The sequence below is a fragment of the Pseudophryne corroboree genome, chromosome 10, assembly GCF_028390025.1.
Source record: "Pseudophryne corroboree isolate aPseCor3 chromosome 10, aPseCor3.hap2, whole genome shotgun sequence".
In the NCBI taxonomy this organism is placed as follows: domain Eukaryota; kingdom Metazoa; phylum Chordata; class Amphibia; order Anura; family Myobatrachidae; genus Pseudophryne; species Pseudophryne corroboree.
The window spans coordinates 239,387,176-239,531,354 of record NC_086453.1 but is presented as its reverse complement, the minus strand read 5'-3'; positions in this window follow the sequence as shown (position 1 = coordinate 239,531,354).

Sequence of the window (144,179 nt, the reverse complement as noted above, 5' to 3'; positions counted from 1 at the left end):
TGCTGTTTTAACTCATCCAACTAGTGTTGGGCTGCATTGGGCAGCCCACGGTTCTCTCAGAACTCCATACTCTACCATGTGAGGGCGGGACCCAGGATGGTGATGCCCACAGCCAGTATATTAGTTGGTATTAGAATGTGGTAACAGTGGCAAGTGTGCTACCTCACCATCTTATGTCAAAATGTGCCAAGTGCTAAATGGGGTCTGACCGTGGCTAAGCTGGTTACAGTATTTCCTACTTGGAAAGGACCAGTCACCACACAGCACTGCTCAACTTCCTACTCCTCTCCTCCACTCAGCGTCACACCCCTGATGTGTGCACTGTGAGATGCTGCAGCCCACAAGTCTCCAACAACCCCTACATATTGTGCACCCCCCCCCTCCCATAGTGTGTACTCCTGCAGCCTAGGGGTCTAATTCAGACCTGATCGCTGCTGTGCATTTTCGAACAGCGGTCGATTAGGCCTGAACTGCACATGCGCCGCAGTGCGCATGTGCATGCCAGAGATGCTATCGGCATCTCAGCACAGCGATCGCCTCTGCCTGATTGACAGGCAGAGGCATTCGCTGGGTGGGAGGAGGTGGGGTGGCGGCATTGGGCCACCATTTTGGGGCCTTGGTCCGGGCCCAGACCATGCGGGGGGTGGGCTGCGGTGTCTGCGTGATGTCACATAGCCGCTGCGACCCAGGATGCGACAAGTAGCTCCCTGACAGTGCGCAGAAGCTGCGCAGGTAGGGAGCTACATGTCAAGTACAAAAGCATCGCCGCTGTGCGATGCTTTTGTACTTGTGTGGGGGCGGACTAGGGCCTGACATGTGGGGCGGACTAAATGTCCGTAGATGTGCTAAATTTAGCACATCTACGATCGACTCTGCATTAGCCCGTACTGTGGGTGCAGCAAGCAAAATGCCCTAGCAGGGAGACTGCAGTCTAATGAGCAAGAAAAACATGTCTTTTAAATAAATGAGATTATCACCACGCTGCTTCTTGATATTTTAGAAGATAGGAAGGACATATAACTATTTGTGGTGCAACACTGTATCGGACAAAACTGTTTCTATATGTCTCTTTAAAAAAATGTTTTAAAATTGATAATCACAATATCTCCAAAAAAGATTTTATATATAATAGGTCACCTGATAATTAACATTCTGACTTGCTGTGAGCACCGGAGCAATTCATCATTGCTCTGGCGCGGAGTCATCTTATCTGAAAATCTTTGTCAGTGCAATTGCACCTAAGGCACACTAATCTTTGTCAGTGCTGGTGCACCTACGTGAACTATGGTTCACGCAGGTGCACAAAGCATTGGGCTTCTGGTGGAGGAAGGTGGACAGGGGCGGTGGGATCCAGAAGGATCACTGTTCGCAAGCCGGGACTGCTTCCCATAGATAATTAGCAGGGGTAGGTTAGCATTCGCCATCTGCAGATAGTGAATGCTCCACAGTCATGCTCCGAAAATATGGTATTTTCAGAGCTTTATGAATACTAGTGTATGGGGATGCCGACCTGATCGGGAGTGAAAGGTAAGAAGGAGATATCTGTGATATCTCCTGCTTACCTTTATGATAAATGGTATCAAAACTACATTCTTACAAAAGAAGGTTAAAATGTCCATTTGCACCTTCTTTTGTAGAAATTAAGTGATGATGAATATACACTATAGAGAATTACAAATATTTATTCTAAAAGAAAAACGTTTTTCATTAAAATTGCATATGATTCCAAAGTACCCGATATACATAGTCACATTGGAGGCACTCATGCAGATTTACAGCAGATTAAATGAAGGGGAGCTCATCGACCCTCTCAAAGTCCTATACACACAGTGTATACTTTACAGTACAATAGGTTATTATTCCAAAAATTATCTGCACATTCACATACTGTAATTTATAAGAAAAAGATACACAGGAATTTTGCAAACCACATTGTCACAGTAAATTCCTAATATCACGGCTGCCATCCTAAATTTTTGGGCCTGGCAATGACTAAATAGGCAGGCCCCCACCAAAAATACTGCACATCTCTTGGGTGGTCCATCTCCCAGCCAGAGGAGCTGCAGATGTCTGTAGGTCTTGAGGGCTGGGGACAAAGCGGGTGATTAATGGAGAGAGAAAAATGGTAACATCGTAGGGCATCATAGGGATGCCCTACGATGAGGGGTATGTACTAAGTTTCTGGATTTTCAGTGTATAAATAGCGAAAACATGATTTGACTGGTTGTAAACTGTAAAATCTGCCTAGTTATTGTGAAATGCCAAGGTGCAGAACCATACACTGTATAAGCAGAACTGGGGTATAGATCATAGGGTCAACCTGGAAAAGGTTGACAGTCACTAAGTCGATCCCAAAAGGTTGACACACAACAGGATGACGTGAAAAAGGTCAACATGGTAAAATGGCCAACACGGAAAAGGTCAACACGGGAAAAGGTTAACATGAGTTTTTGTTGTGTAATTTTCTCTGTAAAGTCTCTGGAAACCCCAATTAGTGTACCACGTTCCCTTGCATGGCTCACTTTACTCACCATGCTGAGGGCAAGGTTCTTGCTCAGTTGCAGATGCACTTGGCACAGCTTACTACTCCCACTCACAGTCCACGTGGATGATAAGGTATGAAAAAGTAGAATAAAAAAAAATCATGTTGACCTTTTCCCGTGCCATCCATTGTCATGTCAACCACCTTTTTACAATGTCGACCTTTTGTCCATGTCAACCTAATGCATGTTGACCGGTAGTGGATGACCTTTTGACTGTCAACATTAATAGTGTTGACCTACCATCCATATACTTCAGAACCGCACACACAAGAATTCAGCATGTTCATTTCCTTCTTGAACTCATTATGGAGTTCAACAGAGGCTACTGGAATGATTTTCTATGGCTTTAAGAGTTTTGTGTAACAGCTGGAGTGGTTTAACCAACTGTGAGCTGCTTTTTGGGGGCAAGCACCATCTCAAAGCACTGTGTTTGAGTGGTCTACAGAATATTGATGCAGGAGACCGTTCTTGGAGGATAAGGAGCATGGTGGTCAGCTTGTGCTTGCCATCACCACGGACAAAGTTGCTGCCATGTGGACCATAGTTAAGGTGGATTCCAAGGTGACAGTGGCCCAGTTAGAGAAGGAACTAAGCATCACACTGGGATACATCTGCTTCATACTCCATAAAAAGCTTGGCCTGAGCAAGGTTTCTGCATGCTAGTTGCCCCATCAGCTGACTCGAGAGCAGATGGAGGCTCGGGTGAATTGGTGCTGCAAATTGTTGACCAATTCAGTTACTCAAACTCTGTCTTGGAGAACATCAGTGGTGATTTATTCTGGATCTACTGTTTTGTCCCTGAGACCAAACAGAAGTCAGCCGAGTGGATCTTAGTTGGAGGTGCACCGCCACAGAAGTTCTGACATGAGTGCAGCATGTCCAGTCAGATGGTGGCTGGTTTTATGGCCAAAACTAGTCATGTAGCTACCTTGCCACCAGTGCAGCAGTGCACTGTCACTGGGGACTGGTACACCAACCAATGCCTGCTGCTAGTTGCTTACATGTTAATTGAAGTATAGTTACTGGAATCAGAGCTGTAACTAAACTTTTGGCCTTTGCCAGAAAGAGATTGGCACCTCCCCCCACACACACAATTTTCAAATAAGGACATAAAGTGCATATCATAGTTGGAAGGGGCATAGCAAAACTGATCCCAGAGAAAGCCCATGCTATAATGCCACTTACTACATACTATATATAATACACACTTATGGAAGAATGCAAGAAAGTGTACTTGGGCACAAATCCTCTTTATACCACATTTTTGCCCTCAACGTGTTATTCAGTTATAATTATAATACCCTTTATTAAATAACACATTTCAATATACTGTACTGCCGTACCCAGGATTTGAGCTCATTACCTGGTGCATTCTAGTCAAACAGTCGACTCATTGAGATATTTGATCTTGCATAAGAACTCTGAGATTTCTAACTATGGGGGTCATTCTGACCCGTTCGCACACAGCGGTTCTTCGCTGTGGTGCGAACATGTCGGAAGTGTGGCTGCGTTGCGCCAGCATTGCGCACGTGCTTTGTTGCCCAGTGACGGCAGTCGCCGGGCAACGACGCCAGGACCAAAGAAAGCGATCGCAGGCCCGATCGCAAGAAGATTGACAGCGGGAAGGAGGATTGGGGTGTCTACTCACCTTTTCCCGGGCATGGTAAGGTGAACGCAGGCATGCCCAAGTGTTTGGAGGGTGGATGTCTGACGTCACAGCCGGGACTTTCATCGCTGGATCCGTCACACTGGGTAAGTAGGTGCAGAGCTGGTCTTGTACTGCATGAAACTTTTTTAGCATAGCAGGGTTGCACAAGCGATCGCAGCACTAGTTGATTGCACGAGCAGCAAAAAGTTGCTACATGCAATCAACTCGGAATGACCACCTATATGAAGCTACTTCTACTTTGTAACAAATAATCAGCAATGCAATTAAGCAGATCTATGTATTGTGCAGCCACACATCTAATCCCTTGCATCTACACACTAGGGGTGGTCAGGAAATGATGGGCTTGAAAGAGGAGGGAAGATACAAGTGAAAGTAATTAAAACCGATAATTGACAAGTTCTGTCAACAGTGCCCGCAGAACTATGTGCCTGGCACACTTCAAACCACCCTAGTTATGGCCTTGACTGGAATGATACTTTACTCTGTGATAAAGAGACTTCTATGAAACTTTCTGCTGTAGATGCATAAAAATACACTAATTATTTGCCTGAGCATGTTTAACAATAGTTTGTTACAGTAATTCCCTGCTCTGTCTTCAGTAATAATGTTTATTTTATAAATTTTTACATTTTATTTCCACAATAATTAATTTTAATGCTAATATTTGTCAAGCATACATGTATGTTGAGGCATATGAGTATTGCTGACCCTGGATATATTTATTTTGATGAGGTATTTTCTAATAGTATTATATACACCAATAAAAAACTTACATATTGCCACAAGGGGCTGTTCATGGTGACTTGATTGCTTTTTTTTAAACCTGATCTCTATTGCTTTTAACCATACCTATATATACAGAATTGGCGCTCCACAATACACACACACCTACTAAGACTCAGACGGCCGCTCACCGGTTGTGGGCGGGCAGCCCCAACAATGAATCAAAAATGTGATAGTGGAAAGAAATGGGAGCGCTGAATGAGTCTAAAGAGTAAATTTATTATTAAGATGAATAAAACAGTGTTTCATTAAACACATTGATATAAATAAAAATGAAAATGTACATACATAAATTGACCCATTAATGAATTCATAAAAAATTAATAAAAAATCACATGAATGTATGAAAATGAATATGACTGCAATATAACACCTGAAAAGACATAGATGGAAAAAGTCTTTAAAAACCTTAATGAAAAGGTGCAATGGTGCTTGGTGATTCTTCAGCCGTGCGTCCACGGATAAAAATATATTGTAAGTAGGAGACTTATAAGAGGTACCTCTATTATGAATCACTGTTGCAAATTTAAGTCTCACCTCTCCTTATGCACATACAAGCCGCATTAGAGTGTTAGAGATGGCTCAGTTGGGCCGGACAAGCAGTGTCCCAATGTTGGAAGTGCGGACACCGGCACTGTGCTAATACTTTTGTTTTAGATGGAAATAATGTGGAAAACCCAATTGCTCCTAAGGTGTGTCATCCGATGGAAGAAAGCTTCTTCATTCTGAGCGCTGTACTGAGCCGGGTGTGCAGCGGCTCGATGCATTCAAAGTACAGAGTGTCACGCCGCTGGTAGAATGTCCGTGTATTGCGGCTAGGCTCTAATCGGTCCACACAACTCAAAGGTATCAGGGAAATATCGCAGTCAGACTGGATCCTTCACTGGGGTGCCTTAACGCGTTTCTCAGCCTGTAGCACTGGCCGTTTCATCAGAAGGGAAGTGCAATTGCAATTGCAATTTAGATTTCAGTTTGAACACACCCCACCCAAATCTAACTCTATCTGCACAAGTTATATCTGCCTCCCCTGCACTGCACATGGTTTTGCCCAACTGCTAACAAAGTTCCTGCTGCGATCAACTCAGAATTACGCCCATGGTTTTGCCCAATGCACATGGGGGGTAATTCTGAGTTGATTGCAGCAGGAACTTTGTTAGCAGTTGGACAAATCCATGTGCGCTGCAGGGGAGGCAGATTAACATGTGCAGAGAGAGTTAGATTTGGGTGGGTTATTTTGTTTCTGTGCAGGGTAAATACTGGCTGCTTTATCTTTGCACTGCAATTTAGATTGCAGATTGAACACACCCCACCCAAATCTAACGCTCTCTGCACAAGTTATATTTGCCTCCCCTGCACTGCACATGGTTTTGCCCAACTGCTAACAAAGTTCCTGCTGCGATCAACTCAGAATTACACCCATGGTTTTGCCCAACTGCTAACAAATTTACTGCTAAGATCAACTCTGAATTAGGCCCATTGCCTGTTCCTACACAGAGAACCATGGAGGTCATTCGGATCTAGGCCCTCACTCCGAGTTGTTCGCTCGCTAGCTGCTTTTATCAGCATTGCACACGCTAGGTCGCCACCCACTGGTAGTGTATCTTAGCTTAGCAGAATAGCGAATGAAAGATTAGCAGAACTGCTACTAAATAATTCCTTGCAGTTTCTGAGTAGCTCCAGACCTACTCACAGATTGCGATCAGCTCAGTCTGTTTAGTTCCTGGTTTGACGTCACAAACATGCCCTGCGTTCGGCCAGCCACATTCCCCCGTTTCTCCAGACACTCCCGCGTTTTTCCCTGACACACCTGCTTTTTTTAGCACACTCACGGAAAACGCTCAGTTACCACCCAGAAACGCCCCTTTCCTGTCAATCATTCACCGATCAGCAGTGCGACTGAAAAACACCACAGAATCTACAGCAAATCTACTAATCTTTCGTTCGCTATTCTGCTAAGCTAAGATACACTCCCAGAGGGCGGCGGCCTAGCGTGTGCAATGCTGCTAAAAGCAGCTAGCGAGCGAACAACTTGGAATGAGGGCCATGGTTTTTTCGATTAGCTAACAAATTTGCTGCTGCGATCAGATCTGAATTAGGCCCCTGGTCCTCAACATTGCTGCAAATGTGCACAGCAATGGACTCTTAACATTCTGTAAATTACATCATCATATTGTGCTTTGACTGCCAGCTAATTTAAATGGATCAATTACAATCTATTCTTGATTATTGCAGGTCTCTCTCTCTTGTATTTGCAAACTCTTAAAACCTCTCTTGCTTATCTGGTATTCTGAAGTTCTACTAAATCCGGATCCCAGTTTTTGGATTCTCCTTGACTGCGCCTTTGGCTAGCCCTTTAACCCTTGCTTCACTAGACCTATTGATCTCTAGCTTGTTTCTTTGACAACAAATATATTATACTGCTCCATCATCATCTCCTGCTGTATAGGCAGTTAAATGAGCATGGCAGTCATTACCCTGACAAAAATGTACTAATTGACTTTATTCCATTATAGAAGCTAGTTTAAGTTAGTGTTCATGTTATACATGGTAACTGCTAATTACAGTGCTATCATGCCCTATGCAGAATTCCATGGATATGCAAAGGGCTACTTCAGACAGCTTGATTTTGTTCAGTGCAAGTTTTAAGAACAGGCCAATTTCAAAACTGATGTTTCACTGAGCGGATGTGCTGTTTCTATAACTTGGTAGCATATTTTGATTAAATTTTATTGATTTAGGACTGTAACACTATAACTAACATGAATAATAACACTATGCCGAGAGATAATTGCAGGGCACAATTAGCGATAATACTGTATATAGCGAAAATCCTCACTGAAGTTTTTACATTTCAGTTATACATAAAATTTCTCCGGCAGGGTCCACAGGTTATCCACAGGATAACACTGGGACATGATGGAGCGACAGCGGATTTGCACCAATCGGTCAAAGCTTTTCAGCCTCCCAACATGCAACGGGCCGGTCCATATATCCCCGCCTCCTGGCTCAGGCAAATCAGTTTTTTTGTTTGGTGCTGCAGGAGCCGGACCATGGTCAGAGGGCTGCTGGTTTTTAGCAGCCCTAAGCTTTCTTATTTCATTCTTTTCTTGAGTGATCTTTCTAAAAAGCGTCTTATACATACCATAGAAAGAGTCGCTCCAACAACTCTCCGCCGGGTCAAGACAACGCTTACCCAAGAGTACAATGCTGTTTCGGTGGGTGTCTGTATCAGGTATACTAGTAGGTCCAGCAGACGTTACCAGGTTGTGGCCGGAGCACGGGGAGAAGGTAAGGCATCGGTTCTGCTTTGAAATGGAATATGGACACAGCCGCACTGTTTTGGGAGGAGACTACCAAACAGTAGCTGATGCGGCTGCCACCTCGGGTGCACCAGCGCTAGGCCATCTAGGGCTAGGGATAATAGGCTCCAGGAATAATGTGAGGCCGTGATCCCAAGGGTTGATGTCAGCAATGGGGAGTCAGACGCTCTCCTGGTCGCCCCTCCCCCCAGTTCATGACCAGTTTCCTCCGAGTCTCCAACCATGAGCTGTTTTCCCGCTTCCGTCTGAGATGCTGTATATGAAGGGAACCCAGTCGCAGCATAAGCGGCTGTGTCACTGGTGCGTCTGTATTCACTGAGCATCTGTGTTCACTATAGGTTCAAGGAGTAGCAGTGTACACTAGTAGCATCTTGATCCACTCAGCGTTCGCAAACATATTGATCGGTTCTGGAAGCGGGGTGATTTTCCCTGTATCCCACTCTACTGAGTATGGGTAATACAGCGCTAAGTCTCTATCTACCTTTTGAGTATGAATAGTTAGATAATTGCCTATTGCATATGAGTCTGTATACTATTACTGTGGTTTCTTTTGCTATGCATCTGAATATGGTAGATCGGTTTTTCATGATTCAGTAATATGTTCTCCTACAAACTTGAAATGTATTTGTAGTTGATGATGTGCTCATATTGCTTATTATACTAATGTACAGATGGGTCCACGGTCATCTTGACTAGTTTTCTGTGCCTAGGCACAACATGATTTATTATCATAAACCCTTCATATATTGTTCTCAACTGCAATACAATACAGAGAACAATACAGCAGGGGATTAAGTCCGACTGGCCAGTCTCAGTTAATCCTATTAAAGGTCAAGATAAATGTGGACCCATCTGTATAACATGTGACTGACTGCTAGTGTGATTGCTGACTTTACTATATATTCTGTCAGTTTTTTTCTATTCTGGTCCTCAATGCTGGTGCATAAGCAGGGTAGGGTCGGATTGTATGTCACTTTAAAAGCTTAAAGTGATTACAGTCACAAATTATGTAGTACACTGTGGAAGTGTTGATTATTTATCATGTCTAAGAGCGGTAAAGGTGAGGAAGATACACTCACAGCAACACCAACGCTCATATCATGTTTGTCTTGCAAAGCTGGGTTAACCTCTCAGAATCTGGTTCAGGATGGTTTGTATGCAAATTGTTTTAGTTTTTACCAGGGTCTCTTGAAAAATACAAGGCAGATTCAGGTGCAGGTTGATCCACCTTGGGCTATGTTTGCACAGACATTATCCAGTATAGCTGAATGGATAATTCCAACTCCTGTACCAGGTATATGTTATATGATTAACCCTTACATGCAGCTTCCCACCTGCAGTTTATCACTTCCAGCAGCAGCCTCTCAAAAGAAACAGGCTGGTAAGCCAGTGGTAAGTAAATCTTCATCCTCAAAGGCTACACATGATTCAGATGAGGATTCATCAGAGGATAAAAACTCTATAAACTCTGCTACGGCATACGAAGAGGAGGAGGAAGTTCTCAGCTCAGTGGATATAGCTGAGTTAATTAAACCAATGAAAGCCATTCTATCCTAAGAGGATTCAGCAGAGCCTGTGTTAAAAACCAAGGCACCTGTGTTTAAACATCCCAAAACAGTTAAGACAGAGTTTCCAAGGTCAGATTAGCTGACGGAAATCATGGAAGAGTCTTGGGCTACGCCCAATAAGAGGTTTAGAGTTCCTAGGAAATTAAATTCCAATTATCCTCTCCCAGCTGAAGATTGTTTAAAAAGGGAGGTGGCTCCCAAGGTAGATATGCATGTGATTAGAGTAGTGTGAAAATCTACATTACATTTGCCTTCAACATTATTAAATGATGTCACGGATAGGAGAGTGGATGGTTTTTTAAAAACCATTTTTTCCCTGTCTGGGGCAGTCATAAGGCCAGCCAGGGCTTCAGCTCGGATGGCAAAGGCAGTGGCTGCCTGGGCTAATGCATTGGAGGGGGATTTCTCAATGGAATCTAGAGAGCAAAAATCCCATATAGCACATTTAAAACAGGCTGCAATATTCTTGGATATGGGTACTGTTGCTCCAAGTGCGTCAGCTTCAACAATAGCTGCTCATAGAGCAGTTTGGATACATACATGGAAAGCTGATTCAGAATCTAAGAAGGTTTTGGAATCTTTGCCTTTTTCTGGAGATTTTCTTTTTGGTAAAGAATTGACATATTTTGGAGTTAGAAGCAGACTCCAAGAAGGTAAAGTTTCCTTCCACATACAAATTCAAACCTAAAGTTCCAGATTTTCAGCCCTTTTGGTCTCAGGGAAAAGCTAAAGGAAAAACTGATAGCAGGCAGCCCCAATACAACAAGTCTGGTAAGACTAAAAAGCATTGGGCTACCAGAGGACCGGTTGGTAAAACTGAAAATAAGCCATCAGCCTGATGATGCAGGCCTCCACCTGGGTGATCCCAGGGTGGGGGGCTGATTTCTTCAGTTTGCACAGATCTGGCAGTCTACAACAGATGCCTGGGTGCAGGAAGCGATATCTCGGGGCCCGGGGATTATATGGTACCCCTGGATATCCAGGATGCTTACCTACTTTTTACTATAGCATTGTCCCATCAGTGCTATCTTAGGTTTGCTATCCTCCAAAAGCATTTCAAGTTCCAGGTCCTACCTTTTGGGTTAGCCACAGCCCTCAGAGTATTTACCAAAATTATGGTGATAATGGCAGCTTATCTCCGCCAGCAGGGGTTAAGAATTTTTCCATACCTCGATGATCTTTTAATCCTGGCACAGTCACAGGAATTGCTCCTATGTCCGCTGCAACAGACAATAACATTGTTGCAAAGGCACGGTTGGCACATAAATTGGGCAAAATCGTCTCTGTTTCCGTCACATCGGATGACTCACTTGGGCGCTGTACTGGATTCAAGCCTTCAGAGAGTAATTTTACCTCTGAACAAGATATCCAAAGTTCAGTCAAGGATTCAGGAGTTGCTACACAGTGAAAAGGTATTCATATATGCAGCAATGCGTGTGATGGGATTGATGGTGTCAACATTTGACATGGGGGAGTATACACAGTTCCACTTGAAGCCTCTGCAGCATCTGATCATTGCCAAATTGAATGTGTTGTGTCACACGCCAGGGGCAGCGTCTGCCGCGCTTACCCCTGCGTGCCCGCTGGTCCTCCTAGCGGTCCCCACCTCCGGTGGTCGTCGGGTCCCGGCGTCTTGCTGGCGCTGCTCCCGGTGGTTCCCTGGAGTGTGAGCGCCGCCATTGCACCCGGCGTCACGTGGGCGGGGAGCGGGTGACGTCATCAATCCAGTCCGCCAATCCAGATAGGGCGGTGAATTCAAAACCAGACGCCGGGCAGAGCCCCGGCGCCTGAGTATCATCTCTTCTTAGTAGTATACTTCAGTGCTCCTTTGTGCAGTGTGACTCTCTGCTGTTCCACAGTCTCCAGTGTTTCCAGCATTCAGCGTGTCCCTCTGTTTCACAGTCTCCAGTGTGTTCTTCTGCCTCAGAGTCCAGCATTCAGCGTGTTCTTCTGCCTCAGAGTCTCCATTGCTTCCAGCACTCAGCGTGTCTTACTCCCCTACAAGTCTACAGCACTTCCGACATCCAGTGTGTCTCCCCGCTGTACAAACTCCAGTGCATTCAGTGTGCTTCAGCATCGCTCACAAGTTTCTCACCACTCAGTGTGCTTCAGCATCGCTCACAAGTTTCTCACCACTCAGTGTGCTTCAGCATCGCTCACAAGTTTCTCACCACTCCGCGTGCTTCAGCATTTGCCCGCAAGTCTTCCATCATTCAGTGCGTTCCAGCATTGCTCTCAACTCCCCTTCAATAGGTGATTCTTCAGCATCGTTCTCGAACTCCAGTTGCTGTTTTGATCCTGCATGAGGAAGACCTATATCCGGCCGTCCCTACTCCGGCCCAGCTGCAGTTCCTCTTCCTGACCATCAGAAGAACACCCGAGTTCTCAACTCTCTCAACCGAGGTCAGTGACATGTTGCATCAGATGATTAAAACGCAGACTGTGGTAAGAAGTAAGAAGGTCATTAGCCTGGTGGCTACAGTCATCCCATATGGACAAGGGGACACCCTTTTGGATATCTGATTGGGAAATTCTGACAACAGATGCCATTCTCCAGGGCTGAGTAGCAGTGTCAGGAAGGTTTTGTTTCCAGGGGAAATGGACCAAGGAAGAAGGTTGCCTGCCAATAAATATATTGGAACTTCAGGCCTTATACATGGCACTAATTCAAGCAAAGGATATTCTTCGGGGAAAACCAGTTCAGATCCACTCAGACAATGGACGGCAGTAGCATACCTCAACCATCAAGGAGGAACTCATAACCAAAAAAGCTATGAAGGAGGTAAGTCACTCACTAAAGTGGGCAGAACTTCATCATCCAGCCTTGTCTGCAGTGTTCATTCCAGGAGTCCTAAACTGGGAAGCAGATTTTCTCAGTTGACACGCCATTCAGGCAAGTGAATGGGTTCTACACCTGGAGGTCTTCCAGACTCTAGTAGACAAGTGGGGGTTGCCAGAGATAGATCTCATGGCGTCCCATCAGAACAACAAAGTTCTCGCATATGGGTCAAGAACAAAAGAACCCAGAGTGATCTTCGTGGATGCCCTGTCAGTGAAATGGGACTTTCATCTGGCCTATGTGTTTCCTCCAATCACCTTATTACCCAGGGTTGTGAGAAAGATAAAGCAAGGAAAGGGTGCCATTATACTAATAGCTCCGGCTTGACCCAGAAGACATTGGTACACAGATTTGCAGAGAATGTCAATGGATGCTCCACTCCTGCTCCCTCAACATCCAGATCTTCTGATGCAGGGTCCTTGTTATCACAGACATCTGGATCAACTGTCTTTGATGGCGTGGCTTATGGAACCTCTATCCTGAAGTCAAGACGATTCTCACAACAGGTAATTCAAACAATGCTCAGAGCAAGGAAACCTTCCTCAGCTCACATTTATCACCGAATATGGCCAGCCTATATTCACTGCTGCAGTGAACGGAAAATGGATCCTAGGTCTTTCAGAGTGTCCAGGGTCTTAGCATTCCTTCAGGCAGGAATAGACAAAGGTTTGAAGGTGGCTTCCTTGAGTGTGCAAGGGTCAGTATTGACTGTATGGTTTCAAAAGAAAATTGCCAACTTACAGGATGTGCATACTTTTTTCCAGGGAATTCTGCGCATTCAACTTCCTTTTGTTCCTCCTACAGTGCCTTGGGACTTAAATTTAGTCTTAAAGGCCCCATTTGAACCACTTAACAAAGTGGATCTTAAATGGTTGACAGCTTAGGTTCTCTTTCTACTGGCCATGGCGTCAGCTAGAATAGTATCAGATTTAGGGGAATTGTTATGTCGTCCTACATTTCTGATCTTTTATCCAGATAGAGCGGTTCTTAGAACTAAATCTTGGTATCTTCCAAAGGTGGTGTCTAAATTTCACCTTAACAAAGAAATTGTAGTCCTGGCTTTCCAGGAACCTGGCCTTTCTGCAGGAGATGCATCACTGGATGTGGTCCGTGCCTTAAGGATCTACGTGAATTGTACCAGTGCCATCAGAAAGACAGATTCTCTCTTCATTCTCTGCGGATTTCACAAGAGAGGATGGCTTGCCGATAAGCAGACACTGGCAAGGTGTCTTCGGATGACAATTTCAGAAGCATATTCTCAAGATGATCTCCCTGTTCCAGCTAATGTGTCTGCTCATTCTACTCATAAGGTAGGTCCATCATGGGCAGCACAATGTGGTGCTTCAGCAGAACAGATATGTAAGGCAGCCACATGGTCTTCCATTAACACATTCATTAGACATTATACCATGGATACCTTTGCCTCTCACGACGCTTAATGCGGGTGAAGGATTCTCCTGTCCAGTCAGGAGCGTCCCCACCACTAAATTGCTTTGGGAAATCCCAATGTTATCCTGTGGATAACCTGTGGACCCTGCCATAGAAATATACATTATGGTAAGAACTTACTATTGATAATAGTATTTCTCCTAAGTCTATAGGATCCACAGGGATCCCATCCTGATGCACCTGATTTGAGGATCCTTTTACTCACTAACCTCTTGCTTCTTGTATGGAAGGGTGTGCATGTGTGTTCTTCTCGCTTAATTAGGGCTATCTATGATGCTCCTGCCTTGAGCTTCGGGAATACAACTGATTTGCCTGAGCCAGTAGGCGTGGATATATGGACGGGCCCGTTGCATGCTGGGAAGCCGAAAAGCTTTGACCAATTGGTGCAAATCTGCTGTTGCTCCATAATAACCCAATGTTATCCTGTGGATCCTGTGGACTTAGGAGAAATTCCATTATCAACGGTAAGTTCTTAACATAACATATATATATTAAATATGTCCCTGAGTCCCACAGCTTATGGATTTTTCACAGTATTGAAAGCTCTGTCCTTTAATTGAGAATATTAAGTATTTCCTGTGCTATCGGTCCAGCTCCATTTGGATGTGCTACCACTTAAAATGTAATTTATAAACTTCCAAAAAAATAAAAACAAATGAAAAGTAAAATTCTGTGGCAGTGTACTAGGATTTTATTTGTTATTGTTATTCAGTTAAAATATTATATTTTACTGGCAATTTCAGTAAAATAATATTTCTATAAGTATGAGCCATGAATAATTTATTAAGCAAAATATATATACAGTATAAAAAAATAAAGGGTTTAAAAAATACTGCTGCCTGGGCTAATGCATTGGAGGGGGATTTCTCAATGGCATCGAAAGAGCAAAAATCCCATATAGCACATATAAAACAGGCTGCAATATTCTTGGATATGGGTACTATTGCTTCCAGTGCGTCAGCTTCAACAATAGCTGCTCATAGAGCAGTTTGGATACATACATGGAAAGCTGATTCAGAATCTAAGAAGGTTTTGGAATCTTTGCCTTTTTCTGGAGATTTTCTTTTTGGTAAAGAATTGACATATATTTTGGAGTTAGAAGCAGACTCCAAGAAGGTAAAGTTTCCTTCCACATACAAATTCAAACCTAAAGTTCCAGATTTTCAGCCCTTTTGGTCTCAGGGAAAAGCTAAAGGAAAAACTGATAGCAGGCAGCCCCAATACAACAAGTCTGGTAAGACTAAAAAGCATTGGGCTACCAGAGGACCGGTTGGTAAAACTGAAAATAAGCCATCAGACTGATGATGCAGGCCTCCACCTGGAGGATCCCAGGGTGGGGGGCTAATTTCTTCAGTTTGCACAGATCTGGCGGTCTACAACAGATGCCTGGGTACAGGAAGCGATATCTCTAGGTTATGCTTTTGCCTCAGGAAGCACCCTCCTCGAATGTGTTTTTGTACCAACCCATCTTTGGAAGAGATGAAGGTCAGGGCTTTGCAAGAGGCAGTTCAGAAATTGCTTCAGTCAGGAGTAATCATTCCAGTTCCTCCCATTCTCAATCTCAAAGTGCTGAACAAATACATTTGGGTACCTCGGTTTCATATGGAAACTTTACATTCCATCATTTTGGCCATGGAGCCCGGGGATTATATGGTACCCCTGGATGTCCAGGATGCTTACCTACATGTTCCTATAGCACTGTCCCATCAGTGCTATCTCAGGTTCGCTATCCTCCAACAGCATTTCAAGTTCAAGGCCCTACCTTTTGGGTTAGCCACAGCTCTCCGAGTATTTACCAAAATTATGGTGATAATGGCAGCTTATCTCCGCCAGCAGGGGATAAGAATTTTTCCATACCTCGATGATCTTTTAATCCTGGCACAGTCACAGGAATTGCTCCCATGTCAGCTGCAACAGACAATAACATGTTTGCAAAGGCACGGTTGGCTCATTCATTCATTTCTGATAAAGATTCATCTGACTTATATAATATTTGTTGCCTACTTATTCTATCTATCTATCTATCTATCTATCTATCTATCTATCTATCTATCTATCTATCTATCTATCTATTATTAGTAACTTGCTCTCTGAAGCAGTAAAATCATGAACTTGCAAATTAATATTCAGATACTCCCACAGCAGCGACGACACTTATGTACATACTTATTGTATAACTCACACTAGAGTGAATTGTACTCTATGGGGTATTTTTACTAAAGGCTAATTTTGACACATTTATGACTGATTTTTGGGTTGATTTTGCAAATTGGCGATTCACTAAAGGCAAAATCGACCAGCCCACGACAAATATCAACCAATGCAAATCAAAGATTTGCTAACAGTCCATTTTAAAACCAGCAACAAAAAAATCCACGGACAACCTACCCAAACAATAGACCTGTCTATGGCAGTTGAGTTTGGGAGAATCACTGCACATTGCTATGATCTGTACAGAGTTTTTTAGGGTTAAAGAGCTTTAAAAGAGTTAAAAAATGGAGTGGGTCCTCTCTAAAAGCTTAAAAAGGGAAACTTCCCCTGCACTCTGATCTATCGGCACAGATGACCAATGTAATGACCCTTGCCGGAGGAGCTTCAGTCAGGGTTGCAGGAAAGGCTGTGTGTGTAAACTGCAGCTGCAGCACAGACTCATTATACTTACTTGGAGGCTGGGCTGGCTGAAGTTAGGGGGAGCTGCAGAGTCACTTCCTCACCTGGCCAGCTCCTCTCAGGCAGTTCTCATGGGCTTTTGAGACAGAGCTGGCTGGGTGAGGAAGTGACTGTGCTGCAGGTTCATGACTTGCATGCAGGAGAGGAGCTGGCTGGCTGGGTAATGCTGATTGGATGAGTAATCACTGTCTTTCCTCCCCATGTCTGTTTCTTTCTCTCTACATGTCTGTCTCTCCCTGTTTCTGTATCACTCTCCCTGTGTCTGCCTCTCCATGTCTCTCTCCCTCCATATGTCTGTCTCTGTCTTTCTCCCTGTGTCTGTCTCTTTCCATCTCTCCCCCTGTATGTATGTCTCTCTCTCTCTCTCCATGTGTCCCTCTCTCCGAGTCCCTTCTCATGTCAATCTCTCTCCATGTTCATCTTTATCTTTCCCTGCATGTCTGTCTCTCCCTGTGTCTGTCTCTCCATGTCTCTCTTCCTCCATATGTCTTTCTCTCCAACGGTCTGTCGCTCTCTCTCTCTCTCCATATATCCCTCTCTCTGAATCCCTTCTCATGTCCAACTCTCTCTTCATGTCCATCTCTCTCTGCATGTCTGTCTCTCCCTGTGTCTGTCTCTCCATGTCTCCTCCTCATTACCCATGTCTGTGTGTTTCACTCTCTCTCCCAGTATCTCTCCCTTCCCATGTCTGTCTCTCTCTCTCTCCATGTCTCTTCCTTCCAAGTGTCTGTCTCCCTGCCCATGTCTCTCTCTCCATCTCTGAATCTCTCCCATTGTCTGTCTCTCCCTACACATGTCACTCTCTCTCCATAAGTGTCTCTCTCCCTGTCCTTGTCGTTCTCTCTCTGCTTGTCTGTCTGTCTCTCTCGCTGCATGTCTGCCGCATGCGCAGAGTGTTTGGGCGGCCATGCGGCATGTTGGGAGGGATCCAATCTGAACCCCCCCCCCCTCCCCAGTGCTGCAGCGGGAAGCCCATAGGCTTTTTTGGGGTAATGCCAGCAAGAGCTGGTGTTCCACTCCACTGCGGTGACCCAGGCTGCCAACAGTTAGTACATTTGGAAAATGTGGTGGACATGGTTTTACCACATATTCCGTTTCATACAACCCACCCTATATCTCTTTATCTCTGACACACACTTGCAGTGGGTTGGGGTTCCATATATGTGCACTCTTTCTATTTCTCTCTCTCTCTCTCTCTTATATCTGGACCCCCAGCCCCCAAAGAATCCTGTGTTAGCCCTTGCAGGTCCAGTAACCAGCACTGGCTTAACCAAATTTGGAGTAAAGCCATGGCACGCATCACTGGGTCCCCTGCAATCACATTATCCTGCCTTAAAATGGTCATCCCAGGCCTGTAATTCATTGAAAAGTGGTGACATGCCCCAATATGGTGGCCCTCATCCTGTGGATCCACAAGGCTTGAGGTGAATCACGGGGATATGCTCTGCATCCCTGGTCAGTGGGTGTGGAGTTCATAGCATTAAAAGTAGAAATAATATTGTTCTGGGTTTAGCATGAAATACCTACAATCAAAATCCAGACGCACAAAATACTGACAACAATTGGGCGACGGTCAAAATCATGACAAGGTCAAAATATTGACAAGGTCACAATACCAACATTTAAAATACAGACAAAGTCAAAATATCAACATTTAAAATGTCGACAAGTCAAAAAGTCGATACAAGGTTTTTCTTTTTTGTGTGTGTATGTCGAAATAGACAACGTATAAGTGTACTGCATCCCCTCGCATGGCTCACTGCACTCGCCATGCTTCAGGCACGGTGCCTCGCTGTGCTTGGCACACTATTATATTCCCCCTCCAGGTCCACTTGGATGGTAAAGTATGAATAAGTCGATTTCAATGAAAAAATCATCAAAAACTCATGTCGACTTTTTGACCTGTTGACATTTTAAATGTTGTTATTTTGACTATGGGGGTAATTCCAAGTTGATTGCAGCAGGATTTTTGATAGCAACTGGGCAAAACCATGTGCACTGCAGGGGAGGCAGATATAACATGTGCAGAAAGAGCTAGATTTGGGTGGGTTATATTGTTTCTGTGCAGGGTAAATACTGGCTGCTTTATTTTTACACTGCAAATTAGATTGCAGATTGAACACACCACACCCAAATCTAACTCTCTCTGCACATGTTATATCTGCCTCCCCTGCAGTGCACATGGGCCCTCATTCCGAGTTGATCGGTCGCAAGGCGAATTTAGCAGAGTTACACACGCTAAGCCTACGCCTACTGGGAGTGTATCTTAGCTTCTTAAAATTGCGACCGATGTAATCGCAATATTGCGATTACAAACTACTTTGCAGTTTCTGAGTAACTTCAACCTTACTCTGCCTGTGCGATCAGTTCAGTGCTTGTCGTTCCTGGTTTGACGTCACAAACACACCCAGCGTTCGCTCAGACACTCCCCCGTTTCTCCGGCCACTCCTGCGTTTTTTCCGGAAACGGTAGCGTTTTCAACCACACGCCCATAAAACGCCAACACCCATTTCCTGTCAATCACATTACGATCGCCGGAGCGATGAAAAAGCCGTGAGTAAAAATACTATCTTCATTGTTAAATTACTTGGCGCAGTCGCAGTGCGAATATTGCGCATGCGTACTAAGCGGATTTTCATTGCGATGCGATGAAAAATACCGAGCGAACGACTCGGAATGAGGGCCATGGTTTTGCCCAGTTGCTATCAAAAATCCTGCTGCGATCAACTTGGAATTACCCCCTATGTCGGGATTTTGAACTTGTTGGGATTTTGACTGTCGTTCAATGGTTGTCTGCATTTTGACCGTCTGTATTTTTATTGTAGGTAAATTGACCGCATATTATTGTTCTTTACAGTGGGACTACAGGTTCCAGCAAGCCTATCCCAGTATTTGGATGCCCACAAGTGCCAGGATGCTTAGACAGTAATAAGTTGCTGGCACCTGTGCACTCACTTTCTCTGTTCACCAATCTTCTCTCAGGGACAATGTTGATCTGATGTTTAGTTTACATGTTTGCATTCTTTGACAATTCTTTATCTCATTCAGGCCAGTGATGTGTTCATTCAAAGTACACTATTGGTGGTTACTTTTGGAATGGCAGTAAAACTCTGCACATGACAGGGCTCTGAGACAATTTCAGGAATTTTGAATTCCTGTTTCATAATGTTAGATTTGTGTTGGGCTTTTCTGAGGGTAAGCCTTCTGTGACAGTGAGTCCTTTTTTGAGCTGTAGGCCCCATGCCATGTGCCGTATTCTTTCATCGGGTCAAAAAATATATAAGTGGAGAATGTAATATGATGTGAGAATCAGAAAGTGAGAGATTTTGTGAGAGTTTTCCTGTTTTTTTAAAGTGGCAATCAATTACATGGCTAAACCAGGTTGATTTTGATTAGCACCGCTTCTAGTTCCGCCACTGGGTGGACTTTACTTGTGTTATCCAGATTCCTTCATATCACGATTAGACCACCCACCGTGGGAAAAGCCTTGGAGCCATATGCAGGGTATACCCTACTCTGCATCTGTTTTTTCAACACCTGCGGCTCCTCCTAACAATTCTGGGTATGATACTTTCTCTTTTGAAATACTGTTTTGGACGTAAAAACTTGGACATCTATGGGACTATGCTCCCGGCATTGAAAATGCTTTAAATTGTCTATGTGTGTTTATATTTTTATTCGTATGCTTCTTTTAATTTTCTGTGACATTAAGGTGGTCATTCCGAGTTTGATCGCTCGCTAGCAGTTTTTAGAAGCCGTGCAAACGCTATGCCGCCGCCCACTGGGAGTGTATTTTAGCTTAGCAGAAGTGCGAACGAAGTGGTCGCAGAGTGGCAACAAAATAATTTTGTGCAGTTTCAGAGTATCGCCAGACCTACTCAGCGCATGCGATCACTTCAGACCATTCAGTTCCTGATTTGACATCACAAACACGCCCTGCGTTCGCCCAGCCACGCCTGCATTTTTTTTGGCACGCCTGCGTTTTTCCGAACACTCCCTGAAAACGGTCAGATGACACCCAGAAACGCCCTCTTCCTGTCAATCACTCTGCAGCTGCCTGTGCGACTGAAAAGCATCGCTAGACCCTGTGTAAAACTACATAGTTCGTTGTAATAGTACGCTGCGCGTGCGCATTGCGCAGCATGTGCAGAAGTGCAGTTTTTTTGCCTCATTGCTGCACAGCGCATGAATGCAGCTAGCGAACAACTCGTAATGACCCCCTAAATGTGTCCTTTTTTATCATATAACCACTGCATATCTCTTAATAGTTTATTACATCCAAACATCAAGTTAAAGCAAAATAAATTCACTTAGGTTAGTTCACACTGTAATATACCCATATCTATTTGGTTTAGTTAGGTTCCACTAGGGGACCATTCTGTTACAGCAGGCTTGTTAGTGTTCAGGGAAGCACCCAAATAGGTACCCTCAAATACACCCTTTTGTCTATTGTGGGCAAGTCTGGTGGCTCTTCTCAGCATTGTGAATTGGGGTTGGGTCTGTCAATGATGATGAAAGTGACAGAGGCACAGAAGATTTAGATGTGCGGAGCCTACAGCTTGTTATCTGGGACTTTGTCACTGCTACTGTAGAACTAGACTGAGGAAACCAGGAGCTGCACCCTATCACCATAATGGGGCCAAACTTCCTTATTACTTTTTAAACTGGTATAATTAGTAAAGAAATATCTCGTATTGTTCTGACTATATCCTGAATAACATTTTTCAGGTGGACTAAAAACTGGCAAAATATCATTTGATTTCCTTGGTGGAGGGGACATGACCAGGTGGATGTGACTAGTGTTTTAAAAGATCCCGTCTCCCTCTAAAGCAATACTATGCATAGGACTGCTTGTTGCAGCACTGCCTCCATGCAACATGGAGCTGATGGACTGTAAAAGGTAATGCCCTCTCCATATTTATTCTGCTTTAAGTCATATAGTCTAACTCTGGTCATACTCTCCTTGCATTCCATATAGATTGCTTCATATTTGTATATACCCTAGAAAAACCCCAAACTTGCCCTCAGTCTTCCCACCTCTCCCCCCCTAACCTACTGCACTTCTCTTTGCCATCCTTCCTGCCCAAGACCCCTACCCTCATGCCACTGTAAATACAGTACACAGTCTCATCTTCAGGGTCGGACTGGCCCACAGGGGGACAGGGGACACCACCGGTGGGTCCCATTGCCTGGGGCCCTCAACCCCTCCTCTAGGAATCAGATTTTGCACTTGAATTACACATTATGCATATGTTACATTATACTGCACAGGGCTATGGTGTACTTTCTACAGTGTTATTAATCTAGTACATTATCATGCATGCACTAGCGGTATTTGCTATATATATGTATGTATCAAGGGGCCCAGAACATGCACTACTGGTTTTCCAAGTCTCTAAGCATGGTCCCCTATCACTGCATTTCCCTGGTGAGCCCTCCATGCCCCAGTCCTACACTGCTCATCTTCCTTTGTTTCTCCTAAGGAACACTAAGTATATTATGCCACCTTCCACTAATGTGTCCCTTCTTACTACACTTCAAGTTTTTGCGAACAGTGTTCCAAATATATGACCCATACAGCACTGATGGACAAGTTATAAGCAAAAATGATTATGTTGATGATTGAGGAGAATATAAGGTCCTTCACTTTGCCTGGGGCATCTGGACTCCTAGGTATGGCCCAGATGGAAATGCTGCATCTATAATGAAGCTGCTACGGATCATTACTCACAGCATGTCAGCCAGAAGCAGAAGTCTTCTGGCATGGTTTAGATGTAGACAGCGTTTTCCTGTGAATGGCTGACCACAATTACAGTCTGCCCACCATTGAGGCCTTTGAAAATAGTTAAATGTAAATGACAAATATCCCTTCTAAAATTGTTTCTGAAATTTGTTAGGGTAATTGGCGAACTAGCTATGAATATTTATGTTTTGGACGTTTTTTAAATGTATGCTAGTTTTATATTAAAGTATAAATGTTTGATCACACATAAACAAAGCAGACTCTACCGCACTATCATTTTAATCCAATACTTTTGCTACCTACTATAGCTCTTTGGCAAAATGATACGTGAAATGAGGGCTTGCACTGATAAATGATGACATAGCTACATCTGTTAAATGTCACATTAAGGGTTTTACTAAATGGTTTTCTTTCAAATAAATTTTATAGCATTGTTGTTTTCAATTCTGTGGGGAAAAGCTAATTATCAATAGTTTTCAAAGACCATTGCAAAACATATTTCCACCACATAGCAAAACAAACCATTATACAGTATAACCATTTACCTTTGAACACATAGGGACATATTTAGACAGCAGCTGCATCCAGAGGTTCTGCACATGTGCACCAGTCATAGTGTGTGTGTGTGTGTGTGTGTGTGTGTGTGTGTGTGTGTGTGTGTGTGTGTGTGTGTGTGCAAACCTTCACCATACAACCCGGAAGGATGCGGCCATCGAGGGCATCGATGCAGCGTTTATTGCATGCTGTCCGGACATTGTAGGTGTTTTTGGATCGACTGCGTGACATCACACGCAGCAGATCTGAGAAGAAAAAATGGTGCCTAACCACCTGCCAGTGCAGTCAAGCTGCACTGGCAGATGGCGAACTCAAATCGATGCTTGCGAATGCATCGCAGGGCAGCACCACACACATGCTGGGCGGCCTTTCCCTGTGCTGGCTGTGCCTGGGCTGGGTGGCCCCCAGCATGTGAGTTGGTGGACAAAGATCTTGCTGCGGAAGTAAGATCTACCTGCATCTCTGAATAACCCCCCAACTTGTTTTGGTTTATTGTAATGCATTTTGCAAGCTCTGAACTAAAGCAAATTCACTGCTTATGAACAGGGTAAACAAGACTCAACCCAGTATTTTACTAGAAACAATTTGAGACCACTGAAATGAACAAGCCAGTTTTTATTTTAATTCTCAGCATGTCTGCTGCTTAGATACATTTTTGTTGAATTGCTCTTTGTTTTACATGTAAAAAACAGCTGCTTTTGCACTTATAAGTATTGCTGTTCTGAATTCTGATGAATGGCGGCTTTAAAAAGCTGCCTTCTAGTAAATAAATCCCATTGTGATAACACCCTCCCTTTTTTCCATGTATGCATTTATTTTGCCTACCTGGTGTTCTCCTCATTTATGTATGTCCTGTTTTTCCCATTGCCTGTGGCTGCGGGACAATGTTATGCCTTTAAAAGTCAATAATAATAGTGGAAAAAGTACTCGTTAAGACGTGCTTCTAAATCATTTGAATTATTTGACTTTTACACAAACAAACCAGTAAAAAATAAAAAAAATAAAAACCGGAAGGGGTCCAATTTACTTCAGGTCCTATTGATTTTTTTTTCAAAATGTTATCCTAAATTCTAGAAGTTAAACTTTTCCATTCTTAGCCCTGTTCCCCCTTAGACTACAGGCATATACTGTAGGTACTGAGGAGAATTGTGAATACTGAGCAGAACCAAACTGAGCTTGGGTTTTCCTGCCAGGCTTGGATTCAAAATCATGGCAAAACGTAATTATCCCGGCATCAGATCTCACGGGGTTTGGATTTGATATACATTGCTGCAGTGGCGATTCAGGTGCCACTTCACAGCAGACACCAGAGAGCTATGTGCGGCTGATGGTCTGTGCTGACTAACTCCAGTGCAGAGCTAAACTATCTATACTTCCACTCCATTGCTGAGCTGACCTATCTGTCCACGCCAGTCCCCTTAGTGTTAATATTGGCTGATCTAGATACAGTATAGGCAGTATAGAAGTTGTCTATTATTATTCATGGTCAGGAACTTGGAAGTTATAGCTATTGTCTGATGCTGCTTAATAACCCTAAGTGTGACATTGGTGTTGCATTTTTTTGCCACTGCCCTCAGTGCAGCCCAGAGCTAATATATTTTTGTTCAACTGGTGTGTGCTGTAGGTGCCATGCCTCACTGCATTCACATAACCATAACCAGTGACTTCACAGGTAGTACCCCACTGTGATCACATTAATATAATCACTGTAACTCAGCAGGCTGTACTCCATTGCATTCACATAAATAAGCACTGTGAGTCCACAGTGTGAGTTGTCATTTCTGAAAAAAAGTTAAAATAAATACTATAGTTTTTTTGTACACCTTACGTGTGCTGTAGGTGCTGTACCTCACTGCATTCAAATAAATATTAGCTTAGTGAGTCCACAGCGTGAGTTGTCATTTGTGAAAAAAAGTTCAAATAAATACTTGTTACATCATTTGTTGCAATTTCATGAAATTTATTTTACAAATTATAATAATTTGTAATTAACACCCTCACATCAACCTCCAAACCAAGCACTTAAGCTACCAAAGTGGCAGTCCCTGTTGCTGAAGTGCTTGGTTTATTAACTGTGCATATCCTTTTTAATATCCAACATAAGGGTGGGAAGGCCTAAGGACAATTCCATCTTGCACCACTATTCTTTTCTGCCACTGCTGTGTGACAATGTTTCATAAATATGCTATAAACCACCGCGTGTTTGTGCTGCTGCTCTGTTGCTTAATAACCAGCCAGCTCGCTGCAGCCTTGTGAGCGGTAAGGTGGTCAATATTGACTGTAAATAACTGGAAATATATAGTATTGATGTTATTAATACTGTAGGAACAAACATTATGTGATTTTACCTGTTTTTATCTTTTTTCTAAATACAGATCCAAATCAAAAACAAAAAACATGAGGGCAGTTTTGGAAAATCCTACATCAAAACACAAAGGTAATACAGGTCAGAAACCAAAACAAAAGGGTTGTCACACATCTCTAATAATCATAATAAGATACCATGGTTCTGCACAGGAAAGAAAACAAATGAGCAACTCACATCATTTAGCATTGATTTTATTTCATTTTTATAAAAAGTACTGTTTGCTTATTAAAAAAATATACAGCACTTAGGGGTTTATTTACTAAGCCTTGGATGAAGGTAAAGTAGATGGAGATAAAGTACCAGCCAACCAGCTCCTAACTGTCATTTTTCAAACCCAGCCTGTGACATGGCAGTAAGGAGCTGATTGGCTGGTACTTTATCTCCATCCACTTTATCTCCATCCAAGGCTTAGTAAATAGACCCCTTAGTTGGAAGAAAGGTTTCCACTGAATTTTTAGTTAGAACTTTCTAAAGATTTATTGACCAATCTTTAAATTCTTTATATGGCATAATAACCTCTTATAAGCGATACGTATGACTTCTTCACAAATGAGAGATATATGTATTTTTTTTATAACGAGAGGTTACAGTATTTAAATCCGAATGGGCAAAAATATGATGGACACACATATACCAATGGTAGATCTCAGGCGCGCTTCTAGTGTAGAGGAGGCCCGTGTGCACACTCCGTCTGGGCCCCCTCCTCTCTAGCCAGCAGCGCTGTAGACACTGTGCACTAGGGGCACTAGGGGACCCTAACGCCATCCTAGAGTCTAGTGCGCATGCGCAGATCTCCGTGAAAATGGCATGGTGGCCATTTTCCCAAAGATTTCCTTAATGCACATGCGCAAATCTCTGGAAAAATGGCTGCTGCGACATTTACCAGAGATTTGCTTAGAGATGCTGCTGCCGGCAGGGGACTCCGTAGAGGTAAGTATTTTATAAAATGGGTGCAGGGTGTGCGGTGTGGACCCCCCTGAACCCTGGGGGCTCGTGTGCACTGCACACACTGCACCCAGTGTAAATACACAAGTGATAGATCTGGTGATTGGCATGCTACAGTAATCAGAGTATGCTAGCTTGTACTGTAAGTGGACTAGTCTAAATAGCAGGTTAATCACAATTAGTCAGTACACTGCCATTCAAGCGATGCCGTACTTCGCAGCATCAGAGGTCCAAGCAAATTCAAGCACTGACAAGGAGCAAGGAACACACAGGACCTGATTGTGAGTCAGATGCAGGGGCATTCATGTCCGCATCTTTTGCAGGTTGCATGTCTGTGACTTTATGCAAATTCCACCACAAAGCCCTTCCCTGATGTACATTTGTGCATCTGAATGGGCACAAACTGAGACACCCACTTTCAGAACTTACAGAAGCTGAATTATCATTTGAAGTGTCTTTTATACCCTATCAACTATCAGTCACACTATCAAAACTTTCACCAGCAATATGGCAGGTGAAGATTATCCATATGAATAAGGCCTCCTATGTCAGCGATTAAGCTTCTGTGTATGCAAACACTTCAGCTACACACATAGGTTTGGAAAGTGCTATTCGTCCTGAAAAAATATATATATTTTAAATTTAAATCCAGTGAAAGTGAAGAGTCTGGTGAAATTAGAGAACATCCAAGATCATTTAATACAGACCTGGTGGATGGTGGATGCAAAGATATTTAGAAAACCATGAATTATAAAGAAGATCCTGTATAAGGGCTGAAGCAGGATTCCTTATTTAAGATCACACTATAAAAAGTATATAATATAATATAATATAATATAATATAAATGTATAAAATAGAAATAAATAGAAGCCAGGTGAATTTGTGCAACTGACACAGAAATTAAAAGGTGGCAGATTTAGAGGGCATTGGGGTCTATTTACTAGAGATGAGCGGGTTCGGTTTCTCTGAATCCGAACCCGCCCGAACTTCATGTTTTTTTACACGGGTCCGAGCGTTTCGGATCTTCCCGCCTTGCTCGGTTAACCCAAGCGCGCCCGAACGTCATCATCACGCTGTCGGATTCTCGCGAGGCTCGGATTCTATCGCGAGACTCGGATTCTATATAAGGAGCCGCGCGTCGCGGCCATTTTCACACGTGCATTGAGATTGATAGGGAGAGGACGTGGCTGGCGTCCTCTCCGTTTAGAAATTAAAATAGATAGGAGAGTGAGAGTGAGACACTTCATTTACTTACTGGAGCTTAGGAGGAGTTATACTAGTGACTGATGACCAGTGACCTGACCACCAGTGCTGTTTTATAATTTATTATTATTTAATAATCCGTTCTGTTCTTGTTCTCTGCCTGAAAAAAACGATACACAGTGACTCAGTCACACTCACATACCATATCTGTGCTCAGCCCAGTGTGCTGCATCATCTATGTATAATATCTGACTGTGCTCACACAGCTTAATTGTGGGGGAGACTGGGGAGCAGTTATAGGTTATAGCAGGAGCCAGGAGTACATATTAAACAGTGCACACTTTTGCTGCCAGAGTGCCACTGCCAGTGTGACTGACCACTGACCACTGTGACCAGTGACCTGACCACACTGACCACCAGTATAGTATATTGTGATTGAATGTCTGCCTGAAAAAGTACACTCGTCGTGTGACTTGTGTGGTGTTTTTTTATTCTATAAAAATTAAAAAACTCATTCTGCTGACAGACAGTGTCCAGCAGGTCCGTCATTATATAATATATACCTGTCCGGCTGCAGTAGTGATATATATATATTTTTTATATCATTATTTATCATCCAGTCTATACTAGCAGCAGACACAGTACGGTAGTTCACGGCTGTAGCTACCTCTGTGTCGGCACTCGGCAGTCCATCCATAATTGTATACCACCTACCCGTGGTTTTTTTTTCTTTCTTCTTTATACATACTACATCTCATTATCATCCAGTCTATATTAGCAGCAGACACAGTACAGTACGGTAGTCCACGGCTGTAGCTACCTCTGTGTCGGCACTCGGCAGTCCATCCATAATTGTATACCACCTACCCGTGGTTTTTTTTTTCTTTCTTCTTTATACATACTACATCTCATTATCATCCAGTCTATATTAGCAGCAGACACAGTACAGTACGGTAGTCCACGGCTGTAGCTACCTCTGTGTCGGCACTCGGCAGTCCATCCATAATTGTATACCACCTACCCGTGTTTTTTTTTTCTTTCTTCTTTATACATACTACATCTCATTATCATCCAGTCTATATTAGCAGCAGACATAGTACAGTATGGTAGTCCACGGCTGTAGCTATCTCTGTGTCGGCACTCGGCAGTCCATCCATAATTGTATACCACCTACCCGTGGTTTTTTTTTCTTTCTTCTTTATACATACTACATCTCATTATCATCCAGTCTATATTAGCAGCAGACACAGTACAGTACGGTAGTCCACGGCTGTAGCTACCTCTGTGTCGGCACTCGGCAGTCCATCCATAATTGTATACCACCTACCCGTGGTTTTTTTTTTCTTTCTTCTTTATACATACTACATCTCATTATCAACCAGTCTATATTAGCAGCAGACACAGTACGGTAGTTCACGGCTGTAGCTACCTCTGTGTCGGCACTCGGCAGTCCATCCATAATTGTATACCACCTACCCGTGGTTTTTTTTTTCTTTCTTCTTTATACATACTACATCTCATTATCATCCAGTCTATATTAGCAGCAGACACAGTACAGTACGGTAGTCCACGGCTGTAGCTACCTCTGTGTCGGCACTCGGCAGTCCATCCATAATTGTATACCACCTACCCGTGGTTTTTTTTTTCTTTCTTCTTTATACATACTACATCTCATTATCATCCAGTCTATATTAGCAGCAGACACAGTACAGTACGGTAGTCCACGGCTGTAGCTATCTCTGTGTCGGCACTCGGCAGTCCATCCATAATTGTATACCACCTACCCGTGGTTTTTTTTTCTTTCTTCTTTATACATACTACATCTCATTATCAACCAGTCTATATTAGCAGCAGACACAGTACAGTACGGTAGTCCACGGCTGTAGCTACCTCTGTGTCGGCACTCGGCAGTCCATCCATAATTGTATACCACCTACCCGTGGTTTTTTTTTCTTTCTTCTTTATACATACTACATCTCATTATCATCCAGTCTATATTAGCAGCAGACACAGTACAGTACGGTAGTCCACAGCTGTAGCTACCTCTGTGTCGGCACTCGGCAGTCCATCCATAATTGTATACCACCTACCCGTGGTTTTTTTTTTCTTTCTTCTTTATACATACTACATCTCATTATCAACCAGTCTATATTAGCAGCAGACACAGTACAGTACGGTAGTCCACGGCTGTAGCTACCTCTGTGTCGGCACTCGGCAGTCCATCCATAATTGTATACCACCTAGTCCTACCCGTGGTTTTTTTTTTCTTTCTTCTTTATACATACTACATCTCATTATCATCCAGTCTATATTAGCAGCAGACACAGTACAGTACGGTAGTCCACGGCTGTAGCTACCTCTGTGTCGGCACTCGGCAGTCCATCCATAATTGTATACTAGTATCCATCCATCTCCATTGTTTACCTGAGGTGCCTTTTAGTTGTGCCTATTAAAATATGGAGAACAAAAATGTTGAGGTTCCAAAATTAGGGAAAGATCAAGATCCACTTCCACCTCGTGCTGAAGCTGCTGCCACTAGTCATGGCCGAGACGATGAAATGCCAGCAACGTCGTCTGCCAAGGCCGATGCCCAATGTCATAGTACAGAGCATGTAAAATCCAAAACACCAAATATCAGTAAAAAAAGGACTCCAAAACCTAAAATAAAATTGTCGGAGGAGAAGCGTAAACTTTCCAATATGCCATTTACCACACGGAGTGGCAAGGAACGGCTGAGGCCCTGGCCTATGTTCATGGCTAGTGGTTCAGCTTCACATGAGGATGGAAGCACTCAGCCTCTCGCTAGAAAACTGAAAAGACTCAAGCTGGCAAAAGCACCGCAAAGAACTGTGCGTTCTTCGAAATCCCAAATCCACAAGGAGAGTCCAATTGTGTCGGTTGCGATGCCTGACCTTCCCAACACTGGAGGTGAAGAGCATGCGCCTTCCACCATTTGCACGCCCCCTGCAAGTGCTGGAAGGAGCACCCGCAGTCCAGTTCCTGATAGTCAGATTGAAGATGTCAGTGTTGAAGTACACCAGGATGAGGAGGATATGGGTGTTGCTGGCGCTGGGGAGGAAATTGACCAGGAGGATTCTGATGGTGAGGTGGTTTGTTTAAGTCAGGCACCCGGGGAGACACCTGTTGTCCGTGGGAGGAATATGGCTGTTGACATGCCTGGTGAAAATACCAAAAAAATCAGCTCTTCAGTGTGGAGGTATTTCAACAGAAAAGCGGACAACAAGTGTCAAGCCGTGTGTTGCCTTTGTCAAGCTGTAATAAGTAGGGGTAAGGACGTTAACCACCTCGGAACATCCTCCCTTATACGTCACCTGCAGCGCATTCATAATAAGTCAGTGACAAGTTCAAAAACTTTGGGCGACAGCGGAAGCAGTCCACTGACCAGTAAATCCCTTCCTCTTGTAACCAAGCTCACGCAAACCACCCCACCAACTCCCTCAGTGTCAATTTCCTCCTTCCCCAGGAATGCCAATAGTCCTGCAGGCCATGTCACTGGCAATTCTGACGAGTCCTCTCCTGCCTGGGATTCCTCCGATGCATCCTTGCGTGTAACGCCTACTGCTGCTGGCGCTGCTGTTGTTGCTGCTGGGAGTCGATGGTCATCCCAGAGGGGAAGTCGTAAGCCCACTTGTACTACTTCCAGTAAGCAATTGACTGTCCAACAGTCCTTTGCGAGGAAGATGAAATATCACAGCAGTCATCCTGCTGCAAAGCGGATAACTGAGGCCTTGACAACTATGTTGGTGTTAGACGTGCGTCCGGTATCCGCCGTTAGTTCACAGGGAACTAGACAATTTATTGAGGCAGTGTGCCCCCGTTACCAAATACCATCTAGGTTCCACTTCTCTAGGCAGGCGATACCGAGAATGTACACGGACGTCAGAAAAAGACTCACCAGTGTCCTAAAAAATGCAGTTGTACCCAATGTCCACTTAACCACGGACATGTGGACAAGTGGAGCAGGGCAGGGTCAGGACTATATGACTGTGACAGCCCACTGGGTAGATGTATGGACTCCCGCCGCAAGAACAGCAGCGGCGGCACCAGTAGCAGCATCTCGCAAACGCCAACTCTTTCCTAGGCAGGCTACGCTTTGTATCACCGCTTTCCAGAATACGCACACAGCTGAAAACCTCTTACGGCAACTGAGGAAGATCATCGCGGAATGGCTTACCCCAATTGGACTCTCCTGTGGATTTGTGGCATCGGACAACGCCAGCAATATTGTGTGTGCATTAAATATGGGCAAATTCCAGCACGTCCCATGTTTTGCACATACCTTGAATTTGGTGGTGCAGAATTTTTTAAAAAACGACAGGGGCGTGCAAGAGATGCTGTCGGTGGCCAGAAGAATTGCGGGACACTTTTGGCGTACAGGCACCACGTACAGAAGACTGGAGCACCACCAAAAACTACTGAACCTGCCCTGCCATCATCTGAAGCAAGAAGTGGTAACGAGGTGGAATTCAACCCTCTATATGCTTCAGAGGTTGGAGGAGCAGCAAAAGGCCATTCAAGCCTATACAATTGAGCACGATATAGGAGGTGGAATGCACCTGTCTCAAGCGCAGTGGAGAATGATTTCAACGTTGTGCAAGGTTCTGATGCCCTTTGAACTTGCCACACGTGAAGTCAGTTCAGACACTGCCAGCCTGAGTCAGGTCATTCCCCTCATCAGGCTTTTGCAGAAGAAGCTGGAGACATTGAAGGAGGAGCTAACACGGAGCGATTCCGCTAGGCATGTGGGACTTGTGGATGGAGCCCTTAATTCGCTTAACAAGGATTCACGGGTGGTCAATCTGTTGAAATCAGAGCACTACATTTTGGCCACCGTGCTCGATCCTAGATTTAAAGCCTACCTTGGATCTCTCTTTCCGGCAGACACAAGTCTGCTGGGGTTGAAAGACCTGCTGGTGAGAAAATTGTCAAGTCAAGCGGAACGCGACCTGTCAACATCTCCTCCTTCACATTCTCCCGCAACTGGGGGTGCGAGGAAAAGGCTCAGAATTCCGAGCCCACCCGCTGGCGGTGATGCAGGGCAGTCTGGAGCGACTGCTGATGCTGACATCTGGTCCGGACTGAAGGACCTGACAACGATTACGGACATGTCGTCTACTGTCACTGCATATGATTCTCTCAACATTGAAAGAATGGTGGAGGATTATATGAGTGACCGCATCCAAGTAGGCACGTCACACAGTCCGTACTTATACTGGCAGGAAAAAGAGGCAATTTGGAGGCCCTTGCACAAACTGGCTTTATTCTACCTAAGTTGCCCTCCCACAAGTGTGTACTCCGAAAGAGTGTTTAGTGCCGCCGCTCACCTTGTCAGCAATCGGCGTACGAGGTTACATCCAGAAAATGTGGAGAAGATGATGTTCATTAAAATGAATTATAATCAATTCCTCCGCGGAGACATTGACCAGCAGCAATTGCCTCCACAAAGTACACAGGGAACTGAGATGGTGGATTCCAGTGGGGACGAATTGATAATCTGTGAGGAGGGGGATGTACACGGTGATATATCGGAGGATGATGATGAGGTGGACATCTTGCCTCTGTAGAGCCAGTTTGTGCAAGGAGAGATTAATTGCTTCTTTTTTGGTGGGGGTCCAAACCAACCCGTCATATCAGTCACAGTCGTGTGGCAGACCCTGTCACTGAAATGATGGGTTGGTTAAAGTGTGCATGTCCTGTTTATACAACATAAGGGTGGGTGGGAGGGCCCAAGGACAATTCCATCTTGCACCTCTTTTTTCTTTAATTTTTCTTTGCGTCATGTGCTGTTTGGGGAGGGTTTTTTGGAAGGGACATCCTGCGTGACACTGCAGTGACACTCCTAGATGGGCCCGGTGTTTGTGTCGGCCACTAGGGTCGCTTATCTTACTCACACAGCTACCTCATTGCGCCTCTTTTTTTCTTTGCGTCATGTGCTGTTTGGGGAGGGTTTTTTGGAAGGGACATCCTGCGTGACACTGCAGTGCCACTCCTAGATGGGCCCGGTGTTTGTGTCGGCCACTAGGGTCGCTTATCTTACTCACACAGCTACCTCATTGCGCCTCTTTTTTTCTTTGCGTCATGTGCTGTTTGGGGAGGGTTTTTTGGAAGGGACATCCTGCGTGACACTGCAGTGCCACTCCTAGATGGGCCCGGTGTTTGTGTCGGCCACTAGGGTCGCTTATCTTACTCACACAGTCAGCTACCTCATTGCGCCTCTTTTTTTCTTTGCGTCATGTGCTGTTTGGGGAGGGTTTTTTGGAAGGGACATCCTGCGTGACACTGCAGTGCCACTCCTAGATGGGCCCGGTGTTTGTGTCGGCCACTAGGGTCGCTTATCTTACTCACACAGTCAGCTACCTCATTGCGCCTCTTTTTTTCTTTGCGTCATGTGCTGTTTAAGGAGGGTTTTTTGGAAGGGCCATCCTGCGTGACACTGCAGTGCCACTCCTAGATGGGCCCGGTGTTTGTGTCGGCCACTAGGGTCGCTTATCTTACTCACACAGTCAGCTACCTCATTGCGCCTCTTTTTTTCTTTGCGTCATGTGCTGTTTGGGGAGGGTTTTTTGGAAGGGACATCCTGCGTGACACTGCAGTGCCACTCCTAGATGGGCCCGTTGTTTGTGTCGGCTACTAGGGTCGCTTATCTTACTCACACAGCTACCTCATTGCGCCTCTTTTTTTCTTTGCGTCATGTGCTGTTTGGGGAGGTTTTTTTGGAAGGGACATCCTGCGTGACACTGCAGTGCCACTCCTAGATGGGCCCGGTGTTTGTGTCGGCCACTAGGGTCGCTTATCTTACTCACACAGCTACCTCATTGCGCCTCTTTTTTTCTTTGCGTCATGTGCTGTTTGGGGAGGGTTTTTTGGAAGGGACATCCTGCGTGACACTGCAGTGCCACTCCTAGATGGGCCCGGTGTTTGTGTCGGCCACTAGGGTCGCTTATCTTACTCACACAGCTACCTCATCGCGCCTCTTTTTTCTTTGCGTCATGTGCTGTTTGGGGAGGGTTTTTTGGAAGGGACATCCTGCGTGACACTGCAGTGACACTCCTAGATGGGCCCGGTGTTTGTGTCGGCCACTAGGGTCGCTTATCTTACTCACACAGCTACCTCATCGCGCCTCTTTTTTCTTTGCGTCATGTGCTGTTTGGGGAGGGTTTTTTGGAAGGGACATCCTGCGTGACACTGCAGTGACACTCCTAGATGGGCCCGGTGTTTGTGTCGGCCACTAGGGTCGCTTATCTTACTCACACAGCTACCTCATTGCGCCTCTTTTTTTCTTTGCGTCATGTGCTGTTTGGGGAGGGTTTTTTGGAAGGGACATCCTGCGTGACACTGCAGTGCCACTCCTAGATGGGCCCGGTGTTTGTGTCGGCCACTAGGGTCGCTTATCTTACTCACACAGCTACCTCATTGCGCCTCTTTTTTTCTTTGCGTCATGTGCTGTTTGGGGAGGGTTTTTTGGAAGGGACATCCTGCGTGACACTGCAGTGCCACTCCTAGATGGGCCCGATGTTTGTGTCGGCCACTAGGGTCGCTTATCTTACTCACACAGCTACCTCATTGCGCCTCTTTTTTTCTTTGCGTCATGTGCTGTTTGGGGAGGGTTTTTTGGAAGGGACATCCTGCGTGACACTGCAGTGCCACTCCTAGATGGGCCCGGTGTTTGTGTCGGCCACTAGGGTCGCTTATCTTACTCACACAGCTACCTCATTGCGCCTCTTTTTTTCTTTGCGTCATGTGCTGTTTGGGGAGGGTTTTTTGGAAGGGACATCCTGCGTGACACTGCAGTGCCACTCCTAGATGGGCCCGGTGTTTGTGTCGGCCACTAGGGTCGCTTATCTTACTCACACAGCTACCTCATTGCACCTCTTTTTTTCTTTGCGTCATGTGCTGTTTGGGGAGGGTTTTTTGGAAGGGACATCCTGCGTGACACTGCAGTGCCACTCCTAGATGGGCCCGGTGTTTGTGTCGGCCACTAGGGTCGCTTATCTTACTCACACAGCTACCTCATTGCGCCTCTTTTTTTCTTTGCGTCATGTGCTGTTTGGGGAGGTTTTTTTGAAGGGACATCCTGCGTGACACTGCAGTGCCACTCCTAGATGGGCCCGGTGTTTGTGTCGGCCACTAGGGTCGCTTATCTTACTCACACAGCTACCTCATTGCGCCTCTTTTTTTCTTTGCGTCATGTGCTGTTTGGGGAGGTTTTTTTGGAAGGGACATCCTGCGTGACACTGCAGTGACACTCCTAGATGGGCCCGTTGTTTGTGTCGGCCACTAGGGTCGCTTATCTTACTCACACAGCTACCTCATTGCGCCTCTTTTTTTCTTTGCGTCATGTGCTGTTTGGGGAGGGTTTTTTGGAAGGGACATCCTGCGTGACACAGCAGTGCCACTCCTAGATGGGCCAGGTGTTTGTGTCGGCCACTAGGGTCGCTTAGCTTAGTCATCCAGCGACCTCGGTGCAAATTTTAGGACTAAAAATAATATTGTGAGGTGTGAGGTATTCAGAATAGACTGAAAATGAGTGGAAATGATGGTTTTTGAGGTTAATAATAGTTTGGGATCAAAATGACCCCCAAATTCTTTGATTTAAGCTGTTTTTTAGGTTTTTTGGAAAAAAAACACCCGAACCCAAAACACATCCGAATCCGACAAAAAAAATTCGGTTAGGTTTTGCCAAAACGCGGTCGAACCCAAAACACGGCCGCGGAACCGAACCCAAAACCAAAACACAAAACCCGAAAAATTTCCGGCGCTCATCTCTACTATTTACTAGGCCTTGAATGGAGATAAAGTGAGAAGAGATAAAGTACCAACCAATCAGCTCCTTACTGCCATGCCACAGGCTGTGTATAAAAAATGACAGGAGCTGGTTGGCTGGAACTTTATTTTCATCCACTTTATCTCCATCCAAGGCTTAGTAAATAGACCCCCTTGTCTTTTAAAATGTAAATACTGATGATATTAAAAAGACTTCATCAAGGGTAGAGAGACGCCTCAACGGTGTGTGAGGACACTGCGGCAGTGGGAATAGTATTACATCCTTAATAGAAATGTGCACTGAACACTTTTTGGATTTTGGATCTGAATCTCCCTTCGTGTTTTGGATCTGGATTGGTTAGCCAAAACCACCCTTTCAGGTTTTGGTTTTGGATCTGAATTTTTTTTAACAAAAACATAAAAACAGCTAAAATCACAGATTTGTTTTGTTTTTTTGTTCCTAAAGTATTATTAACCTCAGTATCATTAATTTTCACTCATTTCCAGTCTATTCTAAACACCTCACTCCTCACAATAATGTTTTTAGGACAAAAGGTTGCACCAAGGTAGCTGGATAACTAAGCTAAGTGACACAAGTGGGCAGCACAAACATGTGGTACATCTAGGAGTGGCACTGCAGTAGCAGCCAGGATGGCAGTTTTAAAAACTAGGCCCCAAAGAGCACATTATTGTTATTATTATCCTTTATTTATATGTCACCACAAGGGTTCCGCAGTGCCCAATTACAGAGTACATATGCACATAATCAAAACAAGAAAACAGCAACTTACAGCTGACGACAATATAGGACAAGTACAGGGTAAATAAACATAGGTACATCAGCAGATGACACTGGAATAAGTATCAGGTGGCAGAAGACTGCTGGATGTGGTACAGTTGAAGATTATTAAAGTTAGAAAAAGGATAAGCACATGAGGGAAGAGGGCCCTACTTGTGAGAGCTTACATTCTAAAGGGGAGGGGTAGACAGACAGGGGTGACACAGATGGAGTACATAGAGAATGTGGAACAGAGGGTTAGGATGAGATTTGGCTGGGTTTGGTGAAGAAGTGGGTCTTGAGAGCCCGTTTGAAGTTTTGTAGCGAGGTAGAGAATCTGAGGGCGAGAGGTAGGGAATTCCAGAGAAATGGAGCAGCACGTGAAAAATCTTGGAGGTAGGAGTGGGAGGAAGTCATCAGTAGGTAGGAGAGTCAGAGTGCATTAGCAGAGCAAAGAGGATTGGTGGGGGTGTAAAGGGAGATAAGGTCAGAGATGTAGATGGGAGAGGAGTGTGTGAGGGCTTTGTGAGTGTGAGAAGCTTGAAATGGATTATGAAAGCGAAGGGGAGCCAGTGAAGGTCTTGTAAGAGAGGAGAGGTGGACGTAGTGCGTTTGGTTAGGAAAGTGTGCCGGGCAACAGCATTGAGGATAGATTGGAGTGGAGCGAGGTATTTGTCAGGAATGCCAATCAGGAGGAGATTACAGTAGTCCAGTATGGAGATGACCAGTGAGTGGATAAGAGTCTTAGTAGCATCCTGGGTCAGAAAGGGTCTGATCCTGGAAATATTTTCTAGATGAAAACGACAGGTTTGCGAGAGGTGCTGAATGTGTGGTTTGAAGGAGAGGGAGGAGTCAAGGATTACTCCAAGACATCGCACTTGGGGGCTAGAGGAGATAGTAGTGCCATCAAGAGATAACGAGATTGTAGGAGGTGAAGTTATGCGGGGGGAGGGAAGATTATCAGCTCGGTCTTAGACATGTTAAGTTTAAGAAAGCGCTGGGACATCCAAACAGAAATAGCAGAGAGACAGTTGGAGATACGAGTGAGGAGAGCAGAGGAGAGGTTTGGAAAGAAAAGATATATTTGAGTGTCATCAGCATAGAGATGATATCAGAAACCAAAATAACTAATGAGCTTACCTAGTGAGGATGTATAGAGAGAGAAAAGAAGAGGACCAAGGACAGAACCTTGGGGTACACCTACAGTTAGTGGAAGTGAGGGGGAGGGGGAGTCATGAGAGGAGACAGAGAATGAACAGTCAGAGAGGTATGAAGACAGCCAAGAGAGGGCAGTATCATGCAGACCAATGGAGTGAAGGATTTGCAGTAGGAGAGGGTGGTCCACAGTGTCAAAAGCAGCAGAGAGATCAAGAAGAATAAATAAAGAGTAGTGTCTCTTAGATTTAGCATCATGGAGGTCATTGCATACTTTTGTAAGAGCAGTTTTAGTGTTCAAATAATGCAAAGAAAAAAAAGAGGTACAAGATGGAATTGTCTTGGGCCCTCCTACCCGCCCGGGTCCTCCCACCCACACTTATGTTGTTTAAACAGAACATACACAATTTAATAAACCCATCATTTCAGCGACAGGTGGTCCCCCTGGAAAAAGCTTGCCAAGTTATCCAAATCATACCTAGCTACAAACATACCACTTCCATATTTGATGACTTTTCACATTATGAAAGAGGCAAGAGGAAGAGGACAGTGTCAAGAAGGTGATTAAAAATTAGAGAGGCCCATGCAATCAGGAACAACACACAGGCTTTCACCTCCACTCCTATCATGGTGTGGAACAGAAAGGAGTTTAACACAGCAAATGTAAAATTACCACATTGCTGGACAATCTGAAAAACTAGGGACCAAAGCCTCAGAATTTGTACCTCCTTCTCCATTTTCAGGAATTGCGATAATCTCGGTTTTAATGCTGGAATTCAAATAAACAGTTTTAAACCACAGAATCAAGATTGGATATTTTCCCCTCCACAGAGTCTGGAGACTTATTTTGAGAAAATCTTGTAGGTTTCTTTTTTTCCATTTTTTTAATTGCACTTTTATTTACATATTTTGTGGCAGATGCCTTATTTTTGGGTTTCACAGCTCACTGTTACACGCATGTGAGCATACCTGTGTGTCCCAGTTACACGCATACCTGTGTGTCTTGTTTATTTTATTCATATTTTATTTTTAAATAAAGCAGCCCCTTATAACTTTTAGCAGCCCCTTGTGAGCCCCCACAGCAGCTCTGGATCAGGCAAGTTGAGTTCGGGTGGGTTCGGTAAAGTACAAAGCAGGACTGTGCAGTGATTTTTTTGTTATTGAGCCTCTGCCCTAGTGGAGCTTACCACTCTACAGTCCAAACTCATTTCATATTACAAGTAGGACTGTGGGAGGAAGCAATGCTAACCTCTGTGCCACCAGCTTGCCTCAGCCTGGCAAGCCAGACAACTTCCTGGCTGTATGCAACCATGAAACGCCATACTGGGCCCTTATTCAGTAACTGTTTGTGCCTCACAGGAGCTCCTTGACCACCTAGTGCTGCAGTGCAATGGAAAGCTGATGCAATGCAAGATCACAGAAATGCTGTTCTTCTAACACCATGAGGTCTTGCGATAACCCTACGAAGCCCTGTACACTGTACAAGGAGAAAACATTTACAAAATAAAGGAAAAGAACCATGTACAACAAATGTGCATTTTGTAAATAATCCTAAAATATGGAACATTACTAAAACAAAATTAAGATTGACTAATTGGAGCCATTCATTTGAGTCCCTAACATGAAATAATTAAGAAGAACCTCTCTCTAATGCTGGGTACACATTGCACACTATAAAATATATCTACTAGAAATGACCGGGTTCAGACAGGGCACCCCTGGAATTATATGGCAGACATATAGACATAGGTGTGTTTGGGAAATATAGTTTTCTCCGGCAGTTGCAGAGAAAATTAAGTGGGAGATGTTGCCATTTCATGTTGCGCTGGATTATTATTCTGTCTCTTCTGAGTCTGACTGACTTTGTCCACAAATGTGGTCTATGCGCACTTTATTGGAAAACACTTTGTCGAACTTGGAATTTCCATTTTCACCTTTGGGGCTATATGTTTTCACAAATCTGATTGTGATGTTGAAACTTGTTTCATATTCTGCTCTAGGCTTTAGTTTAAACTTTAAACCTAGAATCAAGTACAGCAGCACCCCTGGAATTATACGGCAGCGGCTCTGAACTTATACAGCAGATAGGCAGCACTCCTGGAGAATTGCACAGCAGACAGGAAGCAGCACCCCTGGACATAAACAGCAGTGGGGCAGCACCACTGGACAGATAGGTCAGAAGGGCAGCTCCCCTGGTATGATGTTGCAGACAAATAAAAGCTGTGGGCCCTCCCACCCACCCTTCTACTATAAACAGGACATGCACACTTTAACAAATCAATAATTTCAGCGACAGGGTCTGCCACATGACCGTGGCTAAAATGATTGCTTTGTTTGTGCCAGTACCAAAAAAGAAGCTATTAACCTCTCCTTGCAAAAACTGGTTCTACAGAGGCAAGATGTCATCCTCATCATCTGATTCCTCACCCCTTACAGTGTGTACACCCTCATTCTCACATAGTATTAATTTGTCCCAACTGGAATCCACCATCACAGGTCCCGGTGTACTTTCTGGAGGCAATTGCTGGTAAAGGTCTTCCTGAAGGAATTTATAATTAATTTTGATGAACATCATCTTCTCCACATTTTGTGGAAGTAACTTCCTATGCCGATCGCTGACAAGCTTACTGGCTACACTAAACACTTTTTCAGAGTATACACTGGAGGGAGGCAACTTAAGTAAAATAAAGCCAGTTTGTGCAAGGGCCTCCAAATTGTCTTTTTATCCTGCCAGTATACATATGGACTGTCTGACATGCCTACTGGGATGCTGTCACCGATATAATCCTCCACCATTATTTCAATGGTGAGAGCATCATATGCAGTGACAGTAGACATGTCAGTAATAGTTGGCAGCTCCTTTAGTCCGGACCAGATGTCAGCACTTGTCCTGACTGCCCTGCATCACTGCCAGCGGGTGGGCTAGGAAACTTTATTATTTTCCTTGCAGCCCTAGTAGCAGTAGAAAATGAAGGAGGAGCTAATGATGGGTCACATTCCACTTGAGCTGACAATTTTCTCACCAGCAGTTCTTTGCATCTCTGCTGACTTGTGTCTGCCATTTATATTCCCTGTTTCTCACAGATAAATAATTCCACACCACAGAAGTGGATTTTTTGGAATTTTGCCCAGGCATGAAAATGGACTTTTCATTTCATGGCCAACAACTGTCTCCATTGGTGCCTTATTCAAACAAACCACATCACCATCAGAATCCTCATCGTCAACTTCCTCCTCAGCGCCAGCTACACCAATATCCTCCTCATCCTGGTGTACTTCTACAGTAACATCCTCAATCTCAATATTAGCATCTGGACTGGCTGTGCTCCTCCCAGCACTTACAGGGGGTGTGCAAATGGTGGTAGGAGCCTCTTCTTCTCAAGCCTTGTGAAGGTCAGGCCTAGACATCGCAACCGCGGACACAGTTGGACTCTCCTTGGAGACTAGTGATTTATCTGAATGCACAGTTGTTTTTTACTGTGCTTTAACAAGCTTTATTTTTTTATATTTCGAGAGGGAGAAGGGCTTTCAGCTTCATGAGAAGCTGAACCACCAGTCATGAACTTTGGCCAAGGCCTTAGCCTTTCCTTGCCACTTTGTGTCGTAAAATGGAATATTGCCAATTTTACATTTCTCATCAGATAATTTCTTTTTTTTGGGGCTATTCATTTTTGTTTCTTATAGGTTACATGCCCACTACAACATTGGGCATCAGCCTTAGCAGATTATGTTGATGGAATTGCATTGTCAATCTCATGACTGGTGGCAGCTGTTTCAGTATTAGTACTAGGAAGTGGTTCCTGATGCAAATATTTGCTCTCCATTTAACAGGACAGTGCACATTTATTATTACAGCACACAGAACAGTGTCCCTTTATTTTTACAGCATACAGGACAGGGCCACAGCTTTCTTTTATTTTTACAGCACCCGACAGGGCCACAGCGCTCCTTTATTCTTACAGCACATCTATATTCTTACAGCATACAGGAAAGTGCTACAGCTTTCCTTTATTTTTGCAGCACCCAACAGGGCCACAGTGTTCCTTTATTTTACAGCAATCCTATATTTTTACAGCATAAAGGACAGGGCCATAGCGTTCCTTTATTTTTACAGCACCCTTATATTTTTACAGCATATAGGACAAGGCCACAGCATTCCTTTATTTTTATAGCACCCATATTTTTTACAGCATACATGACAGGGCCACAGTGTTCCTTTATTTTTACAGCACCTCTATATTTTTACAGCAAACAGGACATGGCCATAGGATTCCTTTATTTTTACAGCACCTGATAGGGCCACAGCATTTCTTTATTTTTAAAGAGATGGGGTGCTATATTTTTAAATTATAGGGGTGCTATAATATTTATTATAGCACCCCTATAATTTAACAGCATACAGGACAGGGCTACAGCATTACTTTATATTTACAGCACCTGACAGGGCCACAGCGTTCCTTTATTTTTACAGCACCCCTATATTTTTACAGCATACAGGACAGGGCCACAGCTCTCCTTTATATTTACAGCACCTGACAGGGCCACAACGTTCCTTTATTTTTAAAGCACCCCTATATTTTTACAGCATACAGGACAGGGACACAATGTTTTTTTATTTTTATAGCACCCGACAGGGCCACAGTGTTCCTTTTTTTTTACAGCACCCCTATATTTTTACAGCATACAGGACAGGGCCACAGCATTCCTTTATTACAGCACCCCTTTATTTTTAGAGCATACAGGACAGGGTCACAATGTTCCTTTATTTTTATTGCACCCCTATATTATTACAACATATAGGACAGGGCCACAGCATTCCTTTATTTTTACATCACCCCTATATTTTTACAGCATACAGGACAGGGCCACAGTGTTCCTTTATTTTTAGAGCACCCAACAGGACCACAACTTTCCTTTATTTTTACAGCACCCCTATATTTTTACAGCATACAGGACAGGGCCAAAGCGATCCTTTATTTTTACAGCACCCTTATATTTTTACAGCATATAGGACAGGGCCACAGCATTCATTTAATTTTACAGCACCCATATATTTTTACAGCATACAGGACAGGGCCACAGTGTTCCTTTATTTTTACAGCCACTCTATATTTTTACAGCATACAGGAAAGGGCCACAGCATTCTTTTATTTTTACAGCACCCAACAGGGCCACAGCATTCCTTTATTTTTACAGCACCCCTATATTTTTACAGCATACAGGACAGGGCTACAGCATTCCTTTATTTTAACAGCACCCCTTTATTTTTAGAGCATACAGGACAGGGTCACAATGTTCCTTTATTTTTATTGCACCCCTATATTATTACAACATATAGGACAGGGCCACAGCATTCCTTTATTTTTACATCACCCCTATATTTTTACAGCATATAGGACAGGGCCACAGTGTTCCTTTATTTTTAGAGCACACATATATATTTACAGCATACAGGACAGGGCCACAGTGTTCCTTTATTTTTACAGCCACTCTATATTTTTACAGCATACAGGAAAGGGCCACAGCATTCTTTTATTTTTACAGCACCCAACAGGGCCACAGCATTCCTTTATTTTTACAGCACCCCTATATTTTTACAGCATACAGGACAGGGCTACAACATTCCTTTATTTTAACAGCACCCCTTTATTTTTAGAGCATACAGGACAAGGTCACAATGTTCATTTATTTTTATTGCACACCTATATTATTACAACATATAGGACAGGGCCACAGCATTCCTTTATTTTTACATCACCCCTATATTTTTACAGCATACAGGACAGGGCCACAGTGTTCCTTTATTTTTAGAGCACCCATATATTTTTACAGCATACAGGACAGGGCCACAGTGTTCCTTTATTTTTACAGCCACTCTATATTTTTACAGCATACAGGAAAGGGCCACAGCATTCTTTTATTTTTACAGCACCCAACAGGGCCACAGCATTCCTTTATTTTTACAGCAACCCTATATTTTTACAGCATACAGGACAGGGCTACAGCATTCCTTTATTTTAACAGCACCCCTTTATTTTTAGAGCATACAGGACAGGGTCACAATGTTCATTTATTTTTATTGCACCCCTATATTATTACAACATATAGGACAGGGCCACAGCATTCCTTTATTTTTACATCACCCCTATATTTTTACAGCATACAGGACAGGGCCACAGTGTTCCTTTATTTTTAGAGCACCCATATATTTTTACAGCATACAGGACAGGGCCACAGTGTTCCTTTATTTTTACAGCCACTCTATATTTTTACAGCATACAGGAAAGGGCCACAGCATTCTTTTATTTTTACAGCACCCAACAGGGCCACAGCATTCCTTTATTTTTACAGCACCCCTATATTTTTACAGCATACAGGACAGGGCTACAGCATTCCTTTATTTTAACAGCACCCCTTTATTTTTAGAGCATACAGGACAGGGTCACAATGTTCCTTTATTTTTATTGCACCCCTATATTATTACAACATATAGGACAGGGCCACAGCATTCCTTTATTTTTACATCACCCCTATATTTTTACAGCATACAGGACAGGGCAACAGTGTTCCTTTATTTTTAGAGCACCCAACAGGACCACAACTTTCCTTTATTTTTACAGCACCCCTATATTTTTACAGCATATAGGACAGGGCCACAGCATTCATTTAATTTTACAGCACCCATATATTTTTACAGCATACAGGACAGGGCCACAGTGTTCCTTTATTTTTACAGCCACTCTATATTTTTACAGCATACAGGAAAGGGCAAAAGCATTCTTTTATTTTTACAGCACCCAACAGGGCCACAGCATTCCTTTATTTTTACAGCACCCCTATATTTTTACAGCATACAGGACAGGGCTACAGCATTCCTTTATTTTAACAGCACCCCTATATTTTTACAGCATACAGGACAGGGTCACAATGTTCCTTTATTTTTATTGCACCCCTATAGTATTACAACATACAGGACAGGGCCACATCATTCCTTTAATTTTACAGCACCCATATATTTTTACAGCATACAGGACAGGGCCACAGTGTTCCTTTATTTTTACAGCCACTCTATATTTTTACAGCATACAGGAAAGGGCCACAGCATTCTTTTATTTTTACAGCACCCAACAGGGCCACAGCATTCCTTTATAGACTCGGATCTTGGCTCGGATCCTGAAGTCCAGGGGTCATCCATAATCCTTAACAGAATATGTGAGAAATCTGTAGTATAACCATCCATAGGTTGATCTAATAAATGCTTTGAGGTAGCATTATCAAGTACATTTTTATAAAAAGTATAGGTAGAAGCTGGAAAGATGCCATGGACAACTTCTCCATTAATCCTCTTATCCACTCTTTTTACTGCTTGACACATCAACTGCCAAATGTGTGATGGATGTAGAGCTTCAGCCCAAATTTTTAAATTGCTGGAAAAATAGGATTCAATTTGATTAAAAAGCTTATAATTAATTTAATTTTGAAGGAAAACCTGACTGCAGAGTTTACTGGCCTCTGTAGATGGAGGTGGTTGTGGTAATAAATAGGTGTACCATACAGTAAGCTTTTATCTGATATCTTTTGAATTCTGAAAATAAATATGAATGTTGAGTAATACATTTATACTATTAGACATTGACATCTTTGGCTTATTTGAGTTGCCACTCTTCAACGAAGTCGAAATAACACCTGTCCCACTTCTGGATTATTGGCAACTCCTGGCCATTTAGAATCAGGATTAGAACACTTTAAATTCAATAAACACACATTGGTGATCCAGACTGGTGTATGGGCCACCATTTTCTCCTTAATGGCAAGGACTGATGTGCATAACCAAAAAATCTTGCATAATATAAATAATAATATAAATAATACATAGTAAGTAATAAAAATAAAAATTAGTCATGACTGACGACAAAACAGAAGAATAAAATGGCAGTCCTGTCTCTAGTGGCAGTGGCAGCAGCCTTACAAATTTCTGTCTGCATGTTTCCATTCCCTTCCTTACTCTTTTAAATTAGCTTAGCATGAATTAAAGTGTCAATAGCTAAAAAGTGTGTAAGAGATACAGAATCAGGTCCCAAAAGATAGAATTACACCACATCTAAACATAATACTAAGTAATCCTAATTAGGACACTTTAAAACCTCTAAAGAGCATCCACTGGTGGTCCAGGGCAGCTGGTGCTAGCAGAAACCTCCCTGATTTTTGGCAGTATGATGTATGTTAAATTTCTCCTTAAGGGATGGGACTGTAAAGGACAAAAAACAGTCAAGTGATACATACAATAGGTAATAAGTCAAACCGTAGGCATAACTCTTATCTGTTCAATATTTTAATGAAATTAAAATAAAAAAAGTCAAAAACAGTCAATATTTTTCTTTTTTTAGATCAATTACCAATTGATCATTTTTATTTCCTATTACTACAGGTACAATTATTGAAACTGTCTGTACAGTATATGTTTTGTCTTTGTACAGTTTGTTGTACACTTGTAGAAACCTTTGTACCTTTTGCCTACCTTATCATTTGGGGAGTAATGTATTATGGACAACCTCATTGGCAAGGATTAATAATGTATTTACTGCTGATGTGAAAATGCTAATCCTATATCTATTCTAAACTCTCTTGATTTCTATTCCTCCTTATGTATTTAAAGTTCTTCAACATCAAACTTCCCATTTTAATACCAAAAATGCCCACAGGATAAATTAAAATTTCTTCACCATCCTTGGGGGGTGGGGGGGGAGGATGGGTGGATTTGGCATTCCTAACTTTAGAAATTATTCTGCTGCACAGCTCTCTCACTGTCTGCAATGGCAAAAGGAGGGTCTGGGTGACCATTGAGGAGCTGGGACTAGCGATGGTATCTTCCCCCTTGTGGCTCTCCAGGATTCGTCACCTCCGTATGGTCATTTTCCAGTTTGTAGTTTCCCATTTGTTGGCAGTCTGGGATTTTGTTAATACTGTAGACATTTTCAACTTTCCACCAGTCTGTCTTCTTTGATACCACTACTTCACAAACCCGCCAACACCCCAGGTTATGCAAATCCTCCTTTACTACTTGGGTGTGAAACAATGTTTATTATTTGAATGATATTTACCACCGATGCAAATTTTCCCCAATTTTCAGAAATTCAACAAAGAACAGCACCTAAAGATTTATTTTGCTTTCTGAAACTTAGGGGCTTTTATTCCAAACTTAGATCAACTCTGGTTAGCAAACCTTTAACCTCTTTTGAGTCTCTTTCTTGGAAGTGCTCCTCTACTAGAGGTCTAATCTCCACTATTTATGCCTTATTGGATGAGGAAGTAAGCCCTAACTGGGATTCTCATATATTGGCATGGGAATCAGATCTGGGACATGCCACAGATAGTGAAGATTGAACGGGAATCTGGGACAATGCCATTTCTAACTCTATTTGTGTCAAAATGAAAGAAAATATTTACAAATTACTCTATCAGTGGTACTTTGTACCTTCTTTACTAAAATCATGTTCCCCGACACTTTGGATAGCTGCTAGAAGGAATTTATGGATGAGGATTCTCTTTTGCATATCTGGTGGACCTGTCCAAAACTTGCATATATATTGTAGGAGGTTATCAATCTCCACTCGCACCTATTTCAAACTACTGTCCCTCTTGATCCTAAATATTTCCTCCTTCCCTTGAATCTGGAAAACTTCCACACCATCTCCTATGCAAGCAATCTTATCATGTATTTGGTATATTTATAAAATGGAATATATGACTACTATTATACTGTGCATCACTCCTTGGGCAATATTTACTAATATTCGTGTTTGAGTCGGTTTGTGTAGTGTTTAAACTCGTTTTGTATTGGGTGCATTTTCATGCAACTTTTTTAATCCATATACGCAAAGTTACGAAGCAGTCGACTTTATGGTTGTCGTGTTTTCCGATGTCGATGCCAGTCGTATTTTTTGGCACATTTACGGCCGTCATTTTAGTTTGCGTACGTGTTTTTGTTGTATTTGGTGTTTTTTTTTCTAAGTTAAACGCGGCAAAGTTTTTTTTTCCCGCGGCCGCATTTTCACTTTCAGTTTCGATTTTCATCCCCGTTCGTGATTGGTTGTGTTTCAGATGGTAGGAGTGTCTGTGCGCAACCATATAAATACGCCCCAAACCGTCTGCACCGCGTGAGTTTAGTTAGTGGTGAGGAGGATGGAGGTTGTGCTGTGGAGGTAGGTGAATTTGTGGTTTGGTGAGGAGTGTTGGTAGCAATTTCTGAGTGTGGTATTGTGTTTGAAAGCCGTCTTGTCATTCTTGTTGTCTTGTATTTTGTGGTTTTGTTTCATTTTTAGTCCAAGTTATTTTTCTTTATAGTCCCTTGTCAGTGTGTGTGTGTGTGTGTGTGTGTGTGTGAGTGTGTGTGTGTGAGTAGTGTAGTGGTAGTGGAGGAGTGTGTTGTTTGTCTTTTTTTTCTGTGTTAAGTGTTTAGACACACAATTATGTGTGACTCAGAGGTGGGTGAGGTGGAGGGTGTGAGTGAGGGGGAGGAGGTTGGTCAGGTGGAGGAGGTGAGTGTTAGTGAGGTTAGTGAGGTGGAGGAGGTGGGTGAGGTTGCTGCAGCAGCCTCAAGTGATAGTGACAGTCAGAGTGCTCCGCAGCCACGCACCACTACTAAGACTGGGCGGAATGTAAAGTTTAGTTTTGCTGAAAATGTGGCATTGGTGCGTGAGCTGATGAAGTATCAGAGGCAGCTATTTGGCCCTGAGTCCGCCAAGGTGCCAACACGGAGGAAGACGGTGTTGTTGGCGAAAGTTGTTGCTGCTGTCAATAGTGAGGGGGTGGTCAAGCGGACGGAGGACACGTGCCGCAAACGGTACTATGACATAAAGCGACGTGTCAAGTCCAAAATGGCCAAGGAGGCCAAGTCGGCTCGGAAAACCGGTGGTGGGCAGCCTTATATTGCAAGATATCTGGAGTATGAGGAGCCCATGCGGAGTGTAATACCTCCTGAAGTTGTCTCTGCAACCCATGTCCGGGATTCAGATAGGCCCAGGAAGAATGGTGAGCATGTGTATTTGCATTTACATTCTATGTTTTGTTTTGTTTTTTGTTTTTTTTAATGTGTGTCATGTGACGTTACATATTACTCCCATCTTCAAGTGTGTGTCAGCAAATACATTGTTTTGGTTAATGTTTTATACAAAAGCCAATGTAACATCTTAATTTATTGTATGTCATGTGTTTTTATGAAAGATATTTTGCATGTGTAGTTTGGACTTGGTGTGTCTCTGAATTGTCCTGCAATAATGTTTTCCTTTTGGGCGTTTTTTTATTTAAAAATTGTGACTATGTTTTATATTTATGTGATCCATGTGCAATGTTTAAAAAACAGTGGTTGTAATGTTAGAGGCTGGAGTAGTGGAAAGTGGTTTGGAAACCACTTACATGTGTAATGTCATTATTAGATAATGTTAAATTTTTAAACAAAATAACACTATTTCATTAATAATTTTTAGCTTGTATTTGTACTGTGACACCACACTGCAGTGTAATTTTTAAAATATTGCTACATTTTGGTTTGGCTCATATAGTGGTAATGTGTGTTTGGAGTGCCACATCACAGAGCAATTTATATATTGCATCTGTAATATTTATCCTTTCAATACAAAATGAATATGTGTGTGTTTTTGGTTGGTAATGTTTTTTTTTTTTTACTTGTGGCCTATGTCAGTGTCCTGTACATGTTTTCCTGTGTTGATTTTGCCATAGTGCATATGTCTATTGGACAATGTTTATTGTTTTATGGGGTTTTTTTTGTTTCCGGTCCTTATGTTTTTTTATAAAAAAACCCAAGCATTTCTTAAAGAATATATGTTTATAAGCATAATGGGTGGATGTATCCACAATAGCATGAATAATTGTTTTTTCTTTTAAATTTATACAGTGTTTGTAAAAAGCAGTACTACTCGTCGGCCAGTAACTCCTATCACATCTGATGATGATGACGCTGCGGAAGCAGGTAAAGTGTCCATTGTAGTATAGGGTATGTTTGTAAAGGAAGGCCATAACAAAATTGCACTTTCATTAAAAGGTCCATCAAAAGAAGTATGGAGCAGCAGAAGTGGCACTTCTGTAAGACATCACCACAAAAAACTGTGGCTGAAAAGAAAGCAAGGTCGTATGTCCCGGGCCAACCACAGCAGGCTACCCCGCCACGAAGATTATCGTCCGTATGTTCTGTCCCCCCACTCCAAATTTTGGACACACCTCCAAGACGTCATCCACACTCCCCTCATCTTGATTGTGAGTATCAAACTGAAACAAATGTTAAAAATTTCAGAACGTAAGCAAAATTTTTCATAACCGCATTAAGGCAAAACACATCAAAAACTTAGATACTTACCGCAGTAAGTAAAAGATGAAATGAAATCCAAGCTAAATGGCCTTGTCCACATCCAGTAAAGATATGTATGTCCACTTGAGCCATACAGTATGACATTATGCTGCAACAAAAAAGCATGTTTTTTTTAATGAAAAAAGTAAGGTTGTTTTTCCAAATTTCACATGTGTGTTTGAGGTAACATTGCAAAATACATATAAAAACATTACTATGTTTGATCAAAGCTATAAGGTAACACATTATGGATTCCAATGTGTTTTTATGGTGGAGTATGTGTGAGCTACAATAAAACTAAAGTGTTTGCTTTCACAATTAAGTAACCTGACACATTTGCCACAAACAGGCATATGTATGTATTTAAGTTATGAGTGATGATGTTGCTAGGCAGAATAGTTGAAAGCAACAGTGAATGACATGTGTTCCATGTGTAGTGATTTGTTTACATTTCTCAAACATATGGATAGCTAACGGAGATTTGTTTAACATTTCAGCTTCTAGTCCTGGGAACAGCATCCCTCCGCAACAACAGCAACACAGTGACATGAAGGAGACAAACATCTTAGAAATGCAGCCATTAAGGCAAGGAATGAGCCCCCCAGCACCTGTGAGTACACCACCACAGCAAAGCACACCACCACCACAACACAGCCCAACAACACCAGTAACACAAGGCCCTGATCAGGTGTTTTGGTCCATTTGGGCTAGACAGCAGGCCACTAATGAAGATTGCCTGCGTAGGCAGACACAAATGTTTGCAAGCCTACCATCTCACCTCAGAAGAATATCAAGAAATCTGAGTAGACAAAATGCACAAACAACCAGAATAGGCAATACCATGGAACTCATGCGTACAGACATTACACAGGTCATGGGCAACTTACAGCGCATAATGGAAGAACAGCACAGACTAATGGAAGAACAGCACAGACTAATGGAAGAACAGCACAGACAACAGCAAAGTTATATGAACATTTTTCAAAACAATCAAAAGATTAATGAAAGTATATTCCGAATTGTAGACAATCAAAATGCTGCTACACGTGAACTCAATGCCACCCTCACTAACCTGAATGAAACACTCAGATGCATGCACCAACAGCAAACAAGCAGCAGTTCTGGTACGACTACTCCAAATATCACGCCAGTCTCATCACCACCAAGACGCTCCACCAGAGCACGACAACATGACAGTGCTAAAGGCAAAGGGCAGGACAAGCAGCCACCAAAAAAAACGTGAAAATAATACAAGTTAGACATTTGTGATAAGTAACTCTAAATAGTTAGTAAGTGTATATTTGGCAAAAAATATATAACACTTAGCTCCTTGACAATTTTTACAACATCATTAATTATAAGTGGTACAAACAACAACATAAAATTTGTACGCACATTTATTCTTTACCATTTTTTTTGTATTGGAGGAGGGAAATGTTGATGGAGCCGCACATACATGTTAGCAGGAAGTAAACTGACCACTTGATTTTTTTTCTAATCGTTACTCTTTCTAGATTCCAATCATTCTCTTTTCCTGCAGACACAATAATTGGCAGCCAGGCAGTATGTCTTTAGCAGGAAGTAAACTGACCACTTGATTTTTTTTCTAATCATTACTCTTTCTAGATTCCAATCATTCTCTTTTCATGCAGACACAATAATTGGCAGCCAGGCAGAATATCTTTAGCAGGAAGTAAACTGACCACTTGATTTTTTTCTAATCATTACTCTTTCTAGATTCCAATCATTCTCTTTTCATGCAGACACAATAATTGGCAGCCAGGCAGAATATCTTTAGCAGGAAGTAAACTGACCACTTGATTTTTTTCTAATCATTACTCTTTCTAGATTCCAATCATTCTCTTTTCCTGCAGACACAATAATTGGCAGCCAGACAGAATGTTTTTAGCAGGAAGTAAACTGACCACTTGATTTTTTTCTAATCATTACTCTTTCTAGATTCCAATCATTCTCTTTTCCTGCAGACACAATAATTGGCAGCCAGGCAGAATGTCTTTAGCAGGAAGTAAACTGACCACTTGATTTTTTTCTAATCATTACTATTTCTAGATTCCAATCATTCTCTTTTCCTACAGACAATCCAAATTACAATGTTATAGATAACTATTTTACCTTTCTTCTCTATACAACATTACAAGAAGAACACAATTGAGTTGCGTAGAAAGCTTTTAATATGTTGGCATTGAATTTTTGAAAAAACATTGACAAAATGAATGTCAGTATTGTTGGGACATGTTTGTGTGTGTTAAAAATTAGTAAGAATGTTATTACACATGATACAGAAACCAACAAATAAGAACTTTTTAACCAAAAAACAAAGAATGTGTATAATAATGTATATATGTGGCAAACTGTGTATTCACTTACACATCATCAAGTTTACTGCATCAAACATTAGGGAAAAAAATATTCCTGATTACAGTAAGTTTCTGTCTCTTAAATATGATGGAGCATCACACATAGGGACACATGTATTCCTCAAGGCTAACATATTAAATGTTGAGGAGTGTTTTTTGGGAACACAGGTTCTCAAACTCAGCCCTCAGGACCCAACACAGTGCATGTTTTGCAGGTCTACTCACAGAATCACAAGTGACATAATTAGCTCCACCTGTGAACCTTTTAACATATGTCTGTGAGTAATTCATACACCTGTGCTTCTACTGGGTTACGTGAAAAACATGCACTGTGTGTGGTCCTGAGGGCCGAGTTTGTGAACCTGTGCATTAGGACGTTACACACAATGATAAAGTGAAATACTGAATGGATGATGTGGGCTTGTAATAAATTAGCACTGCAAGTTTACGATCACTTATCCAGACTTAATGCATGCCACTCATAATCTGGTTTTTGAGTTTAAAAATACACACAATACACAATACACATGCGACATTTGTTTTTCATAAAGCGAGGGTATGTTTGTATGTCTCAAGGAGACAGACACATTCTGAGTAATGGTTTTGCCAAAACATCTATTTATGATTACACAACAAATGAAATAAGCAAACCAAACTTACCTTAGAAATAGCGAGTGATGAGCTCTTGCCTAACCAGCCTCCCTACCTCTGTACTCCAAGTATCACCAGATGTCTCTAATTCCTCTGGTTGCTGGCTGCTTTCTTCCTCCTCCTCCTGCTCCTCCTCAACATGTGGCAGATGTTGTTGCAAACACATGTTATGAAGAAAGCAGCAGCAGAACACAATTTGAGTCACCTTGGAGGGACTATACAACAAAAGGCCACCAGACTTATCCAGACACCGAAACCTAGATTTCAGCACACCAAAACATCTTTCTATCACATTCCGCATGGACTTATGTGCATGATTGTAATTGTGTTCAGCAGGGGTATCAGGTCGGGACAATGGAGTTAGAAGCCAAGAGAAACAGCCATATCCTCCATCACCTAAAAGACAGATATAGTAACGTGATTCATGTTAAGATACAGCAACACATAAGTAACACACTGCGGGGCAGATGTATTAACCTGTAGAAGGCATAAGGAAGTGATAAACCTGTGATATGTGCAAGGTAATAAAGGCAGCAGACAATCTGTTCCTAAATGTTTATTTACATATTGGAGCTGATTGGCTGGTGCCTTTATCACCTTGCACAGATCACTGGTTTCTCACTTCCTTATGCCTTCTACAGGTTAATGCATCTGCACCTGTATTTGGACAAAGTATACGCAGGCCTACACATATCACATTACATACCCAGCAGCCATCCATCTGGCATTTGTCCGTCCTCAAACTTATCAAAGAGGGATGACTGACTGAGGATGAAGGAGTCATGGCAGCCCCCAGGGTAACCAGCAACAACACTCATTATTTTGAGATTTGCATCACAAACCACCTGCATATTTGTGGAGTGTTCGAAATGGCGATTAGTATATATGTGCTGCCTGCCCCTAGGTGGTCTCAGCTGAATGTGTGTGCAATCTATGGCTCCAAGCACATTGGGCATGCCAGCCAGCTCATAGAAATCTACCCTGACGGCATGCCACTGAGACTCCTGGGTAGGGAAGCAGATTGAGGCCTCGATGTGGGGCTGCAAAACAGCCAAAACCTGTGTGTATATTTTAAAAAACAATAAACATGAGATTTTAGGACAGAACTGGCCACCGAGAAATTAAAACAAACAAAAATCAGAAGAGGTCGTTATGTATATATCACCTGTGTTAAGATTCTGGAAAATGAGGGCTGTGAGATTCCTATGACATCACCAGACACAGCCTGAAAGCTGCCAGTAGCCATAAAGTGCAACACAGCCAGGAGTTTGTGCAGGCCTTAGACAGAGCGAGAGCGTGCTGTCTCAGGGTCTAGGCCCAGTTTGACAAGGTCATACAGACGGAAAATGTTGTTAAGATTTAGACGGAACATCTGTATGACCTTATCATCGGACAATGCGTTCAAGTTTAAACGCCCCCTAAAAAAAACGAGGCCTGCGCAGCCTCCGCGGAACCTGCACAACCTGCTGACCATGTTCAGTTTCTTGGCCCTGGGTACTTACAGGCTGATGTCTGAGTCTGAGGAATCCCACGGCACACAAAAGATCACTGGCCCACTGTCCTGCTGCCATTTCTGAGTGTAGGTGTATTGAAATAGGCCTAACATCCTTTTATAGGCATCCTAATTCAGGTGTGATTTATTTTTGATTTGCAACACATGTAACCACGATTGAAAAAAGCAGGTCTATTTTTTTGCCGCTTTTTTTACCGATTCGCAAAAAAATACGACCGCAATTGAGCACTCAGAAACTAACACCCAAATACGAATGAATAGTGAATTCCCGTATTGTATGAAATAACAGCCGCGTTTGACCGATGGTCTATTCATTCGTATTTCTGAACTTTGCAAATCAAACCATTACGAATAGTCCAAACACTGCCGAGATTGGTGCTTAGTAAATTCCCGGATTGGGACTTAGAAAAAAAAAACACAAAACGGACAAACTCGAATTCTTAGTAAATATTGGCCCTTGAAGTTATTTGACAAAATCTGGTCTACTTTGAGGACTTCCCAAAATGCTTCCTCCCCATTTAGCATTTTACCCTTTGACTACATTTTCTTTTTGAGCTTCATTATTAGAGGTTCCCCCCTACACACTTTCTTCCAATCCTTTGTTGTTCTTTCCCTCTGTCTTCTCTCTCCTGTTTTTTTCTTCTCTAATCCTCTCTTTCCCTGATGGCTTGACACCCCATCACTGCAAGATTGTATTCTTGCTCTTCCACGCTCTTTAAAAATGGAGCACCTCATTGTTACTTATATTATTTCAGACCTCAAATTCTATGTATTATGAATGATTTAAATTTATATGAGTTTTGTCTGTTGCATGTTATGGTGATTAGCTCAATAAAATGTGCTTAAAAAATTGTCTTTTAAGACTGCCCAGATGTTTTCTGATTCACTGTCTGTGGACCTCTGTGAAACACTGAGAAATGTTTTCCAGGTTTTATTATTATTATTATTATTATTATTATTATTATTATTACCACTACTAATAGTAGCAGAAGCACTAGTAGAAACTGAAGCAGAACATGTGGCACTTGATCCATCATAATCTCATAGGGATCTCTTTACATGAGTATGTTGGCTTCCATAGGGGGTCGGGGATGATTACATGCTTGCAGAACTCCTATCCTTAGTCTCAAAAATTCCTCACTTGCCGCTGCATCTTAGGGACATTGCTTCATTTATGGACCATGGGGTCATCACCCAGAGATGCCTGCTGACCACCCAGAGATGTCCACCAAGAGCTGCACCATGGTCTCACCTCTGTGGGATGGGAGAGCTGCACTGCAGCCCCCACCAACTGCCTGCACTTACCAGGCCCACTGTCACCTAATCATACCTGACCTACCCAGTAGTCTCCTGCTCCTGGCTCCACATTTTATTATGGGTGCTATGGCAGCACACTTTGGCAATTAGACGGATGCCTCTCCTCTCACAGTGTGCTGTGCTGCCCATGTTGCTGATTGGTGCTGCTGGTCTTGTCTCTGAACTGCCTGACAACATGGGCAAGCCTAATTTCTGGAGCCTCTGGATTCCCATGCAGTGCTGAGGAGACCTGGCCAGAGAGGAGGATCTTTGGGACTAGGACCCATGTCTCCAGGTGAGAACCCCAAGATCCCATGGACCTGGCCCAGCAGTTGTTACCATTTATGCTTTGATTCCTTGTGTGGCTTATAGATGGGGTGAAAAGCACATGGACATGACGGTTATTTTGGGACCAGAATCCTAGCATTAGGTTGCTACAATCACTCTATTTTGTGTCATCTAATCTAGTTGTGACCTATTCCACTCATGGTAATCCTATATAGTGTGCCCAACATGGCTGCCTCACCTGGTACCTTTTGTGGATGACATATGTAACCCATGGAAGTTTTTACCCAAAATGTCTGTACCAACTCTGCAGTACACATACTGTATTGTGTTCTCTTTGTTTTTCTTTTCACTTCTGTATTACTGTATCAATCTTTGTTTTATGTGCTTTGTTTTTGATGCCTGTTATGCACCTTTTGTCCTGTTGGAGAAAGAGCACCATAACAATAAAACAATTATTATTATTATTATTATTATTAATAAGATCTGGGTCATTTTGAAAAACATACATCACATAGGAACTTCCGGATCACGTGACCGCTGTAGTTGGTGTAACCCATTTTTGGACTTGCTGGGTCACGTGTTCTTTCAATGTGACAGGAGAGTAGCCAATTGCGGCAAGTAACACTACCTCAGAAGATACTATAAGATCAGAGCACACAGAATAAACTTGATCATGTGATTGGGAGCTAGATCACATGACTCACTAAAGAGAATAAAAACAAGATAAATCTAATGGTTTGAAACATGTCTTTCCTACGTTTGTTTACAAATATAAATACCGCCACCTCACTACTGTTACTACATTTAATTATATGTTATTATTGTAGAAACTTTAACTAATTATATGCTGATTGTGGGCTGATGGGTAATTGTCATCTTAATCACTTACTCTGTATGAAGGGTCTCTGGAGAACAGTTAAGATACCTTTAATAAAGCTGCCAGGAACAGAGAAACGCATCAGATGACTTGAAACAGGAGGTTATATTTGTAAGGCTTTGCTGGGATACTAAAGGACGACGTGCTCAAATTTTTTTGCCAGCTTTACTAACCAGTGGGGACTCTGTACAATTTGCGTTGGATGCCTATTAGCCCTGGACTATCGCTAAAAGGACTAAACCCTCACAATCACTGGTAACATTTCTCATTGCTGGACAATAGTGGGTAAGAGCATTTCCACCCTAGCTTGCTTCAGTTAGCTTCAAAAAAATTAACCCATATTACGTTTTGTTTGAAACCTCCTTTTTGGACTTTTTTTTTAACCCTATCAGTATGAATATTATTTTTTAATGCAATTTATATATGTATTGTCATTTTTATGAAATTGTATATATCAAGTTCTAAAAATAAGGATTTTAACTATATATGCTTTTTGTAGCACTATATATTCTATTTAATCATGACATAGGACTTAAACCTAGGATCAAGTATGGTTGACAAAATGTAGTCATCATTGCAAAATCCTGCATACCCATGCATCATTGGTCATGACCTACTAGGTCAACATGCTACGCAGAATCACTTTCCTCCTTCAAATTCTCCAAAAACATTTTGAGTAGTTAAATTAGGGGTATGACTAGAGTTAGTCTGGCAGTGTAAAAACTCACTTTGTTTGTTACATTTTTAAATGACTTTAGTAGCTTAAATATAACTGAGAAGATTCTCCTGTGTGCTGCAGTAAGGTAACATGGTTAGATTTGTAGCTCTTGATTACATGAATTGTTGGTAGCTTTTGAGGACCAGGTTTGGCTACCTCTGTTGTAGAGGTAAGGACTTATTACTGAGGGCATGTATAGGGATATGTGGAAAGCTATGTACAGGTAAGGACCTGTTACTGAGGGCAGGAAGCATGAATGCTGGGATTACTATGTGTAGGTGGGGACCTTTTATTGATTGCAGGGATCAGGGGTGCAAAGATTATTATGTAGAGGGAGGGACCTGTACTTATGGCAGAGATCAGGGATGTTGGGATTGCCATGTACAGGTAAGGACCTGTTACCCGAGGGCAGAGATAAAGAATGTGGGGATTCCTATGTACAGGTAGGAACTTGCTACTGAGGGCAGGGATAATGAATGCAGGGATTATTATGCAGAGATAGGGTGTTTTAACTGGGGACAGGGATCAGGGATGTGGGGAGTACTGTGCTGAGGTAGGGGACTGTTACTGAAGGGATTAAGGATGTACAGGTAGAGAGAGACCTGTTACGGTGGGGATGTGCAGATTACTAAATACAGATAGGTACCTATTATAGAAGGCAGGGATCTATGGGGCAGTATGTGTATCTGGTACTATGGGGGCAGTATGTGTATCTGGCACTATACTGGGGGCAGTATGTATATCTGGCACTATACTGGGGGCAGTATGTATATCTGGCACTATACTGGGGGCAGTATGTATATCTGGCACTATACTGGGGGCAGTATGTATATCTGGCACTATACTGGGGGAGGTATGTATATCTGGCACAATTCTGGGGATATTGTGCATATCTGGCACTTTACTGCAGACATTATGTTTATCTGGCAGTATACTGGGGATATTGTGTGTATCTGGCACTAATCTGGAGACATATGTATCTGGCAGTATACTGGAGCATTATGTGTATCTGACACTATACTGGGGGCATTACAGTATGTGTAACTGGCACTATACTGGGGACATTAAGGGTATCTGGCACTACACTGAGGACATTATGTGTATCTGGCACTATACTGGGGACATTATGTGCATCTGGCACTATACTTGAACGTTATGTGTATCTGACATGATACTGGGGACATTGAGGCAGATGTATTAACCTGGAGAAGGCATAAGGAAGTGATAAACCAGTGATATGTGCAAGGTGATAAAGGCACCAGCCAATCGGCTCCAATATGTAAATTAACAGTTAGGAGGTGATTGGCTGGTGCGTGTATCACCTTAAATTTATCACTGGTTTATCACTTCCTTATGCCATCTCCAGGTTAATACATCTACCAGCCTGTGTGTAATGAGCACTATTGGGGGCATTATGTATAAGGCTTCCAAGTGTGTGTGTGTGTGTGTGTGTGTGTATGTGTGTAGAGGGGGCTGTGATAATATATATATTTTATAGTTTGATATAATATAAAATTGCGAGGTCACGTCCACTCTCAAAGGAGCACGCACTTGAAATTTTCTCACTCATGGTGCTAGTGTCTCTCTCTGTGGGTGGTGGAGTTGGGTGGGGTCAGTGTGTGTTCTGTAGTAGTGCTCTTCCTGTCACTGTGGTGTCCCTGTGCTGATACGGGTGCTGTCCTGGCTGTCACTGGTGTTTAATGTGCTGTTAGGGGTGCTGCAGCTGTACATGGGTGTTGCTGTCCTGGCTTTCACTGTGTTGTACAGGGGGCAGTGGCACTGTCCTCCTGTATGCAATGAAAATACAGGGGTGCTGCCCTGTCTTGTATGCTGTAAAAATACAGGTGTGTTGTTGTTAAAATAAAATGACACTGGCCCTGTATGCTGTAAAAATTCAGGGGTGCTGTTGTTAAAATAAAAGTACACTGGTCCTGTATGCTGTAAAAATACAGGGATGCTGTTAAAATAAAATTACACTGGCCCTGTCTTGTATGCTGTAAAAATACAGGAGTGCTGAAAAAATAAATGTACACTTGCCCTGTCTTGTATGTTGTAAAAATTCAGGGGTGCTGTTAACATAAAAGTATACTGGCCCTGTCTTGTATGCTGTCAAATTACAGGGGTGCTGTAAAAAATAAAGGGGCACTGTTCTATGTGCTGTAATAGTAAAAGGGTGATGTCCTGTGAAATGGAGAATAAAATTTTGGAGCAAAAATAGTGGAAGATCAGAAACCACTTCCAGTTCCTAGTATTAGTGCTGAAGCTGCTGCTGCCACCAGTCATGACATTGATGATGCAATTCCATCAACGTCATCTGCTAAAATTTCATAAAGGGTATGTAAAATCAAAGAAGCAAAAATTAATAATCATAAAAAAAGAAATTATCTGATGTGAAACGTAAAATTGGCAATATGCCATTCACGACACGAAGTGGCAAGGAAAGGCTAAAGCCTTGGCCTAAAATAATGACTGGTGGTTCAGCTTCTTATGAGGATGGAAGCCCTCCTCCCTCTTGAAAATTTTTTAAAAAATGAAGCTTGTTAAAACACAGGAAAAAACAACTGTGCGTTCAGAGATATCACAAAGCCCAGAGGAGAGATCAACTGTGTCCACAGTTGCGATGTCTAGGCCTAACCTTCCCAAGACCAGATGCTTGGAGGAGCACCACTAGTCCAGTTCCTGATTTTGAGATTAAGGATGTCACTGTAGAAGTACACCAGTATGAGGAGGATATTGGTGTAGCTGGAGCTGAGGAGGAAGTTGACAATGAGGATTCTGATGGTGAAGTGGTTAGTTTGAAAAAGTCACCAGTGGAGACATTTGTTGTCCATGGGATGAAAAAGTCCATTGTCATGCCTGAGCAAAATACCAAAAAAGCCACCTCTTCGGTGTGGAATTATTTCTCCACAAATCTAGACAACAGGTGTCAAGCCATGTGTTGCCTTTGTCAATCAACAATAAGTAGGGGTAAGGATGTTAACCACCTAGGAACATCCTCCCTTATTCGTCACCTGCAGTGCATACATCATTAGTCATTGTCAAGTTCAGAAACTTTGGGTAAGAGCATAAGCAGTCCACTAACACCTAAATCCCTTCTTCCTGTTTAACCAAAGCTCCTGCAATCCACACCACCAACTCTTTCAATGTCATTTTCATCCTCAGTCAGGAACGTAAGTAGTCCTGCAGGCCATGTCACTGGCATGACTGACGAGTTCTCTCCTATACTGGATTCCACCGGAGTATCCTCAAGTGGTTTGCCTACTGCTGCTGACGCTACTGTTGTTGCTACCGGGAGTCGATCAACATCCCAGAGACGAAGTTGGAAGACCACTTGTACTACTTCAACTAAGCAATTGACTGTCCAACAATCATTTGCGAGGAAGATGAAATATGACAGCAGTCACCCTGTTGCAAAGCGGATTACTGAGGCCATAACAACTATGCAGGTGTTAGACGTGCAGTGGGATTTAGACAGTTGATGGACATACTGTGTCCCCAGTACCAAATCCCATCTAGATTCCACTTCACTAGGCAGGTTATTCCCGGACTGTACAGGGACATTAAGAAAAGTGTCCTCAGTGTCCTGAAAAATGCAGTTGTTACCACTGTCCACTTAACAACAGACATGTGGACAAGTGGAGCAGGGCAAACTAAGGACTGCATGATTGTGACAGCCCACTGGGTAGGTGTATTGCCTTCTGCAGCAACAACAGCAGTGGCACCAGCAGCAGAATCTAACAAACAACAACTCGTTCCTAGGCAGGCTATGCTGTGTATCACCGGTTTCCATAAGAGGCACACTGCTGACAACCTCTTACGGAAACTGAGGGACATTATCGCACAATGCCTTACCCCACTTAGACTCTACTGGGGATTTGTGATATCTGACAATGCCACCAATGTTGTGCATGCATTGCATCTGGGCAAATTCCAGCAGATCCCATGCTTTGCACATACAATTAATTTGGTGGTGCAGATTTTTTTTAAAAATGACAGTGGTGTGCAGAAGATGCTGTCAGTCGCCCGAAAAATTGTGGGCCACTTTCAAAATTCAGCGACTGCATACCAAAGACTGGAGCACCAGCAAACATTCCTGAACCTGCCCTGCCATCACCTGAAGCAAGAGGTGGTAACGAGGTGGAATTCAAAACTCTATATGTTTCAGCCGATGGAGGAGCAGCAAAAGGCCATTCAAGCCTATACATCCACCTATGAAATAGGCAAAGAAGGGTAAATGCACCTGACTCAAGCACAGTGGAGAATGATTTCTGTGTTTTGCAAGGTTCTCCAACCCTTCGAACTTACCACATGTGAAGTCAGTTCAGACACTGCCAGCTTAAGTAAGGTCATTCCCCTCATCGGGCTTTTGCAGAAGCAGCTGGAGAAATTGAAAGAGGAGCTAAGACAGAGTAATTCGGCAAAGTATGTGGGACCTGTGGATGGAGCTCTTCATTCGCTTTGCCAGGATTCAAGGGTGGTCAATCTGCTGAAATCAGAGTACTACATTTTGGCCACTGTGCTTGATCATTGGTTTAAAGCCTACATTGTATCTCTCTTTCTGGTGGACAGAAGTCTACAGAGGTGCAAAGACCTGCTGGTGAGAAAATTGTCAGCTAAAGTGAAATGTGACCCGTCAACAGCTCCTCCTTCATTTTCACGCACAACTGTGGCTGCCAGGAAAAGAGTAAAATTTCCTAGCCCACCCACTGGCAGTGATGCAGGGCAGTCAGGAACACGTGTTGACATATGGTCCAGACTAAAGGAGCTGCCAACTATTACTGGTATGTCTATTGTCACTGCGTATGATGCTGTCACCATTGAAAGAACGGTGGAGTATCATATTAGTGACAGCATCCATAATAGGCATGTCAGACAGTCCGTATGTATACTGGCAGGAAAAAGAGGCAATTTGGATGCCCTTGAACAGACTGGCTTTATTTTACCTAAGTTGCCCCCCCTCCCCTCTAGTGTGTACTCTGAAAGAGTGTTTAGTGTTGCCGGTAACATGGTCAGTGATCGGCGTAGGAGGTTACTTGCACAAAATGAGGAGAAGATGATGTTCATCAAAATAAGTTATAAATTCCTCCAGGAAGACCTTTACCAGCAATTGCATCCAGAAAGTACACAGGGACCTGTGATGGTGGATTCCAGTTAGGACAAATTAATACTCTGTGAGGATGAGGATGTAAACACTGAAAGGGGTGAGGAATCAGAGCATGAGGATAAGGACGACATTTTGCCTCTGTAGAGCCAGTTTGTGCAAGGAGAGATTAATTGCTTCTCTTTTGGTGGGGGGATTAATTGCTTCTTTTTTGTGGGGGCCAAAACAAACCAATCATTTCAGCCACAGTTGTGTGGCATGCCCTGTCACTGAAATGATTTGTTAAAGTGTACCTGTCCTGTTTACACAACATAAGGGTGGTTGGGAGAACTGAATATCTCTGCTACTGAACATTGATTCTATTTAATATTAATCCAATTACTGGATGGTGATATTAAACATTATTAGGTGTTTCTTCAGTTATAAGTACAGAAAGATAATTATATTTAAATGTGGATACATTGAATAATATGTGCATGATATTTTATGTGATTATATTGTTATCTTAAAAAAGTTTTATTAAAAATATTTTATTATGTATATAGTGTGTCTTGGTTAAGCGCCACCTGGCGCTACACTATACATTTAGCACGGGTAGTAAAAGTGTGTGATGAATCTTTTGGTATAATTAAATTCCCACATTCATTTTTATTTTATTTTACTGCATATAAGTCAGTTATTAGTTCTGTAGAATATTAAATACATACCCGCCAACATTGATCTCTGTAAATGGACCATTAATGTCAATATATAGTGTAATCAGACTATTACATGGCAGCAACTAAATGCATAGAAGCATGTAGACATGGTTAGGAGGTGTTTTGCTGTTCAGACTAAACACCAAAATGTGGAAAATATGTCATGTGTGCATACTTCCCAACTGTCCTAATTTATGCGGGACAGTCCCGGATTTTTTGTGGCCACAGTTTCCCTCAGTGGAGGGTGGGGGGGAGTTGGCAGGATACAGTCACTGAGGGACTGGGGGCATGCCAGCAGCTCATAGAGTGCTGGGCATGCCCTCACTGTGATGATAAATGTGTGTGTGTGTGTGTGTGTGTGTTGCTCACGATCGAGCATTGCTGTGAAACCAGCCCACATTTTTCAGGGGCCATGCCCCTTTTCGAAGAAGTCCCGACTCCAGCTCTCAAGTTGCTGGGGAGTATGTCAATGTTGTCATTCCATGTGACTCATGTAATATTTCATGTTACATTTTAGAAGTTTAAATGCACCACCCACAAAAATGAAGCTGAAAATCAACATTTAAAAATATATGACAATAATATATGGGGTAAGTACCATAATTAATGCTTAGGAGAAGAAAACAAATGTACAGTCTTAGTAGTTACATTTTATTGTTTGTATGCGTGACTAATTAGTTTTTCAATATGATTGGTATACTATATACTTATAAGACCCTAAGTTTATGATTGACACACAAACAAAAAACTGACTGCTCACCAAGCTATCCTTAAAGTCAATTTTGACATTTCACTCATGTAACATTTCTGTCCCCAGTCAAAAGGATCTGATACAAATTACTCAAACATGGGGAATTCATGTGAATTAATCAATGTAGGCCTGTTTATCTTCCTAACTGCCAAGATGTATAAAATATTCCATCTGGTGATTATAGCCATTTACAGTTGCTGCCTGCTTGCACAATCATGCTCATTAAGTATTCAATCTTTGATATCTTTCATCTCGTCTGGGTAACTCTTTCCATCATATTCAACATAGAACCAGTCACCATCATTAACTACTGTACATCATCTGAAATCACTACAATCTTTTAGCAGCATAAATATACTAAAATATTAGCGGTTTTGTGAAATGTAATTTTCATGTATTGTGTCCCATATTTTATTGAATCACTGACTTTGGGGGCTATTTATTATTCTTAAGGTGTGCTACAAATATTAATAATTCCCTGTCACTGCAATTTACAGAAATAAGGAATCCTTATTCACTTGAATGTACAGTATTTATTACTGAGTTGCAAGTACAGGGGTTCTGAAAAAAGCCCACCCCAGCAATAAGTCAAAGCAGTAACTTTACTTACTACTTCTGCCAGTTGCTGCACTACTGCACGTGATGACATCTGGCGGCGCATGTGTGAGCAGGCAGCAGTGAAGATGGAACCAATGTATGTAAATGTGGCCCACAGACTGCAATGGGCTAATGCCATCTTGTACATAGAAATGTACAGGGTCTGCTTCTGCTGCCAGAAATGGAGAGATTGCAGCAGATATAGGAGATACAGTATCTGTTGCGGTCCCTCCATGGTACATCCTGGGGATCCTTATTATTTGCCTTGGGTGTTTCTAGGGCATATACTGCAAATATTAATTCATTAACAGGCACCTTTGACTGTGAAATGACTGTTTTTGCTAGAGATGGTGGTTTGATAATCTCAGAAACTGCTGATCTTCAAGGATTTTCCCAAACAATCCCTACAGATTACAGAGAATGGTGCACAAAACAAAAAAGCATCCAGTGTTTCATCCATTTATGAAGACAGAAATGCTTTGTGAATGCGAGTTCAGTTGGTAGGACAAAAGCATCTCTGAATACACAACATGGGAAACTTTAAAGTGGCTACAACAGCAGCAGTAGAAGATTACATCGGATTTCACTCCTGTCAATCAAGAACAGGAAACTGATGTTACACTGGACATAGGTGCACCAGAACTATACAGTAGAAAAGTGGAAAAACATTGCCTGGTCTGATGACTCCTAATTGCAGATGGTGGTGACAGAATTTGGTTTAAGCAACAGGATTCTATAACTCCATCTTATCTTGTGAAAATGGTTTAAGCTACAAGTGGTGATGTAATAGAATGGAGATAGTTTTTATTGGCGTACAGTACATCAGACCCTATAAAACCAAATGATCATTGTTTTACATGCCAAAGTCTACTTGAGTATTGGTACTGAACATACATATCACTTTATGAACCACACTTCCACAAGCAGATGTGGCCCATAGGCTAAGATGGGCTAACGCCAGCTTGGTAAATCAGACAGCCTGGCAGATCCCATAGAAACGTACGGGGACTATTTCTGCTGTCAGAAATGGAGAGATTGCATAGTGTATCCATTGACTAATAGCTATTTTCAGCAGAATACCACACCATGTTAAAAAGTATGTGACTTCTCATGTAGAAACAAGGCCTTGACTTCAGTGGTCTTCAATGGCCTCCATAGCCACCCAATTTCTAATCTATAGAGTAAAAGATGTAGTGGAAAAGCAAATTTACACTGTGAATGTACAGACAACCAATCTGCAACAACTTTATTGAGACAACATGGGCCATCATTTCTAAGAAAAAAAATGTCAGCACCTTCCTGAATTCATGTTGCTTTGAATTCAGGATTTTCTGTGGAACAATGAGTTTTAACCCTATACAGTAAGTAGGGCTAAGGTAGGTTCTCCGACAAGACCAACAATATCTGATTGATACTGTATATGGTCTCAAGGCCAGAAAATTGTTTGCAAGACCAGCCAACATGTTTTTTTCCTCCACAAGATACTTCTTACATACTGTAAATATAATTGTTCTATTTTGAGGACCAGAAAAATATGCACCTGTAAAACTCAATACATCTCCCCTTGAACAGTACAACACATCATATTTAGGTTTAAGAATAATGTATATCACTAACAGGGTGGGAAGGTTATTCTGTTTCATTATCTCTTGCTAGGGTAGCATCATTAAGCAGGTCCTATGCAAAATATATACAGTATGGCAAAATCCTATATGGCAAACTACTGTATATGGCAAACAATACTAGTATCAATCCTCCTGTCTTGCTCCAGCCAACACTATTCCATTCATGGTCTTTCCCAGCAAGGCAGCACTGTGCCTTTCTCCCCAATGCCTTTTCTCATGACACATTATTCCATGGGTCTTCCATGATTTTTCCATCATGTTTCCTAGTTAGCATGCTGCAAGGTCAGTACTTTCAAACTAACAACCTCCTTCACTTGCACAAGGAGGATTTGGTCAAACACAGGAAAGATCCATCGCACAATGTCAGCTACTACATTAACTGTTTTAACCATAACAAGCAAGATATTCACCTGAGTGATTCCATGTATACATGAAACATTAATGTTAGAAAAATGTACAAATGCTTATGAAGGTACAGTAGCACAGAGTGAGTTTAATTTTAGAGTCCATTAATGCCAACATTAATTTTGCATCCAGCTTTACAGACACCCAAGACAGGATCAGTATGATTTACCTAATATCAAAATCCAGACAGTCAAAATACCAACATCAATTGACCGATGGTCAAAATATCGACATGGTCAAAATACCAACATTTAAAATGGCGACACTGTGACAATACCGTCAAAAGGTCGACACATGGTTTAAAAATGGGTGTGCATGTCGACATGGACACTGTATAAGTGTACCGCGTCCCCTCGCATGGTTCGCGCACATTCGGTACACTATTATATTCCCCCTCCAGGTCCACTGGGATGGTAAAGTATGAACAAGTCAGTTTCAATGAAAAATTCATGAAAAACTCATGTCGATTATTTGACCTGTCGACATGTTAAATGTCAGTATTTTGACAGTGTTGACATTTTTAATGTCAGTATTTTCACCATGTTGGTATTTTGCCCTTGTCTGTATTTTGACCATCGGTTAATGGTTGTCGATATTTTGACAGTCGGTATTTTGATTGTAGGTACATTGACCGCATCCACCCAAGACAATCAGGGCTTTTCAGATTTGGACTCCTAATACATTAGGAAAGGTACAGGTCTCACAAAAAGTCCATTGGCTCCTGTAGCAGGCAACATTGGGCTCTTAAATGAACCATACTTCCACAACCAAAACATTCTCCCTCAGTTACTTCAATGCTAGTGCATTTCCATTGTGGTACTTTCATCATTAGGGGAAACCATCCACTGTATTACTTTAAGGATACATATAATATCACATACAAAAAAAAAATCTAAATTGAGAGCCAGCTTACAAGGAGTCACCCCTAGGATCTCCAAATGACACTACAGGACCCAGATTGCTCTCCAAATGCAGGTCCCATCTATGCCAATGAAGAGATCTATTGGCAGAATCTCTATGATTCACACTGCTAAAATAACTTCTGGTCAATGCCATTTCATAAGAATGGTAGATATTGAAAATAAAATATCTGTGACCAAATCGGTTTCACTTTCAAAACACCAAATATGACATTTGTGGGATCTCGCATCATTGCAAGCCAAAAGTTCTCACTTTAAGTGTTGGTAATCCAATACCAATTTTCCATCCAAATCTATGTAGATTTTCTGAACTTCACTGGAGCAATTATTTGCCCAATTCTCAACCGATCATTTTGAAAATGTGCTGTTCTTTCAAATACCACCAGGTATGTCAGTGTCATTTTGTGTTGTTTCTTCATTGATGGATTCAGCTTTGCCTGCAATAACCTAGCACTACTATCCTGAGCCTTATCTTTTTGCCAAACATGTGCTCAATGTGCTCTAGGGACTACTAAAATGCTTTTCAGCATTTTCTCCATTTTACAGTGTTTGTTTGGTGGTAAGCAGAATCTGACTTAGCTAAGCATACCACAATGACACCAGTTATGATACCAATTCCATCAAAATAATGTTCACACTGTACTTTTGACATAACAGTCTGCTTTATTCGCCAGGATTGCAGACAATTTATACAACAAAATAGTCTTTCTTGGTTTTCTCCCTAGCCCTAAACGAACACAGTACAGCTGATTATAAGAAAGGCCAGCATGTCCACCTTAGATCGCCCTTTCCACATTGACCAGCACTTTTTAAAGATTAAACACTAACTCAGCTCTATCCTATTTGACTGCTGGTATAATAGCACAATAGTTTGCCTCATACAAAGTAATATTAAAGGGCCAGCAAGGAAGAGAGTTTACAATTACAGCATATCTAAAACTAACATAAATGATCAGTAAAAGATTATATACTGTATCTTAAAATAAATATACACATGGATATGTCACACGTGAGTTATAGTTGAGATTTAAGTTTAGAGATGAGCGTTTCGGCTCCCTGAGAACCAAACCCTACCAAACTTCACGTCCCAAACCCGGATCCGAGCCCGACTCAGGTCTTCCTGCCAGACTCGGAAACCAGAACGAGGCAAAACGTCATCATCCCGCTGTCGGAATCTTGCGGGTTTTGGATGCCATATAAGGAGCCGCGCGTCTCCGCCATTTTCACTCCAGTTCTGGAGAGTGTAGCGAGAGGAAGTGTCTCCTTCCTTAGTGTCTGTGCGGGAAAGTGGTGTGGGGTGTGGGGTGGCGACCTGCTCTTTTGTATCATTCCAGCGGTGGTGTCTTGTGTTGCCATACAATAAGTCCAGTGCTGCTGTATATGTCCAGTCCAGTGGTGCTGTCTTGTGCTGCCATAAATCCAGTGCTGTTGTATAAGTCCAGTCCAGTCCAGTGGTGTGTCATGTGCTGCATCAGTCCACTGGGGTTTTTTTGTTATGCCATAAGTCCAGTGCTGTATATTATTTACTCAAAATAAAAGGGTTATATACTTATATTATTATCCACATAATTTTTACAGGGTTTGCCCTGTGTGGTGTAGGGGTATTCTCTACCGTGCTGCATATTGTTAATATTATAATAATTCCAAATAAATGGATTAGATTATTATTATCCAAATAATTTTTACAGGGTTTGCCCTTTGTGGTGTAGGGGTATGCTCGCCTGTGCTGCATATTATTATAACTCCAAATAAAAGGGTTTTTATTATCGAAACAATTTTTAAAGGGATTGCTCTGTGTGTGTGGTTTAGTGGTACGCTCGCCTGTGCTGCATATTATTATAATAACTCCAAATAAAAGGGTTATTATTATCCAAATAATTTTTACAGGCTTTGCCGTGTGTGTGTGTGTGTGTGTGTGTGTGTGTGTGTAGTTTAGGTGTACGCTCTCCTGTGCCGCATGTTGTTATATAACTCCGTCCAAATAATAGGGTAGTTATTGTTGGGTAGTTATTGTTATTGTTAGGGTAGTTATTGTTGGAGATAAGCCTCCTACTATCAATCTCCTTCAATTGTCTGTTTGTTAAGGCCAGTACTCACTGGCAGATGTTGGGAGAGATGTGTGGTGAGCGAACCAATCTAGCACCAGCGATAGTGATGCGCTGGGCTGCGCATCTCTATCGCTGGGAGGGGTACACACGGAGAGATCACTGCTTAAAATCTAAGCAATCTAGTCAGATTTCTAAGATTTTAAGCAGCGATCGCTCCGTGAGTACCCCCCTTTACCTTTTGTTTACCAATCGATTGGAAATCCCAGAAAGGAGACACCACACGTAGTTATGTCCGTCAAAATGAGACTGGCTTCACTTTATTTAGCATGACATTATATAGAGAAAAAAGCTACTTGCATGAACACTTGATACACGTCATATTTAAAAACAATAATGTATCTCTTCTCATTACTTCTCTCAGCTGACACCCTCCTACTTGTCCTTCACAGAAGTCTAAACACACAGAGACTGTCTAATAACATGTTTTTGAGAATTATAGATATGAGCTTGCTTCGCACAGAATGTACTAACTATAAAATGTCAGCATTATTATGATCTAACCAGCAAAGCATACTGCTACTTCTCTAAATCATGGCTGTTGCTTAACAAAATGGCTGACATGCTTAAGCTAAATACATCTATCTTCCTCAGTCCCTCCTTTCATAATAAAATGACATTACAGCTGATAACAATATGACATTACAGTTGAGCTAGAAGGCATCATACAAACTCTACCTACAAGAGACTAAGCAAACAGTCTAGCTATAATGGTGCTTAAAGCTATGTTCCCGTAGGACCGTGCTTGTCACTCTATCCCACGGAAGGTAGAGAACCATTTGCTTCAAATCCATTAAGGTAGACTGTTCACGGCTCCTTCTTGCCAAGCTCTTCTGTAATTTCTTAAACACGGAGTATTCCCATCTTTGAGTTTACAGATTTATTTCAAGCTGAAAGGAAAGGAAACAAAATAGCATCTTAAAATATAGGCATATGCAAATTGCTAAGCCAACAATTTTTTATAAAAAAAATCACTATTTCAACAATCTACTCTTTGATCCTGCTAAACCAATTAGCTGGGTTTGAGCAGAACATTTCTCTAAACCACTTCTTGCACACTATTTGTTTGATTAGTAATAAATATACAACACATTCTTAGAGTTCTCTTCATACATATTCTAAAAAATATTACACTCTATTTTAGTAGAATGTATTTGCTTTAAACAAATTAAAACCTCTTACATGCTTATATGTAGTGGGGACAGATGTCCATTCCCCTCCTTTTCCAGATGTGGGCCCATGTGAGCCCAGCATTTCTTAATTAACTGGTATCTTTGAACTTCTAGAGATTTCATGATCTTTACTTTAACTTGACTAACACAAGCTCTAGTGTGATAACACATTTCTTATATACTATATATATAAGAAGCACATACTACATATACTACATATATAAAAAGTATATACTTATATACTAAACTGTTAGGATCTCCTGCTCTGTGCTGCCACGTCGCCATGGCAACCGGTAGGCAAGTGTTAGCGAAGTAACCTGAGCGCATTTGATACTCCGGTCCGGGTTTTTACTGTGTAGTGGTTACAGGCTCATAAGAATCTGGCATATTTAGAGTCAGCGAAGCGGCTCAATGCCAGGCAGGCATGATGGGCTTTGTTTTTTGCTCGCTTTAATTTTTTGATAACATATCGCCCTGGGTCAAAAAACATCAAGGCTGATGCGCTCTCGCAGAGTTTTGCTCCAGTTCAAGAGACCACCGAGGAGCCATTGCCCATTGTGTCCCCATCATGTATTAAAGTGGGCATTACCCAGGACCTCTTGTCATTAGTCCTTAGAGCACAGGAGCAGGCTCCTCCAGACCTTCCGGTAGGTCTCTTGTTTGTGCCTCCTAGGTTAAGACAGCGAGTGTTCCTGGAATTCCATGCCAAGAGGTCGGCAGGGCATCCGGGTATTGCCAGAACTCGGGAGTTGCTGTCTATGGTGGTGTGGTGGCCCTCGTGGCTAGGGATGTGGATCAGTGGGTTCGGGCATGTGACGTTTGTGCCCGAAATAAAACTCCTAGAGGGGTTCCTGTCGGCCCATTACATCCACTCTCTATTCCGTCTAAGCCATGGACCCACATTTCCATGGATTTTGTGGTGGACTTGCCCAAATCCTCTGGGATGACAGCCATTTGGGTTGTCGTTGACAGGTTTTCGAAGATGGCGCATTTCGTTCCACTGGTTGGGTTGCCATCGGCCAGACGCCTGTCTGAGTTATTTATGCAGCATGTTGTGCGCCTCCACGGGTTGCCACTTGATGTGGTCTCTGACCATGGATCCCAGTTTGTGGCCAAATTCTGGAGGGCATTTTGTTCTGATCTCCATATTTCTGTGAGCTTGTCGTCAGGCTACCATCCACAGTCTAATGGGCAGACTGAGAGGGTGAACCAGTCCTTGGAGCAGTTCCTCAGGTGTTATGTCTCCAAGTGTCATACTGACTGGGTAGCTCATCTGTCCATGGCGGAGTTTGCCTATAACAACGCGGCTCACTCTGCTACAGGGATCTCTCCCTTCCTTTGTGTGTATGGGCATCATCCTAAGGCCAATTCTTTTGACCCCCTGGATTCCACGCCTGGTGGTTCCTCTGTTGTTTCGGTCCTTAGGGGTATTTGAAGGAAAGTGAAGAAATCCCTTGTGTCTGTGTCATTAGTGACCAAAAGGGTTTTTGATAAGCGGAGAAGACCCTGCAGCTTCAAATTAGGAGACTTCGTCTGGTTGTCCACCAAGAATTTGAAGTTGAGACAGCCATCTCATAAGTTAGGCCCCCGGTTCATCGGCCCTTATAAGATTACCAGGGTTATCAATCCGGTGGCATTTCAGTTAGATCTGCCCCGTTCATTGGGTATCAATAAAACATTTCATTGTTCCCTTTTAAAACTGGCGGTTAGTAATCCTTCTTCCAGTGGAAGACCTTCTCCTCTTCTGATACGGGGTCAGAAGGAGTTTGTGGTTGAAAGGGTTCTTGACTCCAAGATGGTTCGGGGTCGGCTGTCATTTTTGGTGCACTGGAAGGGGTATGGCCCGGAGGAGCGGTCGTGGGTGCGCAGTTGTGATCTTCATGCCCCCAGACTGATACGCTCTTTCTTCTCGCAGTTCCCCGATAAACCCGGTTGTAGGGGTTCTTTGACCCCTCGTCAGAGGGGGGGTACTGTTAGGATCTCCTGCTCTGTGCTGCCATGTCGCCATGGCAACCGGGAGGCAAGTGTTAGCGAAGTAACCTGAGCGCAGCTGATACTCCGGTCCGGGTTTTTACTGTGTAGTGGTTACAGGCTCTGTGCACGGCAGGGAATCCGGCGCTGGTTTTGTGCTCACAGTCTGTGAGGTCTGAGTGAGGCGTGGACAGCACCTGCTATATAAACCATCCTCTCAGGCTAGGCAAATGCTGCTGAATCTTTGTTTGTTAGTCAGTTCCTGAGAGTTAGCTAGTACTGTGTGACTTTGTATTTACTTGTTGCTTACTGCGAATAGGCCTTGGGATTCGGTACTTCATTCTGCCAATCCGGACCTAGCAGTAAGACTGGAGTCAGTTGTTTGACCTGCTGGGGTTCTTTTGCTATTCTGTGAACCCAGCAGGTTTGCGGCTGTACTCTCAGACCTGCTTGCTTAATCCTCCCTCACTGTGCAGGGCGTCCAGGTGTCAGTTTAGTGGCAGTAAGCTGAACCTGTGCCCTGCAAGTGGGGTTAGGATTGTGGATACTCTCCTTGTGTCTATATTTCTATCTTTGACCAAGGAGTTTATTCCCACACCCGTTGGTAACCCTTTGGGGTTTTTTCTGTTGCTCTTAGCAACATCATTTCAGGTGCTCCACATGTTAAATCACTACATCTCGCTTTATTGTCCGCTCTATTCCATCTGAGCATTCCTGACACTAGGAAGACACCCAATTCCTGAGCCTTTGGGCTTCTCCGTTCACTTTGTGTTTATTAGTTATTCCATCACCTCCTGTGTATGTTATGTTATACTGTCTGTGAGTTCGTTTGCTTCGCTTCCCTCTCTGTTCATACACCGGTATACTCCTGTTAGCACTGGTGTGCGTAACATAAACACTGGTATGTAACTTTGGATTGGCGGACATGCCAGTCCCTGCCCTCTCCTGTGAGAGATATAGAGTATATTATGACTACAATAAGTACTGAAGTTCCCAATAAAATGACCCATAGTGGTCTGTCTAGTTTAGGCCCAATTATCCTTTGTATGTTTGTGTATTTAATTGTTCAAACTTAACTTGAGCAAAATTGCAGTGGAACCCAAGTTTCTCTTTCCTTAATTGACACAGAAGTGGGCGTGGTCAGCAACACTCGATATGGACCATCAAATCTGGTCTCAAATGCCTTTTTCACGTGTCTTTCCAGATAAAACCAATCCAGATCCAAAACACGAGCGGGGATCCAGATCCAAAACCAAAACACAAAACATGAAAAGTGCCCACCGCACATCTCTTTACATTTCAGTTACCTTTAGTATAAGTGAACTGTATCGGTGGGGTTTCTTCTCCCCTCTTTCCAGGTGGATAGTAGTGCCTCTGTACCTCAAGGAGTGGACGACAAGGACTTTAGCTGCACCAGTTTTATTAGCACAATAGAAGCAGTCAGCTTTAGGTACAATACATATACTGAAGATCTCACTTGAAATCCACATCAAAGAAATAATGCAGCTAACAGTTTGGATGTTCTAATCATCACCTTACAGGTAATTTCATCCACATCAATTTGTAAACAACGATCCTTATTTGACTATGAGCATTCACACAAACAAATGAATAAACAGGTCAGTAGTTACACTTTACAGTTACTTTGCATATCCTTCATTTATGTTGTATGCTATTTCCATGAAACAGTTTGACTTACTCCGCAATGCAGAATGCTAATATGAGCAACCTGCGGCCCATGCAACTAAATTACCTTTGCACAAAAACAGCATACAACAGTACCACTTGGACTGACAGGTAACACTGTGATCTCGTAACACTTCTGCATTTCTTGTGGCCAAATGCCAACATAACTTTAGCAATAATGAAGCAAGATAATAACTCTGATAACCTTTAAAGTCCAGCACGTCACTCCTATCCTGCTTTCGGGTACCCGATCACTAACAGTAGTCTAGTTACCAAATCCCCCTTCTTTTACCTGTGCACAGGGGAGGCAATGTCTTGACACTAAACGTGACTTGTTATATAGTTGTTGGTGGTGCTGACCACTAAGCAACTGGCTCCTGCAGGTAGTATTTAGAGTTCAAGGCAAAATCCTGTATTAAATAGACTTTAAGGCCCATACACACTGGGTGATTTTGAGCTGAAAGCAGCTCACTTTTGGTGTGTTGAGCTGCTTTCAGCTCAAAGCCACCCAGTGTGTATGCCCCATCGATGAGCGATGAGCGCTGATGCACGATCCCGCTTTATTGCTGGCGGCCACCATTCATCTACTGGTATTACCAGTAGATGAACGGTGGGGTGAGTGGCTTTCCATAACGTCCTGCTATGGAAAGTCACTCACCTCCGCTGACATCGCTAGGCAGGGGGGGAAAGCGCTCAGTGTGTATGCACTGAGCGCTTTTCAGCCCAGCGATGTCAGCGATCATCGCTATGCATACATGCTGGGCAAAAACACCCAGTGTGTATGCACCTTTAGGGTCCTGACTTGGGAATTATAAGAGACAATAGACTTTGGTTATCACCATACACTGAGATATACTTCCTGTAAGGAGTTATCCCGGTTAATGTCCCTAGGTGGTGCAGTTTTGCTGCGTATCTCTGGTCAATTAGAAACTAGAGTTTATGTTACCCAGGCAGGGTAACAGTATCCACGTGTATTTCAGCAATGCGTTTGCTTGTAAAGTAGCTAAAGTACTGTCTCTACTTAACAGTCCCTCCAGGACAACTATAGTTGCTCCACCTCTGCTCTGTGACATCAATCAATATGCAGTCTCTGTTCAGTATTATAAATCATAGTAACATAGTAACATAGTATCTGAGGTTGAAAAAAGACAATTGTCCATCGAGTTCAACCTATTTGTGGTGTCCTCTGCATGATGATTTGACTAAATAGTAACTATAATGCATGACTATGCACCATACCCCTGGATATCCTTATCCAATAGGAATTTATCTAACCCATTCTTAAAGGTGTTGACAGATTCCGCCATTACAACTCCCTCGGGCAGGGAATTCCAAACACGTATTGTCCTTACCGTGAAAAAGCCTTTACGCCGTATTGTGCGGAATCTCCTCTCCTCTAACCTGAGCGAGTGTCCACGAGTCCTCTGTGTTGATCTAACCAAAAACAGGTCCCGCGCAAGCTCTGAGTATTGTCCCCTTATATATTTGTAGATGTTGATCATATCCCCTCTTAGTCTCCGCTTTTCCAATGTAAACATGCCTAGTCTTTCAAGCCTTTCCTTGTATTCCATCGTCTCCATGCCCTTAATTAGTTTGGTCGCCCTCCTTTGTACCTTTTCAAGCTCCAGTATATCCTTTTTGTAGTACGGTGCCCAGAACTGTACACAGTATTCAAGGTGTGGCCTCACTAGTGATTTATATAATGGGAGTATAATACTCTCGTCCCTAGCATCAATACCCCGTTTTATGCATGCTAATATCTTATTAGCCTTCTTTGCTGCAGTCCTACTTTGGGTACTACTGCTTAGCTTGCTATCTATGAGGACACCTAAGTCCTTTTCCAGTACAGTATCCCCTAGTTTTACCCCATTTAGTAGGTAGGTGTAATTTTTGTTCTTGTTACCACAGTGCATTACCTTACACTTGTCTGTGTTGAAGCGCATTCTCCATTTGGCTGCCCATGCTTCTAATTTAAGTCGTTCTGAAGAGACTCGGCATCCTCCTCTGTATTTATAGCCTTACACAATTTGGTATCATCTGCAAAAATTGACACCATGCTCTCCAGACCTTCTGTTAGGTCGTTAATGAAAATATTGAACAATAGCGGTCCTAATACTGAGCCTTGCGGCACACCACTTAGCACTTCAGTCCAAGTTGAAAAATATCCATTAACCACAACGCGCTGCTTCCTATTATCTAACCAGTTTTTGACCCAAGTGCATATTGTGCTTCCTAGCTAGCCCTGATTCTTGTAGCTTGTATATAAGTCTCATGTGTGGTACAGTATCAAACGCTTTGGCAAAGTCTAAAAAGATTACATCCACGTCTTTACCCTGATCTAGGTTTGCGCTTACTGTTTCATAAAAGCCAAGTAAGTTGGTTTGACAGGATCTGTCCTTCATAAACCCACGTTGATTCCTTTTAATGACCTTATTGGTTTCAAGGAACTTCTGAATACTATCTCTTAGAATACCTTCCAATACTTTCCCCACTATAGATGTAAGACTAACTGGTCTATAATTACCTGGTTCAGCTTTACTTCCCTTTTTGAATATAGGCACTACTTCCGCTATACGCCAGTCTTTGGGAACCATACCTGATATAACTGAATCCTCAAAGATCAGAGATAGCGGTTTTGCTAGTTCAGAGTGAAGCTCCATTAGAACCCTTGGATGAATACCATCGGGCCCTGGTGATTTATTAATCTTTAAATGTTTTAATCGGTGACAGACTACTTCCTCGCTTAAATAAGTACCTATCAGTGTGATATTGTCCTTATTGAGATTGTGTGTCAGTCCCTGAATTGGGTCCTCTCTAGTGAATACTGTTGAAAAAAACTCATTTAGTGTGTTCGCTATGTCATTATCATTTTTGCTTAAGACTCCCAACGTGTCCTTCAAAGGGCCTATACTCTCCTTTTTTAATCTCTTGCTATTGATGTATTTAAAGAATTTTTGGGGATTTGCTTTGCTTTCCTTTGCTACTAGTTTTTCAGTTTCTACTTTAGCCGCTCTTATTTCCTTTTTGCAATTTTTGTTGCATTCCTTATAGTGCTGAAATGACTCTGCTTCCCCGTCAGATTTGTATTTTTTAAATGCTCGCCTTTTCTTACCCATAAGTTCCTTAATCTTTTTGTTAAGGCACATCGGTTTATGATTTTTATTCCCTTTTTTGCTACTCATAGGAATATATTTGAGTGTATTTTTAGCTAGCAGGAATTTTAGTACCTCCCATTTCTCCGTAGTATTTTTTCCTAAAAACAAACCTTCCCATTCAATATCCCTGAAAAATACCCTCATCATTTCAAAATTTGCTTTGCTAAAATTTAAAGTCCTAGTTGAGCCAGTATAGGGCTGTTTGTAGAAACTGATATTGAATGTGACCATATTATGGTCGCTGTTTCCTATGGGTTCCCCTACTATAATACCCGATACCAAATCCTGATTGTTTGTTAATACCAGGTCTAAGATTGCATTGTACCTAGTTGGTTCCTCAATTAGTTGGACTAGGTAGTTATCATTTAGTGTGTTTAAAAACATACTGCCCCTAGCAGTATCACATGAATCGTTTTTCCAGTTTATCTCTGGATAGTTAAAATCTCCCATCACTACTATGTCTCCTACTCCTGCTGCTTTTTCAATTTGCTTTAGTAACAATTCATCATCAGATGCGTTGATACCAGGCGGCCTATAGCATACACCCAATACTAACTTTTTTGTTCCTTTTTCCCCGCATGCAATTTCTACCCATAGTGTCTCAACAGTGTCTACAGTACCCTCCTGAGTATCTTCCCATATATTAGGTTTTAAAAACGGCTTTACGTACAGACACCCCCTATCCACCCTTTTTATTTAGCCTGTCTCTCCTAAACAGTGTATAGCCCTCTAGATTGACTGTCCAGTCATGAGATTCATCCCACCAAGTTTCAGTAATGCCTATAATATCATACTGTTTGCTTGCTGCAAGTATTTCTAGTTCACCCTTTTTACCAGTAATGCTTCTGGCGTTTACATACATACAACTAAGATAAGTATTTTCCCTTGCATTAGGGACATCTTTCACCTTATGTGGCAAGGATGACCTGTAATCGTCATTGGTTAGTGCTTTGGTAAAATCCCTTTTAGTACCCATGTTAATAACCTTACTGCCTGCTCTTACCCTCCCCCCAACTTCTCCCCCATTTTGTTTACTACCGCCATCCCCACTATTCTCACTGCATGACCCGTAGTTTTTAGCTAAACCCTCCCCCCAGGCTCCTAGTTTAAAATCTCCTCCAACCTTCTAACCATCCTTCCCCCCAGCACCGCTGCCCCCTCCTCAGTCAGGTGCAATCCGTCACGATAAAAGAGATGGCGTCTGACTGAGAAGTCCGCCCAGTATTCCAGGAACACAAACCCCTCTTTCCTGCACCAATCCCTAAGCCACACATTTACCTCCCTAATCTCCCTCTGCCTCCCTGGACTAGCGCGTGGCACGGGTAATAATTCCGAGAATATTACCTTAGATGTCCTTGCCTTCAGTTTCTTTCCTAAGTCCCTATAATCTTTCTTAAGGACATCCCACCTTCCGCTAACTTTGTCATTGGTGCCAACGTGCACCAAGACTGCCGGGTCTTTGCCAGCCCCTCCCAACAATCTATCTACCCGGTCCGCGATGTGCCGTACCCGAGCACCCGGGAGACAACAGACTGTACGGCGATCACAGTCCCGGTAGCAGATTGCCCTATCTGCCTTCCTGATGATAGAATCCCCTACCACCACCATTTGACTAGGTACCTCTCTATCTTTTATCCCAACCGCGCCAGAGGGACCGCACCTCTGGATGCTAGAGGGAGCAGTCTCCTCCGGCACCGTCATTTCTTCGCTATCATCCTCCGATTCCTCGTCCAATCGGGCAAATTTGTTCGGGTTTGATAGTTCGGAGATGTCGTGCCTCCCCCTCTTATTCTTCCGTCTAACTGTGACCCAACTGGCTACCTGATCATCATCCTCTTCTACCAGTGACCCCTCCCGCAACTCCTCCACCGTTCTGTCTAAACTACGCTCGAGATTGTGAATCTCTCTCAGTCGCGTAACCGTTTGCTCTAGATCAGTTACCTGGGCTTCCAGGGCAACAGTTCGCACACACCTCGTGCAGATGTATTCACACTGGGCCGGTAGCTCCAGGTGTGCATACATCTTGCACGACATGCACTGAGTGAGGTCCTCAATCACAGCCCCTCCCATATTGTTTGCAAGGTCTAACTCCCTGTTACACTCAAAGAAAAAGCAGCAAAAATAAAAAATAGAAGACAAGCAATATCACTTATACAATAATTAAGCTGGCTTATACTTATCTATCTTTGTGCGGTATACTGTCTTTGCCCCACGGTTGCAATTCTGGTGCCTGGTTGCTGGAGATATATTCAGGATGTCTGCGCCCTTTCTCCTATGTGTACAGTGCTTTCTTAGACAGGTATAGTGTGTGGTACTGGTACAACCAGGCAGGCTTACGTGTCCAGGGTCTCGTCCCCTCATCATACAGGGGTTCCCAGCATGTCTCCTGTCTTTCAGGGCACCCTTTGGGCAGATTGTGCAGTACTAAGTGTCAGCCCCGCTGCTGCTGCTACAAACAGTCGCGTCTCCATGCTTGTTCCACTGCTGCTTGGCTGGAATCTCCCTTCAAGATGTTAGCCTCTTCACGGTTCTCAGGGGTCTCAGCACCTCAGCCCTGTCACTGGAAGCCAATCCACTCTCTTACAGCTCGCACTCTGGCTCTGGAAGGGTCAGAGCTGTACTTCTGAATGTGACTAGCAATGTCACTCTCCTCTGTCTCCGCACATGCTGCTTTCCTGCTTTCACAGCTTCACCATACTCTGGGCTCCTCCACTCCACCTCCTCACTCCACTGGGGAACTGTCCAAAGCAGTGGCTCCCCACATGTGTTAGTCAGTTGAACATCACATGTCCTGCCCCTCCATGCATCACCTTGACAGAGGTGGTGCCAGTTAACTCTATGCTGTCCACCTCCACTGTTTGATTCTTTAGCTTACTAGTCAGTGTCTGCTGTGCAGCATGGCAGATCTGTGGGGTACGACAGATACAGAACTCTGTTTTCTGAACACCAATTCTGCTACCTCATGTTAAGACACCTGCCTCTTCTTGCTGGTGGCTGCTCTATGGTATCTCTGGTCCAGTGTGCTAATAGAACACTCAGGAAACACACACAGCAAACTTGTTAAACTTGTTCGGAAAAGCTGCTGGGACTGGGCCTATGCAGCAGCTCTGCTCCATCCTTATAGTGCATGTAGTGGTCGTAGAGCTAGTAAAATCATATTATATACTGCCACTATTGCGGTCATGATTTGTTACTGCCGCTATTGAGGTCATGATTTGTTGGAAATCCCCACACACACACCTGCATTTTGTTGAGGGTTTTAAACACATAAAATTTTCTTCCTGAGTGTGAGAGCTTCTTTTTTATTTAGTTGATGAGACCTGATTCAACTGTCTGACAGTAGCCCCACCATGGACTTCACTATCAGCAAGTTTCTCACTTTGCTACAATTGTTGACACATAGGGCTATATTTGTAAAGCTTCTATATGGGATTAAGCTGAAAATTTAAAGCAGCTCTCACATTCAATGTAAAATCTGCGTAAATGCAGCCCTTTGTCACACAGTGACTCCCAGAGGTTAAAGGGGGGCCAGAAGGGGGCAGAACTGCATTTTGTCACCTCTAATTGCAGGCAGAACCAGTTCCACCTCCGCCCGGCCACCAACAACTAAGCATCAGGTCTTGGCTGCATTATAAATTTGTGCTACTGTGAGGCAGTATTTTGAAATGGAGGTACTTTTGTGTGGCTATGCCCCGTCCTTGTGAGGCCATACCCCATTTGCAGCACGCATCTTAGTCAAACGCTAAGGGGGGATGAGTTCCCTCACCTCTCCAGGCCACTTTAAGCCCTGGTGATCACCGGCCCCCACTCATGTCACAGCCAAAGTACAGAGGATGAGGAGCCAGCATGGATTATGGAAGGGTAAAATAAGATTTTAAACCTACCGGTAAATCTATTTCTCCTAGTCCGTAGAGGATGCTGGGGACTCCGTAAGGACCATGGGGTATAGACGGGCTCCGCAGGAGACAGGGCACATAAAAAGAACTTTGACTATGGGTGTGCACTGGCTCCTCCGTCTATGCCCCTCCTCCAGACCTCAGTTAGAGAACTGTGCCCAGAGGAGATGGACAATACAAGGCAGGATTTAGCAATCCAAGGGCAAGATTCATACCAGCCCACACCAATCATACCATGTAACCTGGAACATTCATAACCAGTTAACAGTATGAACAAACTACAGTAACGGTCCAAGACCGATGTCAACTGTAACATAACCCTTATGTAAGCAACAACTATATACAAGTCTTGCAGAGTTTCCGCACTGGGACGGGCGCCCAGCATCCTCTACGGACTAGGAGAAATAGATTTACCGGTAGGTTTAAAATCGTATTTTCTCTTACGTCCTAGAGGATGCTGGGGACTCCGTAAGGACCATGGGGTTTATTCCAAAGCATCCAATCGGGCGGGAGAGTGCGTATGACTGCAGCACCGACTGAGCAAACGCTAGGTCCTCATCAGCCAGGGTATCAAACTTGTAGAATTTAGCAAAAGTGTTTGACCCCGACCAAGTCGCCGCTTGGCAAAGTTGTAATGCCGAGACGCCTCGGGCAGCCGCCCAAGAAGAGCCCACCTTCCAAGTGGAATGGGCCTTAACCGAATTTGGTACCGGCAATCCAGCCGTAGAGTGAGCCTGCTGAATCATATTACAGATCCAGCGAGCAATAGTCTGCTTCGAAGCAGGAGCGCCAATCTTATTGGCCGCATACAGGACAAACAGAGCCTCTGTTTTTCTAATTCTAGCCGTCCTGGCTACATAAATTTTAAAGGCCCTGACTACGTCCAGGGATCTGGAATCCTCCAGGTCACTTGTAGCCACAGGCACCACAATAGGTTGATTCATATGGAACGAAGAAACCACTTTAGGCAAAAATTGCGGACTTGTCCTCAATTCAGCTTGATCCACGTGAAAAATCAAGTAGGGGCTCTTGTGTGACAAAGCCTCCAATTCTGACACTCGCCTTGCTGATGCTAAGGCCAACAACATGACCACCTTCCAGGTAAGAAATTTCAACTCAACCTTGTTAAGCGGTTCAAACCAGTGTGATTTTAGGAACTGCAACACCACGTTCAGGTCCCATGGTGCCACTGGAGGCACAAAAGGGGGCTGGATGTGCAGCACTCCCTTTACAAATGTCTGGACTTCTGGAAGAGAAGCCAATTCCTTCTGAAAGAAAATCGAGAGGGCCGAAATCTGTACCTTAACAGAGCCTATTTTCAGTCCCATATCCACTCCTGTCTGTAGGAAGTGGAGAAGACGACCCAGATAAAAATCTTCCGTAGGTGCATTCTTGGTCTCACACCAAGACACATACTTTCGCCAGATACGGTGATAATGTTTTATCGTCACCTCCTTCCTAGCCTTTATTAACGTAGGGATGACCTCTTCCAGAATCCCCTTTTTCGCTAGGATTCGGCGTTCTACCGCCATGCCGTCAAACGTAACCGCGGTAAGTCTTGAAACACACAGGGCCCCTGCTGCAACAGGTCTTCCCTCAGAGGAAGAGGCCAGGGATCTCCTGTGAGCATCTCTTGTAGATCCGAGTACCAGTCCCTTCGAGGCCAGTCTGGGACAACGAGTATCGTTCGTACTCTTCTTCGTCTTATGATCCTCAACACTTTTGTGATGAGAGAAAGAGGAGGAAACACGTAGACCGATTTGAACACCCACGGTGTTACCAGAGCGTCCACTGCTATTGCCTAAGGGTCCCGAGAACTGGCACAGTACCTCTGAAGTTTTTTGTTGAGGCGTGACGCCATCATGTCTATTTGAGGAGTACCCAAAAGACGTGTTACGTCTGCAAAGACTTCTTGATGAAGTCCCCACTCTCCTAGATGGAGATCGTGTCTGCTGAGGAAGTCTGCTTCCCAGTTGTCCACTCCCGGAATGAAGACAGCTGACAGAGCGCTTACATGATTTTCCGCCCAGCGAAGGATCCTTGTGGATTCCGCCATCGCGACTCTGCTATTTGTCCCGCCTTGGCGGTTCACATGAGCCACTGCTGTGACATTGTCTGATTGAATCAGAACCGGTAGGTTTTGAAGAAAACTCTCTGCTTGTCGAAGGCAGTTGTAAATGGCCCTGAGTTCCAACACATTGATGTGTAGACAGGACTCCTGGTCTGACCAAAGACCCTGCAAATGTTTTCCCTGTGTGACTGCTCCCCATCCTCGGAGGCTCGCGTCCGTGGTAACCAGGATCCAATCCTGAATTCCGAACCTGCGAAACCTCCAGGAGGTGAGCACTTTGCAACCACCACAGGAGGGACACTCTGGTCCCTGGGGACAGAGTTATTTTCCGATGTAAGTGGAGATGGGACCCGGACCACTTGTCCAGAAGGTCCCATTGAAAAGTCCTTGCATGGAACCTGCCGAAGGGATTGGCCTCGTAGGCCGCCACCATTTTCCCCAGAACTCGAGTGCATTGGTGAACTGACACCCCTTTCGGTTTTAGCAGGTCTCTGACCATGTTCTGTATGTCTTGGGCTTTCTCTATTGGGAGGAAGACCTTCATTTGTTTCGTATCCAGTATCATACCTAGGAATGGTAGTCGAGTTGTCGGAATCAACTGTGACTTCGGTAGATTTAGAATCCAACTGTGTTGCTGGAGCACTCTCAACGAGAGTGCCACAAAGTTCAGCAATTTCTCCCTTGATCTCGCTTTTATCAGGAGATTCTCCAAGTATGGGATAATTGTGACTCCATGCTTGCGCAGGACCACCATCATTTCCGCCATTATCTTGGTGAAAATCCTCGGGGCCGTGGAGAGTCCAAATGGCAACGTCTGAAATTGTAATGACAATCCTGTACAGCGAATCTCAGGTATTCCTGATGGGGGGCATATATGGGGACATGAAGGTACGCATCCTTTATGTCCAGAGACACCATAAACTCCCCCTCCTCCATGTTGGCTATTATCGCTCTGAGAGATTCCATTTTGAATTTGAATCTTCTTATGTACAGGTTTAGGGATATCAGATTCAAAATAGGTCTGACCGAACCGTCCGGTTTCGGGACCACAAATAAGGTTGAATAGTAACCTCTTCCCTGCTGGTGCAGGGGAACCTTGATTATCACTTGCTGTATACACAGTGTTTGAATTGCAGCTAACACTACATCCCTTTCCGATGTGGAAGCTGGTAGGGCCGATTTGAAAAATCGGCGCGGGGGCACCTCCTCGAATTCCAATTTGTAACCCTGGAAAACTATTTCCAACACCCAGGGATTCAGGTCCGAACTGACCCAGGCCTGACTGAAAAGTCTAAGACGTGCCCCCACCGGTGCGGACTCCCTCAGGGGAGCCCCAGCGTCATGCTGTGGGTTTTGGAGCAGCCGGTGAGGACTTTGGTTCCTGGGCAACTGCCGAAGCAGGTGCTCTCTTGCCTCTGCCCTTACCTCTGGTGAGGAAAGAGGATCCCCGACCTCTTTTGGACTTGTGCGACCGAAAGGACTGAATCTGATAGGGTGTTACTTTCTTTTGCTGTTGGGGAATATATGGTAAAAAATTTGATTTACCTGCTGTGGCTGTGGAAACCAGGTCCGTCAGCCCATCCCCAAACAATACATCACCCTTGTAGGGTAGTACTTCCATATGTTTCTTGGAATCCGCATCACCCGTCCTTTGGCGAGTCCATAAGGATCTTCTCGCTGAGATAGACATGGCATTGGCCCTAGAAGCTAGCAATCCAATGTCCCTTTGAGCATCCCTCATAAATAAGACTGCGTCTTTAATTAGGAATATAGTATCCTTATCCATATTATCAAATTGATCTGTCAGCTCATCTGTCCAAGCTGCAATTGCGCTACACACCCATGCCGACGCAATTGTCGGTCTTAGCACAGCACCCGTATGAGAATAAATACACTTTAAGGTAGTTTCTTGCCTGCAATCTGCAGGGTCCTTAAGGGCTGCTGTGTCAGGAGACGGTAGCGCCACTTTCTTGGACAAGCGCATCAGGGCTTTGTCCACAGTGGGGGGTGATTCCCAAATCTCCCTGTCCTGCTTAGGGAAAGGGTATGCCATATAAATTCTTTTGGGGATCTGGGGTCTCTTATCCGGAGTCTCCCAAGCTTTTCCAAAGAATTCATTTAATTCATGAGATGTGGGAAAGTTAATAATCTGTTTCTTTCCCTTAAACATGTGTACCCTTGTGTCGGGGACAGAGGGTTCATCCACAATATGCAACACATCCCTTATTGCCACAATCATACACTGAATGGTTTTAGTCACCCTAGGGTGCAATTTTACTTCGTCATAGTCGACACTGGAATCAGAATCCGTGTCGGTAGTAGTGTCTTGTGTTAAGGGACGCTTTTGAGAACCCGACGGGCCCTGTGAGTCGGTCCAATCTGAGGATTGACCCCCTGATGTCCCCCCTGAATCAGCCTTATCAAGCCTTTTATGTAAAGATGCCACACTTGCATTCAACATATGCCACATGTCCATCCAATCTGGAGTCGGCACAACCGACGGGGACACACCACTCATTTGATCCACCTCCTCCTTGGAAAAGCCTTCCGCTTCAGACATGTCGACACCACGTACCGACACCCCCCACACACAGGGATTAACCTATAAGGGGACAAAACCCCAACAAGGCCCTTAGGAGAGACAGAGAGAGAGTATGCCAGCACACACCCAGCGCTTAATAACACTGGAAAAATATGACCAGATAGCGCTTTTATATATATATATATATATATATAAAATGACCAGATTCCCACTCACTGCGCTCAAAATGCCCCCCTCCTCTTTTTTTCAGCCTGAATGTTCAGCAGGGGAGAGACCAGGGAGCCAGCGTTTTCCTCACGCAGCTTCTGTGGAGAAAATGGCGCTGGTTAGTGCTGGGGATCAAGCTCCGCCCACCCGACGGCGGGCTTCGGTCCCGGTGATTTTTTAATAGAAAATGGCGGGTGATCGTAGAATTACTGCCCAGCAGCCTAATCTACCTTGTCAGTGCCCAAATGTGAGGTTTATTGCTGCCTAGGGTGCCCCCCCCTGCGCCCTGCACCATTCAGTGCTGCTCTGTGTGTGTGACTGGGAGCAATGGCGCGCAGCTTACCGCTGCGTGCCTTACCTCATGAAGATCTGAAGTCTTCTGCCGCCTATGATGTCTTCTGCCTTCTCATACTCACCCGGCTTCTATCTTCGGCATCTGTGAGGAGGACGGCGGCGCGGCTCCGGGACGAACCCCAGGTGAGACCTGTGTTCCAACTCCCTCTGGAGCTAATGGTGTCCAGTAGCCTTAGAAGCAGTGCCCAACTTGACAAGCCAGCTCTGCTTCTCTCTCCTCGGTCCCACGATGCAGGGAGCCTGTTGCCAACAAGACTCCCTGAAAATAAAAAACCTAACAAAATTATTTTTCCACAGAAAACTCTGGAGAGCTCTCTGCAGTGCACCCATTCTCCTCTGGGCACAAGATCTAACTGAGGTCTGGAGGAGGGGCATAGAGGGAGGAGCCAGTGCACACCCATAGTCAAAGTTCTTTTTTAGGTACCCTGTCTCCTGCGGAGCCCGTCTATACCCCATGGTCCTTACGGAGTCCCCAGCATCCTTTAGGACGTAAGAGAAATTATATTCAGAATACTTCCCTCAATGTTTAATAGACTACTTAAAGAGCCTAATACTGTTCTTTCCTGTTTTTTGAGGCGCTGTGGTTATACCGGGGCTCATGACTAAATGCAAATAATTGGTGGACAAGTTCTTCTGGAATGAAGATTTGCTTGACTAAGCTGTGCTGGACCAATGGTCATTGTCTATTGTGCAATTAGGAGTTGCTGAATAAGACTGTGCTGGATAAAGGTCATGTTCAATTGTGGACATCTTCTGGATTTGATCAGTGTTGGGACAAGTTCCAGTGTTTTAAACACTGACTGACTGCCTTACTTGTTTCTTATTATGGATTGAACTAACTTATGGAATAATTATTTTTATAAGACATTAGTACAAATGCATGCATATCTATTATAAGTATAACATTATCAAGGATTCTTGGAGCTCCTTGATTGATATGTTTGGATTCTATATGTGGAATATAGACAATCAACACTATCAATGGCTGCTAAGGTTATTATGTACTACCTACTGAGTGCCACCATACTTCTGTTTGGTTTACTGCTTGTGCAGTGTCTATATCAAAGATAACTCCATATTTTTTTTGTACCAATGACTTTCAAATTAGAATGCCTAAGCTCTCACTTTACTGGTTGATAAATCAAATCTAGGGAGGCAAATCCTGGGCCGTTTTTTGAATCCCGGGATTGCAGTAGGGATCAGTGTAGGGCAGTGGAGAAGGGTGTAGAGAGCAGAGAGGCTGTAGGGAGCATTGCTGGAGAGTGGGTGTAGTGTAGGAAGTGGCGCGGGTGGGAAGATATAGGGAGCAGAGCTGGAGGGTGGGTGTAGGTAGTGGCACAGGAGGGAAGCTGTATGGAGCACTGCAGTGACGGAGGGTGGGTGTAAGTAATACTACTTACTATTAGGTGGGCAGCAGCCATGGACACATGCTGAACACGCCGGTGGCCTTTCAAATTGTAGCGCTGGCTGCTAACCGGTCAGAACGGGCAGTACGACAGCCAATCAGGAGCTGTTGCGGCCACTTCTCTGATTGGCTAACGGTCCACCAGCTCTGATTGGCTGGTGGCTTTGAGTCCAGCCTGTCAATAAGCTTGTGCAATCACCATTCTAATCCATCTGGCCAAGGTTTGGTTATTCACAGGCCAGCAACATTTGTGAAAACCAAACAATACAAAAAGGGAATCTGACCTCCTAATAGAGGCAGTCCTCTCCACATATATAAGAAGAGCCCTTACCACATACAAAGACCGCTCTTTGGAGGACAAATCAGAAGAGGTAAAGGCCGGAACCACAATCTCTTGGTTAAGGTGAAAAGATGACTCCACATTAGGTAAATAACCAGGGTGAGTTCTAAGAACTGCCCGGTCATGATTAAATATCAGAAAGGGTGGACGACAGGACAAGGCGTCTTAGTCCAACACCCTTCTAGCAGAGGCAATAGCCAGTAAAAACAAGACCTTGGCTGTAAGCCATTTAAGGTACACTGACTCACGATGTTCAAATGGAGACACTTGCAGGGCATTCAGGACAACAGACAGATCCCATGGAACCACAGGGGGGACACAGGGAGGTTGAATCCATAAGACACCCTGAGTGAATGTATGAACATCAGGTATAGACGCAATTTTTCTCTGAAACCAAACTGACAAGGCAGATATATGAACCCTGAGGGAGGCCAGACAAAGGCCTAAATCCAGGACATGTTGCAGAAAATACAGAATTCTGGAAGTTCTGAATTGAATGCATCATAATTCTTATCAGCATACCATGTGAAGTAAAAATTCCAGACCCTGCAATAAATCCGGGCAGATGCCGGTTTGCGGCTTTCGACTTAGTTTGGATGAACACCTCAGAGAATCCTTTGGCCCTCGGGAGTGATGCTTCAAGATCCACGCCGTCAAAGCCAGTCTGGCCAGGTCCGGATAAAGACAAGGGCCCTGTACGAGAGAGGTCTGGGCACTGAGGAAGTAGAAGGGGACGCTCTGTCGGTAGACCCTGCAGGTCTGAGAACCAATGCCATCTGGGCCACGCTTGAGCAACTAGAAGTAGTATTCCTCCTTCTTGTTTGAACTTCCGCAGGACCCTGGGCAGGAATGACACTGGAGGGAACAGCCGAAAGTTCCATGGAATTTCTATTGCATCTACAAATGCTGCTTGGGGATCCCTGGTCCTTGATCCGAAGACCGGAACCTTGTGATTGTGTCGTGACTCCATCAGGTCTACATCTGGTATGCCCCACTTGTCCACTATGAGTTGAAAAACTTCCGGATGAAGAATCCACTCTCTGGCGTGCACGTCCTGGCAACTGAGGAAGTCCACTTCCCAGTTAAGGATGCCCAGAATGAACACTGCCGATATTGCTGGCAGATGGCATTCTGCCCAACAAAGGATATTTGACACTTCCATCATAGCCATGCGGCTTCGAGTGCAGCCTTGACGGTTTATGTATGCTGCCGTGGTGGCATTTTCTGACCGTACTTGAACTGACCTGTTCTGTACCAGAGGCAGGGCAAGAGACAATGCATTGAACACCGCCCGCAATTCCAGAATATTTAATGGGAGGAGTGATTCCTCCTTGGTCCACCAACCCTGAAAGAGTGTTGCTCCAACACCACACCCCATCCCTTCAGACTGGCATCTGTTGTCAGACAGACCCAGGGGATGCAGTCAATTTATTAACAATCAAAATCCCGACGGTCAAAATACCAACAGCAAATGACCGACGGTCAAAATCCCGACAAGGTCAAAATCCCAACAAGGTCAAAATACCAACAAGCTCAAAATACTGACATTTATAATGTCGATAGGTCAAAAAGTCGACATGAGTTTTTCATGAGTTTATTATTGAAACCGACTTGTTCATACTTTAACATCCCAGTGGACCTGGAGGGGGAATATAATAGTGTGCCAAGGGCAGCGAGGCACCGTGCCTGATGCATGGCAAGCACAGCGAGCCATGCGAGGGGACATGGTACACTTATATTGTGTCCACATCGACCTATGTCGACATACACACCAAAAAAATGAAACCCGTGTGTTGGCTTTTTGACCTGTCGACATTATAAATGTCGGTATTTTGAGTTTGCCAGTATTTTAAATGTCTGTATTTTGTCCATGTCAGTATTTTGACCTTGTCAGGATTTTGACCGTCGGTCAATTGCTGTTGGGATTTTGACCGTCGGGATTTTGATTGTAGGTATTTCATACCGATCCCGGACCCAGTCGGGGATCCAGAAGGGATGGCCCCTGCTCAATTGCTGGTCCTGTAGCCACCAGGTCAGCAACAGACGAACCTCAGGAGTCATAGTGATCATGTGAGATCTGATCCGATGAGGTGGGCCGTCCCACTTGGAAAGAATAAACCTCTGCAGAGGTCAGGATTGAAATTGAGTGTACTCTACCATGTTGAGTGCCGACACCATCAGGCCAAGTACTTGCATTGCCAAGTGTATCGACACTCTGGGGTCAGAAAGGAAGCATCTTATCCTATCCTGAAGCTTCAGGACTTTTTCAGGACCCCCAGGTGCACCATGCACTGAGCTGGTACCAGCAAGGATTTCTTCCAATTGATGAGTTACCCGTGGGCTTGAAGGAAGTTTACTGTCAGTTGCAGATGACTTAGGAGGACATTGTGGGAGTTTGCCAAAATCAGCAAGTCGTCCAGATACGGCAGGATCCTGACTCAGTGGTGACGGAGATGGGCCGTCATTACTGCCATGACCTTGGTGAAAATCCGAGGAGCCATAGCCAATCCAAATGGCAGAGCCTGGAACTGATAGTGAGGTTGCCAATAGCAAACCACAGAAACTGCTGATGCGACATGGCAATAGGTATATGCAGGTATGCATCCTGTATATCCAGGGATACCATATAGTCTCAAGGTTCCATAGCCAGGATAATTGAGCACAGTGTTTCCATGTGGAACGTGGACACTCTAACAAACTTGTTCAGTGATTTGAGGTTGAGTATAGGCTGAAAAGAGCCATTGGGTTTCGGAACTAGAAACAGGGTCGAATAGTAACCTCTGCCTCTGTGGGACTGAAGTACCGGCACCACCACTCCTGTATTCAGGAGGGAACTCACAACCTTTAGCAGAGTTTACGCCTTTAATGGATTCGAAGGGATAACCGTGGTGCTAAACTGGCGATGGGGACATCTCTTGAATGAGACTGCGTACCCATGAGAGACAACTTCCCACACCCATGCATCTGAAGTGGTCTTTAACCAGAACTGGGTGAACTCAGTGTCAAAGTCGAAAAATATTGCAGTACACACATCACGTACAAACAACACACAGATGGCCTCCGCGCGTATATTTGTTCTGCTGTGCGTGCACATATTCGCAATTTGCGTATGGTCGCTCCCGCGGTCGTGCACATCAGTGCGTGGTATGGGTATTTACGGTAGAGTTTATGAACGCATGGAGAGCTATCAAAACACATCACATATTTAATCCAAATAGTGCACATTGTACACATAGTCCCCCTGCACCACATCAGGAAGTATCAACAGTTTAAATGATTCCAGAACAAAGGGATTCACCTTTACAGGATAAGAGGGGACAGACTAAGGTTATAAGGTGGTGTTTGGTATCCAGCTGTAGGGTATTTTAAGGGTAACATTCCAGTGTTGGTCTGCGGAAGATCGCATGTTCCTGCGGATAGTTATGTGCAGAAGCAGAGTATAGATATAAACTGTATTTACTGTATATTATGTATGCAGCGGGAATCCAGAGGAGACCACCCACAAGAGCAGTTGGGAAAGACATCGCCTACCTTTTCAAATCGACCTATGACCTCTCTGTACTGTAAAAGTGCATTCTTGTGTCCAATGGACAAAGGGATTACAGTATCCATTGTATTGCTTTTGGAAGAATTGTATAAATAAAGCCTGCTGCAGGCTGGCCTGGCAGAAGACTCACAAAGTTATCTTTCAGATGACCGGGGACCAGCCGGGTTGCGCAAGCGATTCCAATCACATATGTACATTGACTGTAGCCATTATTCTGTTATATTGTCTGGTATTGTAGTGTATGATTTGTATTGTAAACCCCCTTTCAGCAAATATTATGCTGTGGTGTCGGAACCCAGTGGTTTAACTACAAATCGGTGTTGTGTCTTCCTTTTCCTGCTAAGGTTTAAGAGTGTATTAGTAATGCATCGCATTGCTGTATAAGGTTTAAAGTGTATCTCTGGGTGTGTGCGCGCTGTGTGTACTTTGTACTCCCAGCACGGCGTTTGTACGCTAAGTCCGTACAGTGATACGGGACTCCGTACGCAAACAGTGTATAAAGTACGTAGCGTGTGTATTAAGTTTAGCGTCCGCAGCGGCTAAAGGTTTAAAGTGTATTTAAGGTGTGTTTAAGGTATAGCTTTCTTTCCTGTAAGATAATCGACATTATCAATTGGGGGCTCTCCGGTTTTCCACATTTTTACTGCCTAACAGGTCACAGCAGACTTTATCTATCAGCATAAGGGTGGACAGAAGGTATCCTATGTATCCCTTTCTTGGTCTGGTGGAGGCACTGAAAACCCTACTTAATTGCTGATTAGATGGTGTCTGCTCTGTATGGTTTGTAGAGATACTGGTAGAACTCGTAAGATAAACAGAAAAAAAAGCTATTTAAAATCTGTGAATTTATTTTTTGGTGCCAAATGCGTACACAACAAAAGCGTACACCCATACTCTTTGCACACCCGCTCACATTGTTGCCATAGGACTGATTGCTAGATTCATAATATAAATATTAAGGAAGTAAGTGTAAAACACAAACACAGTCTGGCCTAGTTATAAGGGTTTATACAGAAAAGAAACTGTGTGGCGTGTTAAGTGAGCGATGCTAGTTAATATTGCTCACATTTATAGAAATTGTGTGAGCTGTTTTATTGCGTCCGCACATAAGTACACGTGGTACGGAACATGAGGACAGCGTACACAAAACCTGCAAGTGGGGCAAGGCCGTACACGTGGCATAGAGGTACGCACGGTTGCGTAAATACGCAAGCTTGCGTAGCGTTGTGTACGCATAATAAAATCACACGATAGTTCATTTAGTTTAAAGGTGGGACAGTAGCCACGCTACAATAGCACAAGATTGCCCAGTTTCCAAAGTTTAGTATAAAACTCTTATTTACTGTATTGCCTCTGGGAGTTAAACTGCTTGTCTGAATGAATGATAATTTTCTGTACAGAAAAAAACAAACAAAGTGTATTTGAGTGAGCGAACGTAGGAGCGAGTTGAAATTTGAACCCTGGAATTCGGAATCTCGTCGTGTGGTAAATCAAGTGAGTGGAGACTTGGTGGCGTGAGGCGGCTGACTCACGTTAGTATAAGGTTTAATACGTAAGTCGTGATGAGACTTACAGGAGTGTGGTAGGGAATTGTGAATTGTGTTGTGACCCATATAGTTTTTTTAATATACGCTCCGGCTGAGGTTTCGCAGCCTGAAAATCGATTCCAGAGGTCGTACGGCAGATAAGTAACAAGTACCTATACGCTGTGCGATTGGACCGCGCATTTGTGGGTGCGATATATAGCGCAATGTGATATCCTTTTTACGAGCTTTTGCGTAAAATCGCGGTATCATCAGCGCTGTATAGAGCATACGCAAGCGTGATTTGTGTATAATAAAGTGCATAGGGAATTTTCGCTGGTCTCTCTCAGGAAAATCTCCAACGACCGATACTTTACTGGAAAGGGTAAGTTATTCCTAAAAACTTCCAGTAAATATAGGTCACATAGGGCCCTAAGTTGGGTACATTGCCTTCGCTATCAACAGTGTATGGTAGTACTGGCCAACGTGGGCGGTGAGCGGGTGGAGAGCGCTCGGAGAACTTTCACCGTTACCTTATATTGAGTATTTTGGTGTTTGTGGGAAAAGGCCGACAATTATGGGAGCCAGTTGCTCAAGTAAGGGACGTTTTGTAACCAGGGTTCAGGTTGAAGAGACGCGGCCCATGGGGTCAGTGAAGTTTGATGGAAAAAGTATTGAAGACTTTTTGTCTGAATGGGAACGTATGACTGACAATGATAGGGTACCATTCCCTAAAGTGGGCAGTTTTGAACCAGAGGTATTGCAGAATTTAAGGATAAAGATATGTTTAATAAAATCCAGAAAACAAAGGATTAGACATACAGATTGTTTAAATTTATGGCAACAGGAGGGGGATATGCAAAGAGAACAAATTCGCAAAACAGGTTCAAAACCTAGCGGGAATGGGAACACAAACACACCATTGTCGACACAGGTCGAAGGGGAAGAGATGGCTACAGTCAATGGTATATCCGTAAATGATAGTAGTATGCAAAAACAATGTATTAACCCTAATTTTTGCAGGATGTATCCTGTTTTGAAGTCTTTTCAAGGTTATAGGTCACAAGAAGATGAAGGATCCAGCCAAATTCCAGCTCTCCTCCAAACAGTCACTTTGCAGGAAACTCAGGTGGGGCCTGTCCAACCAGGCAGAGCAGTAACAGTATTCCCCAATGAAAGAACTGGTGAGGTCACAGCTACCGGTAAGTGTGAGACAGTTCATTGCACAGAGACAACAACACCTCACAGTAAACAGATTAGGAACGGAACGGTAGGATTACACCCTGTCTTGGAAATAGTAACTCCCAATGGGGGAACCGATAGTCAGGGAGTAGTCCTCACCAGAAATAATGCAATATATTGCCCGTGGCCCAGAGATGAGCTGCGATCAATCATTTCAGAATTCCCCGACCCTCGGAAGCAGTGAGCCAGATGTCAGAAATTCATCAGAGATCTGTGTAATGCGTATGAACCGACAAACAAACACTGGCGGATATTTTTAAAAGCGTGCCTACCCCCTAATATTGACACCCAAAAATTTATCACTGATTGTAGGTTAGAGTCGGATAGTCTTATGACTGACAAAAACAATCAGGAGAACTTAGAACGAATTAATAGACAACTAGAGTTGTGTTTCCCCATTCACGTTAAGTGGAGAAGAATTTTCTCCATAAAACAGAGGGAAAATGAAATGACATCTGAATATTTCCATTGGGCCCTGCAAATAATGGATAGATACATTGGGGTATCAGATACAGGGAACGATGCAAATTATAGGGAGGTGGCTCTCTCTGTGCTAATGGACGGACTCAATAAGACAGTAAGGGACAGGGTACAAACAACTTTGCCTAATTGGAAAGGGGGTCACAGTAGCTTGTCTTAGAGAGTGCGCAATTAAACATCACCAGAATATTGTTAGGCATAGAAAACAACAGGAGGAGAGGCTGAGGATTGAAAGTATACAGGCCCTTACACCAAAGTCTCATCAACCTAAACCCCAAAACACAGATAGTAAGAAAGGACCTAGGATTTGCTACACTTGTAGGAAGGAAGGGCATTTTGCCAGAGATTGTAGGAGTAGTAGAACACATAGCCAATATAGACCCCTAGACAGAGAAAACAAGCCACATTATTAAACACATAGGGGTAAATTTACTAAGATTCGTAATTTCCGAAAAAAGGTCAAAGTTCAATCACGAATGACATCGACAGTGTAAAACTGCAACTTTTTGAATTGATTACGATGGATTTACTAAGCTGTCGTATTCGGGTTTTTCTTTTCTTCCGATGTCGATGTCATCCTTTTTTTTTTACCTATTTTTACGGCAGTGATTAGCAAAACACTGCCGTTTTTTTTTACAATCAATCTCGGCCGGATCTGTGTGATCCGTGCTGGGGTTCTTATTTTTTTTTTTTATTAAACAATGTAAAATCCCAAAAAAAAATGCGTGGGCTCCCCCCTCCTAAGCATAACCAGCCTCGGGCTCTTTGAGCCGATCCTGGTTGCAGAAATATGGGGGAAAAAATGACAGGGGTTCCCCCATATTTAAGCAACCAGCATCGGGCTCTGCGCCTGGTCCTGGTCCCAAAAATACGGGGGACAAAAAGAGTAGGGGTCCCCCGTATTTTTAAAACCAGCACCGGGCTCCACTAGCTGGACAGATAATGCCACAGCTGGGGGTCACTTTTATATAGTGCCCTGCGGCCGTGGCATCAAAAATCCAACTAGTCACCCCTGGCCGGGGTACCCTGGGGGAGTGGGGACCCCTTCAATCAAGGGGTCCCCCCCCCCAGCCACCCAAGGGCCAGGGGTGAAGCCCGAGGCTGTCCCCCCCCATCCAATGGGCTGCGGATGGGGAGGCTGATAGCCTTTGTTGTAAAAGAAAAGATATTGTTTTTAGTAGCAGTACTACAAGGCCCAGCAAGCCTCCCCCGCATGCTGGTACTTGGAGAACCACAAGTACCAGCATGCGACGGAAAAACGGGCCCGCTGGTACCTGTAGTACTACTACTAAAAAAATACCCAAAAAAAGACAAGACACACACACCGTGAAAGTATAATTTTATTACATACATACACACATACATACATACTTACCTTAAGTTCCCACGCAGGTCGGTCCTCTTCTCCAGTAGAATCCAAGGGGTACCTGTTGAAGAAATTATACTCACGAGATCCAGGGGTCCAGGCTCCTCGGGAAATCCAGGGGTAATCCACGTACTTGACAAAAAAAACAAAACGGTGTCCCGACCACGAACTGAAAGGGGACCCATGTTTGCACATGGGTCACCTTTCCACGAATGCCAGAAAGCCACTCTGACTTCTGTCTAAGTGGGTTTCTTCAGCCAATCAGGGAGTGCCACGTTGTAGCACTCTCCTGATCAGCTGTGTGGTCCTGTCCTCACTGACAGGCAGCACACGGCAGTGTTACAATGTAGCGCCTATGCGTTACATTGTAACCAATGATGGGAACTTTCTGCCCTGCGGTTGACCTAAAGTGACGTCACCGCTGAGCAGAAAGTTCCCATCATTGGTTACAATGTAGCGCATAGGCGCTACATTGTAACACTGCCGTGTGCTGCCTGTCAGTGAGGACAGGACCACACAGCTGATCAGGAGAGTGCTACAACGTGGCACTCCCTGATTGGCTGAAGAAACCCACTTAGACAGAAGTCAGAGTGGCTTTCTGGCATTCGTGGAAAGGTGACCCATGTGCAAACATGGGTCCCCTTTCAGTTCGTGGTCGGGACACCGTTTTGTTTTTTTTGTCAAGTACGTGGATTACCCCTGGATTTCCCGAGGAGCCTGGACCCCTGGATCTCGTGAGTATAATTTCTTCAACAGGTACCCCTTGGATTCTACTGGAGAAGAGGACCGACCTGCGTGGGAACTTAAGGTAAGTATGTATGTATGTGTGTATGTATGTAATAAAATTATACTTTCACGGTGTGTGTGTCTTGTCTTTTTTTGGGTATTTTTTTAGTAGTAGTACTACAGGTACCAGCGGGCCCGTTTTTCCGTCGCATGCTGGTACTTGTGGTTCTCCAAGTACCAGCATGCGGGGGAGGCTTGCTGGGCCTTGTAGTACTGCTACTAAAAACAATATCTTTTCTTTTACAACAAAGGCTATCAGCCTCCCCATCCGCAGCCCATTGGATGGGGGGGGACAGCCTCGGGCTTCACCCCTGGCCCTTGGGTGGCTGGGGGGGGGACCCCTTGATTGAAGGGGTCCCCACTCCCCCAGGGTACCCCGGCCAGGGGTGACTAGTTGGATTTTTGATGCCACGGCCGATGGGCACTATATAAAAGTGACCCCCAGCTGTGGCATTATCTGTCCAGCTAGTGGAGCCCGGTGCTGGTTTTAAAAATACGGGGGACCCCTACTCTTTTTGTCCCCCGTATTTTTGGGACCAGGACCAGGCGCAGAGCCCGATGCTGGTTGCTTAAATATGGGGGAACCCCTGTCATTTTTTCCCCCATATTTCTGCAAACAGGATCGGCTCAAAGAGCCCGAGGCTGGTTATGCTTAGGAGGGGGGACCCCACGCAATTTTTTTAGAAAAAATAAGCACTTTCCCACCCCTTCCCACTGATATACATGCACGGATCTCATGGATCCGTGCATGCCTATCCAATCACGAATAAAAAAAGCAGGTCTGTTTTTTTTTAGTACTTTTTTACGAGTTGTAATTTTTCACGGCAGTGTTTGTTCTTTTTTTGCTTTGCACTTCTTAGTAAATGACCGAGATTCATACTTAAACAGCCGCGTTTTGACCGATGGTGTATTCATTCGTAATTTTTTACCTGAACTAGCAAAAAATTACGAATGCCCTCATCACTGCCGTGATTAGTGCTTAGTAAATTACCGAGATGACACTTTGATGAAAAAACGGCATCTCGGTCAAAATCGGGAGCTTAGTAAATTTCCCCCATAGACGGGATCAAGGGACATATAGTAAGGAATCACCAGCCATATAGAAAACACAGATTCGGTTAATGGGAAGAACAGAATAAATGCAACTTTACCCTTTTGACAGAACTTACTGGGGTTAGGAGGAGGCCTCTAAATTTCTGCTTCTCTCTCTAGCAGAAGTGACCTATAAGTAACTTAACAGGAGTTTTGTTAGAAATGGAATACATATAGAGTTCTCCCACCCAGGAAGCACAAAATATGTTAGATACCCACGAAGACTAATGTTGCATTTCACTGTTTTAGATGCATGTCCATCAGAGGTAGAGGAAATTATCTCAAAGATACCGGGTTCCCTATGAACTTAGAATGGACAAGACACTGGATTGATGGCTGGGATAGTCCCAGTAGAGATATAACACACATAGATTTTTTTTAGGGTAACAGACCGATTAGGGAATCATTCCCCGTAGTACCCAATCCAGATGTCAAACTTTGTAAAATGTTCTTTGCCTCTACAAACTTATCTGTTACTAAACTCTGTGATTTGTCTTCAAAGTTTCCTCTTCATCTCTTACGTTCACCGACAGGATTACAGTTCAAACGTCACATGCCTACTCGGTCTTTTCAGAGTCCTGCCCAAACCCAGTATATCTCACCAGCATAGGGACACCAGTATCAGTGTGCCTGGTCATGCACAAAGGGTGGAGAATGGGAATACTGGTGAAGGGAGACTGTGCATAGATACCGATATACATGATGGTGTGACAGCCTGATGGTGAACGCAAATCTGACAAATGTTCTTTTTATTATTTCCCCTCTCTTTTCACTTTCCACAGATGGTTTACTTCACACAACTGATAATGCACATCAGTTAAACACATTGAAATGCAAGATTTATGTTCCCTACAGAAAGGTCGCTGACCCGGAGAGAACCCGTGACAAAGAGCAGAGTGTAGAGAACATCGTATCACTGGAGTGTCTGTTCCGGGAAGGTTGAGAGGCAGGACTGTTGAGATGGCACCTGAGCATGGAGAACAACAAGACCAGAGGCGGTTGTCGCACCAGTTTTTTTTTTATTATTTTCTCCATCTCCCACTACCCTCCTTCTCTCCTTCTCTTTCTCCCCCTTCTTGTTTCCCTTCTCTTCCCTTAGCAAGATGGACTTACCCCAAGAGACTGCGTTCCGGGTTTTCCTGTTAATCCTGTTGTTGACCAGGACAGTCTGTTTCGGTGAGGGTCCCAGAGAGGTCGAGAAAGGATCTGGAATGGGTTCTGATGGCGAGGAAGGATTTGTAGAATCTTAAGAGCAACACATCACTCGAGCAAAGGCGAGTATCAGAAAGCGCTCTGGTAGTCAGGGAGCTCGGAGGCACTGTGAAGGGTTATTGTCTAAGGAAAATTGCATTTGTAGGAATTGTGAGAACATAGTCGAGGATGGGTGCATCCAGAGATGTCAGTCCAGCCTTAATATCGACATGGACCGTCATCCATTGAGTGATTACCACTCACTAGTGGGTAAGGTCTTAAACCAGACAGAATGCTGGGTGTGCTCACAAGTACCTCAAGGTCAGAGCAAGTCAAGATTAGTACCGTACCCTTTAGCAATAGATGAGGTACTCGAATTACGGGATGGGAGACCTGTGGACAAGAAATTCAATATTTCTAGGCCCCCTAGCTTGAAGCTCCACCAGTATCATGTAGATAGATCCTTATTATGTTTCAATATATCCAATTACCGAAAACCGGGAAATTGGGAAGTGACGTGGAATAACCATACAATGACCTTTTCGCACAGAGCTGATAGGATACCCATAGACTCTGAACTTGTACGCCAAATAGCCAACAGTGGGAGGTATTTCCGGTAAAGGTATACTCGAGGAAGCAAGACCATGTGGGTTGGAAATGTATCACCAGGGTACTGTGCTCATATCATCCAGCCCGATACTTGTACTGAGCAGATGGGAGAACTAGGGATTGGGTTTTTCACTGGGAAAGTTTGTAATATGGTAATATCATATTCTGTCCCCTATGTTCTCCCCGATGCTGCCTGTTTCATATGTGGGAGGAAGGCGTACAAGTGGCTTGCCCCGAGCTCAGAGGGATTGTGTTATATTGGAAGAGTGTTGCCAGAGGTCATGACCATAACCCATGATAAGATGAAAGATTTTCACCGCAGTGCTCTGGCTCCTTACACTCATACTCACTATGAACACATCATCAAGAGACACCTCATAGAGAGGACATAGCACGTAGCCTCTGATTTGATCCATGAATCCACCGGGATTCAATTCCTTCTCGCACTAGACATCACCCGTACTGCCAGAGGAATTATAAATGATAGGTATATCCATGCACTAGCGAACTTGATAGATAATATCACTGAGAGGTATGACGACACCTTCAGCTATACGGGAAGGGAGTTACAAGCTTACAAGAAGAAACTGATTCAGCACAGGATGGTCCTAAATTATATCACAGCCGTGACGGGTGGGTACTGTGTTACTCTGGCAACTCAATATGGTGTGAAGTGCTGTACATATATCACGAACAGCACTGACGACCCCACAGAGATCATCGATCAAAAGATGGACGATATCTTGCAGTTGAAGTGGGAGTTCCGGAGGAGACACAACCTTACCCTGACGCCTGTGGGTAATGAGCTGACCGGCTGGGTCTCATGGTTGAACCCACGAAATTGGTTCTCAGGATCAGGAGAGTGGGCTCAAAATGTTATTATGAGTGTAGGGAAGTTTATCCTTTGTATCCTGGGAGTCGTCATAATTATTGGCTTGATATTTAGGTGTGTTCGAATTCTGACGCGGCGCAAGCACGGCACAAATTTGATGAGTCTAAGGAGCGAGGGCATTGTTATAGCAGCAGATTTAATTTACTACCCATCCATAGAGACAGTGTTATGATAAGGATTGCAAATGAATTCCATGGCCTGTTTCTTTCACCCGTTTTTCCTTTGTCTCCCCCTCTGCCCAGATACACCCATCCAGAAAAGACATCAGCCCTACCCAAGAATGTTTATGAAAATGTTATGTGAATGTATTTTAGATATGTGTCTTATCTTCATCTCTACAACCTTCATTTAATGACACACATAGTCGACAGGTGATATCCACATATACTAGCACTCACATATGTTCCCCCTCCATGTATCATCAACTAAATGTGCACCCCATTTGTTGGAACAAGAAGCTGATAAGAGCTCGGTAGTGTTTATTGGCCCACTTACAGACCCTCAATACGGGATGAGAAGGATTTAATGTATACTTGGCAATACCTCGAAGCTTATTTAGAACATACACGGCACGATGATACATGCCCCTCAGACATGGATTCATACATACATGCTTTTTACTATCCCACTAGGTCATACCTTTCCTACCTACAACTCTCCTCCGACCATCCAATCGTCTGTAGATATTGTATTGATATTTTTCTGTTTAGTGATTAGATAGTGGCAGATATTGGTGACTGCCAAAGGGTGGACTGTCAAAGTCAAAAAATATTGCATTACACACATCACGTACAAACAACACACAGATGGCCTCCGCGCGTGTACTTGTTCTGCTGTGTGTGCACATATTCGCAATTTTCGTATTTTCGCTCCCGCGGTCGTGCGCATCAGCGCGTGGTATGGGTATTTACGGTAGAGTTTATGAACACATGGAGAGCTATCAAAACACATCACATATTTAATCCAAATAGTGCACATTGTACACATAGTCCCCCTGCACCACATCAGAAAGTAACAACATTTTAAATGATTCCAGAACAAAGGGATTCACCTTTACAGGATAAGAGGTGACAGACTAAGGTTATAAGATGGTGTTTGGTATCCAGCTGTAGGGTATTTTAAGGGTAACATTCCTGTGTTGGTCTGCGGAAGATCGCATGTTCCTGCGGATAGTTATGTGCAGAAGCAGAATATAGATATAAACTGTATTTACTAAATATTATGTATGCGGCGGGAATCCAGAGGAGACCACCCACAAGAGCAGTTGGGAAAGACATCGCCTACCTTTTCAAATCGACCTATGACCTCTCCTGTACTGTAAAAGTGCATTCCTGTGTCCAATGGACAAAGGGATTACAGTATCCATTGTATTGCTTTTGGAAGAATTGTATAAATAAAGCCTGCTGCAGGCTGGCCTGGCAGAAGACTCACAAAGTTATCTATCAGATAACCAGGGACCGGCCGGGTTGCGCAAGCGATTTCAATCACATATGTACATTGACTGTAGCCATTATTTTGTTATATTGTCTTGTATTGTAGTGTATGATTTGTATTGTAAACCCCTTTTCAGCAAATATTACGCTGTGGTGTCGGAACCCAGTGGTTTAACTACAAATCGGTGTTGTGTCTTCCTTTTCCTGCTAAGGTTTAAGAGTGTATTAGTAACGCATCGCATTGCTGTATAAGCTTTAAAGTGTATCTCTGGGTGTGGGCGCGCTGTGTTTACTTTGTACCCCCAGCGCGGCGTTTGTACGCTAAGTCCGTACAGTGATACGGGACTCCGTGCGCAAACAGTGTATAAAGTACGTAGCGTGTGTATTAAGTATAGCGGCCGCAGCGTCTAAAGGTTTAAAGTGTATTTAAGGTGTGTTTAAGGTATAGCTTTCTTTCCTGTAAGATAATCAACATTATCATCAGCCTCCCACCAGCCTCCCACCATGGAGTCCCCCAGGTGGAGGCACACCCTGTCATGTGGAAGGCATGTCTTGTTTAGAAGCAGGCTGACGGGCCAGCCAGGATTGTTTAGTCTTGGGCTTTTTGGTTTTGGGAGCACTAGACTGTCTCAGGTATGCCTGACCTTTTGCTTTCCCTTGAGGCCGAAAGGAACGAAAAATGGTACCTTTTGCCTTTTGTGCAGAAGGATTAGTATTTGGGAGAAGAGCAGTCTTGGCAGCCGCCAGTTCATACACAATTTTATTTAGGTCTTCCCTAAACAAGATGTCTTCCTTAAAAGGGAGTACATCCAAGGTCTTTTCGGAGTCCAGGTCTACCTTCCATGACCTCAACCACAGAATATGGCGAGCCAGGACAGATGTAGATGATGCCTTGGCCACCATCACACCCACCTCAGAGGACACCTCTTAAATATAATAAGAGGCGGTGGTGATGTGAAACAGGTATTGTCTGGCATTGTCAGATATATTCTTGGGCAGCTCTTTCTCTAATGCCTGAACCCATGCTTCAATACCTTTCGCAGCACAAGAGGCTGCAATAGTGGGTCTATGTATAGCACCTGAAAGGGAGTAAATAGATTTCAGGCATCCCTGCACACGCTTATCTGTTGGTTCCTTCAGTGAAGTGACAGTGGTGACAGGCAGAGTGGATGACACCACTAGGCGGGTGACATGAGAATCCACCGGCAGTGGATTTTTCCACTTGCTACATATCTCTGCAGGGAGACGATAGTGAGCCAAGGCCCATTTAGACAGAGGGAATTTCTTCCCTGGATTAGACCAGGGTTCCTGCCTGATTTCCACCAAATGGTCAGAATGGGGTAATAGATTTTTAACCACCTTCTGCCATTTAATATCATTTTCTTAGCCACAGTAGTGGAATCCTCATCATCAGTTATTTGTAGGACCTGCTTAATAGCAACAACTAGGACAGGGACATCAATTTGCAATAGAGAATGCTCGTCAAAAACACCCGATTCAGTGTCTGACAGTATACGCCCCCTCTTCTTCAGATGAAACATCTGAGAGATTTGTGGATTGGGAGGAGGAAGCAGCCCACTTAGATGACCCAGATACATGGGAGTGACTTGGAGTAGGTTTTTGTCTGACCAAGGATTGATATAATTGCTGCAACTGGTTAGACAAATTTTCCTCCCAAGGCGGATTAACCATAGGGACAATTTGTGGCTGTAGTGGCACAGGTGGTCCCAAAGGGGACTTAAGGCATTCCACCAGAGTACCTAATAGGTTTGTGAACGCAGCCCAGGGTGGATCCTGATTGGTTACAGGAGCTGCGGACTGACTGGAACATGTATGATACACAGGACACAGACCATCATACAAAACTTCCCCCTCTAGTAAATCCTTGATGCATGCTCTGCATGATTCAGGAGCGTCCACATATTTACTGCCCTACTTGTTAGACATTGTACACAAATGCAACAACAGCGTGTTTAGTATGATAAAGTAGAGATGATCTGGTTCGGTTCGCAGAGAACCAAACCCTACCGAACTCCACGTGTCAAACACGGTTCTGAGCCTTGCTCGGTTATCCCGCCTGACTCGGAAAACCAGAACTAGGCAAAATGTCATCATCCCGCTGTCGGATTCTCGCGGGATTCGGATTCCATATAAAGAGCCGTGCATCGCCGCCATTTTCACTCGAGCATTGTAGAGAGTACAGAGAGGACGTGGCTACGTTCTCTCAGTGTCAATTCTCAGTATCAGTGCTCAGTATCAGTGCTCATTGTCTTGTGCTGCATCATGCTGCTCAGTAATACTAGTACAGTGGGGGTAATTCTGAGTTGATCGCAGCAGCAATTTTGTTAGCAATTGGGCAAAACCATGTGCACTGCAGGGGGGGGGGCAGATATAACATTTGCAGAGAGAGTTAGATTTGGGTGGGCTATTTTGTTTCTGTGCAGGGTAAATACTGGCTGCTTTATTTTTACACTGCAATTTAGATTTCAGTTTGAATACACCACACCCAAATCTAACTCTCTCTGCACATGTTATATCTGCCCCCCTTGCAGTGCACATGGTTTTGCCCAACTGCTAAAAAATTTCCTGCTGGGATCAACTTGAAATACCCCCAGTGTCTTGTGCTGCATCTTGCTGCTGTAGGGTGCTGTGGTAGTAGTGTCCTGTGACTGTGCATCGGTCATCATCATTCCAGTCACAGTGGTATCTGGGGGGTGACAATTCCAGAGTGCTTTTGTGCTGCTCACTAATACTAATACTAGTACAGTGTCTTGTGCTGCTCAGTGTCAGTCCTCAGTAGTATCATCAGTGCTCAGTATCACTGCTCATTGTCTTGTGCTGTATCGTGCTGCTCAGTAATACATTACTAATACTAGTACAGTGTCTTGTGCTGCATCTTGCTGCTGTAGGGTGCTGTGGTAGTAGTGTCCTGTGACTTTGCATCGGTCATCATCATTCCAGTCACAGTGGTATCTGGGGGGTGACAATTCCAGAGTGCTTTTGTGCTGCTCACTAATACTAATACTAGTACAGTGTCTTGTGCTGTATCGTGCTGCTCAGTGTCAGTTCTCAGTAGTATCAGTGCTCAGTATCACTGCTCAGTAGTGTCAATGCTCAGTATCACTGGTCAGTGTTCAATGTCTTGTGCTGCATCGTGCTGCTCAGTGTCAGTTCTCAGTAGTGTCAGTTCTCAGTAGTGTCAGTTCTCAGTATCACTGCTCAGTAGTATTATCAGTGCTCAGTATCACTGGTCAGTGCTCAGTGTCTTGTGCTGCATCGTGCTGCTCAGTGTCTGCCATTTGATATAATTCCTGTGATACTGTCTAGTAATTCTAGTCATTTTGTCATTTTCTTCCAGTGATTTGGACCAATAAATAATACCATTGATTAGAACGAATAATTCCTGTAATATTGAGTTGTTTGTGTCACTTAGCTTAGCCATCCAGCGACCACAGTGCACCTCTTTTTCTCTTTTCTTTGCATCATGTGCTGTATGGGGACTATTTTTTTAAAAGTGTCATCCTGTCTGACACTTCCGTATATGTCCAGTGGTACTGCCATTTGATATAATTCCCAACATTACTGCCATTTAATTCCAGCGATTTTGTCATTTTCTTCCAGTGATTTGGACCAATAATTCCATTGATTATAACGAATAATTCCAGTAATATTGCCTTATAATTCACATGATACTGGAGTCTAATTCTAGATGGGCCAGGTGTTTGTGTCGCTTAGCTTAGCCATCCAGCGACCGCCATCCAGCGACCTTGGTGCACCTCTTTTTTTCTTTGCATCATGTGCTGTTTGGGGACTATTTTTTTAAGTGCCATCCTGTCTGACACTGCAGTGCCACTCCTAGATGGGCCAGGTGTTTGTACCGGCCACTTGGGTCTCTTAGCTTAGTCATCCAGCGACCTTGGTGCAAATTTTAGGACTAAAAATAATATTATGAGGTGTGAGGTGTTCAGAACAGACTGAAAATGAGTGGAAATTATTGTTATTGAGGTTAATAATACTATAGGATCAAAATTACCCCCAAATTCTATGATTTTAGCTGTTTTTGTGTTTTTTCAAAAATCTCCCGATTCCAAAACACATCCGAATCCAAAACCCGAAATGATGGTTTTGCCAAAACCCGTCCGAATCCAAAACACAACCGCGGACCCGAATCCAAAACCAAAACACAAAACACGATAAAGCAAGACAGAGTATAGTACCTGTGAATAAATCCGTTAGTATGTGACTGAATACACAGTAAACAACACCTGCAAATAAATACGGTATTATGTCACTGAATAAACAGTAGAATACACGTAATGGGTAAATACTGTGGCACACTATATATATGACCCAGACACACCTAGTCCCTTAGGGTACAGAATATAGTGATAGAAATATTTTGGAAACACTGAAAGTGAAACCACACAGCAGATACAGGTACACACAGTCACAGGCAATGCAGATAATTATTATGACAATAAAACTGCACTGGACTAGTATATGTACAGATATATATATATATATATATATATATATATATATAACACAGCGCGGTCCTAGAACGGAGGTATATATCACATTACTCGTACAATATATCCTGTAATAGGTACACTCTTTCTTAACTAACGCTGTCTGTATAAAGATTCTAGTTAACCTCTTGCGCTATTAAATTAAAGGTAACATGACTTGAGAACACTTAATTAATGATTGAAATAGATTTAATATCCGTAAAATAAATTATAAACAATAAACATAAAAATAAATAGTTATGTATGCGCATACACATAAAAAGATAAATACTATACTTTACTAATTAAGCATAAGAGGTGGATCATATAATTAATTGTGACCATATATGACTAATCAATATTCATACGTTGACAGTGTCCTTTATTTGGTATTTTCAACATGAAGCAGTTCCATTAGTTATGCTCATAGAAATGAGATTAGGTGTGTACCAAGTAGGTAAATCGAACCACTATATCAGTTGTAAATGGTCCTTTTATACATGGAGAAATCTCCAAACAGCACGGAGAAGATAAATGTCACCTGGGGTTTGGTGCACAGCAAGCACCTATGTAGAACTCCCGGTTATCACTGTCCGTGAATGGTGTACTCCGTCTTCTGCTGTGTCAGGTCATCACACACACCTTACTTCGCATTAGGGGATGGAGGTTGTATCCGGCTCCCGGAGCTTTGCGCACTGCAGGCGCTGGTAAGATGATTCTGCTCCCGTCCTCAAGCCGCCGCATATAGCGCGTCCTCCCGTCTCCCGCTTATCGGTCTCAGGCAGTGTTGTATATCAATAAGACCTACTGTCAAACGTCCGTTAGGTCACAACGTCCGTTAGGTCACACAGGGCTCCTTCTCCTTCCCTAGAGAAGGAGCCCTGTGTGACCTAACGGACGTTTGACAGTAGGTCTTATTGATATACAACACTGCCTGAGACCGATAAGCGGGAGACGGGAGGACGCGCTATATGCGGCGGCTTGAGGACGGGAGCAGAATCATCTTACCAGCGCCTGCAGTGCGCAAAGCTCCGGGAGCCGGATACAACCTCCATCCCCTAATGCGAAGTAAGGTGTGTGTGATGACCTGACACAGCAGAAGACGGAGTACACCATTCACGGACAGTGATAACCGGGAGTTCTACATAGGTGCTTGCTGTGCACCAAACCCCAGGTGACATTTATCTTCTCCGTGCTGTTTGGAGATTTCTCCATGTATAAAAGGACCATTTACAACTGATATAGTGGTTCGATTTACCTACTTGGTACACACCTAATCTCATTTCTATGAGCATAACTAATGGAACTGCTTCATGTTGAAAATACCAAATAAAGGACACTGTCAACGTATGAATATTGATTAGTCATATATGGTCACAATTAATTATATGATCCACCTCTTATGCTTAATTAGTAAAGTATAGTATTTATCTTTTTATGTGTATGCGCATACATAACTATTTATTTTTATGTTTATTGTTTATAATTTATTTTACGGATATTAAATCTATTTCAATCATTAATTAAGTGTTCTCAAGTCATGTTACCTTTAATTTAATAGCGCAAGAGGTTAACTAGAATCTTTTTTGCTACACCTGGTTTTAATCAGGTGTGATTACGTTGGCCACTTCCACAGGCCATTTTACCTTGTTTGCGGCTATTTAAATTGTATGAGTTGTAAGAGAATTATTTATTTATTTATACATTATTTATAATTGTTGATAGCGCCTGACATCAGTACTAGTATTTAGGCTGTCTGTATAAAGACATGTAGAATACTCAAGTGTTTGTAAAGTCACAGCACTGTATACAGGCGGCTTTACAAGGGTGACCTTGTCCTGCAGTCCCGGAGACCAGCCGCAGCTATGCTTAAAAGATGGTGCCCAGTGTTTCAGTCAGGGAGTGAGGGAGAGTGTGAATCAGCTCCAGGGTGGGAAAATCTGCAGTAGATGGCACCCTGGGCAGGATGAGGGGCTACAGGTCAAGCGCCTGCTCCCCTGTGCAGGTCCTCACCACCGGTACTATGGAGTCTTATTAAAATGGGCATTAGTACACCCGACCTGTACTCCTATGCCATGGTGCTCTAGTGGGGTCCCTCCATGGTGACAGTGTCCATGCCAGTGTTGCTGTCCATCTCCCTAGACTGCATCAGGAATGCGATTTAATGGTGGGTCCCACCTGAGGTACCCTCTAACCTCCTCCCCGTAGCAGCCACATGAACCAGGAAAGCGTCTGCGACTGTGTGCCTAAAGCCAGAGCGTCTCTGCTGTAAGTACCCATGAACAGGCCGCGGGAGTATGTGACGCCGCTTGAGAGGTGATGGAGCCGCATCACAGAATGTCACACTGACATATCAGCGCCGCAGCCCTTGAAGTCTTCTTAGAAAGCTTTTCAGGACTGCCCAGTGCAGCCCCCCTGTTAAGTGACCTGCGGCTGCAGGCACCAACTTGGTACTGAGCTGACAGTGCCTGGAGCTGGGGTTATAGAGGAAGCCCCAATGCATTCAGGGACAGCCTAAAGCTTTAGCCTGTTGGTGTCTCTGGATTAAGATCCACTCTACACCCCGATTTTTTCCTGTGGAACATAATGTACCCTGCTGCAGAAACAATGATGTACTGACAACAAAAAAAGGAAATAAAAAGGGCTGGAGGGGGGAAAGTGAAGTAAGACCATAGATAGGGAGGTATAGCGGGATCATGTCAGTCTAATGTTAATGCTATTCGCATGCAAAGGAGACAGGAAATAGATTCAGCAGCAAATTTGAACTGTACAAATATATCCTAAAAGAATGTGTGTTCATGCCAGTGTTGCGGTCCATCTCCCTAGACCGCGTCAGAAATGCGATTTAATGGTGGGTCCCGCCTGAGGGACCCTCCAACCTCCTCCCTGTAGCAGTCACACGTACCAGGAAAGCGTCTGCGACTGTGTGCCTAAAGCCAGAGCGTCTCTTCTGTAAGTACCCATGAACAGGCTGCTGGAGTATGTGACGCAGATTGGGAAGTGATGGAGCCGCAGCACAGAATGTCACACTGACATATCAGCGCTGCAACCTTTGAAGTCTTCTTAGAAAGCTTTTCAGGACTGCCCAGAGCAGCCCCCCTGTTAAGTGACCTGCTGCTGCAGGCACCAACTTGAAATTGAGCTTACAGTGTCTGGAGCAGGGACTTTACTGGAGGCCCCAATTCATTCTGGGACAGCCTATAGCTTTAGCCTGTTGGTGCCTCTGGATCTAGATCCACTCTACACCCTGATTTTTCCCTGTGGAACATAATGTACCCTGCTGCAGAAACAATGATGTACGGACAAAAAAAGAAAAGAAAATAAAGTAGGCTGTCACACTGACATATCAGCGCCGCAGCCCTTGAAGTCTTCTTAAAAAGCTTTTCAGGACTGCCCAGTGCAGCCCCCCTGTTAAGTGACCTGCGGCTGCAGGCACCAACTTGGAACTGAGCTGACAGTGCCTGGAGCTGGGGTTATAGAGGAAGCCCCAATGCATTCTGGGACAGCCTAAAGCTTTAGCCTGTTGGTGTCTCTAGATCAAGATCCACTCTACACCCCGATTTTTTCCTGTGGAACATAATGTACCCTGCTGCAGAAACAATGATGTACGGACAACAAAAAAAGTAAATAAAGTGGCTGGAGGGGGGAAAGTGAAGTAATACCATAGATAGGGAGGTATAGCGGGATCATATCAGTCTAATGTTAATGCTATTCGCATGCAAAGGAGACAGGAAATAGATTCAGCAGCAAATTTGAACTGTACAAATATATCCTAAAAGAATGTGTGTTCATGCCAGTGTTGCGGTCCATCTCCCTAGACCGCGTCAGAAACGCGATTTAATGGTGGGTCCTGCCTGAGGGACCCTCTAACCTCCTCACTGTAGCAGTCACACGTACCAGGAAAGTGTCTGCAACTGTGTGCCTAAAGCCAGAGCGTCTCTTCTGTAAGTACCCATGAACAGGCCGCGGGAGTATGTGACGCAGATTGGGAAGTGATGGAGCCGCAGCACAGTATGTCACACTGACATATCAGCGCTGCAACCCTTGAAGTCTTCTTAGAAAGCTTTTCAGGACTGCCCAGAGCAGCCCCCCTGTTAAGTGACCTGCTGCTGCAGGCACCAACTTGAAACTGAGCTTACAGTGTCTGGAGCTGGGGTTATACTGGAGGCCCCAATGCATTCTGGGACAGCCTAAAGCTTTAGCCTGTTGGTGCCTCTGGATCTAGATCCACTCTACACCCTGATTTTTCCCTGTGGAACATAATGTACCCTGCTGCAGAAACAATGATGTATGGACAAAAAAAAAAAGGAAATAAAGTGGGGAGGGGGGGGGGGGGGGGGGAGTGAAGTAAGACCATAGATGGGCAGGTATAGCGGGAGCATGTCAGTCTAATGTTAATGCTATTCGCATACAAAGGAGAGAGAGGAAACAGATTCGGCAGAAAATTTGAACTGTACAAATATATCCTAAAAAACTGTGTGTTCTGCAGTGAAGAATGGAAAGGTGCAGTAATGACAAAATATTTTTTTCTGTATTGTGTTCAACCAGTCACATACACACTAACCGTTGTATAATGGATAATGTACCCCTTACCGCCTTCCACAAAACACAGCTTCACTCATCTCTACATGCCAGCTATTAGTTTTCTATTAAACCAAACTTTTGGGTACACAAACATGAAAAATAAAATGTTACAGCACATTGTAAAAATGATGACAAGAATTTAAATGTGACAGCAAATAACACATACTGAAATACATTGGAAATCAATTTTGATGAATACAAATCTATTGTGCAAAATACTGTATGACTCAGCTGGCCATATACCTTAGGCTAATCTTTCCAACCATCCAACTAAATCTTTGGCTGTTTAGAACAAAACTCTGGTATTGTATAGGGGCAAATAACAATTGACTATTTGCTCCCAAACACAGGAAAACAGATTTAGTCAACTTGTCTAAATGCTGTTTTCATCTGTTTTACAATGTTTGGAAGCAAATGGCCAATTGTCATTTGTTCCCATACATTACCAGATTTTTGTTACAAACAGTCAACTACTGTATTTGGACAGTTGGAAAGATAATCTTTACAGGCTGCTCAAGTAGCTGGGTGTCATTAAAAGAATCATATGCATTTATACTGTATTTGAATATTAACCAAATGCCTATGTATCATGGCATAAAAAAATTCTGCTTAGCTATGATTGGGGTTTTTTTTTAGGACATTTTACAGTGTTATTATACTGCTAGTTACTTGTTGCTGATAAAACAGGTTTTAAACAATTTCCTCCCATTTAGCTGAAGATTATTTTGTTGCCAATCCTTTAATGATATGCAGAAATGTTAACTAGATGCTGTTGCCATAAAAACTATATTTTGCACAAACATATTTAAAAGATTCATGTGGATATATAAAAGTAACAGGAAATAAGTAATAGCTACATATAAACAAGTGTTTATGTGAAGTAATCTTCTTCACTATGTGTACTTTGCTATTTTTGAACAATTTCAAAATAAGTTACTGTATATAAAGAAAGTAATGAGGCCAAGATGATGGATTCGAAATGCACACTATATGGTTTAACAATTGATGAAACACAATTAATATTGTATACATGCAAGTTTAATCCACCTGCAGCAAACGTAGACTGGAAATTTTGACAGAGATCGACATAAAAGACAAAAGTAATGGTTTTCTATAGAGAGACTTTATTTCAGCACTGGTAACTGTCCATTACTATGCTTACTGCATATGCACTGCAGTCATGCTCTAAGTATAAAACTACTAAACCTGAATTTGCAGTAACACTGGTTTGCTTATCCACTCATAGAAGCCTAAGGTGATGGGGGAGCTGATGCATGAGATAAGTACAGGGCTGGTGCGATGTGGGAAGGTGCTGGGCTGGAGAGGTGCCTTCCCCACTTAGCCAGCAAATTTCAGACAAGGCAATACAGGTGTATGGTCTCTGGGGGGGTGTAGTATGGTATGCCGGCGGTCAGGCTCCCGGCGACCAGCATACCGGCGCCTTGAGCCCGACCGCCGGCATACCGACACCGTGGCGAGTGCAAATGAGCCCCTTGCGGGCTCGCTGCGCTCGCCACGCTACGGGCACGGTGGCGTGCTACGCGCGCCACGCTATTTTATTCTCCCTCCAGGGGGGTCGTGGAGCCCCACGAGGGAGAATATGTGCCGGTATGCTGGGTGTCGGGATTCCGGCGCCGGTAAACTGTGCGCCGGGATCCCGACATTCGGCAAACTGAAGACCACCCCTCTGGGGGCCTGGCAGCAGCTTACCACAGCCATAATAGGATCATCCTGCAACAATCAGATGTGAGATGAAAAAGGGGAAGGGCCTGGGGTGGTTGGCTGCTGTCTGTGGGTAGAGCCAGGTTCATGGACGCATCTTATAGGAATTTTAGAGTGGATCAGTGTACAACACCTGACGAGATACAGTACAAACCAAACCTGGTGTTCTCCCTCTCCTCCTATGTCAGTAAGTAGAGTCTGTGTCGGTAAGATTATATGTGTTATGTGTATTTCAGTAAGTGGTATCTGTGTCAGCAAGTGTGTTTGTGTCAGTATGTAGAGTCCATGTCTGTAAGGGGTATCAGTATCAGTAAGCAGTATCTGTGTCAGTAAAAGCTATCAGTAAGTATATAAGTGGTGTGTGTCAGTAAGTGGTATCTGTCAGCAAGTGGGGTCTGTGTTAATAAGTGTGTGTGTATGTATGTGTGTCAGTAAGTATTTGTGTAGGGTGTGTCCATGTGTCTATGTCAGTAAGTGGAATCTGCATCAGCAAAGGGCATCTGTGTCAGTAAGTAGTATTTGTATCAGTAATTGCAGGGTTGGTGTGATGTGGTAAGCGGGGTCAGCATTGTAGGGGATTGTCGGGCTGTATAGACGTTCTCACTGACCCACTCTGCTGCTCTCTGCTGCTGTGCCTGTCACTGCAGCCACCACAACAACTTCCTCTGCCAGCAGAAGCAATGGGGATAGCCATGGGGAAGCAGCTGTGGATGGCCAAAAGAAACTAGAGAACTGCAACATATCTGGGCAGTCACTCTGCCAAGCCTGGTGCTCTGCTGCTACAGCTGTTATCATGGCTTTGGCGTGTGAGCTGCTGCTGCTGGGCATAAAGCAGGGGAACAGTGGACATACTGCTGCCAGGGAGCAGCAGGGTGACAGCTGGGTCTGAGGCTCCATAACCACTGAGGTAGACAACGCCACCAGCACTCTGATAAAGCTGCACCACAGGTACCAGCATGCCTCTGGGAGGGGACAGACTTACCTGGGAACACAATTACTGAGCTCTGATGTCTGGCTGACTGAGAGAGCACTCCTCTGTATACAGTATCTGTCTGTCTCTTTGTGTGCATCTATATAGATATGTGATGATGATGATGATAATAATATACATGCTCACACACTCCACACATACAGTATACAGTTTATAGCATTACTTTACTTGTGCTGGGTACACCCCCTCCTTTGCCCTGTTGCCTCTCATCAGCATAACCTACTTCCTGTCACTCATTGCCTCTCGCCAGAGTCACCCACTGCCTCCCCTCAATGTCAATGACTGCCTCTCCCCAGCATCTCCCACGGCCGGTCATCCACTGCCTATTGCCCACTATCTCTTCCCAGTGTCACCCACTACCTTTCCTCAACTTCTTCCATGGTCTGTGATTGACTGTCTACCACCAGTGTCAACCAGTGCCTCTCTCCAGCATCTCCCACTGCCTCTCCTCAGCATCACCCATTGCTTCTCCCCAGATTTTCCCACTGTCTGTCACCCACTTCCTCTCTCCAGCATCAACCACTGGCTGGGATCCACTGCCTCACGCCAGCATCATCCATTGCCTCTCCACAGCATCTCTCACTACCTCTTCCCACCATACCTCACTGCCTATCACCCACTGCTTTTCCTCAGTGTCGACAACTGCCTTATCCATTTATAAGGAGGGCATAAATTTATAGTTTGCGGGGATGCAGAACAGCCTAGCACTGTCCCTGGATAAGTAGAGTAGTTAGTATACTGGCAGCTGCGTAAGATCTGGGCACCTTGATCTTCCCCTCATGCATTAACCCAATTGCCCTACCTCTGCACCACCCAAGATGCTGCTAATTACCTACACTATGGTGAAGCAAGGTGTGAAGCAAGATAGCATCATCTACTCTTGGGAGTGATATGCTTGGCTGTAAGCTCACAATCTAACCCCTTTCAGTTAGGAATGCTTAAAACTGAAAAATTACTTCCTGCGACAAGTTTATAAAATTTATTTTACAAAATTATAATAATTTGTTGTAATTAACAGCCTCATCATCATCATCATCCTCATCCTCATTAGTTACTGGAGTCAGTCCTTACAAAAAAATTGTTTTGTCGTGGCCCAAACAAACCAAGCACTTCAGCCTCAAAAGTAGCACTCCCTTTGGTTTGTTAAATTGTACATGTCAATTTAATTTTTTTAAATAGGACTATTTTGCAGTAACTCAGGACAAGTAGAGAAAATGTCATAACAGAACACTAGAATGATTGATTGATTGATTAATTAATTAAAATTAGTATGTGTGAGGCCTATACTGAGAACTGTAGCCTGTTTTACAGCAACTGAGAAAAGAAAAGGCAATAAAAGAAGGATTTTTGATACCGTCACTAATGTCCCATTGATTAAAATTTTCAGAATAAAATTATTATATTAACTTAAAAATCAATCCTTCCTGCCTTTTGATGTAGTTCTTAATTAATGAAAACATTCTTGTTTACTTTCTATGGGGTCATATAGTTTATAAAACTGCCATCAGTCTGCCACTGCAGTGCCACTCTGTCTCCTAGATGTGCCATGTTTAAAGTTGAACTGCCACATGTTTGTGCCGCCCACAGCTGTTGCTTAACTTAAACAGCAAACTAGCTCATTGTAACCTTTTGGCCTAAACTATATAAAATTAATTTTGTAAACTGTGTGGTGGTCATAATTGACTGGTAATGTCTGCAAATGAATGTCATTGAGCTTAACAGTACTGTAGGAACAAAAACAGGCCAAAATCTTTATCAATTTTTGAAAATAAATAAATAATACAGATCCAAAACCAAAACACATGAGGACAATTTTGGCAAAACCAAAACCATAACATGATGTTAATATAGATCCAAAACCAAAACATGGGGGATAGACACACATATCTAATACTAACATGGATCACATTTCCTAAGACTACATGTGCGAGAGCGTATCCAGCATTAGCTTTTTATAATGTTCATTATATACTTATTTTCTGTCTTTTTATAGCATTTGGAAGTTATTAGCTCTCTTTTTTATCTTTTGAACCTAGTGGAGCATATGTTTTGGCGGGTGCAGCTATTTTATAGAGACTATTTTTTTTTATATATACTCACATTTAATAACTGAAAGAGAATTAACTGTGCACACTTTCCACTATTATAGGCTGTATTCATTACAAATGTTTTATTCATTGATTGTAAGTACTCTCTGTTTATTATTTTAAAGAATGATGTGTACTGTTTTAAATCTCTGATGATTCTATCAACACTTTAGTTTAAATATTCTGATGAGTGAAATTAAGATCAAGTATCAGTAATTACTGATCAATGATTAGATAAGGTTAGTACTACCTAAGCACAAAATCATATAAGAGGCTTGAATTTATGAGATTGGTTCAGTATAGGTTTGCTAGGCTGACTAGTTTTGGTTGCTGTGATATAATTGGTTAGGGCCAGGCTATCATTAGGATAATGGGGGTCATTCTGAGTTGATCGCAATCTGCATTTGTTCGCAGCGCAGCGATTAGGCTAAAAAATGGCAGTTCTGCGCATGCGTATGCGGCGCAATGCGCATGCGCAACATACCGGCACAACGAACGATGTCATTTTGCACATGGTCTAGCGATGCATTTCAGTCGCACTGGTTGCCGCAGAGTGATTGACATGAAGTGAGTGCCAGGGAAAACGCAGGCATGGCTGGGCGAACACTGGGCGGGTGTGTGATAACAAATCCGGAACTGAATAGTCTGAAGTGATTGCAAGCGCTGAGTAGGTTTTGTGCTACTCTGAAACTACACAAAAAAATGTTTGCAGGCGCTCTGCGATACAACCGTTCGCACTTCTGCTAAGCTAAAAGACACTCCCAGTGGGCGGCGGCATAGCGTTTGCACAGCTGCTAAAAACTGCTAGCGAGCGTTCAACTCGGAATGACCCCCAATATGCGGATACTAGATGGTGAGGTATTTAGGGAGAGTCTGAGCATAGCTGTTTCTCTTACCAGGTTGGAAGCCCGCCCACCCCCTTTGAAGATTCTTTGATTTGGCTCTATTCAATTCGGCTTACTAATTGTATCTTTATTGATTTAGCGGGCAAGAAGCCACTACTGGCCAGCAGTCAAATGTAGCATAACTGGTAGTTGTGGGGCACTTACCCTTTTCGAAGGAGGCAAGTGTAACCTGCCTTTGTGGGGGTACAATGGGCACTTCTATGAGAAGTGGCCATACTGTGCTATAGTAAAAAGTGATGAGACCTTCATGACAAAAGTTATGCTTACTGTATTGTGTTAGATGGGGCGTTTCAGTCGCCGCCATTACAGCTGGGGTATTTCAGTTGCCACTATTTTTATAAGATCTGGTTGACTAGAGCTGGCTAATGGTAGCGTCTTCCTGGCCACCTGCTACAAATAAAGTCATTTGAATGAACTAAATTAATGACCATTTAATCCAATGCAGTTTGTGTCCATGTCTATATTTTTAGTTGTAAGATAGCTTAAAGTATATTGTTAAGGTTCAATCACAAAAAATTAATAGACGACTTATAAGGATGCACTATGTGTGGGAGTATTATGCCTTTGAAAAAGTCACACATGGGTGACGAAACACATTAGCTCCACGCACACTTTACGCTTTTCCTGCTTGCATCTCTGAATAAGCATCAACCTCTGAATGAAGGGATCCTGCCATCCCAAACCCTCTGACCAACACTTTGCTGCAGCCCCAGCACAGCAGCAGAAGTCAGTATAACTATCAGCTGCTACTGTTATGAACCACAAGTAGTGGTTCATTCCTGTTTTCCGTTTATGTATTTTATGTTATAGTTCTCTTGCAGGCCAGGATTTCCTTTGCTCTAGTTTAGAAAGACTCTTGTTGGCCGCCGGTGGTGAGTCTGTGTAATTGCAGCCTGTTTCCATGTGTTTAGCCTCACCTGTCTGTTAATTACACCTGTCAGTTTGGAGTCGTGCAACAGGGCAGCTGCACAATATAATTAATCAGGGTCCCTGCTGTGAGTGGAAGAAATCCTTGTTATATTCTGTCTCAGTGCATTACACAGACGCCAGTGATAGTTTCTGTCTAGCTGCTTCCAGCCTTGAAGCATTCTGATCCAGTGTCTGATCCAGTGTCTGATCCAGTGTCTTGCCTTGAAGCATCCTGTCCTGAAGTCCAGTGGCTTTGTTTGTTCCTGATCCTGATCCCGTATCCTGTTCCTTGGTGTCCACTTTGTTGGAACTCTGCCTGTCCTTCGGTCCTGAGAGCCTGTGTCAGCTACATTGGGGGTTCCTGTCCGTTTGCCAGTATTTGTACCGGTTTCGTGAGTAGCGGCTTTGCCGCGTCCATCTGCCAAGGCCGCTGTATTCTTTAGTTATACTAGTTACTGGTGTTTTGCAGAGGGTTCAGCATATGCTGTCACCGCCAGTACATAACAGTATTGTGTCAGCGTGTGGACAGCATTTCCTTTGTTGTTGTTTATCCTGGCGGTTGTGCCGCATATACGTTTAGTTTTAGGTCTCTTTGTAGCCCCTAGCTCTCAGTTGGTTTAGTTAGAAGTCCCCTTGTTATCATTCCGTCTCGGTTTACGCGTTGTCTCACATTAAGACCTGGGGGCATCGGAGTTGGGCAGACCTAATCCGCCCTTCAAATGCGGCTGCCATTGGCCCAAGAAACAACAGTCTCGCAGGCGTAAACTGACCACGCGGGTGAAACAACGGAGGTAGGCTGCTAGGGGCTATTACTACACCTTGCCTTTATTTCAGCGTCACGTTCTGGTGCTTTGGACGCAACACCTCTTTCGTTCTGAGCACCAAGAACGTAACATTATCACCGGCCCATACAACAAAAAAGAAACAAAGCTAAATAGTAGTTTTTTTCTTTTTTGGCCCAGGCCAGAGCCCTGTCTAGAATCCAGTCCTGTCTAGAATCCAGTCCTGTCTAGAACCCAGTGTGCAGAACCCAGTCCAGTCTTGTCTTGTCTAGTTCAAAATTAAATCCGGTCTTGTCTTGTCTAGTTCAAAATCCAGTCCAGTCTTGTCTAGTCTAGTCTAGTCTAGTCTTGTCTTGTCTAGTTTGAAATCCTCCTATGCCAACTATGCAAGCCCTGCAGGCGTCTCTCTCAGCCCTGAACTCTGCTTTCAGTGCTTTGAAACCTGAGCGGCTGGAAGTTTTTCAGCAATCCTTAAAGCAACTGCAAAACCTTCTGACCAAAATTTTGCTTATCTTGCCAGAAGTCGTTGAGAGTTCATCTATCTCTAAAGAGACTCTTGCTCAAAATATGGTGACAAGAGAATCCTCAGGTTTAATTTGAGAGAAAAGGTTTAAAAGTTTTCTGCGGCCCAGGCTCTCAGAAGAGGAGCGTCTGCGTCGCTGAAACTTAAATTTATGCCTATATTGTGGGGGTTTAGGCCACTATCTGCAGACCTGTGAGTTGCGCAAGCCAAAGTGTAGCGACAAGTCCAGCCCTCTGGCCAAGTTGAGTCAGGATTCAAGACCTACTCCTGTCTCTACTGTGGCAGAGGTACTTGTCGCAAAACCCACACTAAAAAGAACTCTGTCCTATAATTGGGGTCCTTGGGCTAGGGAGCCCCATTATAGATTCAGGAACCAAAGGAGAATGTTTCTCTCATATCTTTACTTTCCAGTTGAATCAGAGTTGGAAGCCCAGAGTCCCAAAGTGGTGCCTGATGCCCGGGGTCCCGAAGTGGTGCCCGATGCCCGGGGGTCCCAAAGTGGTGCCCGATGCCTGGGGTCCCGGAGCGGTGCCCGATGCCTAGAGTCCTGGAGCGGTACCCGATGCCCAGAGTCCTGGAGCAGTACCCGATGCCCAGAGTCCTGGAGCGGTACCCGATGCCCAGAGTCCTGGAGCGGTACCCGATGCTCTGGGTCATAGAGGGACATCGGATATAATAGCTCTGGTGTCAATACCAGAAGGGGTATCAGAAGCTGTTACCCCAGGTAGGGACTTGAAAAGAGCAACCCCATAAAAGGTGTCTAAAACCATAGTTCTAGAAGGGAACTCGAAAAGCAAAACCCCAGAAGGGATCTTTGAAGTAATATCCCCAAGTGGGGTCTCGAGAGACACAGCCCCAGAGAAGGGTCTAGAGGTCGCTTCCCCAGGAAAGGACTCAAGAGGCATAGCTTTAGTGGAGGTTCTGAAGGTCATAGCTTCAGCAAAAGTCCCGGAGGCCATAATCCCGGGAGAAGTTTAAATAATTATCGACTCAGAGAGGGAGGCAGATGGTCCGGTCCCAGAGAGGGAGGCCAACGGTCCGGTCCCAGAGAGGGAGGCCGACGGTCTGGTCCCAGAGAGGGAGGCCGACGGTCTGGTCCCAGAGAGGGAGGCCGACGGTCCGGTCCCAGAGAGGGAGGCCGACGGTCCGGTCCCAGAGAGGGAGGCCGATGGTCCAGTCCGAGAGAGTGAGGCCGACGGTCCGGTCCCAGTAAAAGCATCCGAGGTGCTGACCCCAGCGGGGTTCCTGAGGGCCACTTCCCCAGAGGGGGTTCCCGAGGGCCACTGCCCCAGAGGGGGTTCTGAGGGCCACTTCCCCAGAGGGGGTTCCGAGGGCCACTGCCCCAAAGAGGGTCCCAAATGTCACTGACCCAAAGAGGGTCCCAAAGGCCACAGCCTCGAGTAAGGTCAGTAGTGATCTGGTCCTAGCAATGCACTCCAGTCAGTCAGATGGGAAGGAAGCAGATCCTGACTCTGTTGATATCTCAACATCTATAGATGGGGACTTAGTCCAATTTCTGGCGCTTTACAAACACTATTACATCATTATGTTGTCTAGACCATTTCTGGGCATCACTTCAGAGAACCTTGTGCTCTATCTGATATATTCCTTTAGAGGGGAGCCTTTTGAGTGGGCGTCCAACTTAATGAAAACTGAAGATCCCATTATTCACGATCCCCCGGCATTCAGTGATGCAGTTATTAAGAGATATGTTTCCAAAGAAATTGGTTCAGGTTCCTCTAGGTCACCCGTCTTATCTGCTGAGAGTTCACCGGATACTGAAAACTCAGTACAAAAGTCTTAGGCCATTGTTTTGACTGCAGGATGTGCTTTTCTGTCTTCTTCTAGTAGTAGTACTTTGCCTGAAAGTTCAGCTCCCAAGGTTAATAAACCAATCTCTGGATTGAACCCAGCCTTGCTGGAAGGTACCATCAGTTCAGACAATGTTTGGGGAATTACCTTGGTCAGACCTCAAGAACCTTGTAAAAAAAAAAAGAAATAATTACTGACTCTTGCCTTGTATTAAAAAAAAGATTTTTTTCCCCCTTGTCTTGTGCCCAGCGGCCACCGTCAAGGGGGGGGGGGGAGGGCACTGTTACAAGCTATTGTCACAGCTTGTTTCTATTTCTTGTCATTGTCTGTTTGTTCCAGTGTCAGGTTATTTAGTGTATCCTTTGTTTTGGAAAATCAATTCCTGTTTTGCATTTTGGTTATGTATTTTATGTTATACTTCTGTTTCTGTTCCCCGTGGGTGTCATGGGGTGTCCGGAGCCCACCCTTAAGGAGAGGGTACTGTTATAACCCACAAGTAGTGGTTCATTCCTGTTTTCCGTTTATGTATTTTATGTTATAGTTATCTTGCAGGCCAGGATTTCCTTTGCTCTGGTTTAGAAAGACTCTTGTTGGCCGCCGGTGGTGAGTCTGTGTAATTGCAGCCTGTTTCCATGTGTTTAGCCTTACCTGTCTGTTAATTACACCTGTCAGTTTGGAGTCGTGCAACAGGGCAGCTGCATAACATAATTAATCAGGGTCCCTGCTCTGATTGGAAGAAATCCTTGTTATATTCTGTCTCAGTGCATTACACAGACGCCGGTGATAGTTTCTGTGTAGCTGCTTCCAGCCTTGAAGCATTCTGATCCAGTTTTTGATCCAGTGTCTGATCCAGTGTCTTGCATTGAAGCGTTCCTGTCCTGAAGTCCAGTGGCTTTGTCTGTTCCTGATCCCATATCCTGTTCCTTGGTGTCTACTGCTCAGTCGTTGGAACTCTGCCTGTCCTTTGGTCCTGAGAGCCTGTGTCAGCTACATTGGGGGTTCCTGTCTGTTTACCAATATTTGTACCGGTTGCGTGAGTAGTGGCTTTGCCGCATCTGTCGGCCAAGGCCGCTGTATTCTTTAGTTATACTAGTTACTGGTATTTTGCAGAGGGTTCTGCATATGCTGTCACTGCCGGTACACAACAGTATTGTGTCGGCGTGTGGACAGCATTTTCTTTGTTGTTGTTTATCCTGGCGGTTGTGCCGCATATACGTTTAGTTTTAGGTCTCTTTGTAGCCCCTAGCTCTCAGTTTGGTTTAGTTAGAGGTCCCCTTGTTATCATCACATCTCGGTTTACGCCTTGTCTCACATTAAGACCTGGGGGCATCGGAGTTGGGCAGACCTAATCCGCCCTTCAAACGCGGCTGCCGTAGGCCCAAGAAACCACAGTCTCACAGGCGTAAACTGACCACGCAGGTGAAACAACAGAGGTAGGCTGCTAGGGGCTATTACTACACCATGCCTTTATTTCAGCATCACGTTCTGGTGCTTTGGACTCAGTACGCAACACCTCTTTCGTTCTGAGCACCAAGAACGTAGCAGCTACCTATCTTTAAGCACATCAGAACACTCACGTTTCTGTGGGATCTGTACATTGCAGCACAGGGAGGTAAAGTGCTAGACCCGCTGAATAATACAACAATCCAGCCCCAACATCCACAGAAGCTGGCTTAGTGATCAGATGTTACCCACAGCACAGCAGTTAAGCCACCACATTACAGGAACACTTTATTACAAGCCCAGGAGGTGAAGTGCTCCTGTACAGGTGATAACCTGTTGCCATTACACCTACCCATGCCTGGCAAGATACTACTTCTAAACCATCGGACACAGACTCTCCACAAATAAAAAAGGGAAGACTATAAACCTGATTAAGTAGTCTGACTTTTGCTGTGAGGATCTTGTTATCACTGTTAACAAAGATTATATACATGCAGTTGAGATGCTTTTGTTGGTGTGCAACTACAGTATAATAGATCTTGAATACTGAAGTTTTACTCTAGACTGTATGATCTCCGGATGGGAACATTGTCTTGCCACTGTAAGCCAATCACAAGACTAAAGATCAGTTACTAGTGCTTGATTGCCCAAAACCTCTTTTACCCATTTCAGACATCAGACACGGGAAATTACCAGGGACTAAGGGGGTCATTCCGAGTTGATCAATAGTTGCCGTTGTTCGCAGCTCAGCGATCAGGCTTAAATTGGGCATTTCTGCGCATGCGTATGGGCCGCAGTGCGCGCGCGCGATGTACTGGTACAAAGCCATTGTGGTTGTGCACAGGTTGTAGCGAAGTTTTCAGTCGCACTGACGGCCGCAAGAAGATTGACAGGAAGGGGGCGTTTCTGGGTGTCAACTGACCATATTCAGGGAGGGTTTGCAAAAATGCAGGCATGTCTGAAAAAATGCAGGCGTGGCTGGGCGTTCGCTGTGCGGGTGTATAACATCAAATCCGGACACAAATAGGCTGAAGTGATCGCAAGTGCTGAGTAGGTTCTGCTAATCTAAGCTAAAATACACTCCCCAGTGGGCGGCGGCATAGCATTTGCACAGCTGCTAAAACTAGCTAGCGAGCGATCAACTCGGAATAACCCCCTAAGTCCCCGGTCTGCAACCCTTCTCCTGACCAGGGTCATGGAGATCAGACCCGGGATTTAGTCCCTAGTCATTTGCATTCAGATGTTCACGTGCATCAACCCGGCATTTTGATGCATGTCAGAAAAAGGGCATTTTAGGACTTTAGGAGAATACTGAAGTAGACTCTGTAATAATATCGCTTTCAAATTTCAAACCTGGTTTTTGAACCCAGGTCCGAGCAGGCTCAGACCCTTTCACATTGTAATTTTGACCTGGGTTATTCCCGGGTTGGTGCCTTTCACACTTAACCTGGGTCCCCCATGTTAAACACTGTGATGTTATTTAAAATGGACTTTTCCGTCTCACATTGATGAGGTTTCAAAGGAAATAAATGGAGGGGCTGGGGACTACTCTGAGCAGACACATAAACAGCCAATCAGCATTTTTATCTGAGACCCGGGTGGAATATCCCTGGTCAGAGGCTTTCACGCTGCACAACCCCCCTAGTCAAACCCATGTTTAATCTTTCTATTAACCCAGTTTAAAATACTGGGTTGCTTGACCTGGGATTTTCATTGTGGTGATTTCACACTGCACCTCCACCCGGGTCGATCTGGTAACAACTCGGAAAATAACCGGGCTATTGATGCGCTGTAAAAATGATATAACTGTTACACCCTATCTATAAGTATGCTGTTGGATAAATAAAAAAGCATTTGCAACATCATACCTTTAAACAATGATTTCCTAATTGATTGGGATTCAAAGTAGTCTGAAGATACAATGTGCTTTCCTAGTTTTTGGCTCTATAGACATATTATGATAGATTATTAATTGCATTGCATTCTTATAAAATGCGTTCTTATATTCAAGGTAACATTATTGTTTTTCAAAAGCCTGTTTGAACCATGTGAGTGCTGTCTCATCCGAGCAACGTCTCTTTTTGAATATCTTTCTATTTGTGGACTATCCATATTTTCAACTAGTTATACCCCTTTCACACCACCAATGCCGAATCCCATCCGGGAATTGGAAACGGGTCTTTCCCGGGTGGGATCCGGCATTGGACGCTGCTGCTGGTATCCCCAACCTGGCAATATGCCAGTCGGGTTGCCATAACAGCGGGGGGCGGAGCCGGCAGTGGGGGTGGAGATCATCTCCGCGCTGCCTCTCCCTGTTGTAGTAAACGGGTCCCGGGTCGCATCGACCCAGGAGCCCGTTTACGCTGCCATTGATCCGGTATTCAACCCGGGTAAAACACTACTTTATTCCTGGGTTGAATTGCTGGGTCAGGCAATTCGGGATATCCGACATGGCGCTTTCACACTGCACGCTGACTCGTGTCAACCCGGCAATATGCCGGGTCGATAGCGGGTTATTTGTGCGGTGTGAAATGGGTATTAGTGGCATAAGTACATACGGCTCACTTTTTATTTAACTGAAATCTATGTCACTATTATATGTGTTTCACTATTTTTATATGCCTTTTATGAATGACAAATAAAATTGTTTTTAATATCAAGCTGTACATCAAACCTATTTTTATAGAATTACTGTACTCTTTTTTTTGTTTGTTTTCACCTAAACCACTGTTTTCTCTCTATTTCTATATACATTGTTTGTGCTATTTCAGCCTAGGAGGCTGACAACCTCCAAATACAGCTGCTCAGGTTTAAACAAGCAGCGCCAGGGGAGATCACACCTGTTGTATATTTACAAAAGTGCCTTGGCTCTGTCCTTCCTACTGAAGTGCAGTTGTGTGTTCCAGTAATTACTGCCTATGTTCCAAAATAGTATTATTACTCATATTAATAGTTTCTTTTTTATCTAAAATACCAACATTTTATTTACAGCTGCATATGAGTGGGATCATATTATAATTTGCATACAATGAAATGCAACAAGCAAGTTTACAATCTAAATTATTAAACTCCTACCTGCTAATGTGTGTGCTGTGTACAGTACACATGACCTTCAACCTTAAAATAAAATAATGATACAGGGACTGGAGATGGCATTAAAAAAGTTTAGCTATTTATTTGAAAGATCGTATTAATGCTGTATGGTGGAAAGAAAGGACGGAGAGTAATCAGCACAGCCCAGCAATGCATCAACACAAACACACAATCATGCAATGCAGGCCTATGGGTGCTTCCAACACAAAACATGAGTATCCAACTACTGTTAACCTTGTAACATAACAAGTCTTCTGGAAAGGTGCAGTGCACCCCTGATGGGGTCGCTCAGACTTAACTCAAGAAGAGTGCACCCAAAACAAATCAACTACACTCAGCTGAATGACCTGCTGCTCTTTCCCTTCACACAGTAAATATCCAACTAATAAACCAAAGAGGTGGGAGGAAAAGTCTTCATAAAAAAGGTAATAACCTGTGACCCAGACCTTATATACCTAAACTATAACTCCCCTTATAAAACCTTACACCTAAAATAACTCAATAGCCACCGCACACAACACACCCATAGCCCCGTGTTTAAACCCACAACAGGCATACACTGCCTTCTGTTTTTCATTACCAAAAAGTGTAAAAAAGATGTTACAAGCTGAAAGGCACACGTCTGCTTTACAAAATCGCACATTGGCCCTCATTCCGAGTTGTTCGCTCGTTATTTTCCTTCGCATCGGTGCGAATTTCCGCTAACTGCGCATGCGCAATGTTCGCACTGCGTCAAGTAAATTTGCTAAGAAGTTTGGTATTTTACTCACGTCATTACGAGGTTTTTTCTTCGTTCTGGTGATCGGAGTGTGATTGACAGGAAGTGGGTGTTTCTGGGCGGAAACTGACAGTTTTATGGGTGTGTGTGAAAAAACGCTGCTGTTTCTGGGAAAAACGTGGGGCTGGAGAAAAGGGGGAGTGTCTGGGCGAACGCTGGGTGTGTTTGTGACGTCAAACCAGGAACGAAACTGACTGAACTGATCGCAGTGGCAGAGTAAGTGTCGAGCTACTCAGAAACTGCTAAGAAATTTCTATTTGCAATTTTGAGAATCTTTCGTTCGCAATTCTGCTATGCTAAGATACACTCCCAGAGGGCGGCGGCTTAGTGTGTGCAATGCTGCTAAAAGCAGCTTGCGAGCGAACAACTCGGAATGAGGGCCATTACCTCAGTGTCCATTAATGCAAAGAGAAAAAAAATCCATAAACAAGAACACGTTATAACACTCACCCACATTATCCTCACCTTGTACACTTATTCTCGCTCTGGGTGTTTCTTTTAGCCAGTTAAATAATGAGAATGTTCTATTTGACATGTTAAAGGCTTTTTTCCTTCAATAGTAAAATGAAAAGCCTTTAACACATTTCTCTTGCTGCTCCAACTGTCTGCCATTCCCTGAGTTTTGACAACAAAAACACTTGTTTTTCCCCTTAAAAGCAATACTTTATTTAATGTTACATAATTGTAATAAAGAATGTACTAAAATGCAATCAAGGCTGCTGTTGATTCATAATACAAAGGCATTCTGGTTTGAGAAGCATTAACCTGTTTCATTTAAGAAATCACATCTGACAAGGTAGGTACCTAATGAACAACTGAAACAGTTATGTTGCCTTTTGCTAAGTGACCTTTAAAGAACATTTTGTTAAACAGTGTCTCCACTTATGCATAAACTGACCAGCTGTGACCACAAATAACAGCTTTAAACTACATTTGGTGGGTTGTATTCACTCTATTTTATTTTTGGCCTTTTTAAAACATAACTTTTTCATTGAATTTGTGTTTACTAAATGTCAGTCATACTGTATGTACTTAGGAACTTAAGACCAATACCATAGGCAGATGTGTACTGGTATCAGTATGCCATGCGGTGCAAGTTGCGTCACTGAGTTGCGCCATGCAGTGCAATGTAGTGTAACGACATTTCTATATATTTGCAACTTAATCACACTGCAGGCGGAGTGAGACATGACTCAATTAGTGCCAGAGATGCTGGGCTATGACTTTAACTGCACAGAAATTAATTTTAAATACTACAGTATATGTACAATGTTGCAGATGAAGCAAAAAAATGCTGTGTCTGCTGCATTATAGTACTTTGTATGAAGTTTCAGACTCATTCGCAATCAGAGGTACAGGTGTTGAATTTCTAATTAATCAATGCAGTCACGGTTTTGTTGCATTTAATTTAATTTGTGCAACTAAGATGCACATCAGAGTGAAAAACCATTGTAAGCACTTGTACTTTGGGGGGGGGGGGAGAGTACCACACATTATTTTTCATTATTTATTTTTTTGTGTATAAAAAAGAACAGTACTGCATGGATCCAAGGGATCTGTGAGTTCTTTAGACCAGTGGTTCTCAACTTCGACACTTAGTTTAGGGGTTCCCAACCAGGTTCATCAAGGCACACTAGCAGTCTAGGTTTTAAGGAGGCAGAGGTGTATATACCCCTTGGCCAGCATGGCACCCTGCAGTGCCTCCTGCAGCCAAGGGCTGTACTATACCTAGGGTGGGAAGGGTGCAACCAACTATGCTCACCTCCCACCATGCAACACCCTGCAGTTGGGCTGCTAGCAGTGTGCCCAGCTACTTTTATGTATGGAGCATGTGGACTGGGGAGTCAGATGCCACCATGTAGTGTTCACATAGACTTGTGGGAGAGCTCTCTGCCAGCCGGGATCCACGTCTGACAATCCACTCTGCAGCCCAGCCTGGAGTTGCACAGGAGGTGCCTATGGGTGTATGGCTTCCTCTCACCCCATAGCACTGTTTTCCAGCACCATTTGCCTAATCCTTGGCTATGGTGAGTGTGTGCACCACCCTGGATGATAAAATAATGGGGTTGGGGGTGATGATAGCAGTGTAGTGATATATGTACATGGATGGGTATATAATGGTCAGGGCCGGATTAAGGAAGTGGCGACAGGGGCTGCTGTCCCTGGGCCCCCCACACTTTATGGGCCCCCACCCACTGCATGCACAGCTGATGCACTTGACAATGACATGTGGCAATCGCAGTAATGCCTCAGGTAGTTGTAGCATCCTATGGCTGCCACCACCCCACTGCTGCCCACCACTGCCACCATGGAACTCAGCCGGTAAGTGTAAAGACCTTCACTGCCTGACAGGTAGCTGTTTATAGTCACCAGAAACTCATTAGCACAGTCCCCTATGAGCCACTGCAGTAGATCGTATGTAGCAGCTGTCTGCATCACGTCCCAGCACTGGGGCTTCAGGTAGGACAGACTCTGGGACATCTTCTCTGCCATTGCCACGCCAAGGGCGGGCAGCACCAGCAGAGTCAGCTCGCCCATATTCATCATAGTGAGGACTGGTCACCACTACATGCTGTGCTATGTATGCCACTCTGGGACCGTCACCTGCCACTGAGACCCTGCCTGACAAGGGAAGAGTATTTACTGTTGTAGACAATGGTCCTGATAGTGGTGTGATGTTATTGGCATGAGGTGAAGGGGGATGACAGGTGTATAAGCAGTGATATATGTACAGGGGGGGGGGGGTGATGACAGGTGTATAGTCAGTGATATATGTACAGGAGGGCTGATATTAGGTGCTTAGGGTTATATGTATGGGGATGTAATGATAGGTGTTTAGTGTTATATGTAAAGGGGGAGGGCAGCTGTGTAGTGTTATTTAGACAGGGGGCAGCAGTGTAGAGTTATATCATATATATGGTATATGTGTAAGTATAAAACACAATTTAATCAGGTATATGTTAGTTTTCATCTGACAATGGCAAGATAGGACAGCATACCATAGTGGTGAAATTCATCTTCAGTTCAAGCTGAGCAGCCAGAGCAGGACCATAGCTAGGATGGTGTAGCCTGTGATGCCACTCAGAGTCCAGTTGCCATATGGGCAGAACCAAATGCTGCCATGATTTTTAACTGTGTAGAGCCTATATAATGCATATTAATAGCAGTCCACTCAGCTCCTTCTCTGCTGTCAGGCAGTGCTGTGCGTTCCCCCGGTTCCTGCAGTGTGTGCAGGGTGAGACATCATGATGTCTCTTCAGAGTCCAGACTCCCTCCCACAATGCCCTGCTGAGGAGCCATGCCATTGGTTAGACAGGTACCATTACTATGTTGGCATAATGTGCAAAGGCCACTACTACTGTGTGGGCATAATGTGTAAGGGGCACTACTACTGTGTGTTCATAATGGGGAAGGGACACTACTACTGTGTGGGCATAATGTGTAAAGGGCACTAGTACTGTGTGTTCTTAATGGGGAAGGGACACTACTACTGTGTGGACATAATGTGTAAGGGGCACTACTACTGTGTAGGCATTATGTGTAAGGTGTACTACCACTGTGTGGTCATAATGTGTAAGGGATATTACTAACGTGTGAGCATAATGTGTATGATGCACTTCTACTGTTTTGGCACAATGTGTAAGTGGCACTACTGCTTTGTAGGCATAATGTGTAAGGGGCACTACTACTGTGTGGGCATTTTATGAAAGGGGCACTACTAGCATATGGGCATTATAAGTAAGGGGCACTACTGTGTGGGCATAATGTGTAAGGAGCACTACTACTGTGTTGGCATAATGTGTAAGGGGCACTACTATTGTGTGGCTTAATGTGTAAGGGGCACTGCTACTATGTGGGCATAATGTGTAAGGGTTGGTACTAATGTGTGGGCATAATGTGTAAGTTGCAATACTACTGTGTGGGCATTATGTGTAAGGGGAGTACTGTATGGCATTATTTAAATTGTGGGTACTGTTGTGTGGCAACAACCTTTGTCTACATGACAACAACCCTTTTTTGGCACATGCACCCTCCCTATTTCAAATATGGGGGCACCAGTCCCTTACTTTGTCATGTTTGCTCGGACCCTTAGATATATCCCCAAGGCAGCAGTTCCCAGATGCACCCCACCCTCCTGTCAAAGTCGAAAAATATTCCAGTACACACATCACGTACAAACCACACACACACATGCCCGCTGCGCATGCACTTGTTCCGCCATGCGTGCACATATTCGCAAATTGCATATGGCCGCACCCACGGTCCTGCGCATTAGAGCGTGGTACGAGTAATTACAGTGGAATTTGTACTCTCATGGAAAAGCCACAAAGATATAATAGATTTAATATATATATTGTAAAAATCCCACACTGTCTGCTTGGCCCTTCTAAATAGCAGGAAAATCAGTCACACATAAATTAAAACTCCCAGAGACTAAAATACAATGGCCTTATTTACACTAAGCTTTGAAATTCTATAAAGAAGGCATACACCTTTGTTTACTAAAATAGCCAAGTTTCTATTTAAAACAATGAGTACTGAATTGTCATTGTCTCACCTGAAAGTAAAAACAAATGAAGTGACAATACCCAGGAACCGATTCTGTTTAGAAAATCAGAAACAATAGCTAACCACAACAAGACCAGACAGATAGAAATTTAACATTCATAGTCTAAAATCCATGGAAATGTAGGTGTTCATATATATATATATATATATATATATATGAATGATTAAATATATAATTCCAAACAAATTGTAATAGCAGGAGTATGTGTGTACGTGTGTGTATATATATATATATATATATATATATATATATATATATGAATATGTGGATATATGTATATCTTGAAGATTGAAATAGATAATCATATCATGTGTGGGATCATATTGTTCAGAGACACGTAAACATTAATCTGGTGGGAATAAGAACATTATTAAATATTACCTCATTAAGTTATTAATAATACCAAATTAATGATTAATGTGATGGGTTTAACTGATCATGGGGCGGGAACTCAGGTGTAAACAACAGAAACCACATCTCAAGTCCTAGCCATCGCCAACTTCTTGAACTGACCAATGGTCCCTGGTGCACAGGATATGTCCCACCCCCGAACCAATGGAAGAAGAGCACACAGTGTCTATTGTATTATGTTTTGATCTACTGAATAAAGAGCGAGCTGCAGGCCAGGTCACTATCACAAACTCTTAACGCTTTCAACCTGATTAGCGGAGGACCGGGACCGGGAAGCGCAAGCGATTATTCACACGTATGTACATTGACTGTAGCCATTATTATGTTGTAGATTTATCTTGTTAGCCTGTAGTGTATAATTTGTACTGTTTTACCTTTTGAAATAATCCACTGTGACCTTAGAACCCTGTGGTTCAACTACATATCAGTGTTGTGTCCTTATTTCCCTGCTAGGGTTTAAAGCGTATTTTAACTGTATAAGGTTTATAAGTATTGATAAGGTGTACGCACTGCGGGTACTTTATACCGTCAGCGCTACTTAAGGTTTAAGGTATAACATCATTGCAGTGCTTTGCTGGATAAAGGTTTAAAGTGTAACCATATTATTACATTGTATTACTAATAAGGTTTAAAGGTTATCAATTGTGTGTGCGTTCGCTGTGCGTACTCTGTACACTCAGCGCGGCGTGTGTAAGCCAAGTATGTACCACGTACGGGACTCTGTACGCAAATAGCGTACAAAGTGCGTAGCGCGTGTATTCAGGTAAAAGTGTATCTAGAGGTATAGCTTTATGGTTTAAGATAATATCGACATTATCACTCCCCTCTATGTTACATGGAACACCTTCCCAACTGCCCACTCATCCTAACTGTACCTCTGGGTTTCAAAACTGGTCTTTAAAAGATTTGCCTTACATTTTCCATACACATTAAATTATGGCATTATACCAGTTCTACCTCGAGCACACCACTCAGCAGAACTAGTTGACTGTCATCCTCCTGTATGTTTTTCATAGAATTTAAATTCTGAGATGTGCAAAGTTAGAAAAACATTGCAAAGTATCACTGCATGGTATGACGAAAAGCAAAACTCTAAATATTTTATTGCTGGACCTTTAAACCTGTACCACAGCACAACTCAGCTACATTTCCAATAATTTTACTATCCTAATTTATTCACAGTCAATATATTTTTATTCGGCTGTTTTTCAAATAATATTTGCTGGTGACACTGGTTTTCCAGTAGTAAAAGAGTCAACACAAACACTGAGTAATTTCAGTCAAGAAAAAATACCTATGGCTTCTAATCACCAGCACACAGAAACACTTCTCCTGCAACTGCCAGGTACAGAAGCATTAAATCAAACATACCTTCTGCTACTTTGTAGGTGCGTGGAAGTTTTTCACATGAACCTATTGTATATGAAACAAACTGTAGTTTTTACCATCCTTGTCTATCTCTCCTTCCAGACTGACAAGGAAAGTTCTGTTTAAGCCACTGCAGAGTAGGAAACAAATAATCACTCAAAAAAAAGGTTGATAATACAGGCTGGCAAGAAAGATTATTAATATTAAATGTTTGTATAGCTGAGGGATGATATTTATCATGAGGGAGAGGAGAACTCTGTAGCTAACATATGATTACTATGCATACAATTTCTGTCTAATTGTGGACTCATCTACTGTATCTGTCTATCTGTATATTTAAATCGACTTAGGGGTTGATTCAGACCTGATCGCTAGGCTGCTAAAATTGTAGTCCTGCAATCAGATTGTCGCCGCCCAAGGGGAGTGTATATTCGCCGTGCAAGACTGCGATCGCATGTGTACACCAAGCAGATAAAAAAAACCTTGGCGGACAGCTGCAAATCCGTTCGCACCTCACTCACTAGTGGCTGGTTTTTACCAGTGTGTGATGTCTCTGTGCAGCCCAGGACTTACGCCTACAGTGTGATCAGAACAGCCTGATCAGGGCCGGAGCTGACGTCACACATCCTTCCTGAAAACGCTTGGGCAAGCCTTGTTTTTTCCTGACACTCCCAGAAAACCATCAGTTACCACCCACAAACGGCTTCCACCTGTCAATCAGCATGCGAATGGCTGTGCGATGCCTGTTGTTGTTTGCCGATGCACGTTTGCATTGCGTTGCATATACATGCGCAGTTAATGGCTGATCTCCCGCTATGCAAAAATGCACAGCAGCGATCAGGTCTGAATCGGGGCCTTAGACAGTTCTCTGTTTCCTGAGCAACAGTTTTTGTTTTATTTGTCATGTTTTGGTACTCTGTCTAATGCTCTGAAACTGGAGTTGGCATATTTGCTGATTGAAAATAAGCATTCAACAGAGACCTCCATGTCAAAATGTGGTCAGTGCGGAACCAGCCAGAGCCCTTTACAGCTACAGTAACAAACAGACGCATTTCAGATTATGTTCCTCCATCAGAGAAGAGAATATATACAATATATATATAGCAAGAAAATGTGCTCTTTGATTCTTGAAGTCAGATGAAAATGTATAAAAAAAAAATCCCCCAAAGAAACAGTTATATTGCAGACATACTCTGTGATGTACAGTGTTTCAAAATATATCACACAGAAGAAAATCTGAATTTTTGCTATCAAATTTGTGTTTAATTAATTTAAAATAGTTTTACATTTTCAAAGGTTTCATTTATTCATAAAAAATACATGTTTATACTGTACTGTGACTCTAAATAAATAAATAAATCTGCATATTCCTTAATTAAATTGTGTTAAATAAGTTTTAAATCTACATTAACATTTAAATATTAAATATTTAAAAATGATATATACAGAATAGCCAAATACAAATGAAAAGCAAAAATGGAGATGAGTAACAGGAAAGGAGGAGGGAGCAAAGGGATTCCCAAGTGGACAATTTTCTAATAAAGTTTTGTTCAAACTATTTGCCAGTTCAGTTTTTAAAAATAATAATAATATTTGATTTTTAATCTAATATTTTACTTTTTATTTATATAATGTAAGTGATGTGCCAAATCTGGTCTTTAAATACCATGGCACTTGTGCAAGTCTACCAGCCAGCTCCTGCATGCACATACCTACAGAGCCTGGAAAAACAAATGAATAAATTAACAGCTTCAGACCAGTATCCCATGGGCTGTTTAGTGTCACACGTTTATCCCAGTAATGTTTTTAATTTATATATATATTATTATTATTATGTTATGCATTGCTGGGAAAGCAGCAAAAACAAATATTTCTTCTTGTCAGAAAAAGTGAGGAAAGCTTAGGTTTTTTGAGAGTTTTCCTAATGGGCCTTTGGCCTAATGGGATTATCTGCATTTCACAGAGTTTCTTCATTCTTTCCCACTTTTACTCTCTTTTTATTCTTTAATCAGTGGTGGGCTGGCTGCCTGTAATTGCAGAGCTGCATAGAGATATGTATTCTCTCAGTCTTAACAGATGAATTGTAGGACTTTAAACACAGACAGAATTAAAGTACAGTGAAACAGCAATCAGCAGCTTGAGAAAGTAATAATAATAATAATAATAATAATAATAATAATGTTATTTATATAGCACTTTTCTCCTTATAGGACTCTAAGTGCTTTACATTTGCCTTTACAGCTTAAAATACAAAACAAGCTTAACAGCAGATATTAGTGAAATGCTTGGGTAAATAGATAAGTCTTAAGTCTATTATAGAAGGATTGAAGAGTGGAGGCTTCTTGCACTGTGTGGGGAAGAGATTTCCATAGAGTCGGAGCCACAGAGCTGAAAGGTCAACTCCCAGATGAATTCTGGGAGAATCTAGGTACTGTTAGTAGTTCTTCATCTACAGATTGCAGTAACCGAGTGGATCAGTAAGGAAACAGAAGCTGCTTCAAGTACCTTGGGCCCTGGTATTGTAGAGCTTTAAAAGTGAGTAAGCCAGTCTTGAAAACAATTTGCCATCTTATGAGCAGCCAGTGAAGGGAGTAGAGAATGAGTGTTATGTGGCTGGAATGGGGCGGGTTGGTTAATAACCTGCAAGCTGTGTAATTTTACCCCGTGATGCTGTAGAGTTGTACCTGCTTTCTCCAGATGATGCTTGCTGATTCGAGACTTCTCACGGCTTCTCCCGCAGGAGTCTGTGACAGGAGGATGGACACCCCAAGGAGGACCCCGCAGATAAAGGAAAATACTAATTTGCAGTGACAACAAGTTTATTAAACAGGGAGAAAGGGTAGTCACTGTTTCATGTAACTTGAGTTACTGGATAGTAAACCTAGTACATTTTAGAAAGGCACATTGCCTCATATCACATATCAACTGCATAGTAAACGTAAACATATTACAACATCAACATAAGTGCTTTTCAGAACATCAATACTGAAACTGCCATTTAGAAAAGCTGGTTCAGGATCATTCAAACAGGATACTAATAGACCACTAGATGGTGCTGTGGACCCAGCAAAGGCAGTCTTTGGCACTATACACAATTCGGAGAAGTTCAAAAATAAGTCTATGCAAGACACATAATAATCACAGACGAATATTAGAATTACTTTTCCACTGTTTGGTTCGGAAACTCCTGCACATGGCTGACAGCAGAAATAACACTGAATTAAAAGTCTAGTGGACGATCACCAGTGGTAGCTCAAAGGACAGAACAATGAACTCACTTAAGGTATAAAGAAGTAGTTCATGCAGCTTAGCAGATATCTCAGTTCCTTGTATAGCCGTGTAGGTTTGTTGGGATAGGTGCAGCCTGTTAAGATTGGAGATTTGTGTGCAGCTTACAACACAGCCCGGGTTGGGGTTCTGGTGGCATACAAAGGTACCAGTGAATTTATAAAGGGTTGGTGGTGATGCTCCGTTGAGACCAGCATGTGCCTCTATGCTGGTAGAGGTGCGTGTGGCATCAGTGGTCAGCTGGTAAAGGTTGAGGTAGGGGGTTGATGCAGAGTACTACCCTCCCTGAAGTCCCTATTGCTGCAGGAGGTATGACATTTGGGATGAACAGTGTCAATTATGTGGCAAGAAACAGCAGGCAGGGCACAAACGGTATGCTGAGGTACTATTTCACAGTGGAGCTAGTATAGGGCTCTTGCGCCCCTGCAGTATGCCTCCTGTCAAGTCAAGGGGAATGCATGGGCTGGAGAACTGTCTGTGGAGTAAGTACCTTTGGGCTGTCAGTGTTCTCCTCACTTCTTGGTGCAGCTGTGTGCTCATGGCTCGCCCTCTTCTGGGTACAAACACAGTGCTCCCCTGATTGGCTGTCTCCTGGCCAAGGCTCCTTCTCTCTCCTGCTGCCAGGCGCTCACTCCATCGCCTTCTGCCCGTGGATCTTCTCCCTCTCAGTCAGCTGCAGCCACGTGTCACTCTCCAGCTTCTCTTACAGTGTTTACACACCCGGAGGCATCTCTCAAACTCCTGCAGCACGGCGCTCACACCAGAGCCTTCTGGACGCTGCTCTTCCTCTGTCAGTAGCAAAGGCCTTCCTCTCTGGCTCTCTCTCTCCTCACTTCTTCTCCGGACCGCACTCTGGGTGCCAACCCTACATCACTCTTCTGCTGCTCAGTCACGGTCAATCACCACACAGTCCCACTTCCCACTCTCCAGGACCCACTCTGTGTCCCATTGCCTCCCCTGTAGTGCTCCCAATATGGGGTTGCCTAACAACAGGGATGAGGAGATTAAACCCTCCTTGCAGTCTCCACTCTAAAGGTTCTTTATTAGGCTGCTTTGGCAGCCCAAAAAGTTAAATCAGGGGTACCCCAGATGTGGGGTACCACACAACTGCCTGCTGGAATTACACATGTCCTCACGCATTTTTAGGTTAATTCAAAGTCCTGAGCAAAGAGTCTTGTGGAGAGGTCTTCAACAATTTTAGGCAATTGCTTAAGTATGAACATATATATATATCTATATATACATAATACATGCATGATTTATTCTCAGTAGTGCAAGGGCAGAACACCTTTAGTGTTACATTCTGACCTCCTGACACCAATTACATTAGCCTCATCCTCTACATCAGAGATATCTGCAAAAAGACTCTGTCTGTCAGCGTTGAGTGCATCGCCTGATGACTCTGGAGCTGTGCCCCCGGTAATGGGGTAGGGGATGGTACTTCCCATAAACATCAACAACCTAATGGGTTCATCAAGTGGTATACCAACTTGGGGCCCCCATCCCTCTGCCACAGGACTCCCTTCCATGGTGCTGGGTCTTCAGAAGTACACAATTCAGTTGATCACGGGGCACAGTATTGAACTGACTATTTTCTCCTGCAATCTGGTATGTATACAGGTCATCAGATGGAACTCTTACAATGGTGTATGGGACAGTCTCCCACATGGTGTCGAGCTTGCTTGTTCGATGATTTTTCTTCCTCCACACTCTGTCGCCTATTTGCAGAGGAAAAGGCTGTGAGTCAGCATTGTAATTTCTCTCTTGCCAGGCAAGTACAACTTCCAGCCGCTTCTCTACAACTTGCCTGGTGGTCTCAATGTGATGCTGGTGCTGTTGGACCCAGTCAGTTTGCGGTGTGCCGAATTCTCCAACCTCTGGGGTTAGCTCCAGGTCCTTGGAAAATATGCCTTGCCTCCCAAACATCAGGTAGAATGGTGTGAATCTTTTTGAGAAGTGTTACTATTGTACATTTTGTCATTTCTGGTAAAAAGGTTGGGCCACCGAGCCCTGACTTCTGCAGAGAGACTTCGGAGCACTCATATCATGGTCTGGTTGGCTCTCTCGCAGAACCCGTTCCCCTGTGGGTGGTAAGCGGTGGTCCTCAAGTTACAGCATCTGTACATGGAATACAACTCGTGGAACAGTTGGGATTCCATGGCAGGTACTTCTCTGTGTCCAGCTTCACCCCCTTGGCATTTACGATGTGCCTGAGCTACTGCACATTTTGCTTCAGGAGGTGGCATTTGGAGGGCTTCAACTTCAGGCCACATAGAGTCAGCTGTACAAACACTTCCTCTAGGTGTTTCAGATGGTCCTCGTACATCTTCAAGAAGAGTATAATGTCGTTGAAATACAGGAGGACCATCTCGAAGTTCTGGTGGCCCAAGCAGTATTCCATGACTCTCTGGAAGGTGGCAGGGGCATTGCAGAGTCTGAATGGCATTCAATCAAATTCAAACTGGCCCATAGGGGAGGTAAAAGCCATTTTCTCCCGATCTTCTGGGGCCATCGGGAGCTGCCAGTACCAGCTGTTCAAATCCAAGGTTGAGAAGTAGACGGCGGTCTTCAGGACAGTCAGGGACTCCTCGATCCGTGGCAGTGAATATATATCCTTATGGGTGACTGCATTCAACCTCCTCTAATCGACAGAAAAGTGAAGGCTGCCATCCTTCATTTTGACAATGAGCAGCGGGGTGGCACATGGGCTGTGGCTCTCCTTGATCACACTGGCCTCTTGCATCTCATTGATTATGGTTTGTACCGCTTGGTACATAGCTTGTGGGAGTGGCCTGTGTCTCTCTTTAATTGGCCGTGTCAAAGTCAGAAAAATGTCCCAATGCACGTTGCCATATTTGCACCGCACACTGGTCCGCGCTGCGCGTGCGTACGCTCTCCCGTGGAGGCGCATACCCGCAATAGCGTGCACTCGCAGGCGCGGTATGCGTATTTACGGTAGAGTTTATGTAGTCGTAGCGTGCGACTCATTCGTTACAAATGTTCACAATTAATGTAGTTTATAGATCATGGTCCCTTTGATAGATTCTGAAAGTTTGGTTAAAATACAATGTCCCAGAGCTGAGGAATCCCTCTTTATATCGTACGAAGGGTCTAACAGGAATCATACAGCAGTGTTTGGTACCCATCGGAAGAGTATTTAATTAGCAATATTCCGGTGTTGGTTTGGAGCGTATTAATCGCTCGTGCGAATAGTTATGGACATAAGAAGTTTATGTCCATTTCTATTATTTACACATACTCAGGTATGCGGCGGGAAACCCAGTTTCCCACCCACCTGAGCTGTTGGAAATCGTCACAGCCCACCTGTATGAATCACCCTATGACCTTTTGTTATGATGCAGGGCCGAATTCCTTCGGCCAATGGACAATGGGATTGTAGGACCAGGAGATTGCATTGTGTGTGGGGCATAAATAGGCAGGCCGACCACATCCAGCACTCACTCTTCAACGGTTCTCATTGCTGAAAATCGGGTGCTGGATGTCCAGGCGCATGCGATCGTTTCCCCTTGTGCGTAAGTTTCTCTCCGTAATCATTGTCTTTCTGTGAGCCAATTTCTCTCTATCTCTCTCTCTCTCTCTCTCTCCCTCTCTCTCCTCTTTTCTCTTATATCTCCCATAGTATTATAGTATTGTATTGTATTTCATTTAGGTCAGAGTAGTATTGTCTTTTTGTATTTTAGTTCTGTGGTTAGGAAGTCTCTGTTATATTGTAGTGTATCATTTGTACTGTTATCCCCTTTTTACAAGTATATTAGATATAATACAGTTAATAGGCTTTGGAACCTAAACCAGTATCTGTGTATTTTCTATAGTGTTAAGTGTTCACTTGAGCGTCGGTGACGCTCAAGCAGCTTTGTAGTTAGTCAGGTTACACAAGGTTGCACTTACACCCTGTACTCACATTAAGGTATTCTTTGTATTTCTTTGGTATAAGGTTTAAACATAAAGGTATAGCATTGTGAGCGTCTGCACCGCTGGTGACCTCCTCGTGGTCTCGAGCGTAAGCTACGCCATAGCGAATCATTACTCTAGTCATAGCCAATAACGTGTCCTGTGATCACTGGGCCGTGAGCGAACGTGACGCTTGAGCGTCTCGCCTACGGCTGAGCGATCGCTACGCCAATAGCGTACCATTACGGTACTTCTTAAGCAAACAGCGTACAGTGTTCTTAGCTTCATAAAGGGTTGTTTATACGACAAAGGAATTTAGCATTGTCAATTGGGGACTCGTCCTATCCTTCTCATATCTGCACTAGGTAGATCAGCAGACATTATCCCTCCAGCAAAGGGTGGGAGGTTGTCTCACAGTGCTGACGGGATAAGCGTCTGCTTCGCTTAGATAAAGAGTGCTGAAGGAATCCGGGAACCGGAAGTAAGAACAAAACGCTTGTGTCTTTTAAAACTGTTTATTTCTCTTCTGTCTTGCGTATACACGCACGCATACATATATCTGCATTTTCTGTTTCAATTTCGTATATCACTATTCCTGTTTGCCAATTTTTATAGTTGATAGAAAGTGCTAAAAAAAAAGAGATTTGCTGTTATTTCATAATAAAGGTAATAGTTAAAGTATAGAACAACACACGATTTGTCTAGGAGACAAGGCAGTCAGTGTGGATTGCGGTAGATGATCAGGGATCATTTACATTGATAAAAGTATATATTGTGTTACGGTGGATCTTTGCATTGCGTACACGTGTCGCTAACAAAGACTAGCGTACGCAATCCAAAGGCAGACGCACGCAGCGTACATTACGCAACGTAGCGTCCGGTTACGCTCACGTAGCTCAAGTCACGAAAAAGTTGAATTAGCGCAAAGCGATAATTAGCGCAAGGCGATAAGTAACGCACAGCGGTAGATAACGCGAAGCGGTAAATAACGCAAATCTATTTTTGAAAAAAAATCTGAAATTTAGTTTAACAGATCCTGCTCCTAATTGGTAACACTTTTGGCCTAAAGACAATTTCTGCGCAGAAATAGATATAGAAACAAAAGTGTACATGTGTTGAGTGAGTGTGTTTTGTATACAAAAGTTTATATAACTTTAAGGTGGAACCAAAAGGAAAGCCGGGTACTCGTCAAGGGACATACGTGTAAGTGACATATACGGTGGCTAGGGAGGCATCCCTGGTTAAATAATATTTGAGCATTAGAGTATAGCGGACCATAAGGTAACAAGACCAGGAGGTCATAAGGTAACAAGACCAGGAGGTCATAAGGTAACAGACCAGGAGGTCATAAGGTAACAGGTAAAATAGACAAAGAGGTCCGCTATAAAAGTCCAGTGGCACAACGCCTGGGGTGTTGGTGCAGAACCCATATAGGCCATACAAGCTCTTGCTGAAGGAATCGCGGCCGGAAACATCGATTCCATTGATCTTTCAGTACATGACAAGTAGTGCTCGTGTACTGAACGATTGGACCGCACGTAATTGTGTGCAGTAGTTAGTAATCTGACCTAATACCATTAGAGTAAAGTGGTCACAAACGCTATTTGTACATTCTGACGTGATTTGTGTAATTTTTTATTTTTGGAAGGGAAGTTCGCTGGTCACTCAGGAACTATCCAACAACCGATACTTGCTGGGGAACGCGCCCCAGTAAATAAAGGTTCACAGGGGCCCTAGGTTGGGTACAGCAGCTCTGGTTACAGTGATTGCAGTACTGGCCAACGTGGGCGAGAAGTAAGTGGGGTACTTGATAAACCACCACCGCCGGCCTGCCCAAGGACATCTTGGTTTGTTTGTAAGGGTTCGCTGAAAACCTTGAGATAAAGATCCAAGGAGGAATAAGCAACGCCTGCAGATTATGGGGGCCATTTGTTCAGGTAGGGGGCGATCAACCTCGGTTCGGGTTGATTCAGAGAACCGACCAGTTGGGTCGGCACGATATGTAATGTGTGAAAAATACGGTAGTCACACAGAGGTTTTATGTGATGAATGGGAGAGAATGACTGTACAAGACAGGGACAAATTCCCAAGAATAGGTAGCTTCAGTCCAGACGTGTTACAAAATTTAAGGAGGAGGATATGTCTCGTAAAATCAGCAAAGAGACGAATTCAGCATCATGATTGTTTACAGTTATGGCACCAGGAAGGTGAGATACAGAGAGGTTTGGCTCTGGCGGCAGGATCTGGGGCAGTCAGGAAGTTGATTGCCACAGCTCCTCCTCCACCATACATTGCAGGAGAGAAGTTGATTGCGGAGAGAAACGCACTGGGTTGTAAAACACAAACTCTTAGTAACCCTGTAAATGTTAATGATGTTAACCAAATAACTCATGCAAGTATTAACCCGTGCAAGTTGTACCCTGTTTTGAACCTTCCTCAGGAGTGTGATCAAGAAGACGATTCAGCAACAATTTCAGCTCTCTCTCTTGCAGCCACCATAGCAGAAACCACAGTAGGCACAGCGACACCCACGAGATTAGTGAAAGCCCCTAGCGGAGGGATAGGTGAGGTCGTGTCAACGGGTAAGTACGGCACCATGCACTACACTGAAACAATTGTACCACAACAAGCAGTAGAATCTACACAGGAAGAGGCTGTTAGAATTGCTCCTGTAAGGGTAATAGCAGTTCCCAATGGAAAAACAGATGTGTCTGGAGCCACTCCCATAAGGAACATTGCCATGTACACTCCATTTTCCCGAATGGAATTAAGAACAATAGTGTCCGAATTTCCTGACCCCAGGAAGGATTTAGTTGCTAGCCAAAAATACATCAGGGATCTAGGTAACACTGTAGAACCCAACAACAAGGATT